General features: G+C 42.6%; 10 protein-coding genes across 21 annotated transcripts in view; 5 read left to right on the top strand and 5 right to left on the bottom strand.

Annotated features, from left to right (window-relative positions):
- Nucleotides 1–6631, top strand: part of LOC138198911 (GTP-binding protein REM 2-like) — a 7815-nt gene extending 1184 nt beyond the window's left edge. For all 3 annotated transcript variants that reach the window (XM_069150667.1, XM_069150666.1, XM_069150665.1), the window contains exons 3-6: nucleotides 538–847; nucleotides 983–1056; nucleotides 2710–2887; nucleotides 5977–6631. In XM_069150667.1, coding sequence (XP_069006768.1) covers nucleotides 538–847; nucleotides 983–1056; nucleotides 2710–2887; nucleotides 5977–6269 — 855 coding nt within the window. In that variant the 3' untranslated portion in view covers nucleotides 6270–6631. The remainder of the gene's footprint in view (nucleotides 1–537; nucleotides 848–982; nucleotides 1057–2709; nucleotides 2888–5976) is intronic.
- Nucleotides 6632–9022: 2391 nt separating this feature from the next.
- Nucleotides 9023–16951, bottom strand: paics (phosphoribosylaminoimidazole carboxylase, phosphoribosylaminoimidazole succinocarboxamide synthetase). 2 transcript variants are annotated; one of them, XM_069150660.1, is made up of 15 exons: nucleotides 16509–16951; nucleotides 15797–16291; nucleotides 15656–15715; nucleotides 14977–15582; nucleotides 14332–14409; nucleotides 13885–14033; nucleotides 12422–12461; nucleotides 12139–12336; nucleotides 10949–11127; nucleotides 10685–10864; nucleotides 10451–10564; nucleotides 10267–10350; nucleotides 9702–9882; nucleotides 9449–9607; nucleotides 9023–9346 (listed from the first exon to the last, which is right to left on the bottom strand). In XM_069150660.1, the coding sequence occupies exons 1-15, from the start codon at nucleotides 16903–16905 to the stop codon at nucleotides 9180–9182; spliced, it is 3087 nt and encodes a 1028-aa protein (XP_069006761.1). In that variant the 5' UTR covers nucleotides 16906–16951; the 3' UTR covers nucleotides 9023–9179. The 2 variants fall into 2 exon arrangements, with proteins under 2 accessions (XP_069006761.1, XP_069006762.1); XM_069150661.1 differs by lacking the exons at nucleotides 13885–14033; nucleotides 14332–14409; nucleotides 14977–15582; ... (1 more) ...; nucleotides 15797–16291; nucleotides 16509–16951 and adding an exon at nucleotides 12553–12606.
- ppat (phosphoribosyl pyrophosphate amidotransferase) lies at nucleotides 12239–21621 on the top strand. Its single transcript, XM_069150664.1, has 11 exons — nucleotides 12239–13291; nucleotides 17355–17421; nucleotides 17752–17958; nucleotides 18213–18325; nucleotides 18565–18710; nucleotides 18913–18985; nucleotides 19087–19238; nucleotides 19318–19445; nucleotides 19539–19760; nucleotides 20555–20675; nucleotides 20773–21621. Exons 1-11 carry the CDS (start codon nucleotides 13164–13166, stop codon nucleotides 20943–20945), a joined length of 1530 nt encoding a protein of 509 aa, XP_069006765.1. The 5' UTR covers nucleotides 12239–13163; the 3' UTR covers nucleotides 20946–21621.
- LOC138198909 (uncharacterized) lies at nucleotides 21562–26272 on the bottom strand. Its single transcript, XM_069150663.1, has 7 exons — nucleotides 26143–26272; nucleotides 25920–25983; nucleotides 24207–24262; nucleotides 24072–24105; nucleotides 23959–23984; nucleotides 23784–23880; nucleotides 21562–23686 (listed from the first exon to the last, which is right to left on the bottom strand). Exons 1-7 carry the CDS (start codon nucleotides 26218–26220, stop codon nucleotides 22236–22238), a joined length of 1806 nt encoding a protein of 601 aa, XP_069006764.1. The 5' UTR covers nucleotides 26221–26272; the 3' UTR covers nucleotides 21562–22235.
- Nucleotides 26273–26644: 372 nt separating this feature from the next.
- Nucleotides 26645–34546, top strand: aasdh (aminoadipate-semialdehyde dehydrogenase). The gene is made up of 14 exons (XM_069150673.1): nucleotides 26645–27002; nucleotides 27397–27517; nucleotides 27914–28209; nucleotides 28299–28491; nucleotides 28575–28816; nucleotides 28904–29010; nucleotides 29097–29269; nucleotides 30427–30757; nucleotides 30837–30949; nucleotides 31030–31732; nucleotides 31826–31989; nucleotides 32717–32842; nucleotides 33074–33205; nucleotides 34096–34546. Exons 1-14 carry the CDS (start codon nucleotides 26764–26766, stop codon nucleotides 34489–34491), a joined length of 3336 nt encoding a protein of 1111 aa, XP_069006774.1. The 5' UTR covers nucleotides 26645–26763; the 3' UTR covers nucleotides 34492–34546.
- A 62-nt stretch (nucleotides 34547–34608) lies between these two features.
- cracd (capping protein inhibiting regulator of actin dynamics) lies at nucleotides 34609–57677 on the bottom strand. 3 transcript variants are annotated; one of them, XM_069150669.1, is made up of 10 exons: nucleotides 57288–57671; nucleotides 50115–50233; nucleotides 44045–44213; nucleotides 43479–43611; nucleotides 43233–43388; nucleotides 42548–42763; nucleotides 40121–42449; nucleotides 39074–39264; nucleotides 38825–38987; nucleotides 34609–36186 (listed from the first exon to the last, which is right to left on the bottom strand). In XM_069150669.1, the coding sequence occupies exons 1-10, from the start codon at nucleotides 57530–57532 to the stop codon at nucleotides 36026–36028; spliced, it is 3882 nt and encodes a 1293-aa protein (XP_069006770.1). In that variant the 5' UTR covers nucleotides 57533–57671; the 3' UTR covers nucleotides 34609–36025. The 3 variants fall into 3 exon arrangements, with proteins under 3 accessions (XP_069006770.1, XP_069006769.1, XP_069006771.1); XM_069150668.1 differs by having other exon boundaries at nucleotides 44045–44216; XM_069150670.1 differs by lacking the exon at nucleotides 43233–43388 and having other exon boundaries at nucleotides 44045–44216; nucleotides 57288–57677.
- Nucleotides 57678–59974: 2297 nt separating this feature from the next.
- Nucleotides 59975–63007, top strand: chst14 (carbohydrate (N-acetylgalactosamine 4-0) sulfotransferase 14). Its single transcript, XM_069150675.1, has 2 exons — nucleotides 59975–60462; nucleotides 61121–63007. Exons 1-2 carry the CDS (start codon nucleotides 60169–60171, stop codon nucleotides 61946–61948), a joined length of 1122 nt encoding a protein of 373 aa, XP_069006776.1. The 5' UTR covers nucleotides 59975–60168; the 3' UTR covers nucleotides 61949–63007.
- Nucleotides 62997–74761, bottom strand: cep135 (centrosomal protein 135). The gene is made up of 26 exons (XM_069150674.1): nucleotides 74533–74761; nucleotides 74081–74256; nucleotides 73781–73971; nucleotides 73515–73682; nucleotides 73272–73413; nucleotides 73064–73148; nucleotides 72846–72974; nucleotides 72487–72702; nucleotides 72307–72372; nucleotides 71261–71411; nucleotides 70947–71176; nucleotides 70695–70850; nucleotides 70477–70614; nucleotides 69180–69245; nucleotides 68868–69019; nucleotides 68375–68490; nucleotides 68135–68289; nucleotides 66934–66989; nucleotides 66626–66794; nucleotides 66422–66532; nucleotides 66091–66276; nucleotides 65742–65951; nucleotides 65415–65617; nucleotides 65218–65322; nucleotides 63675–63830; nucleotides 62997–63541 (listed from the first exon to the last, which is right to left on the bottom strand). Exons 2-26 carry the CDS (start codon nucleotides 74191–74193, stop codon nucleotides 63520–63522), a joined length of 3492 nt encoding a protein of 1163 aa, XP_069006775.1. The 5' UTR covers nucleotides 74194–74256; nucleotides 74533–74761; the 3' UTR covers nucleotides 62997–63519.
- Nucleotides 74762–74956: 195 nt separating this feature from the next.
- On the bottom strand, nucleotides 74957–85012 carry exoc1 (exocyst complex component 1). Of its 6 annotated transcripts, XM_069150676.1 has the most exons (21): nucleotides 84928–85012; nucleotides 83377–83514; nucleotides 83142–83272; nucleotides 82880–83039; nucleotides 82544–82561; nucleotides 81665–81852; nucleotides 81309–81536; nucleotides 80954–81086; nucleotides 80735–80844; nucleotides 80046–80114; nucleotides 79285–79431; nucleotides 78463–78571; nucleotides 77829–77873; nucleotides 77301–77464; nucleotides 77104–77217; nucleotides 76805–76884; nucleotides 76462–76690; nucleotides 76135–76318; nucleotides 75825–76024; nucleotides 75518–75712; nucleotides 74957–75407 (listed from the first exon to the last, which is right to left on the bottom strand). In XM_069150676.1, exons 2-21 carry the CDS (start codon nucleotides 83498–83500, stop codon nucleotides 75255–75257), a joined length of 2781 nt encoding a protein of 926 aa, XP_069006777.1. In that variant the 5' UTR covers nucleotides 83501–83514; nucleotides 84928–85012; the 3' UTR covers nucleotides 74957–75254. The 6 variants fall into 6 exon arrangements, with proteins under 6 accessions (XP_069006777.1, XP_069006778.1, XP_069006780.1 ...); XM_069150677.1 differs by lacking the exon at nucleotides 82544–82561; XM_069150679.1 differs by lacking the exon at nucleotides 80046–80114.
- Nucleotides 85013–95644: 10632 nt separating this feature from the next.
- Nucleotides 95645–101155, top strand: nmu (neuromedin U). 2 transcript variants are annotated; one of them, XM_069150690.1, is made up of 8 exons: nucleotides 95645–95907; nucleotides 97368–97423; nucleotides 97502–97549; nucleotides 97631–97684; nucleotides 97860–97892; nucleotides 100066–100119; nucleotides 100215–100257; nucleotides 100743–101155. In XM_069150690.1, exons 1-7 carry the CDS (start codon nucleotides 95760–95762, stop codon nucleotides 100248–100250), a joined length of 429 nt encoding a protein of 142 aa, XP_069006791.1. In that variant the 5' UTR covers nucleotides 95645–95759; the 3' UTR covers nucleotides 100251–100257; nucleotides 100743–101155. The 2 variants fall into 2 exon arrangements, with proteins under 2 accessions (XP_069006791.1, XP_069006792.1); XM_069150691.1 differs by having other exon boundaries at nucleotides 100760–101155.
- The last annotated feature ends 2501 nt before the right edge of the window (nucleotides 101156–103656 follow it).

Here is a 103656-nt window from a genome sequence, read left to right on the forward strand (position 1 = left end):
GCTTTAAACACTTACCGTTGAAGTGAAGGAAGTAAATAGCTCAAGTCACACACATAATGCTCAGTCTGAATTAATGACCCATCTTCTTGAAACAATCTTCATTGCACTTTAAAAATAATTCCCCTGATAACTTATGGTCAGTTTACATCCAAGATCACAAACATCCCTGCCTCAACAAGTTTTAACATATTTTATCTGTACCTTGTTTGTATGTTTGTATTTTTTATTATGCCTGCAGGTTTGTTTTAAGTATCTTATTTAAGCCACATCTATATTTTATTGCTTTAATTTTGCAGACCTTGTTTTAGTGTCAAGTTCTATTACACGTATTAACGTATTTTATGGATTTAATCTCTTATTTGCTGCTCAGTGTAATCTCTGCATCATTGAAAATGATCCTCAATGAGAATTAAATGAAGGTTGAATGACAGATCTTGGCTCCTATCTCAGCCTTGTTTGTTAAACGACAAACACCTTATCAGAAAAAGAGAGTGGCTTTCAATGTTACCCAACGATACACGTTTCTCTCTTCTCCAGTGTGACGGTATGACCCTGTCCAGCAACCCGGCCGTTCGCAGAGGAAGCACCCCTCTGCCAATCAAGCACCAGCTCAAGCGAGAGGAAGCCGTCCACGATGACTGTGACTGGATGTCAGGTGCAGTTGGACCCTCTGCCTCCCCGATCAGTTTCAGCCCTGCCTTGGACGACACTCTGACCGTGGCTGTGGAGGGCAGACCTGACGGGCCCTTGAGGATCGCCCTGCTGGGGCAGAATGGCGTGGGGAAGTCTTCCCTGTCCATGGCCCTCGCCGGGGACATGGACAGGACAACGTCTGTGGATTCTGACGGTACATAGCTGTGTGTTTGACAGGATTAATGCAGAGCAGTATAATGCAACGGGGGAGGCCCAGTGAGCAGCAAGTAAATAAATCACAGCGCCCATCTCCCATCTGAGACCTAACTGCTGCTCTCCTTGTCCCTAGGGGAGGGTTACGTGCGCACTGTCACCGTGGATGATGAGGAGAGCACCATCATTATCTATGACAACTGGAGACAGGTGAGCCAAACAACACTTCACCGTTCCCACTCTCCCTGCTCCCTCATTAGGCCACTGAGCCCTCTGCAGCTGCAGTCAGTGTGCTCAGCTGCTTTGTGTGTGTGTGTGTACATACACGGTATATATATATATATATATATATATATATATGTGCTTCCGAATACTTGGACTGTTTTGAGGAAGCTCAAAATGCACCTTTTTCAGTTTGGATTCGATTTTCTTTATTTAAAGAACTTTGTTTGCTTCGAAACACAACGTAATGCTTTGCAGTATTAGCAGGTTAGCTGGGGAAATAGAAGTAGTGTATGGATCTCTAGCTGAGTGTGTAGAGAAATCTGCATCTGTTCATCTGTGCTCTCAAAACATTCATTTGAAGGTGATCACGTCCCAGCATGCACTGGAGCAGAAGGTAGAATATGAAAAGGTCGGACACGTTGCTAATATAATGTAAGGAATTAGATTAAAGGGACAATGTATCGTCAAATGTAAGAGTAAAACAATCTAAAGGGTACACAAATGAGAAAATTAAATAATCTACCATACCTAACCAGATGCTTACTGGATATGTAGCATATAATCTGCTCATCTATTTGGAGCGCATGGCATTGTTTATTGTACCAAAAATTGATGCCAAGCTCAGAAAAGCGCTGTGATAAAAAGGGGACAATAAAATCTGCAGCATCTGCATCTGTTTGACTGAGGAAAGCTCATTATCAGCTTGTTTTTCACACCTTTTTCCTCTTTTCCCTTGAGTGGAGTTTCGAGGCATCTGTGTGTGGATGTGAGAGAGAGAGAGAGAGAGAGAGAGAGAGAGAGAGAGAGAGGGAGAGAGTCGCCCACAGAGCGGATGTGCCAAATGAATGCATTAATGTTTCTGATTTAGGTGGATGTGTGAAAACACTGAAGACACACTCTTGTGACACAATCTGTCTTTTTTTGATGTGCGGATCCTTACGTGTTACTCGTTGTACAACGAGTTACATTTTATGAGACATTGTAATGTTTGCCTTATAAGGCATTTACTTTTCTCATCGCAGCACTGCACCCCCGTTTCCGTTACGAGAATGCAAAGGTTGCTTTTGCTCTGTGCTCAAATATAGACCGAATTAATAAAATCAAATGAAAAGTCAATGGACCACGGCAGCCCTAACTAGAGACAGGCTGGCGTTAAGTCTGTGAAGGATTCACTCAGGATGCAGTATGTTATTTTTGGAGGTTCTGTCCTGCTTGGAGAGGATGAGTGTACGTGTGTGTCACTAAGAATTTGAGGAGTGCAGCAGTTGGTGTTTTCTACAGCAGTGATTTCTCACTATAGAAGTGATTTTAGATGGAGGACTCCCTTTCTTCGCCCTGTTTCTTCAAGCAGTACTTCTGCTGGTATTGAATGTAAGGCTTTGACCACAATGTTTGAATTTAGATAGATTTAGACTTTATTAATCGCACAGTGGGGGAATTTTGTAGTTTATGAGAAAGTAAAACATTTTTTTGCAAAAAATAAATTCATACCATGGAGGAGAACCACGTCAATTTGATATAAAACCTATGACTTGTCTTTCTTCGTGATTCCTGGTGATGTGTGTTTCAGTGTGTTCAAAAACTGCAAACTGCATCACGCTGTAACCCGCTGTGTGTCTGCCACCGTCTGTCTCTCAGGACCTGTCGGCTCTGCAGTGTGAGGTGTGTGTCCTGGTGTTCTCAGTGACCGACAGGCGTAGTTTCCACCGCACCGCTCAACTCCGACTTCTTCTGAGAGAGACACAGCCCCAAACTCCCATCATCCTCGTCGGTAATAAGAGTGACCTCGTTCGCACACGTGAGGTCTCCTCTCAAGGTGAGATGAAACTCCGTTTTCATCGTCCCCCTTTAGGACTCCCTTCCGTTGTGTCTTTCATCCTCACAGTTGGTGTTGACATTTTCAGCTCTCTCTCTCTGTCAGTAAACACACAACGTAAATATAAATGTCATGCTTCATTGCTGGGTGGGAGTTTGAGGAGAGTCACAATTATAGTTAAAAGAGGAGAGCGTTCACTGGGACTGCACTGTCTGTCTGCAGTTTTACAGCAAACGAGCTGTGCATCTCGGTACTATTGCACAACCTACACGTGACACTCTTCCATACTTCTCTTCAGCAGTTATTAGTTATTATTTATGAAAGGTTTGACGTGCAGAATCTGAGCTAGGCTGCTTCATCAGGACTGTATGGGTGTGGTTTGGTCAGATGTGATAATCAGTGCTGGCAGCACAAGAAAACACTCACAACTGTCTACAACTGCAACAACTGTGGATCTAACCATGTAAAATTTAGGGATTTTGTTTGACTCACATTTGACGTTTAACTTGATTCAAGTAAATTTCACTAGCTTTTTCTGGATAAGAATCTGACTTTTAAGTAGATACAAGGAACCTGTCTGTAAAACATCCACCTTAAGGTTCTAGGAGCCTTGTTTTGAGCACTGTGTCAGGATGAGAACATCTCATTTCAAGCATCACGCTGCAACTTGTTCTGTGCATGCCAAGATTTTAAATTTTAGATCTTGAAATATGAATTGATTATCTTCTTTTAAAGGTTGTGTGGGAGTTTCTATCTTTAAATAATTGGTTTATTATGCCGACTGAAGTTTCTGTGTTGCCTGGGGCTCAGATGATGAGGTCAGTCGTTCAAGGCCTGGTTCCTCCAGTCCACGTGCTGAAGACACTGAATCACACGCTGGTCCTGATGAAAGGCAGGACGGCTGCATGGCAGGCTTGTTGCCATTAGTGTGTGAATCGTTGAATGAGAAGCACAGACAGTAGAGATTGAAGTCTAGTTTAATTAATAGATATGGGTGTAGGCCTACATATTTCAAGATGAGCCAGCTACTTTAAACTTACTACCCCACCACTATAAAGTAATTTCCATTTGTCATTTATTTTCTTGTTCCTTGGCTTTTATTTTTTCAGTGACCTCAAATTAAAAACAACAAAAAAATTGAATTGGTAATTATTTACCAATATTCAGTGTGTTTCACTTGTTACAGTGCTGAAGTAAGTCTGATCTCAAGTGATTTGTCAATTAAAATTAACTAACTCCATGTACTGATAATTCCACTGATATTAAGTCCTTATCTCTTTTTTTTTAACTACTATTTTGGCCAGGTTTCTTTGCAGTGTACAATTTCTGATTGATGCATCCAAGTATGTGACTTCACCAAGTCCTACCCACTACAAATCAGCGAGGAAAGCAACACCAAACACAGAAATACAGAAATCTCACATTTAAAATAATGGCGATATAAGACCCTCCTGCTCATCGAAGGAAGCTGCTTCATATATTATTTTTTTCAGGGTCTTTATGGTAGATAAAGAGTGTTTACTGCTTCCTATCTTTGAACCTTTAAATGAACCTAAGGTCAAAATATCTGGAGTTTGTTGTGGCGCTCTTCTCTGCTAATGAAGGAATCACAGTGTGCTGCATGTAAATGACTCAGCAGACCAACGCAGAGACGGCTAACCACAGGTTGCAGACGAGCCAGCGTGCACAACTCCCAGATCTAAACAACAAGTCAGGCAAAGTGATGGCTTTATTCAACTTCTGTCAGGGAGTGGATTTCAAAAGAAGAAAATAAGCAAAAAGAGACAGACACAGAGAAAAATAACTCCAGCCTCACTTGCCTCAGGGTCTGCTAGCAGACAAATCCCCCCTGCACCTCTGGTTTTTATGTTTTATTTACTGCCTGTCTCTTCCTTCTCTGACATGTTCATACTCACTGACAGTGCAGCACTCTCTCACAAGTCTTTACTAAAAAAGAATCTTAATTCTGTGAACTCAAAAAAAAAAAAAAAAGAATTTGCCCTCATCAACCTTTTTAATAAGCTGTTCATTATGTTTTACACAACTGAAAAGCTACAGCATCAAACATAAACCACCGAGTGTTACCTGCTGGTACAGAGTACCAATACAGCCTTCGTTATGAATAATGAATAAGCTTTTGGTCACCGTTTCTAGATTACAGACGGATAAGCCTTACATTTAGGGAGTAAGTGCTCCTTTACATGTGAGAGTCCTCCTGTAACTGCAAGCCCTCGATGTTACATGGTATACTGCAGCCTGGCTGCTGATGACTTACTCCACACTCGGGATAAAGTGAGCTGTAGATTTACAGCTCGGTTTATAATCTGTATCATTCATTTTGTAACTTTCAGTTCTTATTGATTCAGTTGTGAGTTCACATACTGTACATACATAATTGTATTCATTTCAAGTCTGACATCTTTTCGTATAATGCACTGTGGTGATTACGATGTGCTGGCTGACAGCCCGGTGTCATGCCGAGCGTGTAAAACTCCCATTTATCATATAGAGGTAAGCATGTCAGCGTGATGGCCGTGTTGGCCGCCATGGTACAGTACAAAAGGGCTAAAGTTTGTGGGGCAGGTTGGGGTTGGTTGGATGAATACAGTAGCAGATTTTCATCCAGGAGACCAGCGTTTGAATCTGCGAGAAAGTGATGTGGATTAAACAAATCTTTTCCTCACCAAGTATTTTCGATAACTAACACTAATAAAGTGTTTTTCTCCTAAACATAAGCACATGCATAGGTGAGGCAAAACATGCTGTCCTGCAGAGGGTGGCTGCCTGACACACTTTGGGGTGATATGGGGTTGGGTTTGTTTGGGATGTGGATTTCGAGAGGAAATGGGCCCCCTTGTCCTGATTAAGGCCCAAATTACATACCTACAACATCCCTGGTTTGATTACAGCTGGGCTCTCCTGCCCACCTCTCTACTACCAACTATAAAATAAAAGTGAAGGCGTATCATGTCATTTTATAATAAAACACACTAACCTTAACATTGCTGCAGACGACACCAGAGACCTTCACTCTGAGTACAAACTGCCTGCCTTCATCTTGTCCCTCTGCTCTCCGTCTCCTCCCTCAGAGGCCATGTCCAGCGCCGCCCTCTTCAGCTGCCTGTACCTGGAGATCTCCGCCTCTCTGGATCACCGCACCCCGGAGCTCCTGGAGTGTGCGGTGCGACTAGCCAGGGGCGAGCCCCCGTGGCCTCCGGGGACCAGCGCAGAGGACATGAGCGGAGCGGGCCAACGGGAAAGCATCACCTCGCGGGCCAAGCGTTTCCTGACCAACCTGGTGCCCCGGTACCCGCGAGAGCGAGAGGTGGGCAAGTTCCTGAGGCAGAAGTCCCGCTCGTGCCACGACCTGGGGGCACTGTGATCGGGGAGGAGTGGGATGTCAGATTGTTAGCAGAGACAGCTGGGAAGGGAAACCAACAAAGAGAGGAAGAGATACAGCAATTAGTGGACCAGGGAGGAGGGTGTGAGTGACAGAGGTGTGAAGGTGCACACCAGATGTGAGCACAGATGTGAGCACAGATGTGAGCACGTCCAGCTGAAGGAAACAAAAGTTAGTGATGATGTTTACCTCTAGGACAATAGAGAAATTTTGTACACAAGACCAAAAGAAAAAGAGAAGATAAAATACTATTGTAGAAAACATGTAAATAAAGTGTAGTAGTGATACTTAACTGCCACCCTCCTTAGCTTTGAGAGCAAAATAAATTGCGTTTTTGAGTCTTGCGACTGTGTTTGGGGCTCGGCTTCTGTTATCACACTCACAGTTTGCTTATTGCCTCGGAGAGGAAGGCAGTAATCACATTAAACAACAGTGCAACTCCAGGATAAAGTCATGACCACACAGATTCACAACGCATTAGTGGGTTAGACTTTGCTGATGATTCACGTTGTGTTCATTTCTTCTGAGCTGTTATGGTATCCATCCAGTAAAATAGTCAAAGGCCAGCGAGAAGAGACGAGGTTTAAAGAAGATTAAAAAAAAAAACTGGGTTCACAGAGCTCGACATGAGCAGGGAAGGAAAGGCAAATTATTGTATATAAAGTGATTGTTGCCATGTTACTGTTGTCAAGGAAACCTGGAGTCACTGAGACTTACACATTATGTCACTTCAGCTCCCTGGCTGTACCGCCACTGTCTCTGTTACGTATAGACTGGGAGGTAGGACGGCCAATTCTCGCCCATTAAATTCTATTTTGAAGCGTAAAATTCAACTCCAATTCGAAATGCAGAGGGTTTTCATGTGATATCAGCCTCCATGCACTCATCTGCACCACACTATACCCACAGCACTTCCATCCTCCCACTGCCACCCACGCGTGAATAAAGATTTAGCACATCATAGGTCATTATGACCATCATTTGTTATCAAAGGGAGAGCTGTGTGAGAAAATAAAATGGTGGCATGATATTCTGACTCATTCCCTTGGCTGCAAACTGCTGGAACGAAATGAAAGGTTAAGATTTTGGATCGTCAAGCAGCGGGCTGCAGGCTCCCTCTGGTGGCTGATCTGAAGGCCTCTAACTGACAGCAGATAATGAAGATACATGGATATACATATAAGGGAGCTATTTGTGAAGTAGGACAGACACTCTCCATCCATGTTCATAATTTCCTGGCAGCGAGTCCACTCAGATGAAGTGCACCTGTCAGTTATTTTATTATGGACTGTGAGACACAGATTCATGCAGAAGCCCTTTAGGTTTTTATAATAGAAATAGAAGTATTGACTTTGTATGCAATCTTGCTGCAGCCCAGGAGGTGTAAAAAAAACCACACACTTTTGTGTGAATTTCTAAAATAGTACATTCGCTAGTAAAATTACAATCAAGAGAGTGCTTGTTATAAAACATAAAGGAATGAAATGAATGAAAAAGGATAGTGAGTAGCTACTAAAATAGGTCAACCTTGTATGCAGCATTTATACTGTTCAATATGTTGCTAACCCACTTTTAATCTCAAACCTTGGCCTACATTGTATTCCTTTTTAACTTGATCTCTGCTGATTGTTGCAACATGACCTGTATTCAGCTAAACTCCTACTCATGCTGATAAAATAACTGTCCAAACACCTGCAAAAAAAAAGCCTGCTTTCATCCAAACTCAGGTCATAACATATTCTTTACTACAAAATTGAGTTCTGTCCCCCCCTCCCCCCCCCCCAGTTTTATTCATTTATCCAAGTTTCCTTTTATGTTTGGACATGTTACACAATAATCTAAGTGCTGTCTCCAAACCTTCTCTGCATTACTAAGAAAATAAATATGGCAGATAAATATTACATTTATTTCATGGAAATGTTATTTGTTTTTGAGTGAAAGAAACTTTGAATATGTAGAAAAGAAAAACATCCGACAGAGCCTTTAAGTAGCAGCAGTGTAAATGGTTTTCAGATCAGACTAAATAAAAAATAAAAATTGACATTCCCAGATAATTGATATTGTTGTCATTAAAAAATAGCTGCAGCCAAAACGTTTCTGATTCGGAGATATACAAATATCTGAGGTAGATGAGTGGATTTATGACACTGATGTCATTCTTCTCATCTAACTCAAGTTATTTTTGTGAAACATATTCTCCATCAGAAAGTGAATATGTGCATTTCTCAAAGTGTGGAACTGTTTCTTTAAGTGTAATTCCCTTACTTTAAAGCTTCATGTACAGAAATCCTTTTCATGGCAAACATTTTTGATGGTTCAATCCCATCGAAGGGGCTATGACTTTTTTTTTTTTTTTTCCTGTACACACAAAAGTTATTGTGTTTAGTGCATTTCAGTTTCACGGAAATTTTCTTCTTCACAAAACATTTGCAATGCTGATTTTTAAGAATTTTATCCCTGCTTTTGGGGCAGTGCAGCACATGCCATTAATAAGACCGTGTATCTTTGTGCACCTAAACGAGTTAAATAAAAATGAGGAGTGCAGTCATAGCAATAACAGCTCCACAGCAGTACTAGAGGTCTAAGCAATTACAGTGAGCCAACACACTGAACATTAGGACCCGGAACTGGCTGGCCTTAAAGGGATTTTAATTGTTTTAATGGTATCGAGTACACCTGAGCTTTTGCCGTTATGCCATGTAAAAATGTCTGTGGAAAATAGGACTAAACAGGCATAGAAGAATATACTTCAGACACTTTATTATTAGTCTCTTTTAAAAGGAATGATTTGTGTGAGAAACATCTACCGTTAATGGGGTTTTCCACCATAAACAAAGACATGACATTGACAAAGAGCGGGGCACTCTAGGGTTTAACGGGTCCTCAGCCACTTCAGAGGTTGCAGGCCTGCAACTTCTTGTCCGCCAGCTTCAGAGACACCCAGGTGTTTAGCATGGAGGCCCTCAGCTTACACCACACCAGGTGGTCGGTCAGGCCGAAGATCTGCGCTGCAAACTGGGCAGCGGCGTCGGGGGAGAGGATTGTGGAGCAGCCCAGACCTGCAGAAGGAAACAAAACAAGTGAAGGCTCAGTTACTATGACAAATAAACCCACATGGGACAAATAACAAGAGTACATAATAGAGTCTGGAATCTGCTCACCGCTTGGCATTCGGAGGGATGACCACACATCCTGTGCTCCCCAGTCAGGAGTTAGAGGAGGGCAGTTGATAACAGGATACGCAGTGTTTCCAGACATCACCGGGCCGAGACCATTACTTCTGCCAGCTACAGCCACAAACACGGTGGGTACCCCATCACCTGCGGAAAAACATTTGAGACATTATGAAATAAAAAAAAAAAAAAACTCCCAGAACAAAAGAATGAATCTGCTAATTTTAGCATGAACACTCACCTTCATATTCTGCTTTGATGCGGAGAGTCTCGTCCGGACCCTTGTGTGCCGAGGTGACTCTCAGGATGCAGAGGATCCCGTAGGTGGTGCAGGCCTTCCTGATTTTTTCACAGTGGGCCATGTCCGAGGTGGAGCCCATCAAAACCACCACCCTGCCATTCGCCTGGGGCTTCAGCAGCAGCTGAGAGGCACAACACGGGAACCATTAGCCACACAAGTCCCACTAACTCACTCCCCTCCATCACTACTTTCATTCATATTTTAAGACGCAACAAATTATATCCAGTTATAAAAAAAAAAAAAAAAAGCCGGTAGTTAAAACAGAAATACCGTGAGTCATTGCTATGGAAACAACATGCCATTTAGTTGCTTTGGTGTAAACTGGCAGGTCTTTGAATATTTTAGACTTGCAAACTAAGAGTAGTTGCACCTTTCAGTTATAGTATTAATTATTTTAAAGCGTAGTCACACGTTAAGGTGTGTTTGGTGAATCAATCTTGATATTTTAAAAGGCCAAAAACCTGACCAGAAAACAAAGTAGACAGGGATGATGTGTTCTGTGTACCTTGACCCTTTCAGAGACCCACTCAAAGTTTCTCTTCACCATCTGCATCGCCTCTGGGGTGACTTCTTTCAGGTCCCGGTACACCTAGAAAAAAACAAATAAGGGGGGGAAAGCCATTTTTCAGCTTTTAGTTTTATTCTTAAAAGCATCAAAATGAAACAAGAGACAAAGAAGCTGCCCTGACCTGCTTATCTTTCTGCTGGCTTCGATCTCCAGCCGGCCACAGCCTCCACGAGTCGTTGTCAATCACATCCGCGAGGATGATCTCTTGGCTTTTCACATTCACACCAAACTCGATCTACAAGCACGGAAAAATTAGACTCATTAGTTGCGTAGCAGGTACGAGCATGCAGTGGAGAAGTGGCCACACTGGGAGGATCCCATGTTGACTAGCAGAGGGCAGCGCTGCGCTGCATACCTTCATATCCACCAGCGTGCAGTTCTGAGTGGCCCAGGCCTTCTCCAGAATCTCAAAGATGGCCACAGTGCTTCGATTCATGATGTCCACCTCACACTGACCGATGGTGAGCCCGGCCAGGCAGAATTTAGACTCCAGCAGCTGCTCCTCGGACCACTGAGGATCATTGTTGGCATCATCCTAAAATCACAACCGTCGATAAGTCAGCAGGCAACAGTACTAAACAATAAAAACACATTGAATGCAATGAATACGCAAACTCACTTTGAAGAACATCTCCATCTTCAGGGGGGTGAAGCGGTAGCCTTCTTTGACCCCAGGATTTCTCTTGAGGAAGGACCCGGTGGCCACTCTCCGACACACCCACTCGATGGGAATCATCTCACAGTGGGCTGCAATGAACGCCGTGTCCGAGTGCTGCTTCACAAAGGCCGTTTTAATCCCTGGAAAACAGGAAAGATATTAAAATCAACCTCAACACATCTACAAATGTACAGACACCCAAACTTTAAAAGTTACAGACTTAAGTTACCTTGGATGCGTTTTAACCAAAAATTGAATTAATCTCAAGTAGGACGTGGTTAATTCTGGTGAATTATAAGCAGCTGAGATTTCAGGTCACAAGGCAGTCATTAGCAGCTGGGCTGACACGCACCACACTCATGAGCAGCATAATGGTTACAGTTAGCCAATTACTTAGAAATGAAAGCAAGGTGGAAAGTCATTTTTGGAATTATGTCGGCCTTGTATGAACCAAGCTGAGACACGTCAGCATTATTGACCGGGTTCATGCATGACAATAGTTCAGACGGAAGCTTTTGACGCAAACTGCAGGGTTTATGCGTACTTGGGGGGAAAAAAAACACAATATTATAAAATCACAATTTTCCCTGCAAGAAGCACAAGATAAAAGGTGTTTATTGAGCACTCATAAAAAAAAATAATTAAGCAGCGAGGTCTCAATCATGTGTTCGCATTAGTGCCAATACGATTCATCAGCTAATTAATAATCAGTGACATGTTTCAATCGTTTTTCTTGCTTCACAAATGTAAATAATTGCTGAGCATGTCGGACTTCTACGATATTATAATTAATATTTGTTTAGTTTACCGTTTTTCAGAAAAATCTTATCTTGTAATGAGGTTCACACAAGCTTTTGATGTCTTTAGTTGCTCACACGAATTCCAGTGGGATTAATTTACTGGAGAAATGACATGCGAGTAAGGGAGGGTTTTACTTTTTTTTAATTAAATAAAAAAAAAAAAAAAACTTTAAATCTGCAGTAATTGCAGACCTTGACGCACTCACACTACCAAAGAATGTCTCCCTCCATGTGGGACAGCTGCCGGAGGGTGAGTACGAGACGTCCGTGCCAACCCACACAGTAAAAAGGAACCTGCAGAGCAACTTCTGAATGGATCTACAAACCACAAGAAGTTTACCGAGTCCTCACCAGATTCCTGCAGCAGCTTGAACACGCAGCTCGTCGTTTTGTTAGCGATGGCAGCCTTGCCCTCCATCTGATCTTTCCTCACGGCGTTCCCAGCGGTGATCTGGTCCATGGACTGGACCAGAACCAGTCCGGGCTGGTCCACGAGCTCGTAAATCTGCTTCGTCTTTCCCTCGCTGAGCTTCTGGCCGAGCTTCAACTCTTTTCAACGCACACAAGAGAGGGAATAGTTAAGCGTTGCATGTTTAACTTTGAGCTCTAAACCGTGCATTAATTTGTTCAGTACCTGGAGTAGAAGCCATGATGCTGGTGAGTCCTGAACAGTCCTGAAAGACAAGAAACAAAATGCCTCTCAACTTGCGGAGCTTTGGGGTTCAGTGAAGCAGCAGTAGAAGAAGGAAGCGAACAGTTTCTTACCCGCGCTGGCAGCCAATCACGTCACTCAACTGATTCAGACAACCAATCAAAGCAGCGTATTGCACCACACGTGGGTTGAAGACGCTCCTACACCAAATATTAACAGGACGAAAAACTTTTTTTTTTTTGGAGGTTTATCGTGTAAACTTCCACCATTTCCACTTTGACGAGAAGATCGATACATCAAAAATTGTATCAAGGCAAAATAATTACCAATCGATTAGTTTGATTCTGATCAGCCTCTCTCCTCGTCGTAAACACCATGTGGGTTTCTCCACTTCAACACAGTTGATTCATTTATGATAACCGCCATGGTGGCCTGGCTCTTCTGTTAAAAGCGTGTGGACTTTGTTTCTTGTGACAAACTCAAGTTTTTTTTTGTTTTTTGTTTGTTTGTCGGACTCGTGATTTCACGTCCATTTCATTTCAACAGTGTCAGCTGAGTTTGTGATGTTTTAACGAGCCACGTTGTATTGTAAAGGCACGTGTTCGGTCCATACTCGTGGGAGCGTGTACATACGCGTACGCACGCGCGCACTGCTCGCGCCGAGGTAAGCGGTGGCACGAGACCGTTCGCCGGGGTTAACGGACAACCGGGGAGCGGCAGCGGCATGGAGTTTGAGGAGTCCGGTATCGGGGAGGAGTGCGGGGTCTTCGGGTGTGTCGCTGCCGGAGAGTGGCCCACGCAGCTGGAGGTGGCCCAGGTCTTAACCCTGGGGCTGGTGGCGCTGCAGCACAGGTAAGGTGTGCGTGTGCGTGCATGCGTTTTTGTTTGTTTGTTTTTATTTATGTTTTCGCAAAGCTAATGACACTTAATTTGTCAAATTGAGGACAAATATTTGGTTGGATTGTGTAAAGCAAAAGCAAAACAAAAAACAACAAAAAAAGCATGAATACTGAGGTAGATATTCATCCACATTCAGGGATATAAATGTGAACAAAAAGTCGATGTGGAGCGACAGATTCACTCTGAAATAGTGAAAGATGCAGCTGCAGCAGACTTTCCTTTTCTGTCAGCGTCGACTAATCTGCTGTCCATTTAACTGATTTAAAGTTTATCATGTTACCCGCCACAAAATGAGGAAATGATGTTCAGTTAACGATCATGAGAAAACCCTTCACTCGTTGCATTTGAGTTTTGTGGTATTAGTGCTTCAAAAATATCGATTAACCGATTAGTTTCTAAATAAGGCTTTACTAATCGATTAATTAGCTACTTATTGCAGCTCTAAACATGGAGCATGTCTGGATTCCCACAGCATGTTAAAAGAATGATTTCTACAGTTGTGTCAGGGTTTGCATGGTTGGCCACATGGGCTTATCAGATATTACCTGTCTCTCTGGAGATGGAGTAGGAGAGGCCATTGAACAGACTGAATTGATCTTTATTATTGGGATGTGTTCCGGCTCTTCTTTGCACCGGGACGAAGCCAATTCAGGTACAGTGGCCAATTTTTTCACCGGTGTTTGGAGTATGGGATCTGAAAATGAAAACAAAGGCACGTTTTTAATTACTATTATTATTATTATTATGCTTACTTTAACATTTAAATTTTTGTCCATCACAGACTTTCGAAGTTACTTTCTCTGTCGGTCTCAAGGTGACCTTCATCATGACTTGTGCCTTTTGTTAGCAGTCACGACCCTCCCCTTATCCATAATGTCATTACAAAGCTGCCTGGCAAATCATGGGACTGAGACGGACATTTTAAAGGCCTCGGTCAATTGTGGACATCATGTGACATGCAGAGTGATTACAGAAGGAGGCACATTTCAGACCTTGTCCCGCAGCTTTCCTCTTCGTTCCTTTGTTGGCTGAATATGTGTCCTCTTTTTCAGACCGAGTTTCTGAAGCGCCTACAAACAACATGCAACATCAGACAGTTACAAAGGAAAGACAAAACCCCAGTGTTCAAAAACAAAACTAGATTTGACATGCTCAACTTCAACGCTGCTTCAGACATAGTGGCTGCCCAGTTTCACTTGAGGATATAGAAACATCTTCTTATTCAGCACTGTTACACGTAAAAGAGGTCATGCATCTAAAAGATTAATTATATTGTGTTTATATTCCTTGCTTTGGAAAAAATATATTTATTTTCCTCATATTTCAGATGTTTTTGTAGATTACATTTTAAAAAAGTCAGACCAACGAAATTTAAAATCATTAAAAGCACATTTTCTCATTTAGTTTGAGGGAATTTAGTTGGATTTAAGTTATTGAATAATTAGATTTTGTACACGTAAGTTGGTGACAGATATTTTAAGAGCTAAAATATGCAAAGACAATACAACAGCTTTTTGTTTTTGTTACGAGTCTCTGGTCAAGTGGTAATTAATCACTGGAGCCTTTGTGTAAAAGCATCACATCAAATTTAATAAATGCATAAATTTATTTTAAATAAATGACAATGATCAGCTCACTCATCAATCCGTGGTGTGGATCCAGATGTTGCTCCTTGATCGCATGCTTTACGTTAGTGTTTGATGCAACATCACGGGCAACAGATGAAACAGAATCCGAGCAACAAGTTCTTTCCTCCATGGCTGCCACCATTGCTGTCCCCGTGTTTGTCTTTGCCAAATAGTCGTCCACGTGACTGTCCTTCTCGCAAGCCTCCAACATTGTGAGTCTGCCTGAATCTGCAGAGTCAGCAGCTCCTGTGTCATGCAGGCCATTGGCTGTGTGATTCATGATGGCGTCCACCTCATCATAGAACCTCATGAGGCGTCGTGGGTCGGCTTCATCAGTCTTTCCCCTTTGGAGGGAGCGGTAGAGGTACTTGAGGTTTTTGTACTTGGTGTGGCACTGTTTCCAGTCCCGCTCGATGCCCTGTTGCATTAACCTGTTGGAGATCTGGACGAAGATGTCCCGCTTTCTGGTCGAGCTCTCCAGCTGCCTGCAAATGCGGTCGTCAGACCAGACTTGAATCAGCGCTCGCACCTCTTGGTCGCTCCAGTTTCGACCCGTGTCTGACATGGTGACCACGTGGAACTGCTCAGAGCTCGGTGAATCCGTGAGATGGACATCTGGAGGGAACAAGAAGAGAGTCAGGAAAGAGTTAAACTGCACAGGTGATTTGGTAGATTTACTCTGGCGTACCTGTGGCTCTCCATTTGGCTTCTAGCTCTCCGTCAATGTCGTAATCGTCACTGTTGTCATCTGAAAATAAAATTTAAAAAGATGTTTTTCTTGAAGCTTTGAATCCCAAACTACCATGTGCACTGCGTACCGAATACATACCATCATCAATTTCGATGACCACCTCGCTCTCCGAGGCCATCACCTGTCCTGTGAGGCCTGTTGGTGTCTGTAGCCTCCCTGCTCCCATTTCTCCTTTATACAACCTCTTTTGCATTTCCACCGCTCCATTTTCCAGCCCGTGGTCCAGCAGAATGGCTTCCACCTCATCAAAAAACTTCATGTACTTCCCCGGGCTTCCTGTGCTGCTGCCTCCAGCGGCATGAGCGCTTTTCGCTGTCTTGTAGTCGTATTTCAAGTTCTTGTATTTTGTTCGGCACTGTTTCCAGTTGCGCACCACCCCAAAGTTTCTCTGCATCTGACGGGCCATCTCTTGGAAGATGGACTTGTTGCGCAGTGTGCATTTCAAGCGCTCCCGAATGCGCCGGTCGGCCCAGACGCACAGCAGCGCTCGCACCTCGTCGTCTGTCCAGTGGCGGCCGCCCTCTTCGGTCACACTTGGAGTGTAAGGGAGAGGTGAATGGAACCGAGTCTTTCCTGCAGACGAATGCACACACCGTTATGTTAAATGATCCTGTTGAAAGAAGAAGGTTGTTGAATAAAAGTTTTGAGTCTGTTTAGAGCAAGCAAGCTAAAAAAAAAAAAAAAAAAATGGTTTAACTGACACGCCTGGTTACCCTTTGATAACAACTTAAAAAGAAAATTGTTGTGTTGTTGCTGCCAGTGCTCCCGTTGGTGTTGGAACAACATTTACCTTCCTGCATTGGGATAGTGAGTGAGGGAGAGTAGAGTCCTCTTTGATTACCCACATCTTCTACCTCTTCCTCCCAGCCCTCCGCCGGCCTTCCCTCCGCTCCAGGGCTGTAGTTTGCCGAGCTGCCTGCTGCAGCGTCAGGCTTCCTGCTCTGAAGTCCCAGGCTCCTGCACTTCGCCTGACACTCCCTCCAGCTGCGCACAACGCTGAGCCGCCTCAGACGCTCTGAGATCAACTCAAATGTGCCTCTGCTCTCTGCTACGTGCTGAGCTCCAACCTCGTCCCACACTGATACCAGAGACAGCACCTCTGCCTCCCCCCACTGCCTCTCCACCGAGCCTTTGTCCTCCACCACCTCCCTATCACCTCCTCTTTGTCTCTCTGCTCCTCTCTCCATGTTTGAGCTGACCTGGAAACGCTTTCTTTTCCCCCAGCCCGTCTGTCTCTGCTGCCCGGTTCCCTAGGCAACCAGGCGGTTAAGCCTGAAAGCAACGCCTCCATGCTGAAAAGCAGCCTCACCACTGGCTTAAGCTGTGTGCTGAGGGGGCGGGACCAGCAGTAATCTGAGAAGCAGCTTGGTAAATGGGCTGAAACTGCAGCAAGACGACTCTCCATATTTGGCAGTCTGGCAGCATAGAGGCACTTTTGTTATCTTGTTCCTCATTCCTGCTCCATCTCAGCCGATTCAAACCAGTTTGATTTGCCTCCAGGCACGTATTAAACATTAAGAGTTGGACACTTTGATTCATGTTTTAGTCACACCAAAATTCAGCAGGGATCCTGCGTTATGAAGCTCGTCTCCCATCGATATGTCACAATTCACACTGAATGTTTGTGTCCTCTCAGGGGTCAGGAAAGTGCCGGCGTCGTCACAAGTAACGGAGCCAGTCCTCCCACATACACAACACACAAGGTAACATGCAATCACGAAGACGCTCCTTCTATCAACAGACAAAAGTACAGTTCAGCTCGTGCCATCTTAAAAATATCCCCATCGACAGATTTTCATAAAACCGTTACATACGTGGACACACAAACAACAGTTTGACAGAATTACATTGAACATTGTACCGGTTGTTAAGGCCCCGTTTTATTTGGCACATTCATACTGTGGCCTGATTATCCACTTTGCATCATAATAGCGACTGTAAATATCACTAATAATTTTTGTTTCTTTTTAAACCTTTGTGCTGACTGTGTAAAAGAAAACATCTTCCTGATTCCTCTCGTCATTTGTATTTAGGGAATGGGATTAGTGAACACCGCTTTCCCACCCGAGGCTCTTCTGAAACTGCGCTATGGTAACCTCGGCATTTGCCACACACGCTATTCAACTACCGGGATCTCTGAGCTGCAGAACTGCCAGCCCTTTGTGGTGGATACGCTGCATGGCAAGATTGCCGTGGCCCACAATGGAGAGCTGGTTAATGCCCATGCCCTGCGGAAAAAGGTGAGCGTGGCCCTCCGCTCCAAACTGACCTGTCAAAATCACAAATTACAGTCTGCAAGGGGTCATGCATGCGACAAACCAGAAATCTAAATACAGCACGTAGATCTGTTTTAATTGGTCAAACGTTAAGCTCGTGTGCGTTGACTTTCTTCCCCAAGATATAAAGTACTGTAAGAAAATGGACATTAGCCTGCATTAAATATCATTTCTGTACATGCATGTACTGAATGGGTCACTGCAAATGTGCCGTGCAGGTGATGCGCCACGGTGTCGGCCTCTCCACCAGCTCAGACAGCGAGCTCATCACCCAGCTGCTGGCGTTTACTCCACCGACGGAGGAGCTGGACTCACCTGACTGGGTGGCCAGGTGAGTGCTGGGATAGAAGATGCTGCTTCTGGGGACACTGAACAATAGCACATCATTAACACTTGTACACAACAGAAATCCAAAACACATAGACAATCTGTACAATATAAATAACCTATATATATATATATATATATATATATATATATAATGTACATTTTTTTAAAGCAGAAAAATGAATGGATAATAGCTCAATGCTGCATAAATATTAAATTTTTTTCTGTTCATTTCTTTTGTAGAATTAAAAACCTCATGACTGAAACTCCCACATCATACTCACTGTTGGTCTTGTACAAAGATGTGATATATGCCATAAGGGACCCTTATGGAAATCGGCCCCTCTGCATTGGACGACTCGTTCCCGTCTCCAAACTGCACAGTACAGGTATTTTAAACTTTTAAATTTGCAAGTGTTGTCAGAAACGGTCTGTTGGCTGAGCTGGCGTGTTTGTCCTCGGGAGACCCGGATTGTTTTCCTGATAAAGAGGAGACCTCGGCAGAGGTTAAGGGTCAGACAGGCTGCCATTGATCAGCTGCGAGGTCAGATGTGAGCCGCTGGATGATTAACTTGTTTGTTCCGTGGTCAGGCGGTGGAGAGGAGGACACCGAGGGGTGGGTTGTGTCATCGGAGTCGTGCAGCTTCCAGTCTATTGGTGCCAGGTGAGTTTTTATTTATCACAACTGCAACAGCTTCTGTTTTTATAACGGCAACCTGCAGCGCCGTGAGTTCAGACCCTCGTTCCTTCCTGTCTGATTCTCAGGTATTACAGAGAGGTTTTACCAGGAGAGATAGTCCAGATATCCAAACATGGAGTCAAGTCTCTGAGCGTCGTGCCTCGCCCTGAAGGAGACCTCCCTGCCTTCTGCATTTTTGAATATGTTTATTTTGCCAGACCAGACTCCATTTTTGAAGGTACAAATATTTATTAACACGCGCATTAATTCTTTTGTTCTTAACTGTATGTGTTGACTGAGATATGAATGCTCTGCAGGACAGATGGTCTACACTGTGCGGCAGCGCTGCGGTCGGCAGTTAGCCATCGAGGCTCCAACAGATGCAGACGTGGTCAGCACCGTGCCCGAGTCTGCGACCCCGGCTGCACTCGGCTACGCTCAGCAGGTTTGTCAACCGGCGTCTGATCTCCAAAATACTCTCGAACCATCTGGTTGACTTTTGCCCTCAAGTTCTTCTCCTCTCGTCTTCCTCTCCCAGTCGGGTCTTCCGTACATAGAGGTTTTGTGTAAGAACCGCTACGTTGGGAGAACGTTTATTCAGCCAAATACTCGTCTGAGGCAACTCGGAGTGGCCAAGAAGTTTGGGGCTTTGACAGACAACTTCGCAGGGAAACGAGTGGTGCTGGTCGATGACTCCATCGTCAGGGGCAACACCATCTCCCCCATCATCAAACTGCTGAAGGAAGCAGGCGCAAAAGAGGTCGGTTGGCACCTAAAAATGAATCCAAACGTCGTTGTTTGTGGAAGTGCCTCACATCCATCTTACAATAAGACATTTTAGGTGGGGGATAATTGTCATTACAAATAATTGCATTAAACAATTTGTCTTTCTATGTATTTTAAGGAACTACTACCATATACGCCAAATCATGTTTTAACAAACATACAACAAAAGAGCCATTTATTAGCTGTTTGATGTTTGGGTTTGCAATTAAATCCTAAATGTTAATGTCCATTGATTCTCATCTAAATGCAGTTGAATATTAGAAGTTAAGTGCTTTAAGATAAACATGTGGTGGTGCTAACTCTCCACTCCTCTGTACCATTAAACTACAGCAAGAGATGCAACATGATGACATCATTAAAAGATCGCCAGTCAAACCTCAAATGGTGGAAATATGACATTTCTGTTAGTTTCATGCAGCTATTTTTAAACGGATGAATAAAACCCGTTCTCATAATAATGCAAAGTGACTGCAGTCAGCTCAATGACAATGGAGGATATTTAATGAGTGAGCTGATTTATCTCGTTGCGTTGTTACTATGTTGGGAACAAGATTGGAAGCATCAGAGTTTAGAGGGATCCAGATGTTGTTTTTCCCATTTATGACTTAAACATCTGCTTGTTACGGTCAATAATATTACAAACAAACCAGTGTTCTTTCTTTGGGACACTGTCACATGTCTTGGTTTCATAATGGACATTGAAACACAGAGCAGCATAGTGCCAAACTGGCCCAGTAAATGGACTTTCTGGGTTCATGTTGTGTGCAGGTCCACATCAGAGTGGCGTCTCCACCCATCAGGTTCCCCTGCTACATGGGCATCAACATCCCAACCAAGGAGGAGCTCATTGCCAACAAGCCAGAGTTTCGGGACATTGCTGGTTACATTGGTAAGTACTCGTTTATAAAACGTAGTGCTGCGGACAGAGGTTGCAGTACATTTCCGTTTCTTTGCGAGGATAAAGTGTGCATCTCTGTGTTGTGCAGGTGCTGACAGTGTTGAGTATCTGACTGTGGAGGGCCTGGTGTCAGCTGTCCAGGAGGGGATTGCCTCCCTCCAGGAGAAGGACATGATCAGCTCCAGCAACAAGCCCAGCAAGAGAGTGGGACACTGCACTGCCTGCCTGACCGGGAAGTATCCGGTAGAGCTGGAGTGGTAACTGCTTCACCAACAACACAACCGACCGGCTACCGCCACTCTCTGGATGAACTGCAAACTTCCACAGCTGGAAAACATATAGTCCAGTTTCTGACTTCTATCTGGAACACAAAGATGTTGCACAACCTTTCCTACAGAGGGCCATCAGGGTCATCTTCTGAGAACTTTAACCCTCCTGTTGTCCTCTGGTCAAAATGACTCGCAGCTGTGTTCAACCACGTTCTATTTTATTTCTATATTTTTGTATTTTTTTGGGATCATTGGTGACAAGGATGCTGCGAGGGTTTCTTTAAACCAAAAAAAATCTCCAAAAATATAGAAATAAAATAGAACTTGGTTGAACACAGCTGCGGGTCATTTTGACCCGAGGACAACACAAGGGTTAAACTGGTTAAAAATTGTCCTTTTGCTCTCCTCTAGTAGCTGATCTGTTCAGCACTGTGCTCCTGATGCATATTTTTGACCACAGTAGATGTTTTTATTACGTTACTTTTCCTTGGAAGGTTACAGCTTAAATGATTTTCAGTCAAGTCTTGAAACTAGTTTTATATGTCGTCATGTTTTCCAAACAATAACGTAGATAGAATCTGGCGTGTCAGAAAAGCACATGAGACCAGTGACCAAAAAAAATAATTCTTTATTTTCCTTATTTACTGCAAATAAACCACTAAGCTGTCCTTTTGTTTTTGGGTCCAACTGATTTTTTTGTTAACATTTTGAACATTGGAAAGAGAAATGTCGGTAATAAAAAGAATAATTGCAATGAAAACATTTACTCTGGATGCTTTTTTAAAAACTGCATTTTCACATTTAGAATATAAAGCATGAAGGTGTAATAATTTAGAAAATGATAAACCAGAGAACAAAGTTTAAAATTTAGTTAAAATATAAAGTCACAAATGTTTAAAAAAAAAAAAATACAACGTAATGAGCTCAATTTGTATCAACAGCCAATTTTTCCAGTTTACAAAATGTAAATATTTGTAGTGGAAACATGCTTCTACACAAAACAACATTTATAGGCTGAACAGTTTTCCACCCCTGAGCTCATTGAACTGTCGTGCCCTTTTCCATTTTAATTCCCCATCATCACTACTTTCTGCAAATATTGGAAGAACAGCAGGAGAGGACATGGCAGCGCTGGAAAGCCATTTTGCTCTGAAGTGAATCTGTTAAAGAAAGCATAACAACGATGTAACCGATCAGCGGGAACAGGAAACGTCACTGAACCGTTTCATTTAAGAGCAGACGCGACTGGTTTCTACGCGACTCTTCTCCGGCCACTGCTGACTCATTGCAGCTTGCTGAGTTCACTGGAGCTAAAGGAGAAGCCACGATAAGGCCGCTCCGACTCGGACGGAACGAGATGGCGTCTCAGCATCTCCTGCCAGCGGTGCTTGGACCGCGGCGAGTACGTGCCGTACTCCTCCCTGAGGCGTTTGGACCGGGGATGGCTGTCCCAGCTGATCTCCCGGTGGCGTTTCCTCAGGACGGAGCGGTGAGGCGACAAGGCGAGAGCTGCCAGAGACGAGGAGGCGTTTCTTCTGCCGGCCTCGGAGCTTCTACCGCAGAGGTGACAGGGAGGACTGTCTGAGAACGAAGATTTGTTCTGGCACACGAACCGGTGGTAAAGTTTTATGAACTCCTCGTTGACTTTTTGAGGCGACATGTAGACGGGGGGCGACGGCGTGGGGGAATCGAAGGAAAGGTGTCGTCTGAACCTGTGACGACCGTCGGCTGCTGCCGCTGCTGCTGACTGAGGCGAGTGCAGCCGTGGCTGGAAGGACTGATGGGAGTCCAATATCCTCAGGGGCACACCGGGCCTCCGTGGAGGGCAGGACAGAGACCCTGATCGAGGACTCGGCGGCTGTCTGCGCTCCTCACAATGTTCTCTGGGGCCTCTAAGCAGCGCATGCGGTGAATGACCGGGGCTGCTCTTCATCCTGGCTTTGAAGAGACTCTGCCTGACCGGGGAGCCGTAGATATCAGGCTTCTCTCTTCCAGCACACGTTTCTGCTGCATACATGGAGCTTCCAGCGGTCTGAGGCGGGTGTGCAGAACGAGAAAGCCATCTCAACCTCACGAACGGCTGCAGGGATGCTTTACCGGTGGGATGGCCAGGTCGTGAAGGACTGAGAGTGTAAGTGGAGGCCTGTTCTCCCAGCTGGGACACTTCAGGGGGGGGCAGCTGAGACACAATGAAGGTCTCGTTCAGCGAGACCTCCCTCGGTTTGTAGATGTCAGAGGGACCAGAGAAGTCCATTATGAGGACGGGCTTGTGCTGCTCTCTCCTCAGCGAGCCTCTCTCCTTACCAGGAGACCGCTGCTGTGCTCGCCCACTCTGAGAACCGGTGACTGGAGAGCGAAAGGTGTCTTCGGCCCCGGTGAAACCCCATTTCAGGGGTCTGCTGGACTTCTCCTCAAGCAGCGCCTGACTGGTCGTCTTTTTCAGGTTGACGCTGGCGTGTCTCGGCGCGACAACCAAAGTGTTGTTGAGATGGCTTCTGTTTGGCTGGTGTCGCCATCTGCGGTACCTTCTCAACACCGAGTCGGCAGCTGTAGTGTCCTGCTGCCGGCGCCAGGCCTTCTCTATTCGACCAATCATGCTGGGGTAGAGCGCCACCAGGGAGCTGCAGTGACTTCTCAGGGTCATCTGCAGCTCCTCGTCGTGGTCCTCCGGCTGGATCGAACTCTCATCCAATAAGCTCACAGTCAGGTGAGAGACGTCACTTGTATTCATCCCTGTAGGGTGCAAACGGGGGAAAATAACATTTAGACGAAGAATAAACTCGTTTTAATTCAATTTCTTGTTCCGTTACGTCGTGTTTAAAGAGAGTACCTGTTGCTTTAAGGTTGTTATCATCATCTTCCGTTGAAAATTGGCTGATGGAATCAAAAGTCTTATCAGCTCCATCATCTTGATACGTGAAGTCCAGCTGTTGAAAATAAACCATTATTTTAAGCTACAGTAAATATCAAATGCATGCGTGTTTGATAAACACAGCTATATTTACCTGAGAGTCTCCTGCAATCCTGTTCGCTGTGGAAGAAATGTTAAAGTCACGGTATTAGATGAAATGTACACTGCAGCATGTTGTAATTTTCAGTTTAGGTTATGAAACCGAACCTCTTATTGTCTCTTCTCTCAGATCTGTCAGGCTCTGAGGGGAAGATACGTCAGATTGAAGCAGTTGTGTTTATATATTTAATAACTGGTTTGTATTTTGTGTCATGCATACCTGCAGAGGATGTTGACACATACCTTTGATTCCAGCATGCTCAGCCTTTTTTTGGACACCCTCATGTAGTATTCAAGTTCTTCATCATGAAAGGATTCAAGACAAAAGATTCACAAAGACACCAGGCTACGTGACAACTGCTGAACTGCAGTAATGAAAACATACAAAAATAGTGCTGCTGCAACAGTTGATTACCAAGTAATCTGTCAAATTTCTTGATTAATATTTTAGTCTTTAAAATGTCAGGGTTGACAAGCATTAGAAATTAAAAGGGGCAAAAATGCCCCAAGAAATCTCACAATGTCCCTAAAAATTGTTATCGAGGAGCAAAACTGTCCCTGAAGACTGTGGAAAATGAATGATGGTTCAGGAACAGCATCCTCTATTAGGCCATCATTTTATTTTCATTTAATTTTGATTTCCGCACACACGCACAGCACTGGGATGGACGGGAGGAGTACAGGGCAGCAGTGGAGGACTTTGTGGAGTGAGCAGGAAGAAATCAGCTGCTTCTGAACGTGAAGACCAGAGAGATGGTGGTCGACTTCAGGAGGAAGACGACGGCTCCACGACCGCCGAGAGTCCTGGGAGAGGAGGTGGACATGGTGGAGGAGTACAAGTACCTGGTGTCTCCATGACAACAGACTGAACTGGAAGACCAACATCAATGCTGTCTACAAGAAGGGGATGAGTCGACTCTTTTTCTTGAGGAAACTTCGATCCTTCAACGTGTGCAGCGAGATGTTGGAGATGTTCTACCATCTGTTGTGGCCAGTGAACTGTACTTCACTGTGGTCTGCTGGGGGAGCAGCGTTGGAGCCGGAGACACCAACAGACTTAACAAACTGGTGAAGAAGGCCGGCTCCATCATTGGCTGCGAACTGGACAGTCTGGAAAAGGTGGTGGAGAGGAGGACACTGAGGAAACAGACCGCCCTCTCCACCACCTGCTGGAGGGACATTGGACCACTCCTCCAGCTCCGCTGTCACAAGGACCGATGCAGGAGTGTATAAAATAATAAAGTGTATAAAATCAAAAAAAATCAAAAGGAGATCATTCCTGCCCACTGCTATCAGACTGTACAATAAATCACCTCTGGTCAAATCCATCCTACATCATCATTAACACCGCTGCACTGTTTTTAATTTTTTTTTATCTTATTCTATTTTATTTGTATATACTGTCAATTTTTTGTATTTAAACCTATACCACCTCTATTTTTATTGTTATTTTTTTATTGTTTTTTCCATATCTTCCATGCTGCTGTATCGAAAAAATGTCCCCTTGCGGGATCAATAAAGTTATATTATATATTATATTATATTATATTATATTATATTATATTATATTATATTATAATATCTATCTAACATTGTTCTACATATTTTACACCAAATATGCTCACAAATTGTAAACGCCTGCAGCCAATAGCAGTAAAATCCCGTTAGGTGGCGCACTGTCAAATAAAATATCCACGATAACAACCAGAGTTGAATGGAGAGACGATCAAATCAGGTTTTAGGGGGAAAAAAGGTTCAAACTGAGGGTTGGAAATCTAATAAAAAAAACAAAAGTTTTTGCAACACCGAGTCAACTTTGAACCCTGACATGATGTTTTCCGTTTGGGAAAACAATAATAAAAATAAAAATAAATAAATAATAAACAAACAAACCTAACGTCTTTGCTATGAACCTCCGACACCAACAACGTTATACAAACTTCGCAGCTTCCTTACTTGAGGGTTTCACATCGTCGAGGTCCACTTCTATCCCTCCGTCCTGGTACTGAAGTTTGGAATACTGTTGAAAGCAGTCGGAACAGGTTAATAAAAAATAAAATAAAATAAAATAAAAATAAAAATTCAAGTTTTTCTCATTTAAAAAGTTTTTTTTTTTTTTTTTTTTTAACGTTAATTTAATGATAACATCAGCCACCGCCCGACAGCATCTTCAACGCACCTTATCTACGATCCGATACAGTGACCTTTTGTAGTTAAGGCTATTTTCAAATAAGTGTGTCCTTAACAAACTGTCCATGTTGCATAAATAAAAAAGAGGTCGACGGACATTGAAGAAGTGTCGACCGGCCCGGTCGTCCAACAGTAATGGCGCGGTCGGGTTCAAGATTCTGCTTTCTCAAAATAGCGGAATGTGATTGGACAGTGGACATGTGGTGCCTTCAGGGATACTGGGAAACCTCGGTTTACAGGGTATAATACAAGTAAATTGTTCATTTGAAAGACTAAAACATAAATAGCAAACGTTTGAAGTGATAACATGGCGTGTCTTTTGTACATGTCAACAATGATCCGCGGAACAATACGTTGTGGATAAATATTTAAAAACACCCAATATTTTACGGCATTTGACGTAGCCATATAAATGAGACGTAGCCATAAATGAGACGTCATTTTCCGGTAATGCGTCATCTTCACTCGACAAACGTGGTCTGTCAGAGTGTAAATAAAACTCACTTCTGCCTGATTCAGAAAGAATTGAATTACAATATGTCCTGCATGTTTTTGTCCAGACTTTGCACCGGCGGAGAACGAGCAGGCGGTCAGTGAACGGCTCGTCGGTATGGCTGCCCGGGCGCTGCAGGAGCTCGTGTCCGCCGCTGCCTCTCTGCACCCTGACAGAGCGGCCGTGACGTACGACGGCGGGTCGGGGTCCGGCAGCCCGGTGTCTCTGATGTACAGTGAACTGGTGAAACTTGCCGGTGAACTCGCTCGTGTTTTGCGGAAGAACTGTTCTCCCAGCAGCGGTGTTATCGGGCTGTATTGCAGCGCTGATTTGCTCGTACCTGTCTGGATTCTGGGGTGAGTTCACTGTCCTCGTAAACACCCTGAATCTGACCCCGCCTGACCCGTTTAAACCAAGTGGGGTTTTTTTTTTTTTTATAGATCTGGATCAGGTCTGACGTGGTGAAGATGTAGGGGGAAAAAAAAAAAAGCTGTGAAATGTCCCTTTCTTTGCATTTTCACAAATAGAGTAAAGGTTTCACAAATCAAATTTGAAATAATCTTGAGTCTCTGATAATCTAGTCCAGATCTGACCTGTGTAAGTAAAGTCTGATCACGTGGTGTAGATGTATGAAAAAGCACTTATAAAGTCCCACTGGTGCATTTTCACAAATACAATGAAGGTTTGACAAATTTGAAAGTATGGATTTTTAAAAAAGTACATTTTACATCATGAATGACTGTTTTCCAGGATCCTGCAGTCTGCTGCTGCTTATGTGCCTCTGGACCCGGAGGCTCCTGGACTTCTCTCCGCCAGAGTCATGAACCAGTGTGGCCTCAAGTTCTGTGCTGTCAAGACTGACCTCCTGCAGGTTGAGTTTTTTTTTTTAATGTTTTATCAGAAACATTCCAAATGGTTTGTGTTCGATTAGATTAAATTCGGTTGGATAGTTTTTATAACATTGTCAGAACATTATGCCTTGATTCTGAAAATATTTTCAGTGGCAAGTTTTTATGTGGGATAACATGATAAAATGGTAAAAGCAGGTATTTGTTATTTCCATATTTGCACTCATTTTACTGAATTTATGTATGTACAAAAGCAGAATTATGTGTATTATATAAAAAAAATATTCAGTATATCCTACAGCTGACTTTGCTGTAGGTTTGTTAGTATTAAAACAACTTTGCAATTTGTTAAAGGAGTCCTGCTTTGTTCATGCTCTCCGTGAATATTTACATTGATTTTCTTTTTCCATCCCATAAAGCAATTCCAGACAGCTCTCATCGAACATGTAGCTGTGGAGGTTTGGCTGGAGTTGCCCGAGTTCAACTTGACTCTGCTGCGAATCGAGCCGCTGCCAGTCGCTGAGCACCGACGAGGAACAGAAGGAGCCAGAGATCCCACGGCAGATGGAGTCCATCTCCGTGAAGCAGCTGTGTTGGAAAAGGAGTCTGGGAACAGAGGCTTGGCGTATGTGCTACACACATCTGGAACAACAGGCCTTCCAAAGACTGTGAGGGTGCCACACAAGTGTATAATCCCCAACATACTTCATCTGAGGTCAGTGAGGACACATTCTTGTCTTTGTTTGCGCTAGAACAGCAGTCTTTTGATATGTGTTTCATGAAACGGCATCTTTCCCGGCTCAGATCTCTCTTTCAGATGAGTGCTGATGATGTGGTTTTCCTCGCTTCACCTTTGACCTTTGACCCCTCTGCGGTGGACATTTTTCTGGCCTTATCATCCGGGGCTCGGCTCCTCATCGTCCCCACTGTGATCAAGAAGATGCCCAACCGCCTGGCTCAACTGTTGTTCAAAGATCACAGGACGACTGTCCTACAGGCAGGTGACGACCCATCACAGTCTGTGTTTTGTCTGAGAGGTTTGTCTGTTTGTGCGATGGGTTATTTTTCACATTTCCACAGGTCACTCCCACTCTGCTGCTGCGCTTTGGCCATCGTATCCTAAAGCGGGACGTGCTGTCGGCCGGCTCCTCTCTGCGGGTGTTGGCTCTGGGTGGAGAAGCCTGCCCGTCTCCGGCCCTGCTGACGAGCTGGAGACACGAGGACAATAAAACCCACATCTACAACATCTACGGTATCACTGAGGTGTCCTGCTGGGCCTGCTGCTACAAGATACCAGAGTCTCTGCTGCTGTCCAGCAACCAGTGAGTGTTTCATGTTTAAAGATGTCCATGACTTTTGCTTGTTGATTTTGAATTAGCTGCAGTTACTTAACACGACAGACGTTGCAGCACTGCGTCCTCTGTGCCTCTCGGGACCCCTCTGATGGGCACAGTGGTGGAAGTCAGAGACGAACATGGCTGCGTCATCACAGAGGGTGAAGGACAGGTGTTCATAGGTGGGAAAGATTTCAAACGGTACACAACAAATCAATCACACGGAGCTGAGCAAAATCCAAACAGATCCGTACAATGTTTGGTGCAGGTGGAAAGGACAGAGTGTGTCTCCTGAACGACGAGGACGACTTCGTCCCCGGGACGATGAGAGCGACTGGAGACTGGGTGAATGTTAAAGAGGCGGAGCTGTACTACCAGGGGCGGAGAGACAGGATCATCAAACGCAACGGAAAACGGGTGAACCTGGACGGCTTGCAGCAGGTAAGAAGTTTTTATGTTTACATCTTGACAAAAAAACAGACATAAAAAAACAGTATAAATATAATTTATTTTCAGTGTTCTATAAACTAAATAATGCAGCCTCATGTTGGACCCATAAATCCATACTGCAAAATGCACCTAAAAACACACATCAATAACACAGTGAACACAGTACTGATGTAACACACACTGCAAGTGTTGCTGTTGTCAGGTGAAAACCCTCCTTCTCATTAAATGAATGAACATTTTCAGGAAATTTGAAAAATAGTATAATCTCAACAACCCTGAGTTCAAGTAATGTGTCGAGCCATGCAGATGTTTCTCAGTGATGTGTGATCTTCAAACGAAATTCTGCGGTTCGACTCCCCTTTGAGCTGTTTTTGGTCACCACCAACTAATGAGAGCAAAGTATGTTGAGCTGACACATGCAGGTAGCATGATGGGGGTTATGAATGTGTTTTCATTGAAAACAGTTGCCTGCTGCTGAGGCTGAACCAAAACATTGAAGCTGAGGGCTGTAAAACCGAAACGATGAGCTGTAAGAGGCTCAAATGCTCCTCAGACCTGAGAGGAACTGCAGAGCTCGGTGGTCATTTTTTGTTCAAAACACTTTTCTAACTACAAATAGTCATTTAAGTCATTGTTATTTGAAAATATGAATTTTATAGTGCACCTTTAAGATATGAAAATGGCCATCACTTTAGCAATAATACCGTTTAGGTTTTTAAATAGATTTGTATATTGTCACTGATGCACAGATGCAAGAAAATTAAAAACATAAATAACTGAAATGAAATAAAAGAAAAGGAGTGAAATGTACAGATGCAATAGATACATATTTAAGCAGTCAACTGGTGGTGCCCTTTACCTTACTTTAGTCATGGGGGTTATATTTCAGCCAATAATTTTTTATGAAACTTTTCAGTCTCTACTTTTTTCTTAACTGCAATCATCCTAATTTTGTTTAGGTTAGAGTTAACACTGCAAACTGAACTGGTTTAATATTCTATTATAAGAATGGGGGCTAATAGGACCGAAGGTTTTTGGCAACATATCTTTTAAGAAGAAGGTATCTCAAACAGCAACAGCAGCAAAGGATCGTGGGCCATCATCTGGAATACTTTATTGATGAACCGACTGTGTTTCCCCTCCTCCAGCTCCTGCTGAGACTCCCTCAGGTGGAGGCCTGCGCTGTGGGTCTGCACGAAGGCTTTCGACTTCTCGCCTTCGTCGTGGCATCCACATCTGGAGACCAGAAGGCAGCTTCTACCTCCTCATCTGTACAGCAGCATGTAGAACAAACCCCATCTGCTGACGCTGAGCATCAGGAGAACCCACCGTCTTCTGTTAAACGGCACCTGGAGGAGACGGGCGGTGCAGACGGAGATCTGAAGAGGCTCATGCTGAGGCAGCTGTCTCTGCTGCTGCCTGCTCACAGCGTCCCCGACACGCTGGTGCTCGTCTCGGCCTTGAGCCTGACTCCTCATGGTGAGCATTAGATACACAAGTCGCGCTCATTCACACACTATTTCAGCCACTCACTCGTCTAATGTTTGCTTTTCTGCAGGCAAAGTCGACATGAAGGCACTTATGAAAATATATGACAGACAGAAACAGTGTTTCGAGTCTTCACGGGGAGATTCCAGAAATCTAAAGGAAACTCTTCAGGCTTTGTGGCAGGTATTTGACGCAACTCAACCTTTATATAATGTTGTCTTTGTCTGTTCAAACTCGATATTTTTCCAACCACCTTTCAACAGGATACTTTAGGTCTCGCTGGAGATGCGACCATTGACGAGGAATCCAACTTCCTGTTCAGTGGAGGAGATTCTCTGAAGGCGCTGCGTCTCTGTGAAGACATCCTCACCGCTGTCGGAGTGACCTCACCGGAGCTTTTGGAGGTTATCCTTGACGGGACCTTCTCTGACGTACTGCGCCATGTTGCCAGGGTAACAACGATGCTGCCGCTGGAGAGCAGCCCCTCGTGGCAGTCCGAGGCCCAAAAACGGCACACGGATTCTCCCGCCGTGGGTGTAGCGAAGAGACAGCGCGGAGACTCTGCGGCAGCCCAGAGACTGCAGGTGGAGAAACAAGTGGTTAAAGTTATAAGACGAGCGGGTCAGGTGATAGAAATGAACATCAGAAATACAGAGACTATCAACAACCTGCAGGCAGATAAACCCGGAGAAAAGGATTCTAGTAGAGATGTTGTTGATCTGGGCCTCAGTCTGAGCTGGTCCTCCGACACAGGCAGATGCGTGGACGCCTCCCCGGTGCTTCTCGTGCAGGACAGGACCGATGAGAGGTCAGATGTGGCCAAAACAACAGTGATCATCGGCTCCCACTCCCACAGGATCCAGGCGTTGGACCTGTCCACCGGGAGCCTTCTGTGGGAGCGAGTCCTCGGGGGCAGAATCGAGGCCTCGGCTGCCGTGTCTCAGTGCGGCACCCTGGTTGTCATAGGTCAGTATCAGATCTCTGAACATCTTCACGATAGCATCTCCTTTTCCTGTTTGTTTTCACTCTTCTGGATGATTCTGGGGTTTTCTTTGTCAGGTTGTTACGACGGCTACGTGTATTTCTTGTGCGCCGATTCTGGAAAGACGCGGTGGGTGTTTGAGACCGGAGACGCTGTAAAGAGCTGTCCTGCTGTAGATCCTCTCGCCGGTCTGGTGATAGTGGGCTCACACGATGGGCACATGTACGCCCTGAACCCACAGGTGAGTGTAATCGATGTGAGGAGATCCGACAGCTGTAATGATTTAGAAAACTCATGGACCATTGGTGACAGTGGTTGTATGTAAAGTAGATTCTCAGCAGCTGCACCTATGGGAATTCTTTGACTCACCACATGTAACAAGGACTCTGAATCAAGAACTTTTATATATTGAATTATCCATTTTAGTACATTTTTTAGACCAGCATTTTTAGAACAGCATTAAGACAAGAAACCCAATAGAAAAGACAGTATAAAGACCCATTTATATAGGATTTGAAAAGTTATGAATTAATAGTCCCAAGTTGGGACATAAAACAGAAAAGTTTAATGCTGCTGTCTGATTTACAATTTTTGTAGACATGTGGTGCATAAAAACTACAAGCTGCCTTTCCATGTTCAGCTTTGGAGACTCCCATTAAGTTGTCTCAGTAATGGAGCAGCAGATCAAACATTTTGACCAAATATTTTGATCCTGAAACACTCACTGCTCTATAATCATCGAGAAGTATTTTAAAGTTTATTCTTTGACAAGTAGGAAGCCTGTGTAAAAATGTGAGGACTGGATTGATTCCTGGTCTTGGTGAGGAGTCCTTTCAGTGCTGAAGGCTCCTCAAATCAAACACTTCGGTTCCTTCCAAGACAGAAGCACTAAATGGCTTCATATATTCTTCAGGTAGTCGGTAGATTATATGATTGTCATAACGTGGATGTTGGTTTGTATTTTTCAGGTTCAGAACTGTGTTTGGAAGCGTCATTGTGGTGGAGGAGCTGTGTTTTCTTCTCCATACCTCCACCCGTCCCTCCGACAGCTGTACGTGGCGACGCTGGGAGGACGCCTGCTCTGTCTCAACCTTGTGAGTGAAGGACATTTTACTAGAGAGGTCAATCACTGCTGTTGAAATCATTTAAGTGCTGCCAGCAGGGGTAAAAATTGACTAAAATAAAACATTTTGACAGCTTTGATAGATGATTAATGTCAATATAATTAATGACATCAGACGATTGCTACTAATGTGGTAAAAAGCAACATGTTAGGAAGTAAATTGTGTGTCTAAGTGTGTCTTACAAGCGTTTGCCTTTTCCAGGACAGTGGAGGCGTTTTGTGGTCTCACTGTAGAGACATCCCTTTCTTCTCCTCACCAAACTGCTCTTCGGGTCACGTTGTGATCGGCTCTGTGGATGGAAACATCTGCTGCTTCAGCACCTCGGGGAATCTGGTGAGTAGCAGAGCTCAGACTCTATGTTACATTATTCTACAGTTTCAGCGTGCAAACCTTGATCTGCCAAAGGTTGATGTTTTGAGTTTGAACATTTGTAAACTCAGTTTTACTTCATTTTTGGGTTATTGAGTGTAGATTGATGGGAAGATGGCAGCCTTATTAGTTTACGTTACAAAACTACAGCACAATAAAGTGTCAAAAAACAGAATACATTTTAAATACTCTGTTAAGTCTGTGGCTGATAGATATCAGTCAAAGTAAAGTGATGCAGTGAAGTACAGTCACTAATTATTTTGCCTTGTCGAAACTCAGGATATACTTTAAACACGGTATCTATTTACAGTAATAAAGATGAGAATTACTTGCAGTTTGACAGCGTTTTTTTTTTTTATTTGCAATGATTAAATCAGCGATGAGGCTGTAGCTTGTGTTGATGCCCTGATAGACCCACTGCGTGATATTGTGCCTAATTTCATACATATGGTTTCATCAGAGATTTTAAGGCCAAATTTAGGAGCACAGATTTTGATAAATTGTAACTGTTTATATTTTTTATTGTTGGTGGTGGAGTCCATCATTCTCATTGATGAGGGTCTCATTGACAACAGCTTTACTGTTTCTGATCCATCTCTCCTGCAGCCGTATCAGACCTGTGTTTAGTCACTGCTGACATCATTTCCGACTGTTGTATTTCTGACAAAGTACTTCCTAAAGATGTGTTTTCTGCCCATAAAATTTTGCACCCCGTAGTATGAAACCACACGGTAAACATGGACGTTGGCTGACCAACCAGAACTGAAACCTTCAGACTTATGACTTATGCAAATGTAGTGTCTGTTGTGAGATACTGTCTTACTTCAGTGTGTGACTCTTGTGTTTCTCTGCAGCTGTGGCAGTTTCTAACAAAAGGACCGGTCTTCTCGTCTCCGTGCGTAATGCCAGACCAGCAGAAGCTTCTGTGTGGATCACATGATGGTTGCCTGTACTGTTTGAACTGCGCAGACGGCTCTTTAGTTTGGACCTTTCGGACCACAGGCAAAGTGTACTCCTCTCCGTTTGTGTTCGATGGCTCGGTTGTGGGACGGGGGGGGACTCTGGTGGGCCTGGCCTCCACGGACGGCACGGTCTGGATCCTGGATGGACAGGACGGACACATGCTGGCGTCGCACATCCTACCTGGGGAGCTGTTTTCATCCCCGGTGGTGTGGGAACGTTCTCTGATTGTCGGGTGTCGTAATGACTCCGTGTATTGTTTGAGGCTGAACATCGAAGAGGAAAAGTAGAAGTATTTAATGATAAACAGTTTCTGTATCAGAGCAGTGAGGGTGCGTTGGGAAGCAGGATCTTAATTAAAGATCAGGGTTTAAGATGTAGAACAGGGAAATAATGAGTTCCTGTGGTTCAGACATCAGTATTTAATTTACATTATTCATAACATTTTCTCTTTAAGAATTTTCTCATGAATATCTCTAAGTGGGACAAAAAAGTGCAAATAATACCAAACATTTTTTTGTTACATATAACACTGCGTACACTACACTATTGTGCACGACCAAAGTTAGAAACGAGATGACAAAGTGACTCAGCCGCAGGGGGCCTCTTTCCGACCGAAGCTCTGCCTTCGACGTCCATACAGTACATACTTCCATACATACAGATCATTAAGTGAGTGGCAGGAAATAAGAATTTCTTTTTTCTTTTTTTTTTTCATAGAGGAAATGCTTACATTATGTAAGATTGTATCACATTTAAGAGGAAGTGATGGCATAAGCCTACAAACAGGTGTGTTACAAGAGGACAGCTACAAGAGTCGTAGGTTACAGCGAACAGGTGTTGTGTCTGTCTCCGTAAGCAAAGCGAGAAAAAAATCCAAACGACGTCATCACACAGCTGTAAGGAGGACGTGCAGCTCACTGTAAATGCCCGGTAACACTTGTGGTCTTCAGTGCTGTGTTTAGGTGCACCCACCGTGTGTGACGATGACGGATTCTGTTACTTTATAATGGCAAAATTGTACAATAGCTTCTTGGACAGCTATCACAGTCAGCACGGACACAGTGAGAGTTGTTACGCTAAGGTTTCCAGTATGAGTTTAAAAAAAAAGAAAGAACAAAAAGAAAAAGAAAAAGGCGTGTTTTGTACATGACAAACAAGGCTCAGAGAAAAGATACAGTATTGTTTCAGTGTAGGTAAATCTGCTGCTTCACATGAATAATACGATGGAGGGCAGAGAAGATGCCTGTAATGTTTCCATCAGCTGTCCAGAAGCAGATTCAGCAGGGTCATGCTGAGTTATTATTTTTACTGGTAGCCCTTAAAACACGATTCAGACAGTTACCCTCTGATGATTAAACACTGTCACACGTCAAAGCTTCACCTCTATAATACAGAAATGATTTATTTACAACCATGGTGACACAGTTGGCTATAAAATAACAAAAAAAGGAGGGTTGGCTCTTGCAGTGGCCAGCTATGGTTGTGATTGGCTGCTGAGGACTCGGCCTTTTTAGGGGACATATACTTCGAGTACAGTATGTGCATGCTCGCATCAGTTGTTTACATATATGTGCGATTGTTTTTGGAATATTTGAATGTGAAGCGCACTTTAACAGGATAATAGTAGCAGCCAGTTTGTGGAGGGTTACGAAGTGACAGAGGGCTTTACTTGTTTCACAGTCGGGACAAGTTCTCGAGATGAGATGTGGAGTTTTGTCAGGGCGGGGTCAGATGATGGGGACTCTCCAGGTGCTTCAGAGTCCGTGGGCAGTGTGCAGTCGCAACGCAGGCCGAAGCCCCTTGTGAAGCCGAGGTGGGGTGTTATTTGATGATCTGCGGACAGTCACTCCAGGCTTTGGCCTTTCGTTTGGCCAGGGCCAGCCAGGCCGGCTCCGTGGACACCTGTGGAGAGTCAGTGGAGGGGAAGCGCTTTGACACCTCCTTGACAGCAGGTGGCGACGGTGTGGAGTCTGCAATCTCAACTGAAACAAGAAATGAAGGATACAAATGAGTTGCACATCTGGGGCCTGTGAGGTGATAAATTGAAACAAGATTGTAGAGATCAAACGTGAGACACATCATTATACGTATAATGATCCCTCTCACATTTAATTTCCCCTTATATAATATGTTATGTCCACTGTATCATTTACACTCAAATCAGCAGTGTTTATTTGTGCTACTGAGCTATAACTATTCTATAAGCAATTTTTTTTTTTTTTTTTTTTTTTTTTTTTATTGAAATAAATCTACATCTCAAATCTACTTCTGCTCAATATTTCATGTGTGCTGTCTCACCATCACGTTTCCCCGGAGCGCAGAGCAGAGGGCTGGACTGACTACAGCTGATGAAATGCAAGATGATGCTGGGACGTAGCAGATTCAGGAAATTATACCCGATACTAAGCCTGAATATACCGAGTCCTTTTCACACCGCTAACATGGCAAACTGATCATCATCCTTTGTAAAAATCCAAGATAACATCAAATAGCGTTTGGCTAAAGAACTGCTGAACAAAGTGTCTGATTTTTTTTAAATATTTTCTCATACTGTCCATTTACAATCCTGTTTCTGAAAAACTCGATACGCTTTGTAAAATGTAATTAAATACAGAATGCTATGATTTGCTCATCATGTAAACCCGTAATTATTGAAAATAGACCAAAGACAACATATCAAACCAAAATGGCAAAGAATTTGGGGACTTCATCATCTATGGTACATAGTATAATAAAAAGGTTTAGAGAATCTGGAGAAATCTCTACGCAAAGGACAAAGCCGAAAACCAATATTGAATGGCCGTGATCTTCGGGCCCTCAGGCAGCACTGCAGTAGAAACAGACACATTTCTGTGGTGGCAATCAGAGTCTGGGCTCAGAAACACCTCTGAAAAACATTGCCTGTGAATAGAGTTTGCCGTTGCATCCACAAATACTGGTTAAAACTTTAGGTAGGTAGGTAGGTATATACTTTATTAATCCCCGAGGGGAAATTTTTTAATTACCAGGCAAAGCAGAAACCACAGCCTATACAAACAGGATTCAGAAACCCCACCGCCTTCTCAGAGCCCGAGCTCATTGAAGAAGAACTGAGGTGAAATGGAAAACTGTCCTGTGGTCATATAAATCAAAATCTAAGATTATTTTTGGAAATCATGGACGCTGCATCCTCCAGGCTAAAGAAGTGAGGGACCATCCAGCTTGTTATCAGCGCACAGTTCACAAGCAGCAACCATGATGGTATGGAGATGCATTAGTGCACACGGCATGGGTAGCTTGTACATCTGGAAGGAACCATTAATGCTGAATGATATATTCAGGTTTTGGAGCAACATTTGCTGCCATTCAGACAATGTCTCTTTCAGGGAAGGTTTTGCTTCTTTCAGCAAAACAATGTCAAACTTTATTCTGCATGTATTACTGTATAACAGCATGGCTCCATAGTACAAGAATCCGGGTGCTAAACTGGCCTGCCTGCAGTCCAGACCTGAACCCGACCGCTGTCAGTCGGACACGGCGGTGGAACTTCTATTACTGCAGCAGCAGCAACACGTTGCCACTCTCTGCAATTTCTTTTGTCTGCGACTCCACTGCTGTGGCCACCGAACAATATCGGCTTCATGTCCTCCTCCTCGTCCACGAACACCTCGATTTATGTGTCGGAAAACTTTTATTTCCTTGTTTTCCTCTCTGTTGTTGACACAATTCACAAAGGAACCACTGAGTCACATGGCTAATTTTATATGTGCGTCAACCTTCGTAATGTCCTTTCCATTGACCATTTATGGTTGAATGCGTGAAGGAGGCAAGATATGAAGCTGGATTGTGGATTGTGATTTATAAAAGGAATATTACATGCAAGTGTGCCTGCGTGCCGATTTTTTTTTTGCTTTTCTGCACACTTACACTTTTAGTATGAATCCACGCAATGTTTTATAAATGACGCCCCTGGCTGTTGAGGTTCACTTTCAGAAAAATGAACTTAGAATCAGAGCTTTTATTTCCAATCCATCTTCTAATTATATTTTCTATTTATTCAGTGTAGAAAACATCCATCACAGTTTCTGAGAGCCCAATGTGATGTCATCAAATTAAACTATTTTCATAACACAATCATCCCCACACATGTACTTGGGATCTTTGCTTGACAAACGGGTGAAATTATTAATCACTTATTTAAAGCCTTGTTCAGACAGCCAGCCCAAATACGTTTTTTGTCATATCCAGATTGATTTTTGAAAGTCTAGACTGCAAAAATAACACATGAAATAAGATTTTTGCAAACTAGATGCAGACCCCATTTGGAGGTGGTTTCAAATGTGATCCCATTTGGATTTCTACAGATACGTCTCATCTAGTGTCATGAGCACAGTGCTATCAGAAAGTGCAAATTTTGGCGCTACGGAAGACAACGACAACAACAACAGTCCACAGACAGAAGCCAAAATATATTGAGAGCTTGTCAGCACACTAAATCAGATCCGCTCACTTGCAAGTAACAGTGCGGACAGTCTGTCCTAAAACTCATTTGAGAAACGAATCGGATTTGCAGTCTGAACAAAACCTAAGACTATTCGACAGCAAAATATTGGCTTTACTGTTGCACATGCAGGCTCTTACCAGTGACAGAGCTCGGTAAAGTGTTGGCCTTTTTCAGGTGTTCTCGGCGGTCAAACTTTCCCAGGAGGCTATCGGGTCTCTTGGGCTCCTCTGGAGTCTGAGGTTTAGAGGAAGGACTGGTGCTCCCACTTCCTTTGCTCTCCGTGGGGCTCACCAGCGTAACCTGCAAAAGAAACGAGTGATTGTTTTAGAGGAGGGAAACCACTTTACGGAGATTATGAGAAAGTAGGTTAAATCTGGTGCGCATACACTGTCTCGCTCTCGGGCTTGTTTCTCCGCCAGTTTGGCTTCTCTATGGCTGCGGCGCTCATCTCGGTTCTGCTGCTGGTCCCTGAAGCCCTTCTGCTTCTGCAGAGCCAGTGTGATCCATAAGGGCCCACTCTCCTTCTCCTGGACCCTCGCGCTGTCCAGTGAGTGCCTGCTCTGTAAGGAGGGTTTTTCTGCAGGGGAGCACATGCACAATGGGATATTACAATGGCTATGGATTGTTTGAAACCTTTGATACCGCTGTTCGTACAATACCTACGTTTCAGTACTGAGAAACATGGTTTAAAACTTGTTTGCTTTCTTGCCAAGAGTTAGAGGAGAAGATTGATACCACTCATATGTCAGGTCACTTCAATGTACAGCTACAGTCAGGACATGTTTAGCTTAGCTTAGCATGAAGACCGGAAACGGGAGCAAAACTGGTAGCACAACCACAGACTTTATATAAAAGTGAGGCTAATGTGGAAGAGCCTTAAACTGCAATGCCACTGAGGGCCGCTAGGGCTTGGCTCCGAAAGGGCTCCGGCTCCATCGACTCCCATTCAACTTCTTTCATGAAATACAAAGTCAATAATTTCTTTCCACAATTAATAATTGTGTCATTCGCTACAGTCACACGTTCTTATTATTTTTCTGACCGTAAATGCGAAAATAATCATTAACTCGAGACTTCGGTGACGAAGTTCACAAAACAAGTGACGTCACGGTTGGTCACGAAATCAGCCAGCTAAAGTTCACGAAGTAACTTGTATACTGTTTGATACATCTGCTGAAAAAACAAAATGAAAAGTATTTCTTCAATGCAATGAAGGGTTATTTTTACCCTTCATCTTCTTTTGCCAGGTTAAGCTAACTGGTTGCTGCCTTCTCATTTCTACTTTTGTTTTTATTTATTGTGCAGACATAAGCGGGGTATCACTTGCCTCATGTAACAATCAGCAACACAGTGAATATGCACATTTCCCAAATAAAAACATCACTTCAATTTCATCTAACTAACAGCAGAGTCCCTGGTCAAAGTGCACTGACCTCTCCTCATGAGCTCGGTCTTTCTGTCGGCCTTCTCTCTCCAGGGGATGTTGATGGAGGGGAAGAACGATCTCTTCTCCTTCGGCTCCTCTTCCCCTTGGACCTGGCTTTGGCTGCTCCTGTGCAGCTGGGCAACCGCTGACTGTCCCTCGCTCCTGCTCAACTGCTCCTGGCTGCATGAATCTGCGCCTTCTGTCCTCGGGATCATACCATCACTGGGAGGCCCGTGGGCCACCTTAGGTAGTGGCGATGGAGGAGGTGTTGGGACTGCACCAGCAGGTTTGGGTGATGTCGTTGGTCTGCGGTAAACCGGTGGTTTGGAGAGCACTTTCTCGTCTTCGCTGTGTGCAGTCGGGCTGGTAGACTTACCCAGTTTACCCCGGGGGACGGCGGGGGAGGCAGATGCGTGTAAGTACATGCCGACCACGCCTTCTTTCTGAGGCGACGTGGGGGTTGATTTGTCAGAAAAGACAGAGGAAGCGTCAGAGTCTGGCTCAATGGGGGTGAGAGGTGAAGGGACGCCGTCAAAGCTGTCCCCAGCGCTGTAGCGTTTCTTCCTTTTCTCTGTGGACTGCTCGCTGTGAAAACGCAGCGAGTAGTTGGTCCTCCTCAGCTTTATGCCAAAGGGAGAGGGCTTATCCTCGCTGTCCTGGCCCCGCTCCTCTCCCCCCTCTCTGCTTTCCTCTGTCTCACTCTTCAACTCTGACCCCTCAGGTTTGTCTCCTGGACTGGGAACCAGGAAAGAGGGGAGGTCTTTGGCAAACATGCACTCGTCTGGCGCTCTTTCTACGATGCGGACGGTTTTACTTTTCCTGCTCTGTGGTTTACCGGTTGGACCTGGGGAGGCTGCGGTGGGGCTTTCAGATGGAGTCGCTTCTTCTCCTGCTTCCTTATCATCTGGACTATACACCTCAGAGTTCCTATTTGAATCTCCAAACTTCTTCTTTGCGGGAGTGATGGAAAACTTGGCGCTTGCGGACATGGTCTTCCTGAGGTTCGTGTGACCAAACGTAGGCTGTTCCTCACTGCTGGGCTGAGGTGGGTTCCTGCTCAGTTCTGGGTACTCATCATACTTCCCGTCCTCGACCCCCTTGAATATCTTTGATCTGATACTCGCCCATTCTGCCAGGACGGCTGCGCTGGACTGGTCAGTGGAGAGCGCCGACTCGTTGAGCGATTTGGTTTTACCAGACTTGCGATCCGGAGAAGTCTTGCTCTTTGTCGACGGTGTTCCCTGGGCCTTTCTATCCTCTCCTAAACCCAGCAGGGACTTGCAAGCGGTGTCTTTGATATGGTCTAAATTGACAGCTGTCCCACAGAGCTGGGCGCCTGTTACTAAGATGGCTGTGTGAGGGACATACGGAGACGTTGGCAGGTCTGGTCCTTCAGAGGAGGAAGCCTTCGTTCCCTCGCTTTGATCAGCCACAGCAGCGCTCTGGTGGCTGCAGGCCGGCGTAACAGGCGTCAGGTTGACTTTCTGGAAGAGAATCTGCTTCTCGCCAGAGGAAACTTTGAAAGAGAAAGGCCTCTGTCTTTCCTCCATCTCCTTCCAGCGCAGTTCCTCAGCTCTCCTCTTCCTCTCTTGTGGGTCAGAGCTCCCATCATCATCCTCTGAAGACATCCTCCTTTGTGCCTCCTCCTCTTTTCGCATCCTTTCCTCTGCTGCCAGTTTTTCCTTTTCCTCCATCTCCTGCAACCTCAATTTCTCTGCTTCTTCCTTTTTCTTTCTTTCCTCTTCTTCCTCTTTGAGCTTCCTCTTCCTCTCAGCCTCAAGCTCCTGCTGCCTCCTCCCCTCTTCCTCTCGCTTCCTCCTTTCCTCCTCCACCCACCTCTTCCTTTCCTCTTCATCTTTCCTTTTTTGCTCCTCCAGTCGTCTACGCTCTTCCTCCTCCTCTCGCCGTCGACGCTCCTCCTCCTCTTGCATCTTCCTTTCCTCTTCCACCCTCCTCATCCACTCTTCCTCCTCTCGCTGCCTCCTTTCTTCCTCTTCTCTGATCTTCCTCTCCTCCTCCTCCCTCCTCCGTCTCTCCGCCTCCTCTCGCAGTCTCCTGTCTTCCTCCTGCTGTTGCTTACGACATCGCTCCTCCTCCAGTTCCCGCAGCCTCAACGCTTCTGCTCTCTTCGTCCTCTCCTCTTCCTCCTGTCGGAGCCTCTGCTCCTCCAGCTCTCTCTTCCTCCTCGACTCCTGTTTTTCCTCCTCATGGAGTCTCTGTTTCTTGAACCTTTCGAGAGACTCTTCAACGGATGCCCTGCGCTGGTTGTCCGTGGATATGCCGGCTGCCTCCAGATCCTCTTGCACCGCACCAGGAGTAGAAACCTCCTGGAGGTCCTGGAAAGAAGTAGGGAAGAAGTATAATTAGCTTACATTTTCTTAGCCACAATATAAATCAACAACATGCTAACAGGACACCCGTGGCTATGGGTCACCTGCGTGAACCGTCGGGTCTTGCGGGAAATCCTCTGGTTTTTCGGTTTGACAGAGAGTTTATGCTTAGCGGCGGTGTTGTCCAGGCGAGGAACAGACTGTGGGACGGCATCCAGGTTGATGGACTCGATCGTACCGGTTGGTGTAAGAACTCGTTTGGACCTCGGGGACTTCACTGGCGTGCTGTGTGATCCGGATGGTTGAGCTTCCTGGACCTGCTGTTACCACAACAACAGAGTATTTATTTAAACCTAATAAACAACTGATCTCAATTTGTACTCCAGCGATTTAGCGTTTATCGATGTTGGACTCACAACGCACAGTTAAAAACCCTTTCAATACATTACCCATAATGCAACTATACAGTCAATAGTTTTATTGGATATTTGGTTGTGTTACACCAGTAGCAGCTTATGTAGCCTCGGGCAGAGATTAGGACTACAGAGATCTCGTAAACTCACTTCTTATGAACTCCAAAGTCTTTCATTATCAAACTTGGTCTTCAGACTCAACTGACGCTGACTTAAGTGACATCACTTCAGGTAATTTATCAGACTTCACTAAACTCCCCCTAAAGATACTAAAGGCTTGATACACCTTATTCATATATATAGCAGTTCCCCCAAAGACCTGTCAAATGGTGGAGTTAAAAAATGAAACCTGTCAATCATTAAAAGAAGTTGTTACCTTTGGCTCTGGTTTTGGTGGCTCGGCTTCAACCTGAGCCAAAACCTTCATAGGGCTCCGGGGGACCTCTTCCTCATCTGAGCTGCCCTCATCTCCCTCACTCCTCCTCAGAGAAGGAGGCCTTTGGCCAAACTTTATACCTTGTGCTATCTGCCTCTGTGTGATCAACAAAACCAGGTTACAATATATGAACACAGAGCAAAGACAACTGTTCAGCAGCTGAGGGTACATCTCTGTGCGCCCCACCTGCAGATTCCTCACTTTATCCGATACGTTTTCCTGGGACATGCTGTGGTCTAGGTCGGGGTCCGTCACAGACTCCTCTGGGATGAAGATACTGTCGTGTGAGAGAGCTCGAGATCCGATGGGATTAAACTCCCTGCAGAAGAACGGAGGCGTCTTTAGTGTTGCAGCGTGTCATTTCTGTCATTCATTCATTTATCATGAGCGGGCTGCAGCGTCACTCCACAAAATAATTGTATACGATGGAATGAATAATCTCTTTACACACCAGTGGTTTTTTATCATTACACCAGGTAAAGGTTAACTGTTGAAGCGGCTCCTGAGCAGAGCCTGGCCCTTTTCATTACAGATTGTGCAACTACAGGTTTTATGACTTTCATTTTGATCGAAGTGAAAGTGTCTTCCAATAAAAAAAAAAAATCAGTGTACCTTCAATGTCTGCAAAAAGGTTGTAAGAGAAAGTCCGGCCTGTTGCTGCAACTCTCTTGAACAATAAAATGAGCAGAAGAAAGCTCAACTTCCTCACGCATAACACAGACAACAAATCTATACCTGCTGTATGTACTGACCTCAGATTTTGATTGGACTCCTCTTCATCAGACACGACTCCGTTGCACACTTCCCCAGTAGAAAAACACGCCTTTAGCTTTGCTCCATCAGAGCTCCCTTTAGCCTCTCTTTTCTTCTTCTTCCCAAACAGCCGTCGAAAGGGCTGGAATTTGCCCTGTCGCCTTCTCTCTGCTGGCAAAATAAAATAGATAAGAACCACAGCTTTGTGCATTCAGATCATCAATCTTTATACCTCACCCTCAGGCGAGATAACGAGCATGATGGCGCTTGTAAGCGTGTTTTTTTTACTTTATGTGTGAGTGTGTGTAGATAATGAAATGCAATTGACAGAGGTAAAAGAAAAGGAAACAGCAGATGGAATGAGAAGAAAACCTTGGCTCTTTGGTTCATACTTACTCGTATTTAGAGGAAGTGGGAAAGATAAACACCACGCATGAAAACCGAGCACCAACAGCCATAAACAGCTTTAAATAAATGATGATCGAATCTCTGATTTACTGACTGAAAACAGGCAAGTCCATGACTGCTCCAACAGTGGGAACCCACAAAGACACCCAGGCTATCCAAACAGCACCAAGAGTTAAAGTCAATCTCTGCAGCTCGTCAGTAATCTATTAATAAGGAGGTAATCCCTTCAACTGTGTCAAATATGCTGAGAAATCTGCTGCCAAAACTAAGTATGTGTCAACAGCTGACCTGCTGTATGTAATAAATTGCACTGTTGTTGTTTAATTTTATTCTATTTTATTTGTATATAGTGTTCATGTTTACATTTTATATTTTTAACTAGATTTGTATTCTGTCATTTTGATTGCTTACCGTGTATCTTTACATGCTACTGTAGTCGAAAAATGTCCCCTTGTGGGATCAAAAAAATCTGTCTGTCTGTCTGTCTGTCTGTCTAACTAACTAACTAAAAGAAAGCAGCTGTAATAAATCTTGCCTGCGCTAATGATGGAGTCCAAAGTTAAGATTTTCACTTTAAACTTTCAGCTGATATCTTTACTTCCTCGTCATCCTTCATGCCGTGAAGTTATAAACTCCATTACATAAGCTAAACTTTCCCATGTGTAAAGACAAAAACATCACTCTGTCTCTCCTCGGGATCCCAAAGATAAGATTTTTATACTCTGACATTTGAAAATGTAAGCAGATCTCTTCATTTCAACAAGTAACACAGCGTGTTTCTCAGAGCTTCTCCAGAACCGCTTCGTCTGCCTGTGTGTGTGTGTGTGTGTGTGTGTGTGTGTGTGTGTGTGTGTGTGTGTGTGTGTGTGTGTGTGTGTACTTGCGGAGGTCCACTGGATGAACCAAGTGGGTGAGGTTACAGAGCTACAAAGCTACTCTACACCACTGTGCAGACAGGCGTTCTCAGGGCTCAGTGGCTATCCCTTTCAGAGCTATAAGTAGCAACTGGTGTGGGATTTCACTTCGCATGCTGCTCACTAAACCAGAGGCATCATGGGAAATGATACAGTAAACTAATTTCCTCAACTCCTCGACCCTGAAGCGTGTGTCCTTATTTTGTCGTGGGAGACTAAAGACATGTTTACACTCACAATCTTTCTGAATCTCGAGGTCAAGGGTCAGATGCCACAATCCATTTTCCAACCGCAGCCATATGTTTCCATCTTGTCCTCACCTTATTATTAGAATAATTAGATGGACATTCTACAAAATTCAATTCACTTTGTCTCATTGGATTGAAGATTTTTTTTTTCACTGAAATCGTGAAAATAAAATTTTCTCTGAAAGTTTTTATGAAAACTATTTTTCTCTGACAACAAATTTGATCAATTTCTGAAGCCCAATTCTCTCGCTTTAAACTTTAAAGAACTCGTTCACATTTTGGAAATATGTTTTTCCCTCTCGTCAACCGTTAGATGAGGCAAATGATACGACTCTAACATCTTTAACCTGGAGTGTGGACTTATAAAGGTATCTTTTACATTATTTATGTGAAACACTGTATGTCATTTTCTTGCTGTAAAGCACTTTGAGCTGCTTTTCTTGTATGAAAGGTTCTATACAAATAAAGTTTATTATTATTATTATTATTATTATTATTATTATTACATTTAAGTTCATCACCGCCAGATGAATCTCTCTGTATTTCACGATATACAGAGTTTTGAAATCTGGTGTCTGGTTAGACATTCCCGAACTGGCAGGTGAATGCATACTGAGCATGCTCTGTGGACAGAGCATTCACGCCAGCGACTGGTTATCTTCTGGTTTAGCTCTACACCCTAATGAGGATTAAAAAAAAAAAAATCAATCGTGCCTTTTGTAGACTTTCCAAATGTTATCAGACCAAATGGATCAAGTTTTGATGGTGAAACGAGTCTTTACAATCAAAACAATGTATCTACTGTTTTACAGCTGCCACAGCAGCGACAGTGTGAGCTACGGCAGAGCCTCTGATGTCAGCACGTGTCAACAGGGTTTCAGTCTTTGTGTTGAACCAAGCAAACTGTATTCTGTTCTTAGCTTCAGATTTTTAACGTACAGACATAAGTGGTATCAATCTTCTCGCCTACACCCTGGCAAGAAAGCAAATAAGTCAATTTATCAAAATGTCAAACTAATATTCTGTAATATATTTGTAAGTGACAAGTGCAAGTTCCTTCTTTTCTGTCAATCCTACAGTCCATGATCCAAAGACATTCAGCTCAGCATCATGTGGGACAGTGAGTTACAGTATATTCTTATATTTGAGTGTCTGAAACCAGGGAATATTTGGCATTTCCTTCTTGGGAAATGGATTTAACAATTAACTGAATAACAGAATAATAAATAGATAAATAAATAGACACATTTTGTTTTGTGCATCATCAATATTCAGTCATCCTGGGATATACACCAGTGATAATGAAAGGTCACTGATGTTTTCTTTCTTTTTCTGTTATTCTTTTGTCCTATTTTGATAAAAGCGATGACATGCTCGATACACTGCAGGACGCTGCCACTGCCAGTCCAAATGCAGCCGATGTTGTGGTGCGACACTGATGTTCTGCTTCCCTGCAGCATGCTCTCCCAGCATCAGTGCCACAGAGCCCGTAATGCACCGCCGTAGGCGTGCTCACACGCTCATGCGTGAAACGAGAAAGGACACTTTTTTTCTGCAGAGTAGACGACTCAGCGGCAGCACTCCACAAGAGCGGCAACCCAACCTGACACGAGGGTTAACTCTTGCTTCCTGTGTGTTTGTAGAGCAGAGTGTTTTGACCCGGGTCCTGTGGACTTGGACCCTTGCTGTTTTTTTTTATTGATCAGGGATTATTTTACATGTGGTGAAAGCAGATGAACTAGCTGGAGGCAGAAAAAAGCAGTGGGAGGCCGGCTCAGAAAAACTGCTTTTGAATTCCTCTTGATCCACAAATCAGAGATAAAACACAGCAGTAAAGTAACATTCAGGGTGGTGGAGAATGAATGGAGGGAGTTTCTGTGTCATTACAGGAAGAGTCTGACATTTTGGGAAATACATGTATTCCTTCTTGAAGATTAATACCATTCTCATGTCTGTTTATAACATTAATCCACAGCAGTTGTTAGCTTAGTTTAGCCTATTGACTGAAAAGAGGGGTGAAAACTAGTAACTAGAGATTATTATTATGACAAGTAAGTTTTAAACTTGCAATAGGCTAATGGATTTTTTTTTTTTTTTTTGGTCAACAGCCAATTGTCATTAATTTGGAGTCATTTTTGTGGTCACCTGATAATTACAAGGCCAATATCTCTTCTCTTTTAACTCTGTTTTAACAACTCCTGAGGAAAATAATGCTAAAATGCGTTAATCAATGCTCCACCAGGTTCACCAGATAGTTGCTACACGTGTCCGTTCGCTGTTTTATGCAGAGAAAGTATTGAGCAGTACGTTTTTAGAATGTTTTGACTGAAAACAGCTGCATAAAGTGTTTGTTATGTGGCAACCAGCTGCAACTCCTTGTACTGGTCTTGGCCAAGAAATAGTCCAGCACATAAACGCATATAAAATGAGAACAACATTATAGTTGTTTAAACAAACATGATGTCACTGTGAGTTTTAAAGTGGTCAGATTTGTTACTGATAGACTGAGCCTGGCTAGCCCCACCCACTTGTTTCCAGTCATTGTTTGAGATAAACTAATCAGCTGCTGGCTGTAAAATTGAATTGAACAGTCATGAGAGAGGTGTTCATTTTCTCCTCCAATAAAACTAAAAATAAACTGTTCCTCTAACAGGGTTTCTCAGGCTTTTATCTACTGCATACTGCCTACTGCAATTCCTGGACACAAACAAGGCTTCTAGACATGTTAACATCTTGTGTGTCCTTTGCTTTACGCTGCTGATCTAATCTGCATAACGGCCCCCTGATCAGTTCATTAATCTGCTCAAAAATATCAATGAAAAGATAGAAAAAGGTGATCAGAGAAGTGAGAAACGTGCACACAGCACACCCACCAGGAAAATACTTCTGTAAGTCTCTTCTGTCAGCCCATCACCACACCATGCACTTCTTAAAGAGACAGTACAAAACAGACCGTTAAAGTGAAAGGTCGTTCCATCCTCGTGATGTGATCTTTTTAATTAGTTTCAATACACTGTCTCTTTAAGATGTCCTTAAAAGCACTCATTAGTGTTTTCCCTATTTACCTGGGCCTTTGGATTCGGTTACCTCTAAAAGCGTGTCATGCTTAGTTTCCGTGGCGTCCGTTGCCATGGTCACGGCACACCTTGGCTGTGGCGAGAGGAGAAGGAGGAGAACATGTGGATGCTGTTATTTGCTTTACTGCAGGGGGGGGGGGGGGGGGGGTAAAAAGCAGCAAGTGGTGAGGGGAGAAAAGAGCAGAGGCACGTGAGAGAGCGGGGAAAAGGGGCTGCAGTTTGACTTCCACATGTCCTGCTTTTTATTTTACTCTCCATCGCCTCCAGCATTAGCATCAAAAAGGTCGGCTTTGTCAGCTCTGGCAGAGTGGCTCTCGGTGATCGGGCTGTCTGAGGCACGATAAAGCCTCTGCTGTTTTATAAAAGCAAGAGGAGCTCTCTGAGGCCAGAAATAGAGATTTTTCAAAGTCAGCTGTCCATCTGAAATGACAAGCTAAGATGCAGTTGGTGCTGAAATTATAAGTGAGAACAAGCCTCTTTTTGCATCTGAGTTGGAGATGGAGCATGCTCCGCAGGATGACCAGCTCATAATCAGCAGGAGTAAACACCCAAACCGCACGAACCGCCTCTTATTCGCATCTCACAGGAACCAACAAACCCCACACGGCTTCCTGAACCCGGACACCTCTCAGCGTGCCCGTCCGCAGCACGGCGGCCGAGCCAGAGGTTTTCTGATGCACTGAGGAAATGTGTTGTTGTGTGAGAAAAACCACAAGCACCCGGGGTCAGCAGTGTACAACCAGGGAGTGTGAAAGACAGTACTGAGCGAGCCGGAGAGAAGCCCGCTGTCTCCAGTGGGATCAGCATGCCGTGGGCTTCCTTCCTGAGCCGGACAGACTCTCTCAGAAATGTCTCAACCCCCCCCCCCCCCCCCCCCCCCCCCCAAAAAAAAAAAGGCTCTTTGTCCTGTCTGACTCCGGCCAGCACAAAACAAGGAGCCAACAAGCATGTTTGCTAGTAGGAGTGTGTGAACACAGACAGAGGGTGTGTGTGTGATGAGGAGAGAGACTGTTTGTGATTGTGTCTGCTGATGTTTTTTTTTATTGTTTGGCTGCCAGTCCTCATGTTGAGCGAGTGTCTGAAGAAGATTTCTCAGTGTAAGGGTGCGTGTTGTCCGACTGCTGCAGAGGACAGATAGAGATGGGATGAGAGAAGCACGAGGAGCAGCCATGTGCTCTACAGAAGCAGGGAAATGCCCTTTGACGAGGATAGAGCTGTATGGCGGCGGCGGCATAGAACGATGCTGCGTCTCAGCGCTTTTCCAACGACCCAGCAGCTCAGCATCCTTTTGGGCCGGACAGCGACCAGAGTCCTGGTGGCGTGGCTGAGTGTTGTAGCAGCTAGGTGCCATAACCTATACAGCACAAGTAGCTTGCTGACAAAGCAGACAGACGAACGTGGTGGAGCCGTGGAACAGTTTACCTATTTCAGCTGCACAGCTCGAGATGGCTGCGCACCACTGCAGTAAAACCTTAGGGAACATCGATCTGCCCCTTTGCACAAAGCTTGTTTTACCCGGACGAGCGTCGGCGCTGCCTCCGCTGTGGTTTTGGGAGAAAACGGTGAAATAAGTACAGGACAGAGACAGAACAGCAGGTTGGGGTTCGTTAGGTCTGTTAGCATCAGGTGCATTCAGAGTGAGGAAGATGAGGCGTGGAGGGTGACGTGGGCGGCGGTGGATGAGGAAGCACTTCCAAACAGAACGGCACGATGCATCAGGATGCATGAGGTGGCAAAAAACGTGATAAATCTACGATGTATTAAAAGGGTTTTCTAAAGTTAGACAACGTCTCGTCCACCTTAACTCTCTGCCTCGTTCTTCACCGACCTCTGAAGTTTGAGCAGCCTTTGGTTGCCATGGCAATGTGCTTGCAGCAGCCGGGGGCCAGAGGAGACAGACGCAACACACACACACACACACAACAAATCCTATGTCCCCACAAACAGACTGAAATAGTTTACTTGGCACACACCTGCACGAGTACAAACGCTGATGATGTGGCGGTTTAAACTGCAGCTGCACAAAGAGGCAGGTCGTGTTCTCAAGGACAAGGAGGGAGTGTCCAAGCGCACTTATTTAACACAACCGAAGTCGAAAAGGGTTCAAAATACGGAATAAAATATCAGCTCAGTCTGCACACTGTTGTTGCAAAACCAGCCAGTACAGCAAATAAAGACATGCAGCATCCATTCCTCATGCTCATCCTGTTTACGTGGCAATTATAAGTATTCTTTTATCCTTTTAATCAAAACATTTCTGCTGCATCACATTGCAATTACAAATGCGATGCTACTTTTAACAGACAAGCTGGAAACAAGGCCTCGATGCCTCGTACTCCCGCTGATCCACCGACTATGGACGACAACATGAAGACAGCGTCTACAGGAAACAGTGCTCCTGATGATGCTCATCAGTTTAAAAAAAAAATAAACGCTGAATGTTTTACACTGTGAACAGTCTGTGTCCAGTGAAACCCCCGGATGGCACTATTACGATGGAAGATTTAAAACGCCTAAATAAACACAAAACAAAGAAATACGACATGCCCCCTGCTGAACAGCACACCTCTTCACTGGAGTTAAGGTTTGTTTCAATGTGGGATGAAGAATTCATGTCACAATAAAAGACAATTCATTCAGTCATTAAAGACAAAAAGAGAAAAAAAAAAAAGAAGATTATTTTACTTTATCCTTGTCATTTAGAGATGACACAGAAATATGTGCCAGATTTCACTTCATTTATTTGTTTGATTTGTTCATATGTGTCTTGTCCTACTTCTGATGGTTCTCAAACTGAGAGAAAACCAATTTCCAGCACTTTGATGTGCGCAGACACAATATGAAAGCATCAGACGTTCATGGCTTTCATACTCTGGAGAGTGTTGTGGGTGACAGTAAATGTCTTCTGGACTGCTTTACTGGGATTCTTGCTGAAGTCGCAGTAAACTGTTTTAATTAAAACCTAAATACATAGTATAGTGGAAACAGCATCTAATTAAAGTGTCTATTCACATTATTTAACATTGTTTAGTTTTCGCTGCACATTTCTGTGGTGCATTGTAACTTGCACTTACAGATGGAATCATGACATTATCAGCTGAGTGCAGTCCTGGTCCAGACATCTAATCTATAAACACCTCAAAGACCCCGTTTCAACTAAAATACAAACATATCTTCATTTTCAACTGCGTGTTTTTGCAACTCTCCACATTCGCACCACGCAGACTGTAAGAGGGCAGAAGGAAGCCAAACAAACAGGTAACGCACCAACTTGTGGTGACGCTGTTTGTACTGACGATCGTTCTGCCATGAAACCAGAGCTCCATGTGTGTTGGTGAACATGTTCAGTTCGGTGTGTCACACCCAAACCTTCAATGGCTTCGGTTAGAACTGAGTAATGCTGTCTTAAGAAGATAAAAGCTGACAAAAGGCCACTTTGGGAGCAAGCGGTGGATCTGACCTGATCTGATTGGGGACCAAAGGACACTACGCCCCGCCCACCTCTAGTGGAAACCTGACTGCACCGCAGGCCTGTCAATCAAACAGACACGCCCCCAAACATACCGCTTTTTGAGGCCCAGTATCTGATTAATGATGATATTATTTTCAGATGGACCACCAGAACACTAACAAGAAGGAAATGACTTTAGTGAATGACACCATAATGACTTATGGACCAAAAATGATTGCCTTTGTATTTCATAAGAGAAGTATAATGGGAGACTATGAAGCCGGAGTCTTTTTGGAGCCAACCCCTAAAGGCCTTCGGTGTTATTGCACTTCATGGCACTTTCACATCGGCCTCACTTTCCCAACCCAAAAGCTAAGTCCACTATTCTATACAGTGTTTGACTCGATCAGACTGAAAACCCGAAACGACACCGTGCCGCCTACAGTGGAAACCTGATTAAAATTCTCACACTGACAGCAGGTATAATATTTACCATCGACCATGCTTAGTTTTAATTTGTCAGCATGCTGAATGATAAGTGAGGGAATCACAAAATTCAATAGCATTCAGCCTCTGGGGACCATGACAGTCGTTGTTGAGGCATATCAATCTGGACCAAAGTGGTGGACCAACTGTCCGAACAACAACACCATCCCCGCAGCCATGTGGCCAAGCGTGGCTGAAAACTGGATCGAGAAGAGCTGAACTCGCAGCAAGACAAAATACATTCAGGTGGAAGAGGCCTGAAGTAAACACCACCTGAGGTGTTGTCGTCCACTCTCGAGACATCTGAAGGGTGCATGTGGCGTAACAATGGATTTAAGAGTCACATGCTACGTGTATCACATGTCCGTGGTTATATTTTCCACATTAGCTAACGGTTAACTGACAATGCTCGAGTGTGCAAACAAACAACAACACAAAGGCCTTCTCCTACCTGAGCATCTCACACATAAAAAAAAACTCACACTTGTTGTATTCAGATGAGAAACACCACAGATTCAGGAGTACAGTCATATTAATGGACTTGCACAAGAACACACATGAACATGAGCTGCTGATAGTAGTTTTGCACACACAGAGCTGTTATCTCCACTAAAACACTTCAGGCAAACTGCAGTCACAGTCAACCTACGAACTATGTCCGAGGCTAAAACCTAGCTTTGTGTACAAGAATGCCTTCTTACCGTCCTGCAGCCGCTCTCTGCATGCGAGGGTACCTGTGAGTGTGTTGCTGTTCCACCTGCCTGCTGTCACTGAGGATCTAGGGCATTACCTGGAGTCAGGTGTCAGATGCAGTAACGACTTGGTTGTGTGTGTGTGTGTGTGTGTGTGCGTGTGTGTATGTGTGTGTGCGCGTGTGTGCGTGTGTGTGCGTGTGCGCGCGGGCGTACAGGAGAGTGACTCACTAAACATCCCTTGATATTCTCATATTGATGAAAATTTGATTGCCCCTCTAAGGCGCAGTCACGAAATGAAAAAAAAAAAAAAAAAACACCCAGCGTGGGCTGATGGGTGCACGTGTGTGTGTGTGTGTGGGGGGGGGGGGGGGGTGTACATGTACAGTGTGATTGGGAAGGGGTGTGTCAGTGTGGAGGGGGTGGTGGTGGTGGAGGGGGGTGAGGGCTGAGCGGAGAGAGATGGGCGTTCTCCTGTGTCTGTTAGGGATGCTGTGCCGAGGAGGCACAAAGTGACACTCTGTTTCCCCGCCAGAGATCCAGTGCCGGAGAACAGAGTTGCATTCATCATTTCAACTGGCTGACGCACACAAAGACTTTCATTGTGGCTTGACAGCAATCGTGTACGCACATGTGTGATTATAATGGTTTGTACTGCGGCGCACCACAGCTGCCTAATAACATTATGGTCTGTTAAAATGTAGTCTGTGAAGCTCGCAGATGCATTCAACACACACAGGTCGACCAGTGAAGCTATTTAAGTGTTGTTGACAGCAAACATCATTTCTAAAGGGGAAAAAGAGCAGCTCCACTCCGGTAGCCTCGATACCACATGATTAAATAAGAGACTTATTTTATGGCTGCATTAATCTGATCTGGAATCAGAATGGCTGTGACCATCACCATAGTATTACTGTGTAATAAGGGCAGCTTCCCCCCCGCCCCCACCACTCCACAGTTTTGGCAGCATCACACTGCAGCCTCACAGGGATATGGTAATGATGGGGCTTTACCAACCTGGATGCTGCCTATATTACAGCAGCATCGCACTTCAAAGACAGACTGTTCTCTGACTGACTGGGTGCAGAAATAGAAACCCCCCAGCAAAGCAGCACAAGCATGCTCTCACACAGATATTCACACACACACACACACACACACACACACACACACACACACACACACACACACACACACACACACACACACACACACACACACACACACACGGCGCGAGCAGAGAGCCTTAATGACTCCACTCTATGTGAAAAGAGACGGGGATCAAACACTATGCTGGGTGATACTGTAGCAGCCACTGCACTTGACATGTGGGAAAGTGGTAAAGCAGTCATTCAGAGTTCTCATGGAAACCACAACAAATGTCTCAATGTGTGGACAATTTTCATGCTAGAAAAACGTAAATTGCGTGTTAAGACGAAAATGTGTTCATGAATGTATTGATGTTTCACCGACTAGTGAATGATACGGATCAACTAAGGGAGAAGAGTACATTAACGAGTCACAATTTGAACTAATTTCGTGGTGTAACGACATGAAACGTTCATTTGTGTCGAAACCATCCGTTTGATCCACAGCCGGCTGCATTTCCTTGTTATTTTAATGTACACTGAAATTCCTGAGGTGACCTGAATTCCTCAAACATGTCAGTAAAATAATATGAACAACATTTTAAACCAAAACCATGCTGTGTGGTAAATTATTTGGGGCGAAGATGTGTTACATAAACATGAATAACCTCATCCGGGGAGCAAATTTCTAAGGAGTTGATGAGAACTTGCATCACACAGGAGTGACTAATTAGGACAGGCCTCATAAGACATTGAGTGGTTGAGTGTAATTATAATATTCTTTTGCTTTAGATAAGGACAGCGATGATCCTAATTTAAATATCTGTTTAATATCAGGTAGATACAATAATGTTCATACTGTTGATGGGCTTTCAAATTTGCTTTATTTATAGTAGATTTTGCATAGCACAGACCAGATAATTATGATCAATTATTTATTGAGGTACAGTAAAGTATCCAGGGCTTGATTGATTTACTGATTGGCCGACATCAGCCTTTCATAAATATTGCTATTGGCGTATTTTGTATGTTGTCCGTTACTAAAACTTTTCTTTGCAGAACATAATAGAGATAAAGATGCTTTTTAAAAATAAAATGATCTTAAGTTAGTTAAAATCATTACATTCCCAGTGAAGTTCACTGTTTCAGTGCACTTATGCCATTTTAGACAATTACATTTATTGGTAAAGTATAAAATATCCTGCTTCGATTCTATACTTTTGTTGTTGATTACCACATTTTGGACAAAATATTAATATCGGCATTTTTTTTTTGTTGTTGCTCTTTTTACTTCCTAATATTGTTATCAGTATCGGCCCAAAAATGCAGTATCAGTCGGGCTTTAGCATCGAGGACATTTTTTTTAATTGTTTAATAATAGTTATACAGACTATTATTACACTACATTATGACCCCACCAGAGCCGGGCAGCCCGTAGTAGCTGGTTTCACCACAGAATACAGTTTCACGAGCAAAACTTGTCATGAGATGCAAACTACAACTTCACATGCTTTAACCAGTCCAACTCATCACATAAAGAGCACAAATATTTGTACAAGTGGGCTATGTTTCTTTTAACCTGCAGTGATGTGCTGACACCCCTCTAAGTTCATTTTTATTTTTAAAAGCCGGCTGTTTCCAGTTCTGTTTGTCTAACGTGCAGCTAAATCAGTGCAAATCAAGTGATCTTTAAAAACACACAGAAAACAAAGAGTCAGACGGGCCTCACAATCTGTTTCCTCTGAGGTCACGGGGCCATACATGACTCAAAATGAAATGGATGCATGTCTGGTTTTTGCAAAGGCACTTCACAATCTCAGTTAGTCACCGTCATGGTGGTGATGACACAATAGCTGTTTGTTGTTTACTGTGGATCTGAGACTCCAAACCATCCGGGTCAGACAGGAAGCGGATAATTAAAAGTCTCCAGTTATCTTTAATCACATGGTGACGTCTTTACGAAGAAATTTCCTCTGCAAAGCACAGACCTGGATGGCAAAGCAGTCCTTGTACTCGCCTTAAAGGTGATAACTACTACAGTGTCCATCTGCCCGCCAGCCAGCCAACCAAAAAACACACCAGTTTACTCAACACCAGCAGCCTGTGAATTCATCTCTGGCATGCTGCCTCCATCCTTCCTGCCTCTGGGTCTCAGCACCAAAGTCCACCGACAAAGACAGCAATGCAGCATTGATTTAAAAGCCTTTAAAATGACGCTTGGACAGATAAATCCATAATTTCATTTTTTTTTTTGTTTTTTGTTTGCAGGCCCGCACCATATGGCCTGCGCACGCTTTTCGAGCTGACTCAAACAATCCTGACATTTCAAAAGGCTGTATTGAGTATCGTTTTAGGGAAAGGACAGCGATCGTGAAAGACACGGCTGCATCAACATGGACCTAAAGGCATCGATCAATAGGCAGCCGTTAAAGGCAGATTAGCGGATGCTGCCGCACAGGGATTACAGTCTATTAATTGCAGACTAAAAGGCGCACGGAGAACAAAGAATGTGGCCTCTGCTTTTCTCGCAAATTGTCACACATGACACCCAAATGGCGCGAAATTGATCAGCATTATTGTGGATTTCTAATAAGTGTACGATTAATCCCAATGTGGCCTGTTGACATCGGCGTTTGCGCATTTCCAGTACGATCAAATTGCAAGTCCCAGCCCATCTACAGTACACACACACACGCACACACGCGCGCGCGCGCGCGCGCATACACACACATCTGCGAAGGATGGAGCTGAAGATCTGAGCAGGTCAATGGGAAATGAGAGGTGGGCTACAATGACAAGGTCATCAACGTCGTGAAAATGGGAAACAATCAACCACAAATACAAACAACATGGAAGAGAAAGAAGAAAAAGCCACCACCTTGGTTTCAGAGCGCGAGCCCTGCCTCCGACCGCGGCTGAGGTAAACCCGGCTCCGGCAGCGCCGACCCTTTTGTGTTGCTGATGCTGCGGGTGCCCGACAGGGAGACGCACGCACAGACCGACGGTCCCGCACAGCTGCACGCGTGCGAGATGGAGATGGAGATGGAGATGGCGAGGGTGTGGCTGCGAGAGAAAGGCGAGCTGGAGCAGCGGCGGCGGGGCAGTACAGCGCAGCGCCAACATACAAGCTCCTGTCACGATGCGAGCACGTTACTGAAACGTAAGCTCGTGCGGATCGGAAACGAGAGGATCTGAATGGAAACGCTGTCACCGCCCCGAGGAAAAAAAAACACACACACACACACACACACACACATACACACACACACACACACACACACACACACACACACACACACACACACACACACACACACACAATCACACAGAGACACGGTGAAGGCGTTAGTCCTGCAGGGATGTATTGTCTGGATCACTGATCACTGACCGTTTTTGGTCTTCCTGTTTTGTATGTGGTCCACAGTGGCTCTATTGCTTCAGTTTAGAGAGGATTAGTTGATTTATTGAGGCAGAAAATTAATCGGCAAATAATCGTTTCAGACATTTTTGAGCAAAATTCATTTGATGGTTTCAGCCAATCACATGTGGCCGTTTGACGCTTCACTTACATGATACTAAATATAATATTTGGGGGTTTTGGAAAGTTGGACGTCACCCTTGAAGACAGTTTTCACTGTCTGACATCAGATAAGAAAAATAATTCATAAAGATACTTGTCTATTATTCCATAATGAAAATAATGTTTAGTTGTACCCTTGATTCAAAATACCCTCCCAAAAGGTGAGGCGGGATATTCTATGAGCCTGAATGTGTCTGGTCTAGAATATAAATCAGAAAAGTCAATGACTGTCCCTCATAAAAACCTTCATATTTATAACCCCATATTACAGGAGTATAGAGAGAAAACCCAATTTCAGTTTGTCTTCATCTTAGACATGCAGTGTTCGTCAATAAAATGATAGGAACAGCACACATTATGGGATAGGGGTTCTACACTTTAAAAGGAGAGTCCAAAGAAAATATGAATTATGTTGGGAGGGGTGTATATCCAGAACACTGAGAGTCAGATCCTCCCACCCTGTAACCTCTCATACATTCTGTTCCCCAATCAAAAATAAAATATAATAGTTTATTTTTTAAGACTCACAGAACAACATTACAATTCTTCACACATTACTTTACTAATAAGGATAAATTGCTGCATTCTATAATAGAATCAGGATTATCTTCCATGTTTATGTTAATAGGGTTTACAAATTTATAAACTCAGATCTATCTACTCTAGTGGAATTTAAAATTGATAATCTAAATCTACAGATTCATACTTACTAAAAGTTACAGACCTAAGATTTCCAGAAATATGAATCATTATGATGTGTAAAACTGTAAAGCATTTCCTGATCATTAATGTTCACCTCTTCATCAGTTTTTTAAAAGGTCGTGTAAGTCTTATGTTGGACATTTGGATAGGAATTGATCAATCCTCAAATTAATCCAGTACATAATCTAAAATAAACCAAGGATATGTTGCCAAGGTGCTGGATCCAGATGATGTCATCTGTTGTGGCCTCAGCAGACATTTACACATCAGAATTATTGTGAGCTGGGTGTGATGTAATAAAGAGATTGAGCTCTTCACTACCAGGAAAAGACATACATGAACAAAAATGCTTCAAACAGAAAGGTTGAGGTGTCTGCATCTTACTAAAGAGTGCAACAACACAGGATTGAATGTTGAGAGAGTGCATTGCGCTGATCAAGTGTTGGATCAGACTATTGTCATAAAAACAGCGATATGAGCTCATTCTTGACGGGGCGGATGAGACACAGCCGGTTTAGAACAAACATCATTTAAAAATAATAATATTCTTCATGCTTGTTTGTTATTTTCCCATTAAAACTCGTACATACATGCCTTCGAATGAGTTTGGTGATCAACATTCCTACAAGGCTTTAAAGATGGATTAAATGGCATTTAAGTGGGTTTACGTTCCACTTCTGCAACCTTCATACATCTGCTGGACCATTATGATTTAAGTGTTATGATTATTGCTCAGTCCTTTCGAAGCTGCTGTGTGAGCTTTATTGTACTGAAAGGATGGGTAGACACGAGCAGAGACGTTTTTGAAACATTTTGATGCTATACACTGTAATATTTGAGGGTCTGCTGAGCCATGGCTGAATACTGAGGAAAACCCAGAAAACACTAGCTGAACTACATCTCCCAGCTGGCATGGGGACGCTTCAGCATTCCCCACTGAGGAGGTCCTGAGGACAAGACTGCTTGCAGCACCTCCTTGTGCATCAGCCTTTTGTAAGCAAAGCTGGTGGAAACGTCTCTGGCTGCAAACAGGATATTTTGTAAAAAACAAAACAAAAAAAAGTGCTCTGAATTTTCTACATAAATGTTAATGCTTTTTTAGAAATAAAATGCATTAGGGAGGATTTTATTTGAAAGTCATTCCAGTTAGCTTGTTTAAAAAGTCAGCTCAGTTGATAACAACCTTTAGAGAACATGATTTAACATAATACTAATTATTACACATGGTGCTTCATTTTCACTATAAACTTCCGACTGAGGTTCGCAGCGTATTAGTCGAAAAACTTTTATTTTGACAGTTCAAACCGGAATTGCTACATTTACGTTTGCCCCCTTCACGTACTTTTGAACTTAAGAATGGGTACGTGGTAGGTAACCAACCATTATTTTCTTTCGTGGTGGTTACCTTTTTTAAAAAAAAAATTAAAAATTAAAAAAAAAGCTGGCAGGTATCAAACAAACAAGCGGGCCACAAAGTATGCTTCCTCGGCGGCAGGACTACGGGATGAACCGGAGCGGAGGAGCGCGCAGCGGCTCGGTCATAAACTTCCGAACAACCGTGAACTCGGGCTCCGTCCGCCGCAGCGCCGCCGTGCTTCCTTCGGTGCTGACGTTCCTGGTGATCGTCGCGTCCGGAGGCCTGCTGCTCATGATAGAGAAAGGAATGCTGAACAGCATGGAGACGCCTTCACCCCGGGGTAACGGCAGGCGGCTGGACTTCATCCGACAGGCTGGGAAACACAGCGCAGACGCCGCGGACGTGGAGTCTCAGGTAAAAGAAGGGGGACGCACCGCGACGTGCAGTTTTATCCGAATGAGCAGGATGAAAGTAGCCGGCGGAGATTTGGTTCCCACTCGAGACTGTGTACAGTATTAAGCATTTCGCAACAGTTGTGTATCCGTCGTAAACAGTACAAGCTTCAGAGACATTTCCTCAGGGACATGTGGTGGGACATACGACTTTCTGTAATGGACGTGCTTGTTTGTTATTTTCCCATTAAAACTCGTACATACATGCCTTCAAATGAGTTTGGTGATCAACATTCCTACAAGGCTTTAAAGATGGATTAAATGGCATTTAAGTGGTGTTACCTTCCACTTCTGCAACCTCTATATAAAAAAAATGCTTCTAAATATCACTTCTTACTTTTGCTCTCTTCCAAACATTTGTTCACTTTGAAGATCAGTTTAATGCTGCACTTTCATAAAGTTGGAGAGCTCTAAGGGAACACGAACGGTCTAAGGAGGGGCAGAGATTTCCTGTCCTTTAGGTCCCGATATGGGTCATTGTTCCCATAACGCACCTTCATAGTCTTTTCATTAAACCTGCTCTGCCTCTTTCTAACTTCACACCTGACTTGCAAACGGATGTTTTTGATCAAAATTGGTGGAACGCTTCTTTTAAGTCGCTGGTTTGTGTTCACATCTAGTTCCTCCAGGAGATCCGTAACCGGACCATCAGGAGCATGTGCGGCCAGAAGAACATGCCCCACACGGTGTGGTCGCTGAGCCCCCTGCAGAGGAAGACGCTGCTGCAGCACATCCTGGTGAACGACGAGTACCGCTTCCTCTACTGCTACGTCCCCAAAGTGGCCTGCTCCAACTGGAAGCGGGTCATCAAGGTCCTGAGCGGAGCCCTGGAGAGCGTGGACGTCAACATCAAGATGGACCACCGCAGCGACCTGCTCTTTCTGTCCTCCCTGAAGCCGGATGAGATCCGCTACCGCCTCAAGCACTACTTCAAGTTCATGTTTGTGCGGGAGCCCATGGAGCGCCTGCTCTCCGCGTACAGGAACAAGTTCGGAGAGATCGAGTCCTACCAGAAAAAGTACGGCGCGGAGATCGTGAAGCGGTACAGAAAGGGTCGCGCCAAAGACGCATCGGTCAAAGGAGATGATGTCACCTTTGCGGAGTTCGTCCGCTACTTGCTGGATGAGGATGTGGAGCGCATGAATGAGCACTGGATGCCCATGTACAACTTGTGCCAACCTTGTGCTGTTCCCTATGATTTCATCGGCTCCTATGAGCACCTCGAAAGTGACTCCGAGTTTGTGCTCCAGCGCATCGGAGCGCCCTCCTTTGTTCACTTCCCGGAGAGGCAAACGTGGTACAAGCCGGTCACCACGGAGACGCTACACTATTATTTGTGCAGGTTACCACAGAAGCTGCTGAGGGAGCTCCTGCCCAAGTACATTTTAGACTTTTCTCTATTCACGTATGCCCTCCCCAACACAACCACTGAACACTGCCGGCATTAGACCTGCAATGTTTTATAGTGCTCAGATTATTTTTTTTTAGAGAATCATTTGTACTATTTTTATTCCTCGGGAACAAACAGTATTTTTAAGAGCTGTTACACATTTTTACTTGAGATTTCTGCACGTCGTTGCAAAGTGCAGATTATTGGACGAGAAGGAGGTTCGACTTCAAAACCACTAAAGCTTGAAATTAAATACGAAAGAATTAGTTACATAGTTTATATGGACTGTTACAGTAAATGAACCAATTCAGTAAACAAGGGTCAATCAAAAAGTTCAGAGACTGTTCCTTTTATTCACAAACAGAACCAAACACTGGAGCAGGGGGAAGCTACGACCTCTGTGAGCAAGTATTCCAAGTTACGTTGCTTAAACAACGTGTATGCTTTGTACAGTTACAATTTCACAATGGACCCCAAACTTGAGGATTTCAAATGTTTGTGTAAAATGTCTGAGGAACAGATAGAAGTCGCAGGGAGCTAAATGCGGTCGTGATTGTATTGTGCCGAATGTCGTCTCTCGGAACATCGCTGTGCAACTCAGTTTACAGTCCGACCCCGACGGATCAATTCACGATGCACAAAAAGTCAATGGTGAAATCGCAAATGCGCGCGTACCAGTGGTCAGCGGAACATTTGGGAAACAGGCGCTGATGTTGATCACGCGATGTAACTTGGAACATTTCCTGACGGCGGGTTTTGCTTCCCTCTGCTCCGTGCTCGTTACTTTGCAGCGCTTCGTTTGTGCGAACAGACTCAGGACTTTTTCAACGCGCCTCCTCCAACGATGGAAATGTTACGACGGTTGCGAGACCCAACGTTGTGTTTGGATGGTTTCTTCATCTGCTGTAGACTTCGGTAAACATTTAATGGTTTCAGCGGGCATTCGGTGGTTTAGCAGGCTAAAACACGGAGCGTTGTACTGGGACGGTCGAGGGTTTCAAATCAAGCTGGTTTCTTTTCTTAAGTCACAGACTCTCATTCCCGTCTCTCCTCTCTTTCCTGTAACGTTTTAACTATTTACCATCTAATAAAAGTGATGTTCACATTTTGTAACGTACACCTTTTTGCAGTTTCTTATTTTTGTATCGCTTTATTTTGTGAATAATATAATAATTTAAAGCATTAAAAAAACATGAATATTAAACATCATACACAAAAGTCCAGGGATAAAAAAAAAAAAACAACAACAACACTGAAGTTGCTACATGTCAAGGTTAGAATAAATAAACAAAGCTGAATCCTATTTTTTTTTATCAGTGGCTGTACAACATACTGACAGAGTTTACACTTTGTGGTGTAAGAAGTATTCATGAGACGTTGGATACTTGAATAGGAAAAGCAAGAATTTGTTGAAATGAAAGACGTGTCATTCTGTTTAGTATGACGCAGGTCTTTTTTCTTCCTGGGTGTGTCTGGCTGGACGAACAACAAGGCGGCCCTGAGATATTCTACAAGCTAATTCATGCCAACGTTTATTGAGGCTTTCATATTTCATGTCCAGACTCAGGACTTCAAGCTTCAAGTGGTTTGTGACTCACGCATCGGCGGCTTCATTTGTCTTCCCGGTCGTTAATGCCTGAAGCTCACGCTCCTGGAAAGACGTGGGAAAGAAGTTTGTTATTTTTGGTTTTCGAGACCGATTTGGTTTTCATCGTCTTCCACTCCGATTCTGTGCTTTTTAATTAATAAAAGCGGCGTCATCATTTTCACGTCTGAAGCCTTACTTGTCTGATGACTTGTCAGTGGAGCGATCGAGAGTTCGGAGGATGGAGCGCTCTGGGGAGACGTGGTGAGGACTGCCGGAGATGTTGAGGGACGATGAGCTTTGCAGGGACGAGAAAGACAAACCCTGTCTGCGCATCTCCTGAACCGCCCTTTCACTGAGGACAGAGGCAGTGAGACGACATCAGACAGCTGTTTTTATGCTCAGTGTCTTATTACATCTTTCTGCATGTAGTTGGGTGGAGGGTTTGTGCTGCTTCTTCAAGCACCTTTTCAAGGACTTTCAGGGTACCTGAACCAAACATTGTCGAAGCCTTTAGCATCATCTAAATTGTTACTCTAAGTGTAACTATAACACTTTTTGTATAATTCCTTCATACCCACGGCAATTCATGTGTTCACTTTTTTTTAACCTTGTGTACATATTTACTTTGCCTGTATGTATTGATTATGAATATTTAATGCCAGAATAGCCTGACAAAAACATGTTGATTTTCTCTGTCAGTGAGGTTTCAGTTGGGTTAAGTCACTGGCTTGAATTACAATGTACATCAATGCCATTTAGCAGCTGGATTAAAAATGCCGTGTACCGTACACTAGTAAGTCATGCAACTACAAACACAGCACATATTTATTTGGCTGTATATGACAAGTTCTCCCTCTTGAATGGCTGTTGTCTGCTGACTGTACTATCATATACAGTTTAATCTGCTTTCTCTGGGTGGCACCACTTCAGAACAGTATTTTATGTCTTTTGGTTGCCAGCCAGGCTGCCCCCATTAAAACAGCCGTCTGGTATGTTCCTATTAAAGCGATAACAACATCCACCTGTTCTCTAGTAGCCGACGTGCAGGTAAAATAGTGAAATAGCTACATTCAATGTGCATGCAAAGGTTTGCAGTGTTGGTTGTACAAACCACCTGAAGAGGTCACCTTGGACTCTGGCAAACAAATGGATTAATTTAAAGGTAGCATATTGTATAAATTCAGATTTGAATTCCTTTGTGGATTATAAAGCAGGTCTATCTGCTGTATAATCACTGCAAAGGTGTCATATTACTCAGTCCACGGAGAAATACACAGCTGGTATTCAGCTATTGGGCCGTTTGGATTCCAGCGAGTTTGTGATGTCATAAACTCAGCATGGCGCACTGTCCAACTTTAATGTAGCAGTCATTCTTTTAATGAGTAAGCAAGCTACAAGACTGATGAGAACCTGTGGTTGGCCTGGGTGTGCTGCACTCAGTCAGCCAATCAGAGCAGAGGGTCACTGATATCAATGCGCCCTAAAGGCACAGACACAAAACAGCCTGTTCTTACTGGAGTTCCACAGAAGCTTAAAAGAGAACATGTAAAACGACACTGAGCTGGTTTTTTGGGGCTTCAAAGCACAAATAACTTCTTACGGAATTCAAGACTGCAAATAAAACACAAAAATGGTTTAAAAAATGGGACCTTTTAAATAATTTGATTGCTCCAGAAAATAATCAGGAGAGGCATTGATAGTGCCATTGACCTGAAAATGACATTGATAATGGTGCTCACCGTTCAAAGCGCTCACTGGTCAGCTGTCTTTTCAGAACGTCCATCTCCGTCTGCAGCTGAGACACTTTCCCTCGGAGCTGGGACACCTCCCTGGCATGCTCTGCACTTTATGTGCACACACAACAACAATATTCATCAACTCTCAAAAATCACATTCTCTTCAGTTCAAACCAGTTTACTGAACTGGATGCATTTACGTTTTGCAGTCAGCCAGGGCGAGCCTGTCACGTAGGACTTTGAGCTCTGACTCCTTCTCGCTGGCTGTCAGGTGTGTTTGGAACTCCTTGTGCCGGTTGGTGGAGAGCAGTGTCTCCAGGTTACGCACAGTCAGCCTCTCACTGGCTAGTTGCTTCTTCAGTATCTCCGCCTCCGACCGAACATCCTCCAGTTCTCCCGTGACCTAAAAACAGAAAGGATAAATATGACAAGACGGATCACTGCAGCGGCATCGTGCATGCTCAGTGGGATGCAACCAGTTCAGAAGACGAGTGCTTGAAAACGTGAAAAACCACAGCAGGCCTCACCCTCTCGAGGTTCATGCTCTTGGAGGTGAGATGACGTATAGTGAGCTCTTTGCCAGAGTCCAGTTTGACACAGAGCTCCCTGACAGAAGCCAGATCTGAGACGAGACCGCTCTTCTCCTCCTGTGCTTCGTGTAGCTCCTCCTCCAGTTGGGACATCCCACGAACCAGCGAGGACACTTGGGTCTCATAAGCCTGCAGCGCCTGCATGTGCTTGGAGGGTCAGCAGGGAGAAAGGTATCTTTAATACACACTAGCATAAAGACTCGCCTAGAGTGTTTTCGTAGTTGACCTCGAACAGCTGTTAGAAATCTTCCTCAAATCATTTTTTTTTTTTCCTCCCAGGTTTTACCTGCTGAATTTCTCTCTCCTGGTGTCCGACAGTGTCTCGGAGGTGTCTGCGTTCTGTGTCCGAGGAGAGCAGCTCCAGGCGGATGGAGTTGTTTCGGCCTTCAGCCTGCTGCAGCTTCTGCTCCCTCTCCTCCATCTCAGAGTGGGCCATCCTGAAGCGCTCCAGCAAATCCCTGTTCTCCTGCTCCTGTAGGTCAACAGTCAGCAAAGGAGCTCTACAGGGTGTCCAGGTACTTCTAATACATAAAGTTGCACTGACCAGACTGTATCAGAATGACTGTTATCAACCATATCGAGCCTCAAACAGCTGTTGGGGTATAGTTTTCTCTTGCCTTTGTGGCCATCAGCTTCTCTATGCTGGACACTTCAGAAATGTAAGCGTGGATCCTCAGTTTCAGCTCGTCCCGTTCATGCAAAGCCTCCTCCATTTCCACATGTACAGTCTGGACAAAAAGACAAGAGGAGCTGGTGTTATTTTTTTTTTTTTGCTTCAATGAAACCACCACTGATTGATGACATTGATGTTGATTATTTACCTGGTTCTCCCTGGTCATCGTGGCCAGGTCGTCTTGCAGCCTCCTATTCTCTCTGTTTGTGATGTCTTTGTCTCTCTTCAGTCCTGACAGTTCCTCCACAGACACATCCAGCTGCCTCCTCAGACTGGTTATCTCCCTCTCTCGGCTGTTCAACGCTCCTTGCAGCTGACTGAAAAGTTTAAAATTACCACATGACCACAGTTATATCAGTTTATTGAGAGGAACTGGTGATTTCTTGAGGGGCTTTTTGTAATGACATTTAGTCGTATTAAAAAAACAACATGGAACCTTGAGGGCACAATACTCACGCTAATGAGTTGTCCATGTTTTTGACTGTGAGTCTCACATCTTCAAGGGTCTTCTCCTGTGTAAATACCAAAGAATTATGCCTCATTAGGACTCTTTAAACACAACCCATCTCCTCACATTAGTTATACTGTTGCAGTCTTCATACTCGTAGTAAATATTGATGTTGTTATAAGTATCAAAAACCATCTCGGTATCGTTTTACATCCTCGCTAGGAAGATTCTCTCTGGAGCTCAACTACCCGGCTGTTTCGTGTCTTCTGCTCTTCTGATTGGCTGACCCCCTTCTGAGTGACACATGTCCAGGCCAAGCACAGGTTTTGTTGTACCTTGTTAGCTCTACAACAGAATGAGCACTCTGTTTTCTTCCACATAAAATGTTGGACTGTGGGATTTGCTGAGGGCGGACATACAACATCAGTGTGATTTTGTGACATCACAAACGTACAGAAGTCCAAACAGCAGAGTTGTTGAATGCGGAAAGTGGGTATTTCTCTGTGGACTGAATGTTTTCACACTTTCAAAGTATTCATATAGCAACTAGACCTGTTTTATGATAAAAAAAAGAAACGGTAATCTGAATTCATATAATATGGGACCTTTCATTTTCAAAGGATAGCTGCAAATTTTAAGACGACTTTAATACAATAGTCACAAGTCTGTACATGGAAAAAGTTAACGGCCATTATAATTATTAATTGGCTTCACAATGGCCATGAAGCGATCTTTTATTAATGTGATCCTCATTCTGTTCAGGAATGTTTATCCCGAGTTTATATGAGGACTGTCAGTCGGCCAAATCAAGTGGGTTCCTCTCAGTTTAAGGTCATTTTAGTGCAAAGTCCTCTCAGTCTCTTTCCCCTGACTGTATTTACCTGCAGGGGGAGAACCGGTAATAAAAAAAGGGTGATTTCTGCACTAAAACACTTTTAACAACTTTTGAAGAGAAACACACCTGATTTGACTGATGGAAACTGCTGAAAGTTACACTTAACTAAGCATTTTTGAAAAAAGGATTTAGTCTTTCATCACCTACACTGGAACTACACTAACAGGGCAACTTTTTACAGCTAGTATGGATAGAAGGAATGATTTCAGCAATCATTTTTCAATGTAAATATGGGCAATTGAGTATTCAGGCAGACATATGAACCTATCCTTTAATAAAAGCGTGTAATGTTGATGTGATGTTAGGATGGCTACCTTCTTAGATAGGTACTCCTGGACAGCAACCAGTTTCTCAGTCTTTTGATCCACCTCATCCTGCAGAGCATCCTTCGCTCTATCCATGGAAGTGACTGACTTGTGAAGAACAACTACATCCTGCTTGTGTTTGGAGCTCTGCTGACTCAGCTCCCCTGGCAGACAAACCGAAATTAAGCATACAGCCAGGCAGGTGCAGAGAAAAAACAACAACAACATCAAGCGTCGCAGCATGTTCACCTATTATCTCCTCAAGTTTTTCAATCTGCCCACGGGCAGCGTGCAGCTCGTTCATCTTCACCGACAGCCTGTGTTGAGTATCAGACAGGGACTGCTCCATCTGCTCCTGCAGCAGCCTACAGACAGAAAGACAGACAGACAGACAGACAAGTCAAAAATGTGGTGGCAACACAAACAACAATCCCTTACTGCAGCAGAAAGTCATCATTTCACTTTGGTTCATTCTTTGACAGGAACAAAATGACGTTTTAGGAGATGACAGACTGAGACAAGTGCAATGCCACTATAATGGGTAGTGTAAAGAAACCAGTCAGCTTCTGTTGATCCGGACACATTTTAATAATGTACTAAATCATTTAGCGAATTTGTATTTGAAGTCAGAATTTCTGACAAATAATCGCCCCGTTGGTCAATTCTGTCAGACAAGCCCTGCGGTGGAAGAGGACGCATCAGATATACACAACCCACCACTGTGTGACCGTCTGTTTCAAACCTCAGAGCGCTGGACTCGGCCCTCTGCTGGGTGACCTCCTCTACGTTGTGGACCAGAGCAGAGACTCGAACCTTCAGCTCCTCCTCCGCAGCCTCCTTGTTCTGCTTCAGCAGACACACCTGTGAGCGCAGGTCCAGTCTCTCCCGCTCCATCTACAACCCCACAACACACCAACGTGATGGGTAAACACACAGCAACACAATCCTATTCAGCACTGACGTCGGAGCATGTTTCATTATAACAATGAGATTTCCTACATAATGAGCACTTGGTAGGGGATAATATTTGGACAGATTTATACACATCACTCACCCTCTTAACTGCATTCTCCAGGTCAGCAATCCTCCTCTCCTCTTGTTTGTCTGTGAGAGCTAAATTCTGCGCAACATGCAAATAGAGAAGACATTCATGTTAATCATAGTGGTTTCCATTCTAAATTGTAAAACTTGTTTACAAGATGTCAGTGATCTTCAGGTGTTTTTGGTTCATGCAAATGACTGAAACGAAATTTTAATTATTAAACCCTGTTAATTTCCTATCAAAATTGTCTGATCAATTTATTGATCATGGCAGCTCTGAATTCCAGCAAATCGTACACTCAAGCCAAGCGCTGCGTATCTTCAGATGTTCGACAGGTTTCTTTCTGTACCTACCATTTACAGATGTTCCTTAAACACTTCACATGCAGTCTATTGATAGATGCTGGTTAGTTGGCTGCACAGAGATGCCTCCAGTTCACAGTTGCAGCAGCGCACACAACTCAAGACAGGTGTGTGGTCGAAGACTTGTTGTAAAGAGTGAACTAAGGCTCTAATCTCAAATTGAAACAAAGTAATTTGATCTGGGCAAGCCGCCCAACTTATGCCTCTGTAAGGGAAACGCTGTCTCGGCTCACTGATGCTGATGAGATTTAGTCCTGCGCAAAGATAGACAAGATTATGTGTTTTAAAATGAAAAGGTTTTAGTGTGGATGTGGCTAAGTATTGAAAATTGATACCAAATGATATCATATTTTTTTGACACTCAATAGTATTGAAACAATTTGGTCGGCGCCATATCATTGTCTTAGTTTGGAACCCAAAACTACTTAAGCTATACTTACCGATACCCCATTAGTTCTTTTTTACTTCTAGTAGTGAGTTGAGCCACTTTTACGCACACGGGTGGAACAATATACCTTCTGACTAATCATGTGATACTGTTTCACTGACCTACAGGTGGTGATAATAAGATAATAAGAAATATGCTGGCAGTGGCAGGGAAGTACATGTGGATGTAAACAATGAAGGATTTCAACTTTTAAAAGAAACTGGTTGTGCACATGTTTTGTTAAACCTCAAGGATATGCATAATGAGTAACACTGAATATAAATATACCTTCTTTGCCTACAAGGAAACTTCACAGGGCACCTTTAACTTTGCAGGAAGTCATCATGAAGTCGTAACAGTCGGTGACAGAATGAATCACTGACATAAACTAAGACCAGTGGTGGAGCAATTAGGATGTGTACCGCATATAATGGTGTTTCAATAGCGACTATTTCTTCTCTAAAAGACCATAAAAGGGCATCAGAATAGTGCACAGTGACAGCCATAACTCGGCACTGACCTTTAACCTCTCCATCAGTGTGTCTCTTTCAGTGGTGATGTGCTCAATTTGGAGTTCTGCCCGTTTCATCTTCTCCTGCAGTTTCAAGACGTCAGCGGTCATATCTTTGCTACGGGCCAGCCTCAGGTCGTCTTGAGCCTAAATGACCGAGAACATTTGGTCCATATAAAGTGTGCAGTAGAGTTACAGTTGTATGGTAGACTGGCTCTACAGCTTACTTGTTTAAAGAGGGTTTTGAAATTGTCTCTCTCAGTGCTGAGGGCCTTCACGTTGTTCTGAATGTCCTCCATGTGCTTCTCGAAGTCCAACACAGTGGCCTTCAGCTCGTCTCTTTCCTTGACTAAGAGACGCAGTTCTGTCTCTGCAGCTGCTCCCTAAAAATGTGCAGCCAAAACACTTTGCATCATTTTTATGAGAAATTACCTTTATTAATAGTAATGAAGCTTTTTTTTTGTCATCTTGTCTCTCACCCTGATTCCTTTAGACCTTGGACTCCTTCCTCTGCTCGGACTACGACTGGGGCTTAAGTCCAGACCTCCACCTCCTCTGGCTCTTTTGTAGCGCTCGGCCTCCTGGCGGTAGTAATCCCTCTCCTCCTCCAGGCTCTTGACGAATGCATCGAGACGAGATGGGGAGCGTTCCCTTCCACAAACACCATGTTTAGCACGCATGGCCTCCAACTCCAGCACCAGGTCTTTGTCTAGGAAACAGCAGCAAGGCAGTCATATGAAAATGTAAACAATGCCAAGCTGATGTAAGAATAGCAGAGATATACAAAACGTACCCGCTGCCATCATTTTTCCTACTTTGTCCTGCAGTCGGATTTTCTCGTCCTCCAGGAAGTTCACCAGTCCCTCCATCTTCTCATTCTGCTCTTTGACCTCCACCAGCTGATCTCTGAGACGGTCTTTCTCAAAGTCACCTCCAGAATGCTCCTGAATTCAATCGTTTCAAGGGACACTGGTTTATGTCTACTCTGAATCAGTTATATACAGAAGTTCAATCATATTCTTATTAGGAAAATGTGGAGTAAGAACGGAATGCAGAAGGAATTTGTTGGTAAAGAAGAAACAATGTCTCTGAAAAAACTAGAAACTGACAAAAGTAATCAGCCTCCATCATTGTTTATTCCATATTTAATACAAATCTGACTTTGCATTTGATTTAATTGAATATGTCTTATAATGAAACAAATGGAAATACCATAGACAAAAATGACAGGCCCCTTAACCTAAAATGTTGTTACACAGACTTCAGAGTTCATCACTGAAAACAACCGATTTCTGTTGATCTCAGTGGGACTTCTGCATGTCAACGAGTAGTTTGGTTCACTCTTCCAGAGAAAACCTCTCCAGCTGTCTCAGGTTTGAAGGGTGTCTTCTCCAGACTGCATGTTTCAGCTCTCTCCATTGATCGGATTCAGATCAGAGCTCATAGAACAACATTTCAGGACAGTGCGATGTTTTGTATATCTGTCCTTTGCTTTCTCTGGTCCGTGTTAAGTGTGGTACACACAATGATACCAAACACCAGAGTGACCAATTGTTTCCATTTAAATGGATTGAATGACTGATTACAAGATGGAAGATATAAGTGATACTAATAAAAGAATCTGTCTGGTCCATTTTAGAATAATCTTTGTAGAAGAACCAAAAATGATCTTTTCAAACATTCGTTGCTTTGTTGTATACTGTACTAAAGGTATGCAGGTATACACCAGACAACGGCTTTTAATTTGATCACTTTTCACGAAGAATGACGCATCGTTTTAATGAGCTGTAAGAGTACCAACATCTTCCTCCACATATGTTTACCGTGTACTCTACATACCATTCTTAATTTTGTGATGACATCCTCCAATTGTCCAATTATTTCCTGCTGCCTTTGAATTTCTTTCTGTTGAGACAGAAAATAGTTTTTCAGGATTGTTTTCATCGTATTAAATCAGACTTTGTTACCTTACTCACTTATAACGATATTCTATGTCACCTGGTTTCTTCATATTCTCACTTTAGTTTCTAGCAGCTCAATGTCAGCAGTTTCCAACACGCGCTCCTTGTCCATCTCCATCTGCTTGGCCAGGTCGTCTATGTGCGTCAGCTCTTCACACAGCTCCAGGTTCTTTAAAGAGAGATTGGCCACTTCGCTGGAGGCGTCCACCTTCTTCTGCTGCAGTCCTTCTATCTTCTGCTCCAGAGTCCTCTTGGTCTCCTGTAGGTATTCAATCTGTGTAACACAGAGAGCAACAGATTACAGTTAGCAAGTACCAGCGACCAATAAGACACCTTTTCTTCCAGAGAAGTGTTTAATGACTCCCTCGTACTGCATGGTAAAAGCATTCCCTCTGCTGTGACTGCTGCTGTGCTTGCCTGAAGGTTAAGATGGGTGATCAGTTTCTCGTTGCTGACGTTCTGAGCTTCAAGGTAAACGACATCATGAGGTCGTCCTCCACTGAGGGAGCGATTCAGACGCCCAATCTCTTTGTCCCTCTCCTCCACCTGACAGAAGTATTAACAAAATAAAGTGAGGCCTAACTACCAGCAGGACAACATTATGAAATTCAATACGTGTCTCATAAATTGCTCACCTGAGTATTTAAATGTTTTATAAAGTCTTGAGCTTTTTCCAGGTCTCGTTTGACTTTAATGATGTCTTCCTGTAGCTCGTGAATTCTACAAAATTGCAGGGAGTCAAGAAGAAATATCTCAGCTGCAAGCATCAACTGTCAACACATTCATCAAGCAACTGCCACCACACCCAGTAACACAGTTCAGCTGCCACGCAGGAAAACAAACCTTCCATCTGCCAGCTGCAGTAGGTCAGCGACGTATGGATCATCAGGCTGCAGCACAGGATAACATGATCTAGAAGAGGGAGGTGTGAGCTCGTCGATCTGCATTCTCTGCCGTCGAAAAGGAATACTGCGCTTTTTTCCACCTTAGAAAGTGTGAGAGAGCAAAGAAGGATCCAAAAAATTTTACTCAAGATGCCAACCATCACTTTTGCCAAAGAGTACAGGTCAGAGGATGTGACGCTACCTGGCGTCTGCACAACAGCTTGCATGTTCTTCTCCTGCAGCTGCTGGATGCGCTCAGCTTTGGCCTTGCTGTCCTTCTCCAGGCTGCGAACCTTATGCACATACTGATTATTTAAAAACTTCAGGTCAGATGTCTCATGGTCCAGTTTTCTGATGTGGATTTTGAGCTCTGCAACCAGACAGGATTATGTGGGGTTAAGAAACAATGCTTTTGTTGATACAGGTGATGAGTGTGGGACAATAGTTCAGAAAGGCACAGTACTTTACCTCTGCCGGCACGTTCCTTCTCTTCCTTCAGCTTCAGCAGCTCGAGGTGCAGCTCGTTGTTTTCCCTGATCACCCGGCCATTCTCTGTCCTGTACGGCTCCAGAAGAGCGTCGCAGTTTCTGCTTTCTTTCTCAGTCTTCCCTGCTGACAGTTTGACATTGCGCAGGCTCTCGGTTGTGTGGATCAGATCGCTGTGAACACAAGAGGATGACGTGCCTGAACTTCATCTGACCAGCTGCGATTGACCGGGGCGGTGTTAATGGGACGATAGCAGGTGCAGAGAGGGTTTAAAGGTCTCACCTGAAGAGTTTCTCCACCAGGGGCAGCGACTCTATTCCCAGCGGGTGTCGGTAGCCCAGCTGATCCAGACGCTTCCGCAGATTGACGAACTTCCTCTCCGCGCTGCTGTTCATGGCTGTGATCAGTGGTGTTACCACAGTCCAGGAGAGCACCGGTCACATGGGCCAACAGGTTGGCTGGAATCAGAATTTACTACAACGTTAAATATGCAACACGCGTACATCTTAACGACGACACTGAAGTTTACAGAGGACCGTAAACGCGACAGCATATGATGTTTGCTGACGTTACGTAGCGAGCTTAACGTTAAGTAGGTTAATAATGAACCAACATTAGCATGCTGTCGTTACACATCGAGCCAGTCGCTTTTTCTAGCAGTAGCCAGCTAGTTAGTTACGTCTGACTTCCTTTAACCAACTAGTTAAGTGTCAAATCTCAGGTTTCCAACTTACTTTGCGTGGAAGCACAGCGCTTTCCTGACTGCTAACGTTAGCTCCGCCAACGTCAATGCAATTCTACATCCCCGACATTAAACCCGTTTCTTGGACCAGTTACTTGCAGCAGCTGCATTATAACCGTACGTGTGTTTATCCGTGAGCGTTAGACGGTCGTTGACTCCTGACTTGACATGTTTCCGCGGTAAAGAGGTTTGAAAAGAGCGCCGATGATCTCCGGTTTGGATTCGTCACCATGGAAGTGAGCGGCTCCGTGGGACGTCGCGGGGAGGGGCGTGTTTTCAGTACCGGCGTTGTCCGTGGAGAAAGCGGGAGGGGCGGAGTCGGCACAGATTTTTTCGCTCAAAACACAAGCCCATACCAGCCATGTTTTGTCCTTAAAAGTAAAATATATTTATATATAGAAATATGCGATAAATCATTGGAGGGGAGATGCAACTGGAAATTTATTATGTACATATGGCATGAAGAAATAACAAAAATATAACAAACAATTAAGTATGTAGAGCAGACTTGTTGAATCTCAAAAGAAACAGGCGCGCACATGCAGCAATAGCCGCACCTCTGTCCACTGTACAAATCCCTTTCATTAAAACACACATACACACAGAGGAAATGTTCCTTATTTTAGTGGCAGGGTAGCTTTGTGAGTTGCTATTGTATATTCGGCCAGTGTGAGGCAGTAATGAATCATTAAGGAACAGTGCATAGCAGCGACACTAATGAGACTGAGCAATACTGGAGAAGTACTCCAGCATGTCCTGGATGGTGAACTCCATGGTGATCCCAGATCCAGGATAGCATCTGCCTATCAGATCTTCAAAGTGCTTGTACTGCCGGATGAACTCGTCTTGCATGGAGTGCCACACCACCTGGTGGAGTAGAATAATAAGAAAGTGCAACGGTACAGAAACAGGAGGAGGGATTTAAAGGACGCTGCTGAACTGTAAAGTTTCATCGCATAAAACTACAAATGTCTCACCTGTAGCAGACTTTCTTCCTCACACAGGTGTTTGTCCACCTTCTTGTAAAGGTTGTCGAGGCCCTTTTTCACCTCTTTGCCCGGGTACTCTTTGATAACTTTGCGCAGCTCTTGCTTGTTGAAGGCCAGCTGGTAGCTCACCTCCTCCTCACGTACGCCCTGGGCTACACGAGCTTCAACCCCTTCAAAGAAATGCTGCGAGACAGATAACAATTTATGAAACCAACTCTTACATCCTGCAGATCTCTCCCCAGGACAACAAACATGACTACATACTGTGATTACTCTAAATGATGACTCTTCTTACATTGAGTTTTTCCAGAGGTTGGCCTAGAGAGTTGATGACATATGACTGCAGATGCTCTGTGTATTTATGCTTGGCCTCTCGCCTCTCTGCGTCCAGGCAGGAAATCTTTAGGCGGGACAGTGTAGAATATATATGGTGGAAGTTCTCCATCATCACAACGTCCCGCGGCGTCTTCTGGCTTTCATTGGCTACTTTCTCCACTAAAAAGACAATCCACATTCAGAACATTGTTTCATAGCATCATATAAATATCACATCACTCATTGCCAATCAGTATTTGTTTTCTTTCGGACGACAGGTAGTCTCTCACCGTTCATGAAGACGGCCCTGATAAGTTTGACATAAGCTTTGTCCAGGTCCCCTCGGCGCTCGGCGTTACGGAAGATTGTTTCAGCCAGTTCAGCAAACTCCTCAAACCCGGTGACGAAAGGCAGGATGCCAACTTTGCTTTTCTTTGAAATCTTCACCTCCTCCATCTGTCTGATCTGACCAGACTGTAACAAAAAGACCGATTTAAATATGCAGACCTTAACCGTACTTTAATTTAGGAGCGTCATTACAAAAACAGTGAAAACCAAGCATGCTATTTCCATTTCATAGAAACTAGTATTTTCCTCATCCTATAGGCTCTACTCACAATGCATTTGTCAAAGTTCCTCTTAACAGTGACCAGCACATTTCCCAAAGTAGTGCTGAGGTACGAGGCCGGGTCAACGTTCTCAGCTGTCCACACATGGTGACTCATCTTGACCAGCATGTACAGAGAGTGGAAGCTGTCAATCTTGTCACCCAGAGCGATGAGGCTGTTGAGCTCTGTCTCGATGCTCTGGAAGATTTTATTCATCATGAGCCGCACCATGTCTTTCCTGTCGTCAGGAAAAGAAGCGAACAAGAACAATATAAATTTTTTTTTTTTTTTTTGATGCGGAGCTGGTTCGTATCTACATCATAAATGTTCCCAGCGATCGGCAAGTACTCACTCTGATGACAAGGAGTGTCTGTGTTCTGCCTGGGGAGGCATTCTAGATGCCGTGCTTCCATCTGTGTCCTCTGTTTCTGGCTGACATGACAACAGACATAAAATATGACAAATATAAACAAACATCTGCTGATGTAGAAATAAATCGTGCTGTGACTGAAAACACGCCAGCATATTAATCCATGCTTTCAGGGGAGAGTAATGTTCTAGTTCCAGACATAAAGTAAACGGTCATAATTCACTAAGATGCTATTTGATCTCTGTGCCACAGCGTTTTCCAGTATGTGATCACAGCTGTACCTGTGCCAGAGGGGGAGTAACTGTCTGGTGCTGCTGCAGCTTAAAGAACTTGCTGATGAAGTCTTGTTCGGCAAGACAGAGAGGCTCCAGCTCACTGAGGACCTGCTCAAATATCTGCAGAGACAAACACCCTCCATTTAGTTGTGCACACATTTTCCACATTAAAAATGTTTAATTCAATCTCTGGCACTTGTCACCTTGTCAAACTTGGTCCTGTCAGCCACGTCCAGGTCAGAGGCGGACATGTTTCCCATGTCCAGCAGGGATGAGGACTGGGAACGCCGGCTGTTGGGGCCCTGCACTGTCAGCTTGTTCAGACTCGAGGTCGAGCCTGTCAGCTTCCCAGAGCTGCCATGGAGGCCTAGTACAGCATGACAAATACTGTGTGACTTCATGCCATGTGTTCAGTGAGAATGAGAGAAACTACAGGCTAATGCAGGTCAATTATGACACTTAAAAAAAAGAAGAAGGAAGGAGCAATCAAATAATCAGAAATAAGGTATATGTTAGCTTTTTTGGCATTCAGCAGAGATTCAGGATATGTGATGATGCTTTAAACAGCACTGTGAGGGTTTAGCACAAACCAACCAGGTACTCGGTTGTAGGGTTACATATCAGAGCAGCGAAGGGATTTGAGCAAAGTTGTTTTTTTTTAGTGCAGTTATGAAGGGCACAGTGACGAAAAGCACAACAGTGGAATAGCTCCATTCAAATGTCATACTTACTTTCTGTTTCCTGTTTGAGTGCACTCTCTTTCCGCGGAAGCGTGGCTGCAGCCAGTTAGAAAGGCAGGCATCAAAGACAGACAGAGGTTAAGGTTTAAAACATGCAGCATGGGAGGGAGGGAAGGTGAGGCTAGATGTTAGCTGTACAAAGTTACATATATGCTCGACGTGCATTTAGCTTGGACAAACCTTTGGAAAACAAACTCTTATTTTTTTGTTTTCAGAAGGAAAAGCTAAAACAGAGTGCAGAAAGAAGAGTCCCATAATTCTGCCAAACCCCAAAGCTCAAACAAGGGTCCTATTCACATTTTAAATATTGAGAAGTGAGCATGTAAAGTCCCTGTGCAAAGGGAAAAGGAGACATTATTGGAAGATAAAACAGGAAGCAGGACTTTAATGTGATGCAGAAAAGGCTGTAAAGGAATGAAACCTTGTTTGTTTGTTTGTTTATACATGAATATTATATGAATTTCTGTGTGCAATATTAACACAACGGACAAAATAATCGAGAGACGCAGTGAGTTTAGAAGACAACAGATGATATCACTGAAAACTCCTAATAACACATCATTGCACATTAACTGCACAAAAGAAACACGTTTAATGTCAGCAGCTCTGTAAATCATTCTCTTACCAAACTTGCCCTTCGCCTCTTTGGATGTACCCGCCATCTTTATCTTGGCAACCTCAAAGAAGTCTTTGATTTCACGCTCATATAGCCGGCTCATGTAATCAACATAGGTCTGAAAAAAGAGATGACCTCTGTTAAGATGTAAAAAGGTACAAAACACTACGTATCAAGGAAGTATTAAAGGAATAGTTTGACATTTTTGGAAAATATGTTTATTACTTTGATCGCAATATACTGGTTGGAGACCCTTGATCTGAACAGTTTGCAGGCAAAGAAGTGATTCACAGGAAACTGTTAAAGCATAATCCTGCCTCACTGCTTACTGCGATACGACCATAAGACAATTTCACGATATTTCAGAGTATTTCTGCAATAAAGATAATCTTGCCAATATAAAAAAAACAAATTCTGGTTTATTATTAATTTCAGGAACATAAATTTGTAACAAAATAGGTGTTCTTGTTTTATATATCAGCATTAAAGCCATTTCTGCCATGTTTGTTGTTGCTGCATGTAAATCGGAGTATTGCCATCATCACAATATGAATTTTATTTTCCAAATTAAAAATGATGACAATACTATCATGAACAATATAATATGGCACACCCTTATTTTATACAACAGCTGTATTAAGGTAGTGCAAACCCTTTTCAATGCTTTAATACTTTAAAAGCATTAAACTTTATTATAATACCACTGTATTTATGTCAAAGTAGGTGCTCAAGGAGGGTTTGCTGTTCTAGTAAACCGCACTTGCTGTTACCACAGTAGCTAAGATTGAAATGACAGCTTTAACAGTAATTTTGTAGGAGAATATCACTGACCCTTGACAGGCCCTCGTACTTCTCCCTGTGGGTGTTCTTCAGCCACTCCATGAGCTTGGCGTAGCGCAGTAGGTCCCTGTGGAGGGGGCTGTGTTTGGGCAGGGTCAGCTCAGTGTGCTGTGACAGGGTGGAGCTCTGGTCGTGGCCCTGAGGAACAGAGTGAAGAAAAATAATCAGGAATATATTCAAAACAAGAGTATCTTACAGGAGAAGGTTCACTGCATCTTTCTGTATACACATGACCACAGCACACGTCAAGAAGATTTAGCTTGCTTCCCATCTCAATCATCTGCAGAGGATGTGTTACCTCAGTTTACCGCGAGTCCGGATGATAAACAATCTGGGAATTTTTAAAACTCCAAATCCACCTCATTCCCGGCGCAACTTACTGAAACGCATCTCTTTTACTGCCACAATGACGTTCTCCTCACTCCCCCTCATTGTTAGCTTGTTCAGTCTCTACTACTTTTACTATAAGACATGCACGCAGAGCAGACAGGCACAGCATTTCATGATATGAGAGCCATGTTAGCACCCAAACCAAAAAAAAGCCCCGAGCCGAGACAGTTGGTGAAGGAGGAGAAAGATGGACGGTGCCTCTTCAGCTCTGACATCAGATGAGAGATGTTACATGGTTAGAAACATATCCCATGCAGTAAATAATGCACTGTGGTGGAAAGCCTGAGGTCTCATGGCGTTGGAGTGAGATGTGGGAGGTCAAACGTTAGCGTGGGAGGGGGGGTTGCTGTGAGGGTACTCACTGGAAGTGACAGACAGGAGGACCTATAGAACTGAGGGATGGTCATTTTGAAGTGACTGAAGTGGTTGAACTGACACAGAGACAGAGAGCAGAGTGGGATGTTTCAGACTGAGCAACACAGGGGAGACAAGAATAGGAGGGACACAGCTGGAAGGAAACGACACAGGGAAGCCCAGGAACAGAGCCTCAGCTAAACAGGAAGTTCATGAGGGGGAAGAGAAAGAGCCTGGAAAAGAGCAGAAGAGACTACGGCCCTTCATTTTGCAGCACAATGTTGTGAGGACAACACAAAGTCAGACTCTTACATCTGGTCCCATGACTTCTGATGTCATAATCAGATGCATAAAATTTTAGAAATTATTAGGAAACAAATATCTACTTAAGGCTGTATTATTTTGCAGCTTTAGAGTCCAGCTAAAACAAGTACAAAACATCAAATATTTATTTTAAATTAAGAGCCCAGCCTGTTTAATTCCACAGATTAGTACAGTCAAAGGATTTTGAGGATTATTTCTTTATCAGATCAGATTTGATTTTGTAATTTTCGGAATCAGAAAATGCACAGCTGCAGAAAATCTACCCTCAAAAGATTATACTGAATAACCCACCAGCTCAGCTTGCATCATAGAAAGGAGAGCAATGCTGACTAAATGCTGAACAAGCATGTTGTAAGAATAGCGAGCCTGTTACCTGGTGAACAAACACATTATTGAGGTGATTGGTGAGGCGGCGAGCGAAGGTGTCTCGGAGCTCAGCGAACAGGAGCTGCTGCTGCTTCACGGCCATCAGCTTGTCGTGGCCTACGGAAAGAAAAATGACCACAATTTTCATTTGCTGAGCTGCTTTGAAAAACAGCCACCGGCTGATTTAGCCGATCAGTGATTGATGATGTTTCATGTGGAAACTAACCTGGTCGCAGGGCCACATTCATGCACTGCAGAAGAGCTTCGGAGGCGTTGATGCAGGCTTCGATACCTTTAGGAGAGGTCAGGTCTCCCTCCTGCAAGGCCCTGATGTGTCCCTTGGACAAGTCCATGTAGTTCTACACAAGGAAAGACAAACCAGTCATCGCACCTTAAATTTTGTATTCCTTCATCCTTCACACTTCTGTGTTTGACGGTAAGAATATCCATTTTCTAAATCAGGCTTATGCACACCAAACTATTTTTAAGTTCTGATACTCTTCTTCAGATCTGCTGAGGCCTTCAGTCTGCTACTTAATTAGGAGAAAATACAATAGAAGGCATTAAAATGTGTTCCTAACCACCAGGAACTGGATCTCGTCCAACAGTTTTCCGTTGTTGGTGTTGCTGATCTGGATGAGGCGGTTGCTCTGGGAGATCTGGTCCATCTGCTCCTTGACGCTCTGCAGCATCTCCTCATAGCTGCTCAGCTTTCCCTCGATGGTGTCCACCTCTGACAGCGCCTCATCCAGCAGCTGCATCAGGATGTTCACCTGCTTCTCCGACGCCATGATGGACTGAATGTTGGCCTTAAAATATAAACAGATAAAGAGAGGTTAGTAATCACTGAGGTAGAAACAGCACTTTAAAGAAATGTTGTATGTTGTACCTCGCAGGCCAGTTTCTAACATAAAGACTGTGAGGTTTCTTTACTCACCCCGTCTAAGACCTGCAGCTCCTTGAAGAGCTTCTCCGCGAACGCCTCGGCATTGGAGATGGCGTACTCGCACATCTCCATCATGCCCTCGATGTCCTGCTCTTCACGCGTGCTGAGCTCCTGGTAGTCGTCCAGCGCATCCTCATCGCCCCCGGCAACGCTCTGGCTCTCACCGCTCGGCACGGACTCTAAAGCCATGAAAAGAGATGACAGAGTTGGTGCGAGCCATAAATACGAGCGCAACACTTCCAGACACGTCCTGGTATCTTCACACTCAGAATCGGGTTTTATGCACTTCTTAACAGGACAACTACAGACACAGTTACACTCAGTAAGTTGGAGGGTTCGCATTGTTTTTCCTGTAAAATTGTACTTATTTACTACCAGTGATGGGATTGTATGAACACGAAATGAAAAACAATCTTAGGCAGTGGCATGATGTTAAATAATAATAAGTACGCCTACCTTCTTAATAGTGTATGTTCATAAGATTTAGCTATGCCTGATAAAATAACTAAATCAATAATCTGTAAAACTGAACAAGCAACTGTACTTTACTTTGCTCTGGATTGATTGGAAACAATATGGGCTATAAGTGTGGGTCAAACAAGATACAGGATACATTAATTAGGCCAGCAGTAAATAATCCGATGAATTAAAGTGGAATGGACAAGTAAAAAAAAAAGAAAAAAGTGAAGTACAAACACGATCTAAATGTGCGTTATAATTACTAGAATTAAACATGCCCATTCATATTTAACGACACAGTTCAAACAGCAGGAGCTTTAAGGAGGTGAGAGTCTCTAATGAGAATGGTGGTTTGAGGTCATGAAAATACAATGGAGAGGAGTGAAGAGGGGGAAGTTAAGTCCTACCAACCTTCCGCTTTAGGAAGTTCTGGCCAGAGAAAGTTTAAGAGAGAAAAGTGAGAATAAAGAAGAATTTAACACAGAAAAGCATACCACAAACCAGGACACAAAGAAGAGGCGGATTTTTTTTTTTTTTTTTTAAACACGTGCTATTAATAAATGAAATCAACAAAAATCCAGGAGAGATTCTCCCTTCTGGACTAAATTATAAAACCTTAAAACATGTGCAGGGTCAACACTACTACTGGTTTGAGAGAAAAAGACATGCCCTTAAACAAATATAGTCAAATCATGGGCAGAGGCATGCCGTCACAGGAGGGGCTAAGAGAGCAGAGAGTTTACACACCTTCCAGCAGCTGAGAACTGACATTCACAAACTCCACCTTCTTCCTCAGGTAACGCTGGTTCAGCTTCCAAATGCAGGAGATGAAGGAGTTTTTCTCAGCTGTACTGCTGGCCAGCCACCGGTACACCTTCTCAAAGTGAAGGTCAAATTCAGGATTCTCCTAAAACCACAAGAGTTAAAAACAAAGAGAGTATTTGTCCTGACTGGGGGATAAAGAGGATTTTCATAATAACTTAACAGGTAATAACACGGTGTCTCTGACCTTGCTTGCATCTTTGGCGTCTACTTCCGTCAGGTCTCGGAGCTCCCAGGTCTGCTGTCGCTTGTAGAAGTCTCCTTTGTCAGACTTTTTCACCTTGACCACTTTAACTTGTACAGGCCTCTCTGTGGTAACTGGAAGAAGAGAGAAAAAAAAAGCAGATAATTTCAAAAGCATTTTGCTTTTTTTTTTTTCATGAATAGTGCTTTACAGCCGGTTCTGTGATTACACCAAGTACCTGTAGCACACAGGAAGCAGTTCTTCTTCTTCTTTCCTGCCTTGCAGACATTAACAATGCCGAGGAGACGCTCGTCATTGGGTGTGAAGATGTCCCTCTGGAGAGCATGCTTGATGGCTGTCATGGTGGATGCTAGACCTGGAACAATTAGTCCATTAATTGATTAGATGGATTGACAGAAAATGATTTCCACACTAATTTAATAATCAGTTACATGTTTGGGGAGATTTTTTTCATAAAACAATTCTCTTATTCCTGGATCTTACGAAAAGAAATTGGATGTTTATACAGACACAGCTAATTTTCCAATGTTCAGTAAGAAATGTCCTCTTGTCGTTTTTGAATTATGGCGATGGTATAGATGGTATCTATAGACGCGGCTCTGCCTCCACTCTCAGACTCATTTCATCACTCAGCCATAAGATTTATTATTGGTGACAGCTATTTCACTCATCATTACATCCTGTACCAAAAGGTTAAGTGGCCATCTCCAACAGTAGACAGAAACTGATTTTTATCCATTTATAAATCCCTTAATGGCAGCTTGCCATCACTTTCTTATTAAATCGGTCCTACAGTCAGTATTCAAGTGGTTGGCTGAAGCTCGAAATACCGCCAGCAAATACTGAATTTGGGAAACTGTCCTCAGCGTCTGTGCTGCTCACACTTAGAACAACTTGCAATGCACATTAAACTTCACACAAACATATCTCTATAGGTCAGTTTAACACTACAATAATAAACACTCTGCCCTTTAATGTAATGGTCTTTAAACATGTTTTTTGTTGTTTGTCTACTTGTTTTTGTTGTCTATGTGTTTTTATTCTCTTCTAAACTGTTCTCTTAACATCACTGAAAATGAGAGCATGCTCTCAATGATTTTTTTTTTTTTTTTTAGATCTAAATAGGTTAATGGTTGAATGAATGAATGTTTTCTGGTTGCGTTAGTCCTCCATGATAATGTATTGAATATGTTTTGGTTGTGAACTGGTGGTCGGGAGAAAACAAGACATCTTAGGCTGCACTATCTGCTTTGGAAAACACAGGTTAACATTTCTGACACATTAAAGACCAAATCAACGAATCGATCAACCAAGAAAACAATGATCGGGTTAATCAATACTCTGATGCATGCTGTCAAACATAACAGGTGCTTATGATTGTGATTATTGCCATTTATCTTATACATATCTTTCTTCTCCACTACTTGGTATTTAACCATTTCAAAACACCATCGACATAATTCTCGTAATGGACTTTCAGACGAGTCTATCCAAAGAAACCCATCCGGACAAGTGTAAGGACATCAACCTAAAATGTCCTTCAGGCCAGCAGCCCGTCAGCTGTGCAGCCCTCGGAGGCCTTTCTTCACCCCACCGGTTCTCTCTCTGTCCGATAGCTTGACAGAGCTAGTTCATGTTAGCATCACTTACGATACTCCCACGAGCCGGGCAAAGAGTGCGACTACGTTCAAGCAGTAATTAATTACAACGCCGTCAGTTTTATCAAAACAAAACAAAATAAAAAATACATCACAAGTAGCTTGTTTACCTTGTTTTCAGTCCACCAGCCCTGCTAAACCAGCAGCCCTCCCACTTCCTGGTCCTCGGACGGAGCTGTCACGTGACAGTGACGTCTTCAATGGTCCACCCGACAACGATGCGATGCTGCGTTTCATTTCTTCAGGTGTTTTAGTCGAAGATTTTTTATTTTATTTTTTATTTTATTTTTTTAACTCGCGAGTTTCCTTTGAACGCAGCAGTGTGCTCGTTAACGTCAGAGAAGAGGCTGGAGGTCACAGGTTTGATCCACAAAGAAACGTCCTTGAGATCCCGACAGGCTGCAACTGTGTGAGAGGAAGGCGGTCCTGGAAAAGACTAATAACTTAAACAAATGTTGAGAAAAACAACATCAGGACAAAGTTCATTTTAAATACGACATAGATTCAGTTGTGTGGTTTATTTTTTAAACCAATATCATGAATACAGAGAGTTCGTTCACTTTTTGCACACTTCATGGTGTTATATAGATTTAATTTTTGAATGGGTAAAATCACCATTCCCCCCCCCCCCCCCCCCCCCCCCCATCAACCTGCACTTTTTTTTATTGCACTGCAATCTCTCATTTCAAATAGTTATTTCTGTGGTCGGGTGCGGGATGCAGGATGCAGGATATCATACATAATTAAATCTTAACGATGTTCCAGAACATAAACGTCCACCTGCTTCTAATTGTATTTATCGACCAGAATTTAAAAGGGTACATAAAGGCTTGCACATACACACAGTTCACACTGCGTCTGCAGGAAAAGCAAGAATGGAACCAAAATTCAAGTACAAAATACAAGCAAGATGGGTCAGACCAGACTGCTATTGAAACAGGGATCTACTGCTGAGAGGGCGTGCAACCAAAACACTTGACTATCATGTCACAGCAAGATCAAGAGAGACAGAAAGATAAATCTTACAAATTATAAACCTTGTTGCTAACACAAGCTGAGTCGTAGTCTTTGTTTGGGGTAGTTAAACTTTCCAATTTAACGTTTTTTAAAGTGAACATGTCTATCATTATACAAATTGTCCTCTGCTGCCACCCTCAGGCAATTAACAGTAACTGAGGTTCGCTACATTATCTCATGTAAAAGTAAAAATACAATTTTAAATGTATTAATGGGATTTTGGGGGATAAAGTTTTTGGTGGTTCAGACAGAAATCCAAGAAATTGGTGAATATGAAATAAAATGTGAATAATTCACAAGCATAAATGGTAAAAAAATAAAAAAAAAAGTTGAATCTTTTCAGAAGTATAAACAACAATAAAGCTGATTTTAAAAACCATTTTCACAATCAAGTGTCTAAAATCAGTTTCTATAATTGTAATATGGACTTAAGAAAATACCATTTAATATTCTGTAAGTTTGTTTAAAGCGGGACAAGAATCTCATCATGGGAAAGAGCCCAACTGACTGTGCCACAATGATCAGAATGAAATAAATCCTGTTTGAACAATGAACTCTAACGAATAATCCATGAGGGTCTGAGTTTAACACATTTAGGTGAATATTATAATTTGCTCAGTTTACAAATAACCAACAGAGTCTGAATTCTACTTATTTTATAATTGTTTTTCGCACCTCTTTGCTGTGACTTGAGGTCTCTGAAAGCTACAAAAGTTTATTGTTTGAGTAATGTTGTTATTTATTTTATTTTTTTAAGAGTATTGCTTTTGCACCTTTTGGGGGTGTTTACACCATTTGTTTTTGAGTTTATGTTTTTCAGTTGTATCTATCTTCGTTGAAGAACAAACAGCGGCAGAGAAAGTGGAACAGGAAACAGAGTTCACACAGTGCAGTACTGCAGCCGTGCAGAGGAGCACGTGGAGGCAGACGGAGGTTTGTTATGACGAAGATTCACTTCACCTAGTGAACACAGTCGCAGGTACAAAGAGTCAAACAGTTTGTTTTCTGCTGGAAAAGGTGGATCACACCTGTATCTGCATACAGTACAATTTACAGGAAGATATTTAACATTTCAGGCTCACCATTTCACCAACCAGTACCCCTTTTGAAAATGATATATCCAGTCCAAAGAATGTCTGCGTCAGTTTTGGTGGCATTTGTATAAAGATTTGTGGAGTTATACATGTTGAGTAATTTAGCATATTTCAACAAATACAGTGACGGACTTCTGAATTGACCATAGGTTGCACTGAGCCAAACTTTTGACGATGAAGAGGATGTTCTGAAAGAAATTCAGCTCTGTCGTCCACAGGGGGTGATTTATTGTAATCTTTTGAAGTGTGGAATGTGAAATGGCTAGAAATTTTAATTTTAATATTGTTTAATGGGGCAAGATTTAGTAATAAAGCAGATTGGTGGTGTAGTGGTTCGCACTGTCGCCTCTCAGAAAGGAAGGTTCAGAGGTTGTGTCCCGCCTGAAAATTGTTTAAAAATTTCCCCATAGATGATGGATGGATTTGTGAAGTTTGGAGTAGTTTTTGTTGTCCACACTTAAAACGCTTCTGAAAGTCAAACTGTTGGTGATAAAACGCTGAAAAAATTCACATATCATTGGAATGATGTCACGTGTATCTCCAAATATGTTGGTGAATTTTGAGCAAAAGTTTGGGGAAATAAAAAAATGTTGTGCATTCAGCACACATTATAGGAAGATATTTAATGTCACTGCAGGCTCACTGTTTGAACAAACTTAACCTGTTTGAAAATTATATCTTGTATCCAAAGTCTGTGTCAATTTTTGTAGCATTTGAATGAATCCGAATATGTGCACCAAGTTTGGTTACATTTGAGTTTGCAAAAGTAGGTTTTACAGGAACTGAAGAAAGTCACAAAAGTTGGCCTTTTTTAAAGCAGAAGTGTATCGGAGCATAGATGCAGATACATACACAGACAAAATGTAGTTATTAAATTTTACATTTTTAGCCTGTAAAATGTTCGGTCCCTTGCTGTTGTTGTATCACCCTGTGAGATGATGCCTAAATGTCATGTCATTACAAACATTCTCTTTTGAGAGACACCAGGTGGCATTGTTAAGCTACAGAATAGGGCTTATTTCTGTACATACCCAGTTTCATGGTTTATGTGTTGTGTTTATGCACATAATATCAGTCCTGACTGCCTGTTGTTGTCAGTGGTGTACTGATGCATGTTTTTCAACAATAATAATGATACCTGGCTGAGGTTTAGAGCAAAAAGTCCACAGAGGCCTCAAAGACATTTTGAGCAAACCAATAAATGAGTCAGCCGAATGTCAACACGGTGAGTCAGATATGTGATGGAAATGAGAATCGAGGATTAACAAGTGATCTTCCGACAATGCCTTGAGGTACAATGTCTGAGTTGAAAGTTATTGTGCGGAGACAACGCTGCATTTCCCAGCTGGTGAATGTGGCATCTACTGTCACCACCAGTTAAACTCACTGCTTCTCTGCGTGTGACGCAAGCTTCGGAGCCAGGCACTGCGATGGAGATATCTCAAAATATGTCCAAAATCCATGATGTGCGTGTCCACATTTCTGTTTTCATCACTTGTTATGTATCATCAGCTCTGCCTCATATTTCCAGGTTGCAACAACAGCAAAGATCATACATTATTCAGGCATCAGAGTGGGGTGTGTAAATCATATAGTAGGTCTCTATAGTGCCCTTTAGCATGTCTTTGGAGTGATGGACATCTATATATGTTGTTATATTTTGTACAAACATGAGAAGTTTCATAAAATTCAAATGGCTTTGGTATGGAAATAAACAAAGGATAATATATTTATCTGCCTACAGAAAAAAATGAAATATACTTTATGTTTTTATGGCCAAAACAACTGATACAAGTCATCATGATACATAAAAAACATGTTTGATCTGACAAGAAAATATGTTACTCTCTTTAAAGTGAATGAGTTTTATATCACACCACTTTCTTTAAAAGAAGTCCACACCCTTATCAATTGAAATTGCTATTGCAACTGTTTTCTTCATACTATATAATTGAAGAAAGATGACTAACGCATGTCTTTGGGCGAGTATGTACATAGAAATAATTTATATTTTCAGCCCTGTATGTGCAATGTACAGGACATCTAAACGGCACACATATCCACACATATTACAAACTAGACCCACACTCACACACACTGCCATTATTTTTCTTCAACATTTCTGTTTCGCCTCATGTTGTGCTTTCCATGATTCACCCACGGCTTTGGCTGTTCTGGTACTTATGTCTATATTTTTTTGTGAATGTCAAAGATCAGTAGTCAGTGCTGACGTTGATGTTGCTACGACAGAGTGACGCCGGGGTAAAAACAATAACTTCAAGCTCACTGCAAACTGAAAACGTGTTTAGTGTGTTTAAATGAAGCATTAAGATGCTGCATTTATTCACTCAGAGTTGATTTAGGGGAGGGAAACAAACAGGGGCCTGCAGGTGAATGAACTTGTCGTGTCAGGGGGCCACTCCGTCGATGAGGGAGCCCCAGTGACATGCACGGCAGATGACATGCAGATGTGACTTGCAAACAATAATGAATAACACACTGATGCCGCAGCGTCAGGGGAGGGTGATTGCATCTATGTAATCTACATTTGACATTCACACTGCTGATTAAAGGCAGATAGCATTTTCCATTCCTGTTAGGAATCAGAAACGTTTGAGTTGCTATCTGGATGGCATTTTCTGCAGGCTTGAAGAAGGCCTCATCAGGGTTGATGTTGATCCATAATGTCAGTGTACACACAAATAAATCAATCTGCATATCGAGGCTGACCAAAATTCAACTTCTTGTTTAGTTTAGCTTTTAAATTTCTGAGCCTCCAACAGCAAACTGAAATATACCTGTCTCCTCTTCAAACACTCAAGTGCCCTCGTGCCTCTGTTTTGGTAATCTCTCTCGACTCCCATCGTGTGGCTTTCACAGTTAAATTTTGGAAGAAGTACATAAGGATAGTGACACCTGACTGCAGAAATACAAATAAACACCCTGTAGGTGCAACACAGCGGTGAGCAACTTACCAAGATGAGGTCTTTGCTCATCACTGCCAAATTAAACATAAAGAAGAACAGGCTAGCCATCCAAAGTGAAGTAAGCATGAGAGCCGCTATTACATGAGCAATGCTCCATGTAGAGCTCTTTGCTTGTTACGAGGGTCAATCATGTGCGCGATTTTGTTTTAAAGTAATCATGTAATTTAAAGTGTGCACGTGTGTGTATATCAGGAGTGCTCTTCTGATTGTTTATGTGGCCTCCGGACACACACACAAAAAAAAAAAGTTTGGGAATTTCAGGTATTGTGAAACAAAAAAAGTCAGTAAACTGTTTGTTTATGTCACCCCTCTAATTCAAGGGTGCCCCCAAGAGACGGGCTGCAGTCCCCATGATGAAATCACTGGCAACCCCACTGCACCCCCAACTAACAGGCCCCAATTATTCAAATCTCTGTGCAATCTCTTTGTGCTCCACTTTGTGTTGGGGGAATCCAAGTTTTGTAAGGTTAGGTTGGTTAACTATCTGTTCTTTCTCCGTTAAGCCCCCACGTATTCTGACTTGACATGAGTGTATAGTGGAATTTTGACTCTATTTGAGATGTGCTCAAATACTCATAGAACTGGAGTTATGTCCAATACATAACGACTTTAAAGATAAAACAAAGGAAATGGGATGCCATCTTGGTTATTATTGACGTATGAAATGCAATGATATTTGTTCTACACTGTAACGTAATGTTTTTACCTTTGTATTAACTTACACTGAAATTCCTTTATGGGGAAAAACTATTAACTTTTTATGGTGTGATGTCGTTGTTTTTTTTTTTACCTAAACATTTTTATAAATCTTAGATTTATGTTTTACATGCTAGCCAATACTCAAATTATCAATTGTATAAACATTCCTGTAGATACAAAGGAAATTGGGACAAACAAAAACACACCACGGTACAACTGAATTTAACTTGAAAAGCTCTGAAGACTATCTCAGATTGTATTTTATATGTAAGCATTTAATTTGTGGATGCCAAGCAAGCAACCCTTTTAAACTCCTGTCGCCATGGACGTGCTCCCACAGGTGGGATATAATCGGAAAGTCCAGTGAGTGTTAGGATTCAGCGTTGTAGGTTACATGGTCATTAAAATACAGTAAGTGACACACTTCCCGCACAGAAGAGAAGATTACTGGATGTCAGGAGGTAGGGATGAACGCAGAGTTCGGAGAGGGTCACACAGAGAGAGCAAAACTAGTGAATTAAAGTGTATCAGCAGTACAAAGAAAATTAGCACTTTAGTAACATATTCTTGTTTAAATGTGTCTTCAGCAAGGACTTTAACATTTATTTATTTTGGTGTCTCACCCTGTGTTCTCTTCATTTTGTCTGCAATTCTTTTTAAACTCCTATTATAGTCCTATTATCGGCACGAAAAGCAGTTGTCCTAGTTTTGGTTTAAGGGATGAATTAGTGGACTGGACTGGACTTAACTCTGCGGTGCTGACAGACCAAGGCATAAGAAAAGCCATCATTTAATTTTGTGACGTTAAACTTAAATAAGAGTGAATAAAAACAATAGTTAAGCCATCGCCTCCTTAGTTCATTACTCGTAAGATAAAACTGATCAACTCCAGTGGGTTAGTGGGTTAGAGCAATATGTCTTCAATTCTGTCTACATGTAAGAGCTGCAAAGATGCAAAAACCTGTCAACTTATTTTCTGTTTCATCTATTATCATGTTTTCCCTTACTGCCTCTAATTGGACCACGTGAATGTATACAGGCCATTGACTGTATATAAAAGACAGGGCAAGCTCTATCAACCCATTTCTGACTCTCATGTTTTTTTTTAATGACATTTAAGTCATGACGTCAACAAACAAAACTTTACCAAACTCAATACTGAGAGGCGGCAGATTAAATAAAAGCTTCTGATGACACAAACATATCAGGTTGAAATAAGTGAGACAAATTAAATAATTAAACCCTACACTGTGTTAGAACGTATAAATCTTTTAGAACGTAGAAATGTTAGACCGTAGAAATCTGTTAGAACGTAGAACTCAAGATGGGGGCTGAGAGGTTGTGAAATCACGATATTCTTTTATTCTGTAACATAGCATTTAATTAATTAACTGTGTAAAAAACTTTGTCTCTAAATTAAGAAATTTGGATGTGTTTAACAAATCAAAATGAAAGACCCCCTTGGACCGGTGACTATAGAAGCAGACTATGCAAAGCAATTTGCAGGTGAGACATTTGTGTATACTTTATATAAGTGATGCATTATTAGACTATGAAAATTGATAATACTATTATGATATAAACCACACCATTTGTTGATATATGTTTTCCTGATATCTCAGAGAAGGCACATGGAAAAAAGGGGTGAGAAAGGATCTTTGTAAATCCCAGTATTATACATTTTACATTGATCAGTGTTGGGAGGAAGATTGCTTATTACTGACATTCATTTAGCAGACTGCCTACACAGGAAATTGTAAATGTGCCTGGATTGAATGTGATACTCAGTGTAATATGCAATGATACTTATAGCCATATAGTGAGACATAATTGGGCAAAAACTCATGTAATATGAGAATTAGTCTAAGTGGATTTCTGTTACTTGATACGACCAGCATATGTAGCATTATGAGTTTGAGATTCAAAGCAGATTCTGAAATACAAATTATCATATCTATGACGAAGGTCACCTTTACATTGAGATTCCACAATTGTCTTTTTAAAGATGTAATTTTAAGCCATTATTTTTTTTATTTAGTTTGCAACCCGATCTATCTGGCAGCATATTAACAAAGAGCATTATGAGACTCATAATTATTTTATTTATATCTTTCATAAATAAACTGTTTCACTGCAGTTTGCAGGAAGTTGTCAATGCAGCTGTGTGCGGATTTGATAAATTTGGAAACACAATAAACTCAGTGGCTTGTCATATTTTATAAGGTTAACTAATGGTCTTTGGAGGAGGGCATGACTTTGTAATTTGTTGCTCATTTTCCTCCTTTCCAATCAGGAACATCAGTCATAAACATAAACATCTGCAAGATGAAATGGATGTGTTTAGGTGGCTCTAATTCTTGATGCCATTGTGTCCAGGAGTAAAAGTCTTTGGTGGAGTTTGTTGGGAATTATTCCACTTTTTGGTCTTAATTCCTGATATTGAGGAAAACTGGGAGATTAAAGAAGACAGAGAGATTAGTGTAGGAGTATGACAAGGGTGGAGATGAATGTTTGACTCCTTGAATTGCTCAATTACCAACGTGCTCCATTTGTTGCTACTCGTGCCATTAAGCAAACTCCCTACAGATTTCAAAGACAAAGCTGTGATGAGGGCAGGACTTTTGATGATATCTTCTCTCAAGTGCTTCTTGTGTCTCCACAGCAATATTCCTTATAAATTAGCTTTCCTTTTTACTGCGATGGAATAAAACTATTTCATTTCTATGGCAGCTCATGAAGGCATTCAATCAAATTGGTACCCTCAAGATTTACTTGTGCATGTAAGTCATAAATGTGCTTGTTAAATCTTTGGACATCGTGCAACGCAATGCATCACATATTATTCAGTTTTCAAAATCATTACAGCAATATTTAAAATCTTCCTTGCAGCATTTATTTCTCCTCTTTGTTTCTCAACCTGCCTCCTCAGTTGTCCCACAGCTCCTCTCCTTCAAAACTTTAATAAATCCAAACTCCCTTCTTGTAACAATGAGGCCAATTACAGCTAAAATAAATCCAGCTTCTTTCCTAATAGTGTATAAATTCATCTTCATATTCCTGGTGGGTTTTGCCGCAGAAAACAGGAGAGCGTTTGTGTTTTTGTTATCATACCTTCTGGTTTATTGTAACAGCTCAAAATGATGTGTGGTGCCAGAGAGTCTCTCTGCTGTCACACATGCTGCTTCACACAAAGACCAACCCATTTACCTGAGTGTCATGGTAATTCAGTAATGATCCATAATGAGTCTCTCTAATAATTAAGTACACTTAAATATATGTGTCATTATCAATTATCTATTATATAATTCATATGATTATACTTATTATTTTATGTGATTATTGTGGATAGTGGACAGTTGAATTGGTGTGAATAAGCATCACAAAAAATTGGGGTGCTATTTTATTTTTCAAAGTCAGAGTACAATTCCTGCTTTACTTTTTTGGGGGGCTTTACTGATATAATTTTAAACTCATAAATACATCATGGCTTTTTGTGGTAATTATAAAATTAAAGTTTTTCTGCAATGATATGGTGAGCTTCATCAGCGACAACATCGAGGCTATTTAGTCCTTATGGCATTAAAAGGCCTCTTATGCTTCAACGGGATATGGGACTGAGGTAGATAATGCAAGAAGGTATTTTTCCATTTTGAAAATCTATTCAATCCGATAACAGAGATGAATGTTAGGGTTTTTAAAAACAGTACAGTGTTTAATATAGATTCTACCTATAGAGTTGAGCCACAGCTACTGCTGGGGTACAGCAACACCACTTGGAAAAACCACTCAGAACTGCAATTAAATGAAAACCTGGACTAATAATAATGGAAAATTGTTAAGATTAGTTCTGATTATGATTACATTTGCTAATGGTTATTTAAGGGAGTAATGCATGGTTGCCATGAGTGTAGTGCTATTTGTTCAAGTACTGGAGCACACCTGTGCAAGGTTGTGACTTTATTTATAAGGTTGTGTAATCACTGTTCCTACAGTGGTGAGTTTACATACAATAATCACTAATGTAATTTGTATCGCATTAATTTAATAAAGTTAACAATATAATCCTGCTACTTTCAAAGGTTGCTCTGGATTACTCATCTAAAGTGCTATTGTCTGATTTTAGGCTGTTCCTGCAGATGTTTTAAAATGAAAGCCTTGCTAAGACACTAAATGTTTCTGTCACCTGAAATGCTCAGAGGTTTTCTATTTGAAATGGGTACAGGAAGTGTTATGTTTGTATTTACAGAAATTAGGTATCTTTAACAGGGCAAAAGGGAGTGGATCTAGAGAACCGCAAAGTTCTCTGATAAGATGTTATAATTAGGGTCCTGCTTACAGCGTCAAAACGTTCAGCTCCCAGAAAACCTGGGGTCTGCACCAACTCAGTACTTTTTAAGTCAAGGTCCAAAAACATGGGACATTTGTTCATGTTTATTCTTGTGGATCCTACTTTACTATTTTTAAGTCCTTTTTACATTAACTTGTGTTTCTTTTTATTTCCAACTTTTACACTGTAAAATGAGGCCTTGTGATACACAGCAGGACTAAACTGAATGTAAAGAAATGTTGATTTACATGATTTAGGCTACAACAAGGTACATTGGTTCAAGGCTTCTGTCCTCACAGTATTCACTCACCACATCAGCAGAAAAGCAGGCGGTGATCCAATAGCAAGTCAGTAAATAGTGTACAGGTTAAAAAGCCCGTGAGGTGAGAGCACGTGTCTCTGCCAAAATGTCGTTTCAGAATAACTATTAGGCTACATATTAAAACGGCCTAGCTGCAGCAGTAGGCTGGATTTTATTGTCCAGTTTGTTTTTAACTAACATGAAAAAATTAAAAAAAAAAACACAATTTTTTTTTAATCAAATTGCTGGTATTTTTGTTGATAGTTTCCAGCTGAACTTTATTTGTTCATTTCCATCACTTCATGCTTCCCTGAGTCACGTTCCACCAACCTGTTGATCTAATAACTTTTCACGCGCGTCGAGCGCCGAATAGTGACGCAGTCAATTGTCAGCGTGCGAGGAGGGTGTGTGACACGAGCCTTCATATCTCTCTGACGTGAGGCAGAAACTGTCAGAAGAACAAGTCCAAAAAAAAAAAAATCCCCCAAAAGACAAGAAAGGCCAGCCGGAGAGGGAGATGAGGATGTTCCAGAGCCAAAGCCAGCTTGCTCAGCGCGGAGCCTTCAGCAGCCTGCACAGCCTCAGCAGCAGAGCCATGAGTCCGCTCAGCACGGCCAGCATCACCCTTGCAGCCCTGCTCATCCTCACCATACCAGTCTGTCAAAGTAAGTCCGACTTCTTTTCTCTTTTTCTCTGCTAAAGTATCAAAAGAAAAATCTGAACTTCTTCATCTGAGGGAACCTAAAGTGAGTTAAGTTTTTTTTTTTCCTCGCAAATATAAACATACAATGAAGGAATCTATCTATCTATCTATCTATCTATCTATCTATCTATCTATCTATCTATCTATCTATCTATCTATCTATCTATCTATCTATCTATCTATCTATCTATCTATCTGTCTGTCTGTCTGTCTGTCTGTCTATCTATCTATCTATCTATCTATCTATCTATCTATCTATCTATCTATCTATCTATCTATCCTCTACATATTACTGTAATTAAGTGTAAGAAAATCGGGAAAGTCACCAAATAAGGAAGCTAAACCTGGAAAAAAGAAAAAAGTAAGTAAGCATTTAGCAGTAAGAAACAAAATGGGGAAATTCCAGCTGATAATGTTTATGTGTTACATTTTTGTCCATTACAATCTTTATTTTATTAGTTGTTGTTGTTGTTGTTATTTTTTTTTTTTTATCATACTGTCGTGCAATAGTGTGTTTGAGTAAATAAATAAAAAATAGAGGAGATAGAAATATAGAGATGCATCAGTTTTCCATGTAACTACTGGAAATCAGTAAATCAGTTTTCTGCTGAATAAATTCTAAATATATGATTTATGGTAAAAATATTTGTATCCATCTATCTCTCAATACTCCACCCCCCCCCATCCCTACCTCCCCTGACCCTGTTCGGGATAAAGCGGGTGTAGATAATGGATGGATGGATCTCTCAGTCCATCTTTATCATTCTTAACTCAAACGAAATAAGACAATTTGACCAAAAAAAAAAGAAAATAAACATGTTCTGGTCTTTCAACCTCTGACTTCTGGGGTCTACCAACCGACATAAAGTCAAAATATGACTGAGCGATGCATCGATGAAGACTGACAGCCATTTCTCCCCCTGGTGTCAAAGTGATCTTTACATTTTGTGCGTAAGCTTCAGGATTTAACATCAGTGTCAGCGCTGCAAGCTGTTGACTTATTGCTTAGTAGAAACATGACTTTTAAAATTCGGAATAGTTTATAAAAATCTATTTTTTTTATATCTTTCTATTCATGATTATTTTCCAAAGCCTCTGAGATGTAATCTTACATCAGTACATTGGACAGTAACTCCCTCCATGTTCGACAGTAAAGCTCTTACCCTGCTAATGGACAATAATCATTTCGAAGCATATCGGAGATGTTGTTCCTAATCACAACACAGCGAACACACACACTGACCTGCAGCTTGTACAATGTCGTCATGGAATATTAATGCTGTTTCAATAAAACTATACCATTGTGTTCAGATGAAAACACTATGTACTTGGTGAGGATTTTTTAAAACAGTCATTTCACTTGAAGTATTCACTCTATATTGTATTAACTGTGTGTGTCTGCCTTGTTGTATGAAACAAAAGGTGCTCCAGCAGATCTTCAGCAGGTCACAACAGATCAGAGGCAGCTCCTCAGCCAGGTATGAAACACGCTCTTTATTTTCTTCATCCTTTGTTGGTTGGTGCTCTCCTCCATCATCCTGTGTGCTGCTCCACAGATAGACGCTGTGTGCTCATCCTACCTCTCTGCAGACCTGAAGTTTTGGGTGAGTCGAGTTTATGAAGACAAATATCACACCTTAATTGCATGGTTCTGATTGGTAACAGCTCTCTGGTCATTTTTCCAGGCGTCAGATGTCTTAGGAGAACTCTGTGTCTTGATGCTGGTTCAGAAGTCAAAGGTACCTCCGACTTAAGTCTCTCTTCTCCTCCAGTAACATGGAACTAATAACAAATTATTTTTGTTTGTTTAACAGAATTTGGCACAGTGGTATATCAATTAGAAAGTTATGTTCAAATTCACAAAGTGATGTAAACCCAGAGACTTATTGTGTTGTCAATATTTTATTTATTCAGGAGCTCAAAGTGCGAGAAAATACCAGTAAAAGGGTGAGTGTGAACTACTTTCCCTGACATCAGCAGAAAAAAAGACTAGACCATACACCATAGGATTAAATCTAATTTGTTGTGATGACTTGTTTGCATGTGTATATGTGTGTTTTGTTGTTGTTGTTTTATGTCCCGCACGGTATGTGCAGTTTTTATTTCATTACTCTAGACCTCAAGGTTCTGTGTTGTCACAGGCGGCAGTAAGTAAAGTAAAAGATAAAACTGTGCTGCTACAGCGTGTTGCTTGACCTAAGACAGCTCCTTATATCGATTTATGTGGCCTGCACTTCTTAAATGAGACTAAACTCTGTCACAGCTATTAACACTTATAATTCAAAATGCCCCCACATCATTTCGCAAAACCAAAATGCATTCAGGTATGCGTGAATGAAGAATGAGTGTGAGCATGCAGATATATACTTGGACATGGGCATGCACAGTCACAATATCTAGAAATGTAAAATGAAATCTTGTCCTCGGGCTGGTCTCTTCTTCTTCTTCTGCTCTGCATGTGAGACGCCTTTCCTCGTAAACCGGCAGCATTTCGCAAAGGGAGGCGACAGCATGACTACGCAGTCAGCTTTGTTTCTTGGTTGCATGAGAACTTGGATGGATTAAGCTTGCCCTCTCTGTCCATCCTTCACTCTGGACAACGCAAATGTCAACTGAGAAACAAAGAACATTTAAAAAAAAAAAAGTTGCAGAACATTATATTAAGACATCAAAACTAGTATGCAGCTCTGCTAAACTATGTGGAAAATACAATTCTTGATATTCTATCTGTCTGATGAAACTATAAAACATTTTCTGGTCATTTACCAGATAAAAAAAAGTCTCTCTGCATAATTAGAATAGAGTGAGATGTTTACATTGTCTACTATCTGTCTCAGTGGGGATTATGGTTATTTAAATGCATTTTATTTATTTGTCTTCATGTGCATTTATGTCCATTGAAGTCAACATACGCACAAAACATCCCGGGGGGCCATTCACTTCACTATTTTACGTGAAACAACACAACATATTTCTTAATTGAAATATGAAACCACTTATTCTTTTGTTCCTCTACTTGGATGTTAAACAAAACAGAATTTGATGTGTTTATCAAAACCCTGACATGGAGGAAGATGAGGAAATTTAAAGCATTTGTTTTGCACGTTTGTATGTGTTGATCAGAGGGAAACATTGTTTCTCTCTCTGCATGTGTACATTTCATGTTCAGCACTTTCTCCCTCACTGTTATTCATGTGTGTGTCTGGCTCTATCTGTGTGTGTGTGTGTGTGTGTGTGTGTGTGTGTGTGTGTGTGTCTGTGTGTGTGTGTGTGTGTGTGTGTGTGTGTGTGTGTGTGTGTGTGTGTGTGTGTGTGTGTGTGTGTTGTGTGTCAGACCCCTCCGTTGTACCCTCTTCTTCATCTAGTTTCTCAACTCCATACCAGAAGAGAGAGAGGACTCTCAAAGCGTGTATGTACCACGCACATCTCCTTTCAGTCTCCATATTTTTCTTTTTTAGTTGGTTTTTTTTGCTTCCAAAAATCTCACAACCTCTGATTTATTAAAGAAACACATTGAGAACAGATACACTGAATGCAACCAGTGGTGCAAACTGTATCGTGATATTCCTTTATGACAAGTATTCAGTTACTTGCTGCTTAATATATCCAGATTTGTCTACTGCAATAGGATAACATACACAGAGCTGATGAAGAAGATACATTTACAGCATGTACAATGGAAGTACTGCACTGTACTTCTGTGACAAATGTTGATACTGAAATGTGCGTGCTCCAGTCTGCCCTTGATTTCAATGCGTTTTCCCCTTTCTGACCTTCCATGTCAATAACGCTGTACGAGCTCAGTCTACATTAGTTGTTCTTTCCCAGGCTGAGGGTAATTATGGTCTAAAATTACTGCAGCTGACAGGTGAACTTATCACTCATTGCTATGAAGCACTGACATTCACAAAGTGGACACAGAGGAACCGTGGGCGAGAAAACATGGAGAGTGTTTGTTTTGGAAAATCCAGATGTGAGTGTTTGAATGGGGTGTGTGTGTGCAGGTGTTGGGAGGAGGGGGGAGTGGGGTGTTTTAGTCAACACTGAGAAAATGGCAAACAAGACAGAGACCTTCTGCTATGTGTAAATTAAACTCTGCAGTTTTTGTGTGTCTCTACAGGCTGAATTCCAGGGACCAGGGGGAATCCAGAGCAGAGGCTTCTTCCTCTATCGGGTAGGGATATGTTTGTGCCACAAATTGTTTTTTAAAAAGAAATAAGAAGACCTACATAATATGGTGAACTTATTGAGATGTCTTTGCACTTACAGCCACGAAATGGAAGAAGATCCCTAGAATATGAATAAATGAAAGGTAATATTACAGCACTTTTTGCCAATCTCAAATAGGAGGGTGTTTAATTTTTTTTTTTTCTTAAGAAGTGTATTTGGAAGTTAGTTTTTTTTTCTTCATTTGTTTCATCCTTCTTTTTCAATATAATTACACAAATAGTTACCCTTAACTAGCGTCAAAAAGGTAACTTTAATGTGCACCATGATACATAAAGGTGTGCTTTATTTTCTACAGAGGACAGCAGACCTGTCAGGATTTTATTTTTCCAATCCTAAATAACCTAGTAATTTAAAGCTTTAACACTTTAATATTTTGACATGTGTCTATATACATTTTCACCAAGTCCTGAATCGCTGTTTAAATCCTGTCCAAATCCATGCTCTCCTTAATTCTGTCATTAGTGCCCGGTAGAACCAGGTTGCTAACACTCTGTTTATGTGGTGCTATGTCTGAAATGTGTATCCTCTTGTAATCATTATCTTATCACGTATATTAACGTGCTTCAGATTCTCCTCCTCTGAAGTTTAGTGTACAGAGATGACACAGACCCTGAGACCCGAGCCGCTGCACCACGACCAAGTTTCCAGACTCCAACCACAGCCCTCTGCCACTGCTGTATGTGATGTTTGAATGTACACAATGAATATTCATTAAAATACTATTCATTTGCCCAGATTTTATTTTGTCTTATATATTGGTCGTTTGCATTCAAACTGGTTTAATGGGATTGAGTGGAGTTGTGTAAGTTTGATTCACTATGCATTTGGAAAAAGTGTCAAACAACTACAGTATGAATGAGCACACATTATCTTTAAAACACATATATGTTATGTGCATTGAGTTAAACACATATATATAGTTTAACTACGATAGAAGAACTTATTTGACATATTATAAATGAAGCTGTTAACATTGTACTTCTAAATACAAGGACTTATTTTAATAATAACATGGTTCATGTTATTAAAGATCATTTTAAACATGTACATGAGATAAATGGAGTCAGTCTTTGTGTCATGTCACCAATCACAAATAACCATTGTTTAGTTTCGTGTGAATGTCTGTCCTAAATGTACACATTTATGACCTTTTTGCAGCACTATTATTAGCAGAAATTAATTTCTTGTCAGTTGCAAAAATGTAGGCAAATTATAAAGCAGGGAACATGAATGTGTAATTACTATTCTCAACAGTAGATGTCACCATCAGTTAGGATCTCTTTAGTTTCAATGACAATGATACTATATATAGGCAGTATTGTTTTAAGCATGATACAAATGTATGTCATGATTTTGATGTGCTGTATATTTATGATTATGTACATCCTTATTATCCATGGAAAGTAGGATAACCTTTACTGGCATGATAAGCGAGTGAATCCTGAAAAGATTCAGATTTGTACAGCTCTTGCTGGAATATGAGATTTTTGCACTGATTGTATGATAATTCTGTCCGAAAGCAAACATTGTAATCAGTCTCTGACATATTCATGTTTCTTGACAAGATGTCAGATAAACAAAGTTTAAAACAGATAAGGATTAAAGTGAGATAAACTCTTTTAGGGTTTGCTCCCAGTATCATGTGTACATTATTGCAGGAGCTCTTTAAAAGTTATGTTGTAAGACACCCACCACTTGAATGTGAATATTTACAAGAGGAGCACATTTCTGGCTGAATGTCAATATCCTCATCAAGATAGAGTGCTTGATTTTCAAGGCCATAAATAGGGATTTCATACCAAACAGCAATAATTATGTGCTTTCACCTCAAAGGCTTAATTAGTTTGAGAGCCTTTGGATTTAAAACAGAATGCGCTACTGTGTAAAATATCACTGGACCTCTGGCCAACTCAATAAAATGAGACCCCTGCTGCAACACTTAATGTTGGACTCCAATCGATAGTGTTAGTTTCTAAGGTTGACTTCCAAATTGTTTCATACGTGGGTTAGGGAAAATAAAATGAACAAAAATCCAAAAGATAATGTACTAAATACCAAATACTGAAGACGAATAAATACATGTGCATGACATAGTGGCACTTTTTTCATATACTGTAAAAATTATTTTTATTAATCTCCCCCTAAGCCTCGAAAGTGTCACAACAGCACCACAGGCAATTTCACTGCGTTATTCTTGCCAAAAATGGTATTGCAGTTTATGCTACTTTGGCTGTTGTTATGGTGATGGGTAACGCCGGAGATGGGGAAACGCTAAAACAATTTGATGAATCCAAAAACACCCAGCCAGAGGACAGATAAAATAGCTTCACTGTCAACTGTGATTGAAAAAAAAGCACCAAAACACAAAAGGTTTTTTTTTTCCAGGGAAATCCAGAAGTAGTATATCAACATAGTCTAACATTTTGGTATTTCTATTTTTTATTTTTGGGGTAAAATATGAGGGATTCACATTAAATACATTTTGGAAAAATAGCAAAATTGCACACAAGTCAAATTCCTATTTTTTATATTAAACCCCGCTCAAACAAACAAAAGACTAATTTAAGCAACAATAAGAGAAGTTGTAGCATCCAGACCACAACATTTTGTGAACATTTTCCCTACTGAAGAAAACAAGAGACTAGTTTTGATAATCCATGTCCACAAGTGGTTTAGTTTTACAGGTTTTAGCAGCACTAGAGTAAAAAAAAACAAAAAAACAACACCACTTCTATAGTAGTGTAAATCATGTGTACCTGACTTTGGCTGTCCAGTAAAGGTAAGGTCTCTGACTATGGAGGTTGAGAAGCTCTCTGATAGGCAGTTGTGTTAAGTGGTGTTAGAGGTAGTGTGTGTTATTAGAGGTAGTGTGTGTTGTTAGAGGTAGTGTGTGTTGTTAGAGGTAGTGTGTGTTATTAGAGGTAGTGTGTGTTGTTAGAGGTAGTGTGTGTTATTAGAGGTAGTGTGTGTTATTAGAGGTAGTGTGTGTTATTAGAGGTAGTGTGTGTTATGAAAGGTAGTGTGTGTTATTAGAGGTAGTGTGTGTTGTTAGAGGTAGTGTGTGTTATTAGAGGTAGTGTGTGTTATGTGGAGTTAAAGGTAGTGTGTGTTATTAGAGGTAGTGTGTGTTGTTAGAGGTAGTGTGTGTTATTAAAGGTAGTGTGTGTTATTAGAGGTAGTGTGTGTTATATTAGAGGTAGTGTGTGTTGTTAGAGGTAGTGTGTGTTATTAGAGGTAGTGTGTGTTATTAGAGGTAGTGTGTGTTGTTAGAGGTAGTGTGTGTTATTAAAGGTAGTGTGTGTTATTAGAGGTAGTGTGTGTTATTAAAGGTAGTGTGTGTTATTAGAGGTAGTGTGTGTTGTTAGAGGTAGTGTGTGTTATTAGAGGTAGTGTGTGTTATTAAAGGTAGTGTGTGTTATTAGAGGTAGTGTGTGTTGTTAGAGGTAGTGTGTGTTATTAGAGGTAGTGTGTGTTATGTGGA

This window comes from Embiotoca jacksoni, unplaced genomic scaffold (assembly GCF_022577435.1).
Source record: "Embiotoca jacksoni isolate LCO1_2020_lvr unplaced genomic scaffold, fEmbJac1.0.p SCAF_16, whole genome shotgun sequence".
Lineage (NCBI taxonomy): Eukaryota > Metazoa > Chordata > Actinopteri > Embiotocidae > Embiotoca > Embiotoca jacksoni.

Excerpts from the sequence above, each read along its gene's own strand:
- ppat (XM_069150664.1), top strand. The coding sequence starts at position 13,164 with ATGGAGTTTGAGGAGTCCGGTATCGGGGAGGAGTGCGGGGTCTTCGGG. Across the intron at positions 17,422-17,751 it reads CCACATACACAACACACAAG|GGAATGGGATTAGTGAACAC; the intron begins GTAACATGCAAT and ends ATTTGTATTTAG. Across the intron at positions 18,986-19,086 it reads TTCCAGTCTATTGGTGCCAG|GTATTACAGAGAGGTTTTAC; the intron begins GTGAGTTTTTAT and ends TCTGATTCTCAG.
- paics (XM_069150660.1), bottom strand. The coding sequence starts at position 16,905 with ATGGAGAGAGGAGCAGAGAGACAAAGAGGAGGTGATAGGGAGGTGGTG. Across the intron at positions 10,565-10,684 it reads GCACGCTGGTGGATATGAAG|ATCGAGTTTGGTGTGAATGT; the intron begins GTATGCAGCGCA and ends CCGTGCTTGTAG. Across the intron at positions 10,351-10,450 it reads GCCAGCAGAAAGATAAGCAG|GTGTACCGGGACCTGAAAGA; the intron begins GTCAGGGCAGCT and ends GTTTTTTTCTAG.
- LOC138198909 (XM_069150663.1), bottom strand. The coding sequence starts at position 26,220 with ATGGACAGTTTGTTAAGGACACACTTATTTGAAAATAGCCTTAACTAC. Across the intron at positions 23,881-23,958 it reads GGATTGCAGGAGACTCTCAG|CTGGACTTCACGTATCAAGA; the intron begins GTAAATATAGCT and ends TATTTTCAACAG. Across the intron at positions 23,687-23,783 it reads TAACAACCTTAAAGCAACAG|GGATGAATACAAGTGACGTC; the intron begins GTACTCTCTTTA and ends TGCACCCTACAG.
- aasdh (XM_069150673.1), top strand. The coding sequence starts at position 26,764 with ATGGCTGCCCGGGCGCTGCAGGAGCTCGTGTCCGCCGCTGCCTCTCTG. Across the intron at positions 29,011-29,096 it reads TGAAGGACAGGTGTTCATAG|GTGGAAAGGACAGAGTGTGT; the intron begins GTGGGAAAGATT and ends TGTTTGGTGCAG. Across the intron at positions 30,758-30,836 it reads CTTGAGCCTGACTCCTCATG|GCAAAGTCGACATGAAGGCA; the intron begins GTGAGCATTAGA and ends GCTTTTCTGCAG.
- cracd (XM_069150668.1), bottom strand. The coding sequence starts at position 57,532 with ATGTTGGCGCTGCGCTGTACTGCCCCGCCGCCGCTGCTCCAGCTCGCC. Across the intron at positions 50,234-57,287 it reads GCTCGCGCTCTGAAACCAAG|CGGAGGCAGCGCCGACGCTC; the intron begins GTGGTGGCTTTT and ends CCAAAACCACAG. Across the intron at positions 36,187-38,824 it reads TTTACCGAGCTCTGTCACTG|TTGAGATTGCAGACTCCACA; the intron begins GTAAGAGCCTGC and ends TTCTTGTTTCAG.
- chst14 (XM_069150675.1), top strand. The coding sequence starts at position 60,169 with ATGCTTCCTCGGCGGCAGGACTACGGGATGAACCGGAGCGGAGGAGCG. Across the intron at positions 60,463-61,120 it reads CCGCGGACGTGGAGTCTCAG|TTCCTCCAGGAGATCCGTAA; the intron begins GTAAAAGAAGGG and ends GTTCACATCTAG.
- cep135 (XM_069150674.1), bottom strand. The coding sequence starts at position 74,193 with ATGAACAGCAGCGCGGAGAGGAAGTTCGTCAATCTGCGGAAGCGTCTG. Across the intron at positions 71,177-71,260 it reads AGGAAAAATGATGGCAGCGG|ACAAAGACCTGGTGCTGGAG; the intron begins GTACGTTTTGTA and ends GCTGTTTCCTAG. Across the intron at positions 66,795-66,933 it reads AACATGGACAACTCATTAGC|TCAGCTGCAAGGAGCGTTGA; the intron begins GTGAGTATTGTG and ends TAAACTTTTCAG.
- exoc1 (XM_069150676.1), bottom strand. The coding sequence starts at position 83,500 with ATGACAGCCATCAAGCATGCTCTCCAGAGGGACATCTTCACACCCAAT. Across the intron at positions 77,874-78,462 it reads AGAGGCGAAGGGCAAGTTTG|CCACGCTTCCGCGGAAAGAG; the intron begins GTAAGAGAATGA and ends AACTGGCTGCAG. Across the intron at positions 77,465-77,828 it reads ACTCAAACAGGAAACAGAAA|GCCTCCATGGCAGCTCTGGG; the intron begins GTAAGTATGACA and ends ATGCTGTACTAG.
- nmu (XM_069150690.1), top strand. The coding sequence starts at position 95,760 with ATGAGGATGTTCCAGAGCCAAAGCCAGCTTGCTCAGCGCGGAGCCTTC. Across the intron at positions 95,908-97,367 it reads CACCATACCAGTCTGTCAAA|GTGCTCCAGCAGATCTTCAG; the intron begins GTAAGTCCGACT and ends ATGAAACAAAAG. Across the intron at positions 100,120-100,214 it reads GAGGCTTCTTCCTCTATCGG|CCACGAAATGGAAGAAGATC; the intron begins GTAGGGATATGT and ends TTGCACTTACAG.